We start from the raw sequence: 144,179 nt of genomic DNA, 5'->3' as shown, positions 1-144,179 counted from the left end.
AATATCACCCTCATAAGACTGCAGTGAACTTTGAATGAGACCATGCATAGAAAGCTTTTAAAATAGTGCCTGGCACTCCATAAATGTTCATTATTATTATTGCTGATGCTGCTATTTTTGAATACGTTAGCATCATGACAGTTAAAATCTTGGAAGCGGTATTAAGACGTTAAAAGGGAGGAGTTTCCACCATTGGCACAGTGGGTTAAGAACCCAACTGCAGCAGCTGGGATCACTATGAAGGCTCGAGTTCAATCCCCAGACCAGTGCAGTAGGTTAAAGAATCAGGCATTGTCACAGCTGCAGCTTGTGTTCAATCCCTGGCCCAGGAACTTCCATATGCCATGGATGTGGCCATTAAAAAAAAAAAAATTAAGAGTGAGATACCGTTGTCTAGAAATAATCTACCATGAAATAATGAGAAACATATAAGCTGGTCTCTGTTTCTGGTTCCTAGCATAGCGCTCCTAAGATCTGTATAATCTCCTGAGTGATAGCAGAATCTGACACAGATTTTCTAAATCCTTTGACATTTCCTGGGTGATAGGAATGTCTTTTGTTCTAATGAGGTGACTCTTGGTGGCCTCCTGGATGGGGGCTGGTCACCAGAAAGACCATGCCATGAATAGAAGCTTGGAAATTTCAGCTCCCATCTCCCACCTTTCTCCAGAGAAACGAGAGTCTCAAAATGGAATTAATGTTCGATCATGCCTATGTGGTGTAGTCTTCATAAACACCCCAATAATACAGGGTTCAGAAAGTGTCTGGGTTGGTGAAACATCTACGTGCCAAGAGGGTGGCACACTCAGTTTCTCAGGAACGGAAGCTCCTGCACCGGACACTTCTAGACTGAATCCTATGTATCTCTACAGCTGGTGTTCATCCCTATCTTTTATTATTATATCCTTTATAATAAACCAGTGAACATCAGAAAGTGTTTCCCTGAGTTCTGTGACCATAATAGCAAATTACTGAACCCAAGGAGAGGGTCATGGGAACCCCGATTTATAGCCAAGGAGTCAGAAGGACAGATGACAATCTGGGACTAATGATTAGCACCCGAAGTGGGAACCGTCTTGTGTGATGGAGCCCCTAACCTGTGGATCCAAGAGGTTAACTCCAGGCAGACTGTGGTCAGAACTGAATTGAATTGTAGGACACCTAGCTGGTGTTAAAAGTTGCTTGATGTGTGGAAAACATACACATTTGGTGTCGGCACTATTATGTGGTAATAGCATGAGAACAAAGGAGAAACAGAAATGTTTTTCCAGTTCACTGGCACTAAAAGAATTCCACAATATGCCGCAGATGCAGCCCTAAAAAACCCCCCAAATAAATAAATAAATAAAGTATTCCGCAGTAGGTTAAGGATCCAGCATTGCCACAAGCTGTGGTTTGGATCTGGAGTGGCTGTGGCTATGGCTGTGGCTGTGGCCAGCAGCTGCAGCTCTGATTCAAGCCCTAGCCTGGAAATTTCATATGCCACAGCTGCAGCCCTAAAGAGCAAGATGAGTAAATAAGTAAATAAAAATAAAATAAATGTACTGCCTTTTCTGATTGTATAAGTACAAACATATTTGCTTGCAAATGTCTATTTTTAAAACTTTTTAAAAATATAAATATATTGTATACATGAAACTTATACAATATTGTATATCACTATCAATGTTTAAAAATGTTAATGTTTATATATGTATGTACTTATTTTTACAAAACTAGGGTCATATTGTACTTATACTATTTAGAACTTGCTTTTTTTCATTTAACAGTACATAATGGACTTGATTCCATATAAACAAAGGTGGGACTACATCATAATTGCCAATGGCTGTAAAGCACTTTAGCTTGTGGCTATGTCATCATTTGTTTAACCAGTTTCCTATTGGCCAATTAGGACATCTCCAATTTTGCTATTCCAAGCAATAATAAAATAATCAACCATCTATCTATATATTTGCTCAATTAACCAAATGCTTTTCTGTCACAAAAATTCTTAGGGTCCCCTTGTTAAGGATCTGGCATTGTCACTGCAGTGGCTTGGGTTGCTGTTGTGACACGTGTTCAGTCCCTGGCCCTGGAACTTCCACATGCTGAGGATTTGACCCCCCACCCCAAAAAACCTTAAATGTGAAATTTATTTATTTATTTTTTTGCTTTTTAGGGCCGAACCTGTGGCATATGGAAGTTCCCAGGCTCGGGGTTGTATCAGAGCTACAGCTGTAGCCACAGCAACGCCAAATCCAAGCGGTGTCTGCAACCGACGCTGCAGTTCATGGCAACGCCTGATCTTTAACCCACTGAGCAAGGGCAGGAATTGAACCCGCATTCTTATGAATACTAGTCAGGTTTGTCACCACAGAGCCACAAAGGGAACTTCCTTCTTCGACCTTCTTGACTTATTACACCCTCACAGCTTTCCATAAAATTTCCTTTTCCTTAGGTTGCTAGAATTAGTTCATGTAGCTTGTAACCAAACTGAAATATCAAGCGGGTTGTTGAATATATGACTGGGGCTCCGTCAAGGGGATGTCTGGGCAGAAGATATAAACTTGGGAGACACCAACAATGCTATGAACTCCAGAAGGAGATGAACTTAAACCTCTAACTCCTAACCTATGTCTAAGTACAGCATGAATTTCTTAGGAACTTTTTTTTTTATGAGATTACAGTTCATCATCCACTTTTTTTTTTTTTTTTTTTTTTTTTTTGTCTTTTTGCCATTTTCTTGGGCCGCTCCTGCAGCATATGGTTCCCAGGCTAGGGGTCTAATCAGAGCTGTAGCTGCCGGCATACACCAGAGCCACAGCAACTCGGGATCTGAGCTGCGTCTGCAACCTACACCACAGCTCATGGCAATGCCGGATCCTTAACCCACTGAGCAAGGCCAGGGATCGAACCTGCAACCTCATGGTTCCTAGTTGGATTCGTTAGCCACTGAGCCACGACAGGAACTCCCATCATCCACTTTTGGCATATTTCAAAACACACTCTCATAGTGTTGCATTGTACAGATGTACTCCCCCAAATTCCCTCCCTCTCTCCCCCGCCCCAGGGCATTTATTTTCCCTCTGCTGTGGTCAGTCAGTCATGCTGAAATCCATGTTCATATGACCCGACCACACGAGCATTTACCCCACGCAGCCATTTGTTTTCTTTGGACTTTGTTACGGTCTATGCAGAGATAGGTTTTCATTTGGTCTATGCAGAGATATGCAGAGATAGATTTTCTTTCTTTCTTTTATTTTTTTTTGCTTTTAGAGCTGCACCTGGAGGTTCCCAGGCTAGGGGTCAAATCGGAGCTACAGCTGCTGGCCCACGCCATAGCCACAGCAACGCAGGATCCACACCGTATCTGCAACCTGCATCACAGCTCATGGCAATGCCAGATCCTCCTTAACCCACTGATCGAGGCCAGGGATCAAACCTGCAACCTCATGGTTCCTAGTTGGATTCGTTTCCACTGCACCACAATGGGAACTCCATGAAACCGATTTTTAATTTACCTTGCTGTCCTAGACAGAAAACAGAAGCAGATTTTATTGATGTGTTTGTAACGAAAAAAAAAAAAGATACATACACACACACACACACATACAGTGGATTAACATTATAAAATTAGTGGTTTTTTTTTTTTAATGAAACCACAGTAAGCAAACAAAATTTTTGAATTGGAGCCCAGATTCACCTGGGACATTTCTTTAAAATTCAAATTAATTTCTCTTAGGCCCATACTCTTATCATTTTGCCTAAGCAAAAAGACATTAACTTTTCATTTCATTTAGCTCTTCTCATTTCCAGCCTGAAAACAAAGCCCAAACTCAAATGTCTGCTCAGAAATGTACCCTAAAATTACCAAACTGTTGCATAAAATAACACTATTTATTTGTGTAGCAGTTTTGCCATGGAACTACCTAGAATTTAATGCCAATTTCCTTGATATTCATGTACCCAAGCCAATTTCCTTGATATTTATATACCCCAATGAACAGAGTTCAGTATTATATATGGTAATTTCTGAATAAAAAGGCCTGTTCTTCAGAAAAGATTAAAAAAACATGAAGAGTGTTTTAGTGCTGACTAGTAAACCTGCAAAAACATGAAGGATGTTAGGGGAAGAGGCAGGGGGATGTGGGACAGGTTCTTTGCTTCTACCATGCATAAATTTTGGATCAGTAAGTTCCTTTAGAAAAGGGGGGTTTGGAGTTCCTGTCGTGGCACAGTGGTTAACGAATCTGACTAGGAACCATGAGGTTGCAGGTTCAATCCCTGGCCTTGCTCAGTAGGTTAAGGATCTGGTGTTGCCATGAGCTGTGATGTAGGTTGCAGACATGGCTCGGATCCCGTGTTGCTGTGGCCCTGGTGTAGGCTGTCGGCTACAGCACCGATTGGACCCCTAGCCTGGGAACCTCCATATGCGTGGGAGCAGCCCCAGAAAAGGCAAAAAGACCAAAAAAAAGAAAAAAAAGAAAAAAAAAAGAAAAGGGGGGTTTGTGGGTAGGGGGATAAATTAGGAGGATGGGCGTAACGGATACACATTACCATGTGTAAAATAGAGAACAAGTATTCATTGCATAGCCGGGGAAACTATATGCAATATCTTGGAATAACCTATAATGGAAAGAATTGCGGAAAAAAGAATATAGATATATACATATATATGTATAACCAAATGACTTTTCTGTACACCTGAAACCAACACAATATAGTAAATCAACTATATTTCAATTTTTATTTTATTTTATTTTTTTACTGTTTTGGGGAAATTTAATGTTTTTTTCATTACTCAATGAATTTTATTACATTTATGGTTGTACAATGATCATTACAACCCAATTTTATAGCATTTCCATCCCAAACCCCCAGTGCATCCCCCCACCCCACAACCTGTCTCATTTGGAAACTATAAGGTTTTTTTTTTTTTTAGCATTTCTTGGGCCACTCCCGCGGCATATGGAGGTTCCCAGGCTAGGGGTCTAATCGGAGCTGTAGCTACCAGCCTATGCCAAAGGCACAGCAATGCAGGATCCGAGCCGCGTCTGCAACCTACATCACAGCTCACAGCAACGCCGGATCGTTAACCCACTGAGCAAGGCCAGGGATCGAACCCGCAACCTCATAGTTCCTAGTCGGATTCGTTAACCACTGTGCCATGACGGGAACTCCCGGAAACTATAAGTTTTTTAAAGTCTATGAGTTGTATCTGTTCTGCAAAGTTCATTGTGTCCTTTTTTTAGATTCCACATGTAAGTGATAACGTATGAAGTTGGTGTCTCACTGTCTGACTGACTTCACTTAGCATGATAATTTCTAGGTCCATCCATGTTGCTGCAAATGCCATTATTTCTTTCCTTTTAATGGCTGAGTAATATTCCATTGTGTATATATACCACATCTTTATCCACTCCTCTGTCGATGGACATTTAGGTTGTTCCCATGTCTCAGCTATTGAAAATAGTGCTGCAGTGAACACTGGAGTACATGTATCTTTGCAAGTCACGGTTTTCTTTAGATAGATGCCCAGGAGTGGGATTGCTGGATCAAATGGTAGTTCTATTTTTAGTTTTCTGAAGAATCTCCATACTGTTTTCTACAGTGGTTGCACCAATTTACATTTCCACCAACAGTATAATGGGGTTCCCTTTCTCCACACCCTCTCCAGCAATTATTGTTTGTAGACATTTTGATGATGGCCAATCAAAATCACAGTGGTTTTGATTTGTATTTCTCTAATAACTAGTGATGTTGGACGTCTTTTCATTTTTTTTTTTTTTTTTTTTTTTTTGCCATCTGTGTGTCTTCTTTGGAGAACTGTCTGTGTAGATCTTCTGCCCATTTTTTGATGGGGTTGTTTTTTTGATATGGAGCTGCAAGAGGTGTTTACAAATTTTGGAGATTAATCCCTTGTCAGTCACTTCATTTGCAAATATTTTCTCCCATTCTGTGGATTGTCTTTTAATTTTGTTAAGGGTTTCCTTTGCTATGCAGAAAATTTTAAGTTTAATTAAGTCCCATTTGTTTATTTTTGTTTTTATTGTCATTAATGTAGGAGGTAGATCTGAGAAAATATTGCTGTGGTTTATATTGGAGAGTGGCCTATGTTTTCCTCTATATTTCAATGTTTCTTTATGTATTTATTTCTTCATTTTTGCTTTTTAGGGCCACACTCACAGCATATGGAAGTTCCCAGACTGGGGGTCAAATCGGATCTACAGCTGCCCGCCCACACCACAGCCACAGCAATGCAGGATCCAAGCCACATCTGTGACCTACACCATAGTTTAACCCACTGAGCGAGGCCAGGGATCGAACCTGCAACCTCACGGTTCCTAGTCAGATTCATTTCCACTGTGCCATAATGGGAACTCCTATATTTCAATGTTTAAAAAAGCCAAGTTCCCTTAGATGATGCAAGAACAATGCCCAGCACTTAGCAACAGTACCTGAGTCAAATATTTGTTGATAGATTTGATAAATGACACTGTTTAAATAAAAGACACTTATTAGTTAAATAAAAAAGCAAGATGAATAAGATAAAAATTTGTGTATTTGTTATTACTGATAAGATAATGCTAGAACTAGGATTCTTACAGGTGACCTAAGTCGCTGCCTATACCTCAATTCATAAGTGAAAATATTGAAGTTCCCATGGGGGTTCAGTGGTAACGAATTTGATTAGTATCCATGAGGACAAAAGTCTGATGCCTGGCCTCACTCAGGGGGTTAAAGATCTGGCATTTCTGTGAGCTGTGGTGTAGGTCATAGGTGCGGCTTGGATCTGGCATTGGTATGACTGTGGTGTAGGCCGGTGGCTACAGCTCAGATTTGACCTCTAGCCTGGGAGCCTCCACGTGCCAAAGGTATGATCCCAAAAAGACAAAAAGATAAAAGAAGAAAAAAAAAATCCTGCAATGATTAAGATCTGCCAGGTTCACCGCAGATTGCATCAAATATCTCCCTAACCATATTCCAAAATTTAATGGACACAAAAATGGTCAGGAGAGACAGCACCAGGAATATAGATGGTCAGGGCAGTTTGATGGATACTAAGGGAACAAAGTAGCTGTGTAGTGAAAAACTAACCTTACCCTGGCCTTGCTCAGTGGGTTAAGGATCCGGCATTGCCATGAGCTGTGGTGTAAGTTTGCAGATGTGGCTTGGATCCCGAGTTGCTGTGGCTGTGGCATAAGCCGACAGCAACAGCTCCGATTAGACCCCTAGCCTGGGAACCTCCATATGCCAGGGGTGCGGCCCTAGAAAAAGACAAAACAAACAAACAAACAAAAAACAAAACAGATAGCATATCCTGAATTCTGTGAATTGTTCTAGCAAATTATAGAGGTTGAGGTGGTAGTGCAACCTCTGATTTTGTAACCAGCTAATCTGAGAGTCCCCCTAGGAACCCACAAACTTGCAGCCAATATCTGAAGTCAGGGCAGTCTTGTGGGAAATGTTCAGTCAAAATGTGCCATTACGCAGTGGTTAACGAATCCGACTAGGAACCATGAGGTTTCGGGTTCGGTTCCTGCCCTTGCTCAGTGGGTTAACGATCGGGCGTTGCCGTGAGCTGTGGTGTAGGTCGCAGACGCGGCTCAGATCCCGCGTTGCTGTGGCTCTGGCGTAGGCCGGTGGCTACACCTCTGATTCGACCCCTAGCCTGGGAATCTCCATATGCCGTGGGAGCGGCCCAAGAAATGGCAAAAAGACAAAAAATAAAAATAAACAAAACAAAACAAAACAAAAACAAAATGTGCCATTAGCTAAACTCACTGCAGTCAGTAAATGCTGGGGAGCGGCCAGGACAGGAAGGATCATGTGGGAACTGAAAGTCCTTACAGGTGAGCATCCCACCCTCCTTACTCCTCTAGGCTGTGTCATGGCCCTCTCCCCACTCCTCTAACCACAGGGCACCCACCTCAGCTTCAGCACCTCTTTCCAGCAATCCCAAGTCCCAGAGACCAACCCTGCCCATAGACTGCGGAGGTTTAAAGAGCACCGACCCAAACCCTCTGGGACTCAACTCCAACCCCCTGGGTGGGAATGGGGAAAAGCATGGCATAGAGTGAAAGGCAAAGCCTTCAGCAATGGGCAGACCTGGCAGAGCAGTCAAGGTCTCCCTAGAAAGAGGATATACTAAATAAGGACTTGTTATAATGGGGTTTCCTACCAAAGTGGGAGTGCAGGTAACCACAGGGATTGGGCAGTAACCTGGAATAGCAGCCCTAGACTCAAAGACTCAAGGGGAGAAAATGGAAGGAGAGGATTCTGCAGAGGCAGCACAGCCAGATGAAAGCCACGTCTCCTTTCTTCCCTTTTGTCTGTGGGGCTGTCCAGGAACAGACGCAGGTGGAGTGAGGGACTCTTGAGGCAGCCCACGCGGGTCAGCCTCCAGGGTGGAGAAAGGCAGTAAGTGGGTCTGGAGAGATAGATAGAAGATATTCAGGGTTCAAACTCTTGCCCTGTGACTACCAACTGTGTGATCTTCAATAAGTCACATATGCTTAGTTCCTTCCTTGATAGAACATAGGGCTTTAGGCTTGGATCTCTGCTGGGACGCCCGTTCGATCCCTGGTCCAGGAACTTCCACATGACAAAGGTGCAGTCCAAAAAAAACAAACAAACAAACAAACAAAAAAACCAGCTTTAGTAAACAAGGAGGTGATACCCATGAAGTGCTTGTTTACCTCTTCACAGTAAGGGGCTTAGAGTCTGGCAGACAGTAGTACTGAGTATGAGTACTGCTCTGCCCCCGCCTTGGTGCCCACCTCTAACAACTAGGCTTCTGACTTGCATCTGAGACCCAGTTGCCCCCAGTATCCCATTCAGATCATTGGATCTGGGTTATTTTCATTGTGCCAGAGGCTCTGTCTTTGTTATTTGCCCAATCCTGGAGTCCCCTAGGAAGGACACCTTGCTGCATGCTTGTAGGTAACCATGGAAACCTGCTGCCTTCATCAGGTGGCTAAAGGCAAGATGGTAACAGCCTGATGACGATGATGGAGAGAGAGGCTGCTGAGAACAAAGACTTTCAGGATCCAGACTAAACAAAATCCATGATGTGGCCTTGGGGCACGGATGGACCTAGAGATTATCATACTAAATGAAATGTCAGAAAAAGAAAGACAAATACTATATGATATCACTTATATGTGGAATCTAAAGTATGAGACGAGTGAACTTCTATCTATGAAACAGTGTGAATTCACACACATAGAGAACAGATTTGTTTGAGGGTTCCTTTTTTTTTTTTTTTTTGTCTTTTTAGGGCCGCACCCGTGGCACATGCAAATTCCCAGGCTAGGGGTCTATTCGGAGCTGTAGAGAGAACAGATCTGTGATTTTGAAGAGAAAAGGGAGGTTGGGGGAGTGGGTGGACTGGGAGTTTGGGATTAACAGATGCCAACTATTATATATTGAGTGGATAAACAACAAGGTTCTACTTATAGCACAGGGAAACTATATTCAATATCTTGAAATAAACCATAATGGAAAAGACTATGAAAAGGAATATATATATATATATATATATATATATGCATATGATTGAATCACTTTGCTGTACAGCAGAAATTAACACAATATTGTAAATCAACTATACCTTCAAAAAATGTTTTTAAATTGCTGCTTTAAAAAAAATTGTCTCTTTTTGTAAAGACACCAGTCATATTGGATTAGGACCCACCTTAATGACCTCAACTTAACTAGTTACATCTGTAAGGATCCTATTTCCAAAGAAGATCACATTCTGAGATACTGGGGCTTAGGACTTTATGAATTTTGAGGAGGCAATTCAACAGGGGGGATAAGGGAAAGGCCATCCCATGATACCTGTCCTGGTCCTTAAATACTGACCCTTCTTGGAGTTTCCTATTGGCTCAGAGGGTTAAGAATCTGGTGTTGTCACTGCTATGGCTCAAGTCACTGCTGTGGCATGGGTTTGATGCCTGGCCTGGGAACTTCTGCATGCCACAGATGTGCCCCCCCCCCAAAATATTGACTCTTCTTGATTTCTCACTCCTGGATTAACTTCTAATCAGCAAGCCCCTGATATTCCGGGTCGTGCTTTTTGCCCTACAATACTTACTCCTGCCTGTCTACATGCTCCCTTTCAGCAATCTAACTCCATCTCCAGCTCTCACTGATAAGTGAACATCTCTATACTATTATTTTTTTATTTGTGGTCTTTTTAGGACCTAATCTGCAACATAGGAAAGTTCCCAGGCAAGGGGTGAAATTGGAGCTGCAGCTGCTGGCCTACGCCACAGCTACATCGGTGCCAGATCCCAGCCACGTGTGTGACCTACACCATAGCTCATGGCAACCCCGGATCATTAACCCACTGAGCGAGGCCTGGGATCACACCCACATCTTCATAGATACTAGTCAGGTTCATTTCCGCCGAGCCACAATGTGAACCTCAGTTTATCCCTTTATTTTTAGGTTAATTTCTGTTTTTTTGTTTTTTGTTTTTGTTTTTGTTTTTGCTTTTTAGGGCTGCACCTGTGGCATATGGAGGTTCCTAGGTTAGGGGTCTAATAGCTGCCGGCCTACACCACAGCCACAGCAACACAAGATCCGAGCTGCATCTGCAACCTACACCACAGCTCAAGGGAACTCTGGATCCTTAACCCACCAAGCAAGGCCAGGGATTGAAACCCCATCCTCATGGATACTAGTCAGGCTCGTTACTGCCGAGCCTTGATGGGAACTCCAAACATCTCCATACTTTTAATCACCAGTGCTTTTTTTTTTTTTTTTTTTTGGCTTCACCTGGGGCATGAGGAATTTCCCTGGCCAAGGATCAAACCTGCACCACAGCAATGACAATGCCAGATCCTTAACCTGCTGAGCCACAAGGGAACCCCGGAGTTCTTTTATTAAGTCTGAGCTGCCTATGAGCTTTCCAAGCTCTGCCACCAAGATATTCAGGGCAGAGGGCCTAGGATAGGGGTCAACAACTGGGAGCCATCAGTGCTTCGGTGGTATTTAAAGCTGTGAAGCTGAGTGAAGCCTGAGTATAGACAGAGAAGAGATAGGAAGGCTGAGTCGTGGGACACGGCTGTGAGCAGAGCTCAGAGACAGAGGAGGAGCCAGTAAGGAAGTCTGAGAAGGAAGAGCTGTTGAGGCACCTGCTTTTGTGTACAGGGAAGACAATGCTCTCAGGAGGAAGCGATCTGCTGAGTGAAGCTACAAAACGTGCTGATCGCTGGGACAAGGAAAACCAAGGCAGGATGTTTATTAGTGGATTGAGCAATGCAGAGCTTTTAGCACTTACTGCTGTCTTACATCCTACCAACTGACATTCATTTGGGAGTTTCTGTTGTGGGCACAGAGGAAACGAATCCGACTAGGAAATACGAGGTTTCGGGTTTGATCCCTGGCCTCGCTCAGTGGGTTAAGGATCTGGTGTTGCCGTGAGCTGTGGGGAAATGCTGGTACTTTAGGGGATATTTCTACACAATAGTATAGCTGGGTTATGATCAGTAACCCAGGACAGGGGCTATCTATCTGCAATCTACCCCACTTTTTTTTTTCTTTTTAGGACCATTGTTGCAGCATACAGAGGTTCCCAGGCTAGGGATTGAGTCAGAGCTACAGCTGCCAGCTGCAGCTGCCAGCCTATACCACAGCCGCAGCAACACCAGATCCAATCCATGTCTGCAATCTACACCACAGCTTGTGGCAATGCCCGATCCTTAACCCACTGTGCAAGGCCAGAGATTGAACCCACATCCTCGTGGATACTAGTTAAGTTCGTTATCGCTGAGCCACCACAGGAACTCTTACCCAAATATTTTAAGTAGCTTTCCTAAAACATGTAGGGAAAAGGAAATAGGAAGCTTTCCCTCCAGAAAGAGGAGGAATTCTGTGGGTTCTTGCAGTTTCAACACTAGGCTAGAACTAGGTCCTCAGAATGCTAACAATGATCCTACACGCTTTCTAACTTAGCTCAAAAATACCCACACTCTCTCCAACAGGATCAGGAGCACCTTGATCATTTTGAAAAGATAATTTCCTCAGATGAGAAGTGAACCACTTAAGCAGTCATTAAGTGCATCCCCTCCTGCCCCTCCTCCAAAGTCAAAGTGTGACTTCATGTATTTTAGGAACTGAAGTTCAAAAGTGTGAATGTCCTGTGCAGAGAAAAATAATCTGTCAGAAAGCACTTAGGAGAAGGCATAGCAGATAGATGAACTATGTTCAGAGATCTGCCCTTGGCCTCCTTTTCTGTTTTTCCTTGACAATGTCAGCCAAATGCCAGCTTGCGATGGAGGCCACCGGCGGCCTGTGTCTGTGGCCTTGCTCAGTGTCTGGAGGCTCTCGGTTCTCCATCCCTAGGTGTCCCCTGGAAGATCTGCCTACAGCATCAGAAAAGCAAAAGGGTGAGACACCAACATCAATACTATCACTTACAGGTGGAATCTGAAAAAACCACAGACTTAACGTCTTTGCAGAACAAATGCTGACTCACAGACATTGAAAAACTTATGGTCTCCGGAGGAGACAGTTTAGGGGGTGGGAGGGATGTGCTTGGGCTGTGGGATGGAAATCCTATGAAATCAGATTGTTATGATCATTATACAACTACAGATGTGATAAATTCATTTGAGTAAAAATAAATAAATAAATAAATAAATTTCCAAAAAGAAAAAAAAAAGAAAGGAAAAGAAAAGCAAGAGGGGAGGGGTCATCTCTACTCTCTTCTAGCCAACCCACCTCCTTACTTCTTGCCTTGGGAACTCTTTTTCTTTTTTCTTTTTTGCCACACCTGCAGGACATGGAAGTTCCTGGACCAGGAATCAAACCAGAGCCACTGCAGTGACAAGACAGATCCTTAACCTGCTAGCTACAAGGGAATTCCTGGATCTTTCTTTTTTTCTTTTTGGGCCGCCCTGATGCATAGGGAGTTCTCGGGCTAGGGATCAGATCTGAGCTGCTGTTGTGACCTATGCCACACATGCAGTAGCACTGGCTCCTTTTTTTTTTTTTGGTCTTTTTGCCTTTTCTAGGGCTGCTCCCAGGGCTTATGGAGGTTCCCAGGCTAGGGGTCTAATAGGAGCTGTAGCCACCGGCCTACACCAGAGCCACAGCAACACAGGATCCGAGCCGCATCTGCGACCTACACCACAGCCCATGGCAACGACAGATCCTTAACCCATTGAGCAAGGCCAGGGATCGAACCTGAAACCTCATGGTTCCTAGTCAAATTTCTCAACCACTGCGCCACGATGGGTACTCCAGCACTGGCTCCTTTAACCCACTGTGCTAGCCCGGGGAGCCAATGCAGCTAGCCCCAGCAAACCACGGTGGGAACTCCAGAAACCTCTTTTTCTTGAATACTATTGGCATCCCACTGGTCATCTGGATTTGAAATTGCTAAATCAGGAGTCCCCTGAGGACTTTCTCCTCAGAAAAAGAAATCTATGGCCATTCCCACAAATATTTACTCAAAATATCAGGGGCTTTTTAGGCACTCCTCTCTAAGCAATCTTTATTCTTCTCTTTTATTTCCCAACAACACCTGCTCAAAAATCTTTAGTGACTCCCCACTGTCAATAAAATGTGTCCGGGAGTTCCCGTCCTGGCTCAGCAGAAACGATCTTGACTAGTATCCATGAGGACGCAGGTTCGATCCCCGGCCTTGCTCAGTGGGTTAAGGATCCGGCGTTGCCGTAAGCTGTGGTGTAGGTCGCAGACACAGCTCGGATCCTGCGTTGCTGTGGCTGCGGCAGAGGCCGGAAGCTATAGCTCTGATTTGACCCCTAGCCTGGGAACTTCCATATGCCACAGGTGCAGTTCCCACAACGGGAACTCCTGGCTACCAGTTCTTTATCTTTCAAAAGACGGTAAATTTTAATATCATCTTAAATTTCATTTCCTAAAGAGAGGCTAGAATGATAATTCATCTTACCTCCAGCATAGTTTCTCAGAATTTGTCTTGTATCATCATTTAGAAGAGCTTATTTCAGCTTCACAACTCATTATTATGTAAAATTTTAGGACTGATGTCAAATTTGGCCAAACCTCTCTCAGATTTCAATCATAGATGAGATATAAGATTTTGAGGCATGGAATTCCTGTTGTGGCTCAGTGGTTAATGAATCCAACTAGGAACCATGAAGCTGTGGGTTCGATCCCTGGCCTTGCTCAGTGGGTTAAGGATCTGGCGTTGCTGTGAGCTGTGGTGTGGGTTGCAGATGGGGCTCGGATCCCTCACTGCTGTGGCTCTGGCGTAGGCCGGCGGCTACAGCTCTGATTGGACCCCTAGCCTGGGAACCTCCATATGCCGCAGGAGCGGCTGAAGAAATGGCAAAAAGACAAAAAAAAAAAAAAAAAAAAAAAAAAAAAAAAAAAAAAAAAATTGAGGCACTTCATGTTTTCTTGTTAAAAATTAACCTTGGAGTTCCCTTGTGCTGTGGTGGGTTGGGGACTCAGCATTGTCACTGCTATGGTGTGTTCAATCCCTGGCCTGAGAACTACCACATGCCTTGGGTGTGGCCCCCCAAAAAATTATTCTTAAGTATTCTTTGATTTGACAAATTATAACTGGTTTGTTGTTGAAATCCTTATTTTAGTAGTAAGTTCTAAGTGTTAGTTTGCTTTCATTGACGTCAATATTTCACATCAAATAAGTAAGAAATCAAAATCTTTTTCTGATGGGTTCCTAGATTCCCTCATCTTCATTAACTGAATTATTAAACAATCTAGGAGTTTATTTATAACTATTATTCAAGTTTTGTCTCTTCATCTTAACACATTAGCACTTTCTATAGACCCTAAAATTCTCAGTTTTTTTTTTGAGTTCCCACTGTGGCTCAGTAAGTTAAGAACTTGACTAGTATCCCTGAGGATGCCGGTTCAATCCCTGGCCTTCCTCATTGGACTGAAGGATCTGACCTATGCCTACAAACTTCAGCACAGGTCATGGATGTAGCTTGGATCTTGAGTTGCTGTGGCTGTGGCTGTGGCATAGGCCCATAGCTACTCCAATTTGACTCTTGGCTTGGGAACTTCCATATGCCACGTGTGTGGCCCTAAAGAGAAAAACAAAATAAATAAATAAATAAATAATAAAATACAATTTTTAAAATTTGGTTTCTCAATGTCAGAATATTTACTATTGAATTACCATCTTTATCACTTTTATTTCATGTACTAGTTTTCACTCTGGATTTTTTTGGAAGTTTAATAATTAACTGTAAAAGATTTCAAAAGAAGATGCCCTTCATATCCAAACTACAGATCTCTAGCTTCTCACTAGTTTATTAAAATGCTGCAAAATGTCATTCCATTGGCTTCATGGTAAATGGACCTCAGGTTATAGCATGTGCTCCTCAGCCTCCCTTTCACCGTGCTCCAGCCACTATGCCATTTGGTTCTTGGAACAAGCCACGCTAGCTGCAGCCTCAGGGCCTTTGCACAAGCTGAGCTCTCTACAATGCCCTTTCCTCTGATTGTCACTTGTATGCTTCTTGGTTGTCATTCAGCCTCAGCATAAAGTCATCTCAGAGAAATCTCTGGCGCCCCTGGGCTAAGTAGCCACCAATAGTCTCTATCATATCAACCTACTTTATTTTTATTTATTTATTTATTTATTTTGTCTTTTTGTCTTTTTAGGGCCGCACCCATGGCATATGGAGGTTCCCAGGTTAGGGGTCGAATCAGAGCTGTAGCTGCTGGCCTACACCACAGCCACAGCAACACTAGATCCTTAACCCACTGAGCAAAGCCAGGGATTGAACCTGCAACCTCATGGTTCCTAGTTGGATTCGTTAACCACTGTGCCACTACAGGAACTCCCTTTTTTTTTTGTCTCAACCTACTTTAAAGCTTTATAGGCATTCCCGTTGTGGCGCAGAGGAAACAAACCCGACTAGTATCCATGAGGTCTCGGGTTCAAACCCTGTCCTCTCTCTCTGGATCAAGGATCCCGCGTCACCGTGAGCTGTGGTGAAGGTTGCAGACACAGCTCGGATCCCACATGCTCCAGTGAGGTAAGTAATAATATCTTCAAGACAAAGGTCATAAAATCGAGGTCACTCAAGAGATAGGTCGTGGAGCTGGGATTTACACCCAGTCTGGTCTTTTTCCAGAGCCCTGGTTTTTTGTTTGTTTGTTTGTTTTCCACTATGTAAACATTATGTCTATACAAGAATAAAGATTTTATTTACTTATTTATTTATTTATTTATTGCTTTTTAGGGCCTTTCCCCGTGACATATGGAAGTTCCTAGACTAGGAGTCCAGACTAGAGCAATGCGGGATCTGAGCCACGTCTGCCACCTACACCACAATTCATGGCAACACCATATCGCCCACCCACTAAGCAAGACCGGGGATCAAACCCGTATTCTCATGGATACTAGTCAGATTTGCTTCTGCCGAGCCACAACGGGAACTCCAAGAACAAAGATTTTAAAAGAAAGCAAGCAGAGTCTTGTAAATGGATATTTTATGATAAAGGCATACTTTTTGTTACCCTGTTTAGAATTTTTGTGCTTGGATCTAAGTTTGGTAAAATATACATAAAACCATAATATGTGCAGTTTTCAGTGAAATTTCCCAGCTAATCCAATTTGATGAGATTTGAATATGAAATTTGGCAGATGGCCTATCTCCCAATTCTCTATCCTCCTCCAATCCATTTCCATTCCAGAACTCCTGAAAAGCCCTACCGCTTAGTTATTGGAATGAGTTCTGTGGATCACTGACTGCCTAGATTCCCCACTTCACGAATGAGCACTCACTCCCCTACCTGCTGGAGGAGGTGGCTAATAGCACGCTGATGAGGGTCTCTCTAAGAATTGCCCAGCTGTGGAGTTCCCGTCGTGGCACAGTAGTTAAGGAATCCGACTAGGAACCATGAGGTTTCGGGTTCGATCCTTGGCCTTGCTCAGTGGGTTAAGGATCCAGCGTTGCCGTGAGCTGTGGTATAGGTTGCAGACGCAGCTCGGATCCCGCGTTGCTGTGGCTCTGGTGTAGGCCATCGGCTATAGCTCCGATTCGACCCCTAGCCTGGAAACCTCCATATGCCGCAGGAAGCGGCCCTAGAAAAGACAAAAAAAAAAAAAAAAAAAAAGAATTGCCCAGCTGTCTTGTCCAAGATCATGCCCCTGGGGGCAGCCCCTTCTAATGACTGGCCAATGATGGGAGGTGGGAGGCGGCAGCACTGTGGGGGGTGGGACAGGTTGGGGGACCCCCGAGTCTTGAGGAGCTCAACGGGCAGATTGTGCTAGGGAGCCGTGGACTCCTGGTGCCAAAGAAGCTCAAGATTCCAGGACAGGTCAAAACCGTCTTCCCCAAGTGGCCCCCACCAGCAGCTGAGGCATGCCAGCCCTGTTGCTCAACCTCTCTCTCACAAAAGATATCATATGTCTAGGGATGTGGAGGTCACTGCCAAGGCTGGACGAGAGATCAAGGACCTCACAGACTTCACAGCATTAGGTGATGTTGGCTGAAGTTGCCTGTACCTCTAGCAGGAAAAAAAGAAGTTGCAGACAGAGGAATTTTATGACATGGGGCCGTGTGCCAGCAACAGTACCGTTTAGCCATTATGACGCAAAATAGCTCAATTTTATAAGAGGTTTTGGGTTTTGTTTTTATTGTGGCTTTCCTACAGACAGCCAGACTCTGTTGCATGCGTTATCTCATTTAATCTTTACAACAGTCCTTTGACACCAGGGTCATATTAAATGATTACAAAAACTGAAGTTTAGAAAGATTAAGGAAAGTGGAAACCAGTTCTACCCAGAATTTCAGTTTGACTGCTGCTCTCTGCTGACTCCCCATGAAGTTGTAGCCCACTATATAATCTTTGTCCCGAGAGTTTGTATGATGAGCTTAAAAAGATCCAGCTACGGAGTTCCAGTCGTGGCTCAGTGCTTAATGAACCCGACTAGTCTCCATAAGGACACAGGTTCGTTTCCTGGCTTTGTTCAGTGGGTTAAAGATCCAGCATTGCTGTGAGCCGTGGTGTAGGTTGCAGACGTGCCTCGGAACCTGCGTTGCTGTGGCTGTGGTGTAGGCCAGCAGCTACAGCTCTGATTCGACCCCTAGCCTGGGAACCTTCATATACCTCGGGTGCAGCCCTAGAAAAAGACAAAAAAAGATCCAGCTACAATCTTCCTATCAGTAGTGCCTAGCAGAGTATTTTGTACATAGAAACGGAATTGAATTAAAAGGTGCTGACAGGTCTGTTTAATAATGGATGTCAATGGGATACACCACAAACATACTGAAAAAGGCAGAGTTGATTTTTTATTCACATCATGGAAAAGCACTGAAGTCCCATCCTCATTTATCAGCGCTTTCTATTTCCTGTAACAAAGCAGAACTTACAAAATCAGGAGCCCGAGGTGATGTGTTTTTCTCCAACTAAAAGTACATATGAGTCAGACACTGTCATTGCTGTTTGAGACAAATGGTTAGGTGGGCTCATCTGCCTGCAGGAACATTCTTCTGAGCAGCTCCCCTGCTGTGAAGAGCGAGGGGGCCTCGGCTGCCTGCTTTGGCTCTTACTGTATCCCCAACTGCTGGCACAGTTGCTGGCACAGGGGAGGCTCTGGGTAAATCCATTCTGAGGGTCAATGCACTGTCTGAGAGACATCTCAGGGTATTGGGACCAGGAAAGAGAATTAACCTTTATTAAACACCCACAGAGTATCAGTACTTGTGCTAAGTGCTGGGGGTACAAAGGGGAATTCAGGGAGTTCCCTGGTGGCTTGGTGGATTAAGGAACCATGGCTGCTGCTGTGGCTCAGTTTCAAGCCCTGGCCCCATGTCCTGGGTGAAGCCAAAAAATAAAATCAGGAGTTGGGGAGCTGTGGGGGGTTGGAATTCAGGACAACTACAAAATTTGCAGGGCCCAGTGCAAAATGAAAATGAAGGCAGATTCAATCCCTGGCCCAGGGAACTTCCATACGACGCGGGTGTGTCTGTAACATGTAAAAAAACACAAATACAAAATATTATTAAGAATTTCAAGATGATGACAGTAGAACATTCAACCAAATGTAGGGCCCTTCTGAGTATGGGGTCTTGTGTGATTGACAGCTGCACATGCAGGAAGCTGGCCCTGGGTGAATTAGAAAGTTGCTGTTAGCAGTTTCCATCATGGCTCATCAGTTAATGAATCTGACTAGCATCCATGAGGACACAGGTTCAATCCCTGGCCTTGCTCAGTGGGTTAAGGATCCGGTGTTGCCATGAGCTATGGTGTAGTTTGCAGACGCGGCTCAGATCCTGCGTTGCTGTGGCTGCAGTGCACGCCAGCAGCTACAGCTCCGTTCAACCCCTAGCCTGGGAACCTCCATAAGCCTCAGGTGCAGCCCTAAAAACCAAAAAAAAGAAAAAAAAGTTACTTTTAGCAAAGGGCTCTCAGTTCAGTGGACAAGACAAAAGCATAGGCAGTGAGGATTCAATGTGATAGTGTGTTGAGGAGCGGGCGTGAGGTGTTATGAGAGCAAAGGCTCATTTAAATCTCATGCAAGTATTTCAATCTCTTTTTTTTTTAGCTTAAAATATTTTTACAACATTTACAACATACCTGTTCAACAGCTTTGTGGAGATACAATTCACACACCATACAATCCGATGCCCCCATGTCAGTACGATCCAGTAGTTTTTGCTATATTGATAGAGATGTGTAGCCATCACCACAATCAATTTGAGCACACTTTCTTCACTCCAAAAAGAAACCCCATCCCCATTAGCAGTCAATCCCCATTTTCCTTCATCTCTTCCAGTCCTTGGCAACCACGAATTTGCTTTCGGTCTCTAAGGATTTTCCTGTTCTTAGGAGTGAAATTGCTGAGTTATATGGTAATTCTGAAATTTTTAAATAACAGCATTATGGAGGGATAATTAACATGTCATAAATCTACCCTCCTGACATGTACAATTCAGTGGTTTTTAAAATAGAGTCACAGGGTTTGGCAACCACTACTATCTAAATCTAGAACATTTTCATCAACCCCCCCAAAGAAATCTCACACTCCTTAGCAGTCATTTCCCATATCTTCCCCTCCAGGCCCTGGAAACCACTAATCTGCTGTTCTGTCTCTATGGATTTGCCGATTCAGGAAATTGCATATAAATGGAATCATACAACATGTGGCTTTTGTGTCTAGCTTCCTTCACTTAGCGTAATGTCTTCAAGGTGCATCCGTGTGGTAGCATGTATATAATCTCCTTTTTAGATGAGGAAGCCAAAACTTGCTCAATGTCACACAGGTGATAACTGGCAGAATGGCTGGGGTGACCAGCCATTCCACGCTGTCCAGAACAGTCCATATTTTAGACTGTCCCATGCCTCAGGATATCCTGGGTATGGTAAAGATACATTTTTCCCATCTGAATTATTATTATTTTTTCTTTTTAGGGCTGCACCTGCAGGACGGAAGTCCCCAGGCTAGGGGTCTAATCAGAGCTGTAGCCACCAGCCTACACGACAGCCACAGCAACTCCAGATCCTACAACTTCTTCGACCTACACTGTAGCTCACAGCAATGCTGAATCTTTAACACACTAAGCGAAGCCAGGGATTGAACCCCCATCCTCATGGATACGAGTTGGGATTCTTACTGCTGGGCCACAATGGGAAAGCCTTCACATTTCTTTTCATGTAGTTTTTTGTTTTTTTGTTTTTTTTTGTCTTTTTAGGACCCCATCCACAGCATATGGAAGTTCCCAGGCTAGGGGTTGAGTCAGAGCTGCAGCTGCCAGCCTGCGCCACAGCCACAGCAACACCAGATGTGAGCCACGTCTGCAACCTACACTGCAGCTCACAGAGATGTCAGATCCTTAACCCACTGAGCGAGGCCAGGGATGGAACCCGAATCCTCATGGATCCTAGTCGGGCTGGTTACTGCTGAGCCACGACAGGAACTCCATCTCTTCGTGTGTTATAATCTATACCATCATTAATTTTTTTTTTTTTTTGATGCTGAAATTGCCCAAAATTTGGAAACTGGGAGTTCTTAAAAACCAAACCAGTGGAAACGAATCTGACTAGTATTCATGAGGATTTGGGTTCCATCCCTGGCCTCGCTCAGTGGGTTAAGGATCCAGAATTGCCATGAGCTGTGGTGTAGGTTGCAGATGCAGGTCAGATCCCCCGTTGCTGTGGCTGTGGCCGGCAGCTGTAGCTCTGATTCAACTCCTAGACTGGGAACTTCCATATGCCATGGGTGCAGCCCTAAAAAGCCGAAAATAAAGAGAAAGAAAGAAAAAAAGTTTTTATAATAATAATCTAATGAATTTTATAATGTTTATTATAACATATAATTATAACATGACATATTATATTATTATATATTATGTTATAGAATAATGTAATAATTTTGTAATGATAATCTAATGAATATGTCACAAAATATGACAGTGTTAGTGGTCATGAAACTTTAAAATGTAGACTATATTCATATATTTTAAACTACGTTTTAGCTAGTTTGCTGACATAAAATATTTGCTACCTATAAGCAGTTCAGAAAGAATGTATTGGCAATGTCTTTGATTTTCTTAGAAGCTATATTGTAGAACATTTCTTTGAAGTTGTTGTTGACATATTTTAATAGGGCTGCCTAAGAAAACCAATGAATTTTTTTTTTTTTTTGTCTTTGTTGTTGTTGTTGTTATTGTTGCTATTTCTTGGGCCGCTCCCTTGGCATATGGAGGTTCCCAGGCTAGGGGTTGAATCGGAGCTGTAGCCACCGGCCTACGCCAGAGCCACAGCAACGCGGGATCCGAGCCGCGTCTGCAACCTACACCACAGCTCACGGCAACGCCGGATCGTTAACCCACTGAGCAAGGGCAGGGACCGAACCCGCAACCTCATGGTTCCTAGTCGGATTCGTTAACCACTGCGCCACAACGGGAACTCCAGAAAACCAATGAATTTTGATCGTTACATATTATTTGGGTTGTAACAAGATTTTATTTATTTATTTGTTTGTTTGTTTATTTTGGCCATGCCAAATTTGGAATTCCCAGGCCAGGGATGGAACCGGTACCGCAGCAGCCATGCAAGCCACTAAAGTGATAATGCCAGATCCTTAACCTACTGAGCCACAGCGGGAAACCTGGGACTTTATTTATTTTCTTATGTAATAAGAAACCCAAAGGTGGTTCAGGGTTAACTGAGCTGCTAGGTGATATCATCAAGTCTTCCTCTTTCTTTTTTTCCATTCCACGACCCTCAGTCTGTTGCTTTTGTCCTCATGGTTTCAAAATGCTACTGAACTTTTAAGGTATTGCATCTATGTTCTAGATCAAGAAGAAGAGAGAAAGGTGGGAGTTCCCTTCATGGCACAGTGGAAATGATTCCTAGTGTCCATGAGGATGCGGGTTCGATCCCTGGCCTTGCTCAGTGGATCAGTAATCTGGTATTGCCTTGCGCTGTGGTGTAGGTTGCAGACGTGGCTCAGTTCACCTGTTGCTGTGGTTGTTGAGTAGGCCTCTGATTCAACCCCTAGCCTGTGAACTTCCACATGCCATGAGTGCGGTCCTAAAAAGCAAAAAAAAAAAGAATATGAAGCCAAACTGAATCAGTCCCTGTTAAAAAATGTTCTTTGAGGAGTTCCGATGGTGGATCAGTGGTAACAAACCCGACTAGTATCCATGAGGAAGGGGGTTCTATCCCTGGCCTTGCTCAGTGGGTTAAGGACCCGGCTTTGCTGTGAGCTGTGGTGGAGTTCAAAGATGCGGCTCAGATCCCACATTGCTGTGGCTGTGCTATAGGTCAGCAGCTGCAGCTCTGATCAAACCCCTAGCCTGGGAACCTCCATATGCCATAAAAAGACCAAAAAAAAAAAAAAAGTTTTTTGAAGCCCCAAATAGACACTTGTGTTTATATCTTGTTGGTCAGTATTGGAACATAGGTGTGGTCCCCCTAACTGCAAGGGGGAGAAAGTAGAAGAAAACAGAAGAGAAAGAGCCTACCAATACACTTCAGTAACTAATACACAGTATCTACAGCCATATAAATAGCTAGGCATGTTTGGAGTAACCTGGTGGCTCAGTGGATAAGGACGTGGTTCCTGCTGTGGCGTGGACTTAATCCCTGGCCTGGGAACTTCCAGGTGCCGCAGGAGTGGCCCACCCTCCCCGGCAAAAAAAAAAGTAGCTAGGCATCTTTAGTTGATATTTTATAAAAGTTACATCAGAAGAAGTTAATATTCAAGAAGCAAAAAAAAAAAAAAAAAGTTGTGAGCATCCTCTATGTACTATTATTTCAGTGAGAAGATAAAGATGAAAGTGATATATGGCTTCGTTTGTTCTCTTTGGAACATACAAAAAATCCAAGAAGGAAATCCTTGGACTCAAGAAACAAACAGGTGTGTTTAGCTTTATGTTGCCGCTTCCTGACAGTTTCAAATCCAAACAAAACAGGAATTGAATCATCCCACTGAGATAACTAGCTCAGTCAAATATGCAGTGTTCTCCTGTGTAAATAGTTCTCGTTTTGAAAAATTATCCTGGAGTTCCCGTTGTGGCGCAGTGGTTAACGAATCCGACTAGGAACCATGAGGTTGCGGGTTCGGTCCCTGCCCTTGCTCAGTGGGTCTTGGTTCTGGCGTTGCTGTGAGCTGTGGTGTAGGTCGCAGACGCAGCTCGGATCCTGCGTTGCTGTGGCTCTGGCATAGGCTGGTAGCTACAGCCCCGATTAGACCCCTAGCCTGGGAACCTCCATATGCCGCGGGAGCGGCCCAAGAAACGGCAAAAAGACAAAAAAAAAAAAGTAAAAATAAATAAAAAAATAAAAAAAATAAATAAATAAATAAAAAAATAATAAAAAAAAAAAGAAAAATTATCCTACATGAATTTCTTATTCAGACAGGCTTGCCAAACTAACTTCAATAGCTAGATAGGACCAGCATTATTTCCAATGTTTAGAGTAAATTGTTTATGTTTACAGAACAGTTATGATAGTTTGCGTTACACTAAATGATAACGGCTATTTTGGGGCATCTTACCTGCAAAAATAGCTCTAAAAAATCACAGTGAGGAGTTCCTGTCGTGGCTCAGAGCTTAATGAACCCGACTAGTATCCATGAGAACTAGGGTTCGATTCCTGGCCTTGCTCAGTGGGTTAAGGATCTGACGTTGCTGTGAGCTGTGGTGTAGGTCACAGGCACGGCTACTGATCCTTCCTTGCTGTGGCTGTGGTATAGGCTGGCAGCTGCAGCTCCCATTTCGACCCCTAGCCTGGGAACCTCCATAGGCCACAGATGCTGCCCTAAAAGAAAAAAAAAAAAAAAAGGTTTTTTGAAAACAGCCATACTCATTTCTTTTCTGTAGGAGACTGTATGACCCTCAAAGCCTAAAATATTTACTCTCTGGCTTTTTACAGAAAACATTTTATTTATCATTACTTAGTAGATATTAGGAACTCAATAAATGCTTCTTGATTTATTGAATGAATACATTCAAGGCTTTCCAGATGGATAAGCAAAATTAACAAATTGGAGTTCCTATGTGACTCAGTAGGTTAAGGATTCAGCCTTGTCACTGCAGGGGCTTGGGTCACTGCTGTGTCATAGTTTCGATCCCTGGCCAGGAATTCCACATGACATGGGTAGTGTCAAAAAAAATTGACAAATTAATAGATCTAAACACAAAGCATTTTATTTATTTGTTTGTTTTTTGCTTATTTATTTATTTTTAGGGCTGCACCTGCTGCATATGGAGGTTCCCAGGCTAGGGGTCGAATCGGAGCTATAGCTGCAGACCTCCACCACAGCCACAGCAACGCAGGATCTGAGCCACATCTGCGACCTACACCACAGCTCACGGCAATACCGGATCCTTAACCCACTGATCGAGGCCAGGGATGGAACTTGCACCCTCATGGATCCTAGTCGGGTTTGTTAACCACTGAGCTACGAAGGAAAGTCCCATCACAAAGCATTTTATACTTCCCCAATTTTCCTGGTGTCTGCCTATTTGTAGTTTGCTATTGTTGACAGAAGACCACATGCCTCACAAGGATCATGTTAGTGATTTGAGATTCCAGAATGCAAAGTTGCTCTCGATCCAAGTTTTCAAAGAGTTGGCCTTTGGGCTAAAGATGTCTCATTGACATGTTTTATTTGGCCCACACAATGCAGCTGTTATTTGTTTTCAAAGCAGTTTTAGCTGCCAACATTTAAAAATAAGGAGACTTCACATAATAACACAAATTTTCAGCTTCTCTCAAAAATCTGAAAGATCAGACCATGTAGGTACGATTTGGGTAGGACAATGACCACCTGAGGCTGAGTCGCTGTTGCCTTCTGAGATAGGGTATGTGCACTCCCATTCCCCACAGGTCCCACGACTCCCTACAGTCTTTTCCCAGGCTGGTGCCATCCAGGTGCCTCCTCTGCCTGGCCCTTCTGTAAACATCTGCACTTAGGATCCTGACTCTACAGGAGTAATATTTGCTAAAAAGGCCCCTGAACTACCACACTAGCGATACTTGTGCTTCATTTTCCTGGCTTGAAAGCAGACTGGTACATCTGAATAAAAAAAACAAAACACAAAACAGGAAAGAACTGGAGTTCCTTGGAGTTCCCATCGTGGTGCAGTGGTTAACGAATCCGACTAGGAACCATGAGGTTGAGGGTTCGGTCCCTGCTCTTGCTCAGTAGGTGAGCTGTGGTGTAGGTTGCAGACGCAGCTTGGATCCCGCGTTGCTGTGGCTCTGGCATAGGCTTGGCAGCTGCAGTTCCGATTGGACCCCTAGCCTGAGAACCTCCATATGCCGCAGGAGCAGCCCTAGAAAAGGCAAAAAGACAAAAAAAATAGTATAAAACAGGAAAAAACAACAATGCTATGCAGACCGTTCCCTTCATTCCAGCTAGAAGGCCGCTTCATTCCCCCACCCCCTCTTTCCTTTTTCAAACAAGCCTGCTTTCCTTTCAGCTATTCCGCTCCCTCCACCCACTCCATCTTCTGGAGTTGTTTACCGCACACCCTGGAGTTCCATCTCCCCAGTTCCCTGCTTCCTCGCCGCCTTGACCCTTTCTGGTTTTGGAGGTGGACTGCTAATCACGACGGGGAAACAGACGGGAAATAACAATAAGGAGGAAATTACAAAGTTTAAAAAAACTTCGCAGCTCTTACAGTCACAGTCCCTGATTCCCTGAATGAGGTGGCACCTGGAAGTACCCTGTTTATTCTCTTTTGTTAGATTCTCATGGCTGATGGATTTACTCATCAAGGGCCTAAAGATTCTACACGATTCACTTGATGCTGAAGAATCAGCAGGATAGAGCAGGAACCATTAGGTGGCAGCACAGGGTACATCTTTTCCAGTCTTTCTACAACAGGCTGGCAGATTCGTGAGGCACCAAACTGCCTCGGAAGGGATAACTTTGCACCATACACATCAGGGTAAACATTTGCGTCAAGACCAGGCAGAGGATACGAACCAAGAGGCTCCTAGTGACATTGTGCCCCCAAATAGCCAGGTGCGAAATTCTTGTCTCTTTCTGTGCCTTTTGCTGATACGTTGATTAGAATTACAGACTTTAAGAGCTAATAAGAGGAGTTCCGTCATGGCTCATCGGTAATGAACAAGACTAGTATCCATGAGGATGTAGGTTCAATCCCCGGCCTCATCGGTGGATTAAGGATCTGGCGTTGCCATGAACTGTGTTGTAGGTTGCAGAAGCAGCTCGGATATGGTGTGGCTGTGGCGTAGGTCGGCAGCTGCAGCTCTGATTCAACCCCTAGCCTGAAAACTTCCATATGCTGCAGGTGTGACCCTAAAAAGAAACAAACAAACAAAAAAACGCTAATACGAATCTTCCAGTCCAACACCTTGATTTTACAAGTAGGAGGTCTTGAGAGATGTGACTTGTCTTCTCACAAGCATGAGTCCAGTCAACTGTCTTTGCAGTTTCGGTGTTGCCAGCGTGTCCTTCTGGTTAAAAAGTATTTATTGCTTTCATTTTGCTGCTGTGGCTGCAGCCATGAGGATGCTCAGGCTTCAGAAGAGGCTTGCCCCAGTGTCCTCTGCTGCAGCAAAAGGAAAGTCTCGGGAAAATCCTGAGTGGTGCATCGGATTGTGAATCCAGCATTGTCAAAGCTGTAGCTTGGTTCGCACCTGTGACTTGCGTTCGATTCCTGGCCTGGGGAACTTCCACATGCCGTGGGTGAGGGCAAAAAAAAAAGTCTGGTTGGACCCCAGTGAGATTAATGAAATCACCAGTGCCGACTCCTGCCAGTCAATCCAGAAGCTGATCAAAGATGGGCTGATCAGAGTTCCCATTTTGGCTCAGGGAATTAAGATCCCAAGTAGTATCCATGAGGATGTAAATTCAATCCCTCGCCTCGTTCAGTGGTTGAGGATCTGGCATTGCTGTGGCTGTGGACGTGGCCGGTAACAGCAGCTCCAATTTGACCCCTAGCCTGGGAACTTCCATATGCTATGGGTGTGGCCCTAAAAAAAAAAAAAAAATCTGATTATCTGGAATCCTGTGACTGTCCATTCTCAGGCTAGAATGCCCAAGAAGGTAACTTGGATGAAGAGGATGAGAATCCTGCACCACCTGCTCAGAAGATACCATGAATCTAAGAAGACTGACCATCACACGTGTCACAGCTTGTACCTGAAAGTGAAGGATAATGTGTTCAAACACAAGTGGATTCTCAGAATTCCCTTCATGGCTCAGCAGTAAACGAACCTGACTAGGATCCATGAGGATGTGGGTTTGACCCCTGGCCTTGCTCAGTGGGTTAAGGATCCAGCATCGCCGTGAGCTGTGGTGTAGGTCACAGACACGGCTCAGATCCCGAAATGCTGTGGCTCCGGTGTAGGCCGGTAGTTGTAGCTCCGATTCAACCCCTAGCCTGGGAACCTCCATATGCCGAGGGTGCAGCTCTAAAGAATTTTAAAAAAAGGAGCAAACATAAGTGGATTCTCAGGGAACATATCCACAAGCTGAATGCAGACAGGGCTTGCAAGAAGCTTCTGGTGGACCAGGTTGAGGCTCACAGGACTAAGACCAAGGAAGCACATAAGCACCGTGAAGAGCAACTCTGGGCCAAGGAGGAGCTCATCAGGATGCCCACGGAGGAAGAGACCGAGGAATAAAGTTCTCCCCCTCTTCTCTGTATGCAGCGGCCTCACCAATTACAAAGTTCACTCATGGAAAAAAAAAAAAAAAAGCGGGATGTTAGGGAAATATTTGTTGAGGTCTGCTTAGAATAAAGGCAAATTTTCCTAGGTTTTTTTTTATGACCACACCCACAGAATATGGACGTTCCTGGGCCAGGGATTAAATCCGAGCCGCAGCTTCAACTACGCAGCACCTGCAGCAACAGCGGATCCTTTAACTCACTGCGCTGCCGCCAGGGATGAACCGCACACCTCTGCGGCAACCTGAGCTGCTGCGGTGGGATTCTAAACTCACTGTGCCACAGTGGGAACTCCTTTTTGTTGTTTGGCCACACCTGCAGCATGTGGAAGCTCCCCAGCCAGGGATCCATTCTGCACCACAGCAACGACCCAAGTCGCTGCAGTGACAATGCTAGATCCTTAACCCACTGCACTACAAAAGAACCTCTCATTTTCCTAGTTTTGAAGGTGAAATGAAGAGGGGCATCTTTGCCTTTTCCTTCATCCAGGAAACAGAGCCTCACCTGACACAGGTAAACACAAGGAAGCTTTATTTCTGCTTCCATCTACTTAACCCACTGGAGAGAAAAGTGAGGGCTCCTGTTTCAGGAGGGGAGCTTCACTTCTCAGGCTTCTGTGCAGCCTAGCATGTGCTCCCTTTTCAGGGAACTGATAATATAATCGTGGCTCTTATCAAGAGTGGCTTAGTGGAGTTCCCGTCGTGGCTCAGCGGTTAATGAATCTGACTAGTATCCATGAGGATGCAGGTTCAATCCCTGGCCTTGCTCAGTGGGTTAAGGATCTGGCATTGCTGTGAGCTGTGGTATAGGATGCAGATTCGGCTTGGATCCCACATTGCTATGGCTGTGGCGTAGGCCAGCAGCTACAGCTCCATTGGAACCCTGGCCTGGGAACCTCCATATGCCAAGAGTGCAGCCCTAAAAAAGAAAGAAAGAAAGAAAAAAAAAAAAAAAAAGAGTGGGCTAGTATGGCAGGGCTGGGCCATACACACCCAAACAATTCACCAATCCTTTCAAATTATATTAGTAAAACCACCCATATTCCTAGAATTTAAAAACAAATCCAAACTTCACTATAACAAAATCATGTCCTTTGGGCTTTAGGGGACAGTCTATTGATCAAATGGATAAGGCCTATCACAAGGTAGCATTGGCTTGATGGGGTCAGGCCACAGAAGAGGAATTTTCCTGGGATTACTACCAATAGAAAGTCTTGTTTATTTTGAGGCACCATAATGAGTGTTAAAGGGCCTTGCCACTCAAATTGTGGTCTTTAATTCACGAGCAACACCTGGAAGCTGGTTAAAAACAGAGAATCTCAGAGTTCCCGTTGTGGCTCAACAGTAACAAACCCAAATAGTATCCTTGAGGATGAGGGTTCAATCCCTTTCCCCACTTACTGGGTTAAGGATCTGGCGTTGCTGTGAGCTGTGGTGTGGGCCGCAGACGGGGCTCGGATCCCTCACTGCTGTGGCTCTGGTGTAGGCTGGTGGCTACAGCTCCGATTGGACCCCTAGCCTGGGAACCTCCATATGCTTCGGGAGCAGCCCTAGAAAAGGCCAAAAAAAAAAAAAAAAAAAAAAAAGAAAGAAAGAAATGCATTATTGGGGAGTTCCCATGGTGGCAAAGCAGAAACAAATCTGGCTAGGAACCATCAGGTTGTGGGATCGATCCCTGGCCTTGCTCAGTGGGTTAAGGATCCAGCATTGCTGTCAGCTGTGGTATATGTAAGTCACAGATGCACTTCGGATCTGGCATTGCTGTGGCTGTGGTGTAGGCCATCAGCTACAGCTCTGATATGACCCCTAGCCTGGGAACTCCATATGCCCTGGGTGTGTCCCCCCCCCCAAAAAAGAAATGCATTATTGGAGTTCCCTTGTGGTGCAGAAGATTAAGGATCTAGTGCTGTCACTACAGCAGCTTGAGTTTGATCCCTGGACCAGGAACTTCCACATACAACACACATCTTGAGAGGGTATAAAAGAATGATTACAGGATTTCCCATTGTGGCTCAGCAGAAATGAATCCGACTAGCATCCATGAGGACGCAGTTTCGATCCCTGGCCTCACTCAGCGGGTTAAGGATCTGGCGTTGCCGTGAGCTGTGGTGTGGGTCGCAGACAGGACTCAGATCTGGTGTTGCTGTGGCTGTGGCGTAGGTCAGTGGCTGCAGCTCCAATTTGACCCCTAGCCTGGGAACTTCCATATGCTGTGGGTTCAGCCCTAAAAAGCCAAAAAAAAAAAGAAAAGAAAAAGAAAAAGAAAAAAAAAAAAAAAAAAGGATTACAGTTAAGAGGGTTCAGCCCAGACAATCTTCCTATGAGTGGCGAGATATTGATAAGTATATGTGAATGAAGAGGGAAAAGACAGGGAAAGCCCTTTCTAGTGGACAGATGAGGGGTAAACTGTAAATTCCAGGCAGTGGCTTACAGATACTTTATTATCTTATGCATGTCTCCAGACTTTCATTGGTTCCCTCTAGCATGTCACACACTGCAGTGGCTGCACACACATATAACCACATCTCATGCTACATATTTTGGATTAATCATGGGCATTCTTCAAATGTGCTCACCAATATGCAAACATTTTTTTTTCTTTGGATTCAAAAAGTCAGATCCTCAACACAACACTGTAAATCAACCTACTTCTCAATAAAATTTTTTTTTTTTTAAATGGGGGGAGGCAGTTCTTCACCCTTTCTTGTGTAGTTGGCTGTGACTCTGGCTCTTCTTTAAAAAAGGAAATTCCTTACATGCGTGCCCTCCTCAGTTGCTAGAGCCTTTCTAAAGTGGTGCAAATCTCTGCAAAGCTCTTAATCAGATCTCATAAACGATTAGCCCAAATGTGTTTTCAGTTTCTAGATAAAGTTAATCATCCTTGAAGGGCAGGAATTAACATGAAAATGGGGAACTTCGTGGTTCCTCTGTCTGTCTAGATTTAGTTTGCCAAGCAAACGCGGTTGCACATAAGATGAAATGCAGAGTTTCAGGGTTTACTTTCCAAATAAGCTGGTATGATTGTAATCCGATCCTCATCACAAAGGTATCTGAAAACCAGAGTTGTGCTAGAGGTGAAACGGTGAGAATAAAATGGAGCGTGTGAGAGCGCCCCCAGTGGATGCCTGTGGGAAAGCACACAAGGAGACCCGACCCTCCCACAGCTTTCTAAAGCGCCACAAGTAAACTGGAGAGTCCAGTAGAGAAATATGATCATAATGAGGAGATAATACCCTTTAAATAAGTCCTTAGAATTCCATCATAAGCTCAAGGACTCAGTCTCTCATCTGAGCTCTATGGCAGGTCACTGAGATCAGGATGGGGCCCTGAGGCTGTCCTGGTGGGTGCCTGCCCTTTGGCTTCAGAGCTACAAATTCCTCTCTGCCCAGCAACACTCTGGCAGGGAAGGCCGGATTGCCCAGGAGCAGCTGACTGTTCATCTCTGTCAGAGCCTATCAGCCAGGAGCTTGTCACCAGCTGCCCAGCACACCCGGGGAAAAATGGTTCCTGTATTCACAGAGATAATTTGAGTGGATAGGAATAGCATCAGGGAAGAGAATGGCATCACCAAATCAATACTTGAGCTTTACAAATGAATGTCTTGGCTCTGGCTCTCAGTTTATATTCAAGAGGCCATTGCTCCCAGACAAAGACGCTAAATGGAACAGACATTTCGCTCCAAACAACAGCAAATTCCCTCTTCTTAATGAGGAGTCAACAAGAGACCTGACATATTAAAGAAAATTCATTTAGGAGCTCCCCCTATGGCTCAGCAGGTTAAGAATCTGACATGGTGTCTGTGAGGATTCAGGTTAGATCCCTGGCCTCGCTCAGTGGGTTAAAGATCCAATGTTGCTTTGAGTGTGGTGTAGGTTGTAGATGCAGCTCAGATCTGGCATTGCTGTCGCTGTGGCATAAACTGGCGACTATAGCTTGGTTTCGACCCCTAGCCTGGGAACTTCCATATGCCATGGGTGTGGCCCTAAAAAGAAAAAAAAAAAAAAAAAAAAGAAAAAGAAAGGGAAAAAAGAATGACTCTATACCCATGTTCATAGCATCATTATTCACAACAGCTAAGACATGGAAGAGACCCAAATGTCCACTGATGGACAAATGGTAAACAAAATAAAATATATACAGATAATGGAATATTATTTAGCCTTGAAAAGGAAGGACATTCTGATAAAGCTACAACATGGATGAAGCTTGAAGACATTATCCTAACTGAAAAAACTGATCACAAAACCACAAATGCTGTTAAACTGAAGCCGGATCCTGTGGGGCTCCTAGGCATACAAGCCTTTCTGTGTCCCCTATTTTCTGCTTTTGGGGAATAAGCCTCAGCTTCCACGACCTTCCCTGAGTTTCAAAGGACATGTTCAAACAGTAGCTAATTAGGGAAGGGAGGGGCTACAGAGCCTAGTGAGGAACAGTCTAGAAACAGAACAGCCTTGGGGCAGGGTCCTGGTTTCTCCTTAGGAAATATATATAACAATATCTTTGAGTTCTTCTGCAGAAGTAAAACAAATGAAAACAAGAGAGGAGGACCACCAGAAGCAATTCTGGGGCCACTGAACATCAATTTTGAAGAATAATGAAAGCTTGCACCTACCCCATGCTTATCTGTTGCCTTGTTTTCTACTCCCAAACTCTAAAACCACTACCTAATCTTTCCCAAGGGAGGGCACGGTCCTTAGGGCATTAGCCTGCTGTGCTCTCCTTTGTCTCCTTTGCTTTAGGGCAAAGCAATAAAGCTATTGTCTTTGGGTTTCTTTTCTTTTTCTTCCTTTTTTTTTTTTTTTTGGCTTTTTAGGGCTGCACCCATGGCATAGGGAAGTTTCTAGGCTAGGAGTTAAAACTGGAGCTGGATCCGAGCCACGTCTGTGACTTACACCACAGCTCACAGCAACACCAGATCCTTAACCCACTGAGTGAGGCCAGGGATCGAACCTGCGTCCTCACGGATCCTACTCAGATTCGTTTCTGCTGAGCCATGATGGGAACTCTGAAAAAATGAATCTTTCATCCATCAGCTAGAAAGCAACTCTTCATTTAAAGGGATCTCAACCTCAGTGGCTCCCAGGAGATTTCTTGGAAATATTTAGTGGAGTACAAATGGTTTAACCCCTGATTGAGTTTACTTTTGAACATAAATCATAATCGTAGAGGTCAACAAACTGATTACATATCAATCAGCCACGGAGCATAACGTACATCACAGCGTGGTGACAAGCTGTACCAGCTAAGCAATTTTCCTATTTGTAACTTAGGGCTTTTCAAACTTGAATGTATGCAGGAATCACTACTGCATCTTCTTAACAGGGCAGATTCTGACTCAGGTTTAAGGTGGAGCTTGAGGTTCTATTTATCTAACCAGTTTCCAAGTGATGCTGATCCTGCTGAACCAGAGATCTTATTTTAAGCAGCTAGAGTGAAGACATCTCTTCAGTTAAGATTCCTATCCACACTTTGGAGGTAACAGCCTTTTTTAAAAAACCGAAGACATAGAGTTCTCATTGTGGTGCAGTGGAAGTAAATCCAACTAGTATCTATGAAGATTCGGGTTTGATCCCTGGCCCCACTCAGCGGGTTGGGGATCCGGTGTTGCTGTGAGCTGTGGTGTAGGTTGCAAACGTAGCTGGCTCAGATCCTGTGTTGCTGTGGCTGTGGTGTATGCTGGCAGCTGTAACTCTGTTTTGAACCCTACCCTGGGAACTTCCGTATGCCACAGGTGTGGCCCTAAAAAGCAAAAAAAAAAAGAAAAAAGAAAGAAAGAAAAGGAAAAACCCGAAGACGTGCATCTCCAGATTTGAGTGGAAGGAGAGTCTCTAGTCTCTAGGTGATATGAATTTTTTTCTGGGATCCTCTTCCTCTGTTTGCCAGCAAGTCGGATCTCGAGGGAACCCAAGCATGGCCAAACTGTAAATAAATCCCTTGCCTTTTAGGTGTAGGCCAGATCAGCCAGCATTTCCAAAGGCATGCTTGCGGGAAGGAGGGAAGGAAGGAAAGAAGGGAGGGAAGATGGGAGGGGAAAAAGAAAAAAAAAAAAAAAAGAGGGTAGAAGAAGAGAAAGAGAGAGGCAGAGAACGAGAACTAAGAAAAATATCGGAGTTCCCGTCGTGGCACAGTGGTTAACGAATCCGACTAGGAACCATGAGGTTGCGGGTTCGGTCCCTGCCCTTGCTCAGTGGGTTAACGATCCGGCGTTGCCGTGAGCTGTGGTGTGGGTTGCAGACGAGGCTCGGATCCCGCGTTGCTGTGGCTCTGGCGTAGGCCGGTGGCTACAGCTCCGATTCAACCCCTAGCCTGGGAACCTCCATATGCCGCGGGAGCGGCCCAAGAAATAGCAACAACAACAACAACAACAACAAAAAGACAAGAAAAATATCAAGGAGTTCCTGTTGTGGCACAGCGGAAACGAACCTGACTAGGAATCATGAGGTTGTGGGTTCCAACCTTGGCCTCGCTCAGTGGGTTCAGGATCCAGCTTTGCTCTGAGCTGTGGTGTAAGTCACAGACACAGCTCGGATGCAGTGTTGCTGTGGCTGGGGTGTAGGCTGGCAGCTGTAGCTCCAATTCAACCCCTGGTCTGGGAACCTCCCTATGCTGAAGGTGCGCCCCTAAGAAATCAAAAAAAGAAAAAAGAAAAGAAAAATGTCAAAAGCAAAAGATTTCCTTCGACGTCCTTCAGTGACTCTGTGGCTTTCAGTCTAAAAGTTCAGACCCCATCAAAGGGCCTATAGGGACCTAGTGAAGTTCTTGTCTGCCTCTCCCAGCTCCTCACTGCTCTCCACGTCCTCTATGCTGAGCCACAACGAATTCTCTTCTCCCTCACCGTTACACTTGATCTGGGAGATCCTCCTTGTATCACCTGGCCCAGGTGTTGCCTCTTCTGGAAAGACCTCTCTAACCACGTTGCCACCCTCCTTTCCCACCCTCTGCATTGGGGTGTCCTTCTCCGTCTTGGATTGTATGCAGTGTTTACCTCTATCACAGCACTTGACAGTGTATTTGAATTGTATTCCCTTCTCTATTCTTCCCCCCCCCGCCCCCACCGCCGCCACATCCCACCCCAGACACCTCAACTGGACTGTGAGCTCTTGGAGGGATGGGAAGACATCTTTAGTTCCTAGTATGGTGTCTAGAACATATGAAGTGCTGAAACAATGCTTGTTGAAAGAATGAGCAATGGCAAAGGGACTGGAACATTGCATGACATTTGAAAAAGACGTTGCTTAGTTCCTAAAACCCCATGAAGTTGCCTTCAGGATGACTTTGCTAAAGGTCAACCACTTTGCCACCAATTTCTATGTTCCAGCAACAGCGTCTGAACTCCCCTAGTCTGATCAATGCTATTTCGCCAACTTCTTTATTTTATAGTATTAACTCTGTATCATCTCTGCAAGAGCAAATGCAAAGAAATACATGAGGGGATAATAGTACTTTTTGATGGAATTTGGGGGAAGGCTCAAATCGGTTTGAATATTAGTATACCAGTTGTACTCTTTTTTTTTAATTAAAGTGTAGCTGATTACAATATTATATTAGTTTTAGGTATAAAACAGTGATTCAATATTTTATGGACTATCCTTCACTTATAGTTATTATAAAGTAATGGCTATATTCCCTGGGCTGTACAATATATCCATGTTGCTTATTTATTTTATACATAGAAGTTTGTTGGTTGTACTCCTATTTTTGCTTATTCGACCCTAAAATAAGTCTTTAAAATTGCCAGAGTTCCCATAATGGCTCAGTGGTTAACGAAGCCAACTAGGAACTATGAGGTGGCAGGTTTGATCTCTGGCCTCGCTCAGTGGATCCGGTGTTGCCGTGAGCTGTGGTGTAGGTCAAAGCCGTGGCTCGGATGTGGCATTGCTGTGGCTCTGGTGTAGGCTGGTGGCTACAGCTCTGATTCAACCCTTAGCCTGGGAACCTCCACATGCCACGGGTGCAGCCCTAGAAAAGACAGAAAGACACCCCCCCCCCACCCCCCCAACAAAATTGCAGTAGCTCCAAATTTGAGCTCTCTGGGCCTCTAACTATTACTAGAATTTCCAAACCGGTATGTCTGTATATTATTCTGTAGATTTTTACACAGATATTGCCTGCTTTATGCAAAATACTATGCTGGGACTCTAGGGACTATGAAGCTTCCAATGTCAAAACTTTGCCATGGGAGTTCCCGTGGTGGCACAGTGGAAACGAATATGACAGTATTCATGAGGGGGAGGGTTTGATCCTTGTCCTCACTCAGTGGGTCAGAAATCTGGTGTGGCCGAGAGCTGTGGTGTAGGTTGGAGACACGGCTCAGATCCTGCTTTGCTATGGCTGTGGCATAGGCTGGCAGCTGTAGCTCCAATTCGACTTCTAGCTTGGGAACTTCCAAATGCCATAGGTGCGGCCCTAAAAAGCAAAAAACAAACAGAAAAAGTTTTGCCACGTTGCCCAGTGGTCTGGTACGTACCATGTATATTTTATTTATTTTTATTTATTTATTTATGCATTTTAGCTACAGCATGCTGGATCCTTAACCCACTGAGCAAGGCCAGGGATCGAACCCTCATCCTCATGGATACTAGTCCAGCTGGTTACCACTGAGTCATGACAGCAACTCCTAGTCTGTACCATTTAATTCAGTGGCTTTGGCATCTATCTAAACTCTTATCAAATCTCTAGGCTCAACTCTAGACAGAAGTTTCTAACAGCCCAAGAGGCCTATTCATCTGAATGTCATGGGGGCATCTTAAAGGCAGAATGTCACTATCTTTCCTCCCAAACCTATACTTCTATTACCTACTGTGATTAATGGAACCCTCATATCTTCAGCTGTTCTGGCTACTGCTTTGTTTGTTTGTTTCTGTTTTGGGCCACACCTTCAGCATGTGGAGTTTCCCAGGCTAGGGCTCGAATCAGAGCTACAGCTGCCGGCCTATGCCACAGCCACAGCAACGCATGTTCTGACCTGTGCCTGCCACTTATACCCCAGCTCATGGCAATGATGGATCTTTAACCCACCGATGGGGGCCAGGGACTGAACCTGTGTCCTCATCGATACTAGTCGGGTTCATTACTACTGCACCACAAGTGGAACTCCTGGCTACTGATTAACTTAAATCATTCTTAACGTCTTCCTTTCCCACATCATTTCCCATCAGTTCATTATCAAGTCTTGTTGGTTGATTCAATCTCTCAATTCTTTCTTTGAACCCATCCTGTTCTCTTTTTTTTCAATATCAAAATGTTATGGCTTCTAGAACATGAAGGAAGATAATATGAAAAAAGAATGTGTATATATATATGACTGGGTCACTTTGCTATACAGCAGAAATTGACAGAACATTGTAAATCAACAATAATTTAAAAAAAAATTTTTAACTGAGAACCATATTTAGTCACTTATGCTGGAGCATGATAATGTGAGAAAAAGAACGTAAATATGTATGTGTGACTGAGTCACCTTGCTGTACAGTAGAAAATTGACAGAGCACTGTAAACCAGCTATGATGGAAAAAATAAAAAGCATTTAAAATATTAGAGAGAGACTGTGTTTTACAATTGAAGGTTTATTCATGAAGAAAATCAATAAACATGCTTTTTTTTTTTTTTTTTTTTTGTCTTCTTAGGGCCACACCAGCGGCATATGGAGGAGTCCCAGGCTAGGAGTCTAACTGGAGCTGGAGCTACTGGCCTACGCCACAGCCACAGCAACACCAGATCCTTAACCCACTGAGCAAGGCCAGGAATTGAACCTGCAACTTCATGGTTCCTAGCTAGGTTCGTTTCCGCTACTTTTAAAAACCTTACCATTTCTTACCTCTCTTTTTTGTTTGTTTTTTCAGATTTTACTTACATTTATACTTCCTGTTGATTTACCACTTGAAATACCTCTCTGTTGATTTCTTTTCCTCCAATCCTTTCCCACAACAACTCCTTCTTTGGACGGCTACCAGAATGTCTTTCTAAAGCCCAAACCTAATATTGTCCTTACTTAAAGTCCTTCAACAAATCCTTTTATCTGTAAAATAAAGTTCAAAGCCCCTGGCAAGACTTATGCAGGAAGCTCTGCATGACTTCCCTCTTCCCCCATCTACCTTTTCAGCCTCTGACACCCTCCCTACATACCTTGATACCCCTCCAAACCAAACTACTTACCACTTCCTCAGCCCGTCATGCTGGCTCCTCCTTCAGGGACTTTCCAGATAATCTGGAATTTCAGCCTAGAAAACTCCTGTTATCTTCAAGATCCACTCAAGCGTCACTTCCTTTGTAAAGACTTCACCTCCAAGCACTCAGTGCATGCTTCTATTATGGCACCTTTTGTGTTTTAATTATTTTTTATATGCCTCCTCCTCTCCTGGGATGAGCTCCAGGACATAGGGACCACATCTCAGTGTTTTGTACCCTGGCCTTTGACACGGTACTTGGTACATAATAAGTCTGCCATAAATGTTCAAAGAGAGACTGACTGAATAATTGAATAAATAAAGAATTGACTGGGAGTTCCCGTCGTGGCTCAGTGGTTAACGAATCCAGCTAGGAACCATGAGATTGTGGGTTCGATCCCTGGCCTTGCTCAGTGGGTTAAAGATCTGGTGTTGCTGTGGCTCTGACATAGGCTGGCGGCTACAGCTCTGATTAGACCCCCTAGCCTGGGAACCTCCATATGCTTTGGGAGCAGCCCTAGAAAAGGCAGAAAGACCAAAAAAAAAAAAAAAAAAAAAAAAAAAAAAAGAATTGACTGCGATATGAATCAGAATAAAAATGATAAGAAAAGTGCAAAGAAACTGCTTCTGGAGTTCCCATCGTGGCGCAGCAGAAACGAATCTAACTAGCATCCATGAAGACACAGGTTCGATCCCCGGTCTTTCTCAGTGGGTTAAGGATCCGGCTTTGCTGTGGCTGTGATGTAGGCCAGTGGCCTACAAAAGACACAGAAAAAAAAATTTTTTTAAAACTCCCATATTTAATTCGGAGACCAAAAAAGACTGTAATTGATTGCAATCTTTCAATTTAACCCTATATGTTTTTGTCTTTTTTTTTCTTTTTAGGGCTATACCGGTGGCATATGTAAGTTCCCAGGCTAGGGGTCTAATCAGAGCTCCAGCTGCTGGCCTACACCACAGTCACAGGGATGCAAGATCCAAGCTCAATCTGTGACCTACACCGCAGCTCATGGCAATGACAGATCCTTAGCCCACTCAGTGAGGCCAGGGATCAAATGCCCATCCTCATTGATACTAGTTGGTTTCATTACTGTTGAGCCATGATGGGAACTCCCTATTTTTGTATGTCTTAAAGAAAGACTCACTTAAATCTTGCCATGGTCCAACTTCCACCCCCTCCCCATGAAACTGGTTTTACATCCTGTCTCTGGTATAACAGTATATCTTTAGTTCATGTTAGCTTTGTGTATAGTAATCTGGTTTCTTACAATGATTTACCTATCTATAAATGGAGATTCCTTCCTTTTTCCAAAAGGGATATGTGGCAGCCTGAATATGTGTTCCTACTATAGCTTCTTGTATAGAAAGTACCCAGTAGGAGTTCCCTGGTGGCCTAGTGGTTAAAGATTCGGCATTGTCACTGCTGCGGCCCAGGTTCAAACCCTGGCCCTGGAACTTCACATGCCATGAACTAGGCCAAAAATAAAAAAGAAAGTACCCCATAAACACTCATTAGATGAAGCAGTAAAGGGCTGCTTGGACCCCACCGGTACTCTTGAGTTGCTTGCTTGGCCTCTCGAGAAATAGTTGGGTGCTCAGCTGGATCACTCTCCCTCCCCGGCGTGTTTAATGGCATTTCTGTCCATTTTCAACCCATTCGGATTATATATTGTTTCACAGAGTTCTTTTGAACTTAGTACACTAAAGGTCTGTGTATCTTCAGGGCTCATAGCTCCTTTAGTGCTAATCTGTCCTGGTGTAGTTAATGGTTAACCTCTAAACCACTGGCTGGCTGTTCATAAATCTGAAAGAATAACAGGCACTGGGTTTATGTAGTGACAGGTGCTTTGTGGCTCTTACTTCAGTCATTCTTTTAGCATCCCTCTCGAGCACCTTATCCTTCTTTTATAAGAAAAAAGGGGCCACAGAGCAGGAGAATCCAACCGGAAGGCAGTTCCTGAGGAGCCAGATCAAGGAGCAAAGTCTACTAACCTCCATGACTTTTTTTTTTTTTTGTCTTCCTAGGGCCGTGCCCATGGCATATGCAGGTTCCCAGGCTAGGGGTTGAATCAGAGCTGTATCTGATGGCCTACACCACAGCCACATCAACACCAAATCCGAGCCGTGTCTGTGATCTACACTATGGCTCATGGCAATGCCAGATCCTTAACCCACCAAGGGAGGCCAGGGATCGAACCTGCATCTTCATGGATACTAGTCAGATTCGTTTCCACTGAGCCACAATGGGAACTCCCTGCCATGACTTTCTTAAAGGCCTGTTGGTAAAGCGACTGCACAGAATTTGGAATCCAGATCTTTGATTCCTAGGCCTGTGCTTGACTCACCGGGTGATAATGGGACAGCTGTGCTTTCTGCAAGTTGAATTGTTCCCTGTGAGCAGAATTATTTTATTTATTGTCTTTTCCTTCTATCATGCAGTTATTGGTTGCTGCCCCTTCTTTCTTTCTAATATATCCCCCAATTTTCCTCTCTTTTCCTATCTTCCTTCTTCCTTCCCTTTGCCTTTCCCTTTATTTATTTATTTATTTATTTATTTATTTTGTCTTTTTGCCTTTTCCAGGGCCGCTCCTGTGGCACATGGAGATTCCCAGGCTAGGGGTCTAATCGGAGCTGTAGCCACTGGCCTACGCACCACAGCCACAGCAACTCGAGATCCGAGCCGCATCTGGGACCTACACCACAGCTCACGGCAATGCTAGATCCTTAACCCACTGAGCAAGGCCAGGGATCGAACCCAAAACCTCATGGTTCCTCGTCGGATTCGTTAACCACTGAGCCACGAAGGGAACTCCTGCCTTTCCCTTTATATCCAAGGTGCTGGAGGGTGGGCCCCAAGCCCAGAGACCTCCCTGGGGCCATCCCGTCCCACACTACCTCCAGGAAGGTCCTTGGGTCCATCTCCATGGGTCACCAAGGCAGGTCCTCCCACCCATCCCTCCCACACCCCCAAAGTCCTCCCACCCATCCCTCTTCCTGGGGGTGGGGGGCACCGCCCTGCCCAAGCCTGGTGCTGCACTCACTATGACTGCAGGGGGCACCCCGCTCCCGGCCGCCTGGTGAGGGTCCCTGAATTTCTGAGTCAGATGGGAGGGGCCCCATCAGGTTTAAGTCCTTGGATGCCTCCCATCACACTGAGGCAGGTCATTGCTGTAGGGGTGGCCTGTGACCCAGGATGCTGTAATCAGAGTGGACCTCAGGAGTGTGCACAACATGTTGGGCTTTGGACTCTTCTCAGCCTGGTAAATGGTCTCTCTTGTTTCTGCTGCAGCCATGGTGGAAAGTTTGAAGCTGCCAGGAGAGAGGAGGGGTTGCATCATGTGGTGACAAAAGAATGAATCCCGCCCAGGGGAAGCAGAGCCAAGCGATGGATCCCTGTTGTTTGAGTCCTGGATCAAATCGTGCCTGGCTCCCCAGTGAGCCAATAAATTTTTTTTTTTTATTGCTGAAGCTTGTTTGAGGTTGTTTTACTTCACTTGGATCATTAATTTTTTTTTAAATGAATACGCCCTAGTTAGATTATAAATGGTGTGTCAACAGAGACGGTCTTTCTTGATCACTCTTGGCACATAGTAGGCATTCAATAAAAGAATTTTTTTGGTCGTATTTTTTTGTTTGTTTTTGCTTTTTAGGGCCACACCTAAAAGATGGAGGTTTTCAGGCTAGGGGTTGAATCAGAGCTACAGCTGCCAGCCTATGCCACAGCCACAGCAATGCAGCATCCTGAACCCACTGAGAAAGGCCAGGGATCAAACCTGCATCCTCATGGATGCTAGTCAGATTCGTTAACCGCTGAGCCAAGATGGGAACTCCTGTATGGTTTTTTGTTTGTTTGTTTTTTTGTTTTGGGTGGGGGGTTTGCAACCAAAGAATACAGAAGTTTATGGGCCAGGGATCAAACCTGAGCCACAGCAGTGATAACTGCCAGGTCCTTAACCTACTGAGCCACCAGGGAACTCCTCAATAAGTGAATTTCGAATGGACACATTTCAGCTGGAAGGAACACCTATAAACTCCCATTTACTCATTTGACACCTGAGGAACCTGGTGTTCTGAAGGAAAAGTGATGTAGCCAAGATTTCCCCCAAACACAAGGCTGTTTCTATCCACCAGGAAGTCTCCCAGGAGGTATGTTGGAGTCTTTGAAGAGGCCCCCAAATAGCAGTCACCCCCTTTCTCTGCGAGTTTTGAACTAAATCAGAAGTGAGACAGCAGTAAGTTAGATGAGGACCAAAAATGCCCTTTCCTATGAAAAAATCTGATATTAGAGAAAGTGGTTTATTTTATCAGGCAAATGAGCTTCCCCATGCTCCAACTGAGCATGAAACCCAGTCTCTCAGCAACAGGCAGCTGGGCCAGAAGGTGCCTCCACTTCCCACAGAGCAAGAGCAGGTGGGCGCCCAAGAAGAAAGGAAGAGAAGGTGTGATGAGGTACAGATTCTCCTACAAAACTCCACGATCCTATTAAACCACTCCTTCCCAGGGAAGAATGAGAGAGTGGAGAGAAATCAGCAGTGTTAGGCTAACTGGGCTCCTTTCATCAGGAAGAAAACAGCAAGAGAAGAAAGAGTCTGCCTAACACATGTCAAGTATGATTTGGTAGGGCAGCTGATTCTGCTTTGCTTTCAATCAAAATGGGTTCTTTTTCCTCTTTCCTTCCTTTCTTCTTTCTTTCTCTCTTTCTCTCTCCCTCTCTCCCTCTCTCTCCTTTTCTCTCTTTCTTTTCCCTTTTCTGCCTTTTTAGGGCTGTCTTTTTATGTCTTTTCCTTGGCATAAGGAGGTTCCCAGGCTAGCGGCTCCCATCAGCCTACGCCGCAGCTACAGTAACCCAGATCTGAGCCACATCTGCAACCTACACCACAGCTCACGGCAATGCCGGATCCTTAACCCACTCAGCGAGGCCAGGGATTGAACCCACATCCTCATGAATACTAGTCAGGCTCATTGTCACTGAGCCACAACAGGAACTCCCAAAATGATTCTTTTTCAAAGTGTTGGGATTGGTTGGTTGGCTGTTTAAAATACCATTCTCCAGTAGAATTAACTCACACACCACAGTTATAGCAAGCTCCCTAAGGAGTTAGAGATCATCATTTAAAATCATGCAAAATTCAAAGAAGAACGAATACAAGTGCACAACTGAGGGCACGAGGTGGCAATAACCGTTGTGCTCAAATACGCTGCCCGTCAAAGGCGTTTCAAGAGCGCTGAAATCTCACACGCTTCCCACGCTGCCGCAGACTGTCAGTTTCTTTCTCGCTGATCTCAGAGCCGCACGGTGCCTATTAGTCACCAGAGAGCAGAGCCAAAGTTTAACTCCTTGGTGGCTCAGGGGAAATGGCCCTTAAAATCAGATTCCAGGAAACCTAGGGAAATTCTAGACAGGAAGTCTGTGACTGTGTTCCCAATTTTTCCAATGTCAAGGCTGCGGCCGGAAGCATTTTTCGAAACAAGTGGTCAGTTTACCAGTGTGCCTGTCTGCCTCTCCTTTTATTCAGCAGGGCACTTTTTCCTGGAGGTGGACTTCTTACTGGAGGTCAGGAAGTAGGCTTCACTGTCGGGTCCAGGAGGAGAACACAAGCTAATGGCGGAGACCCAGATGGAAACAATAGGTTCCCATCCTCTCTTCTCAAATGCAAAGCTATTTTCTCCTCTATTACCTGCCCCTATTTTTACCATGAGAAGCCCTCCACTGCCACTTCAGCTCTCAGTAATTGGCAGCGAGTTTTGCAATTAACAGCTGCCTAGAATCAATTTCCAAGAGCTGCCCAGAAACCATTTCCAAAAACAGGAAATTTGGGGATTACTCAGCTGCCTACCTATGCTCCAATCCTTTTCTTACCCCACACGTCATCTGCTGGAAGAAACTGAAACTTGAACCATGTACCTAAAAGCCCACTTCTGAGTATGTGGTAGGCATTTGAGAAATTGATGTGTACCTAGAGGAAAGGAATGGGCCGTTCCATAGGACTTGCTGTGTAATTCATAACGAAAAGCTGACTCATAATTCCTTCCTAATTTCAGACCAAAGACCCCAGGGAAAGATTTGGACAAAAAAAAAAAAAAAAAACTGGCCTCAGAGAAAAGCCACTGAAGCGATAGGGGTTTACCAGCTGTGATGGGCATGTGTCAGTCTTTGCTGGTTTATTTCGCTCATCAGTAATACCAGCAAGATTCCTGCTGCGGCGCAGCAGGTTAAGGATCTGGCATTGTCTTTGCAGCAGCATGGGTTCAATCCCCAGCCCGGTGAAGTGGCTTGAGGATCTGGTATGGCCCCAGCTGTGGCCCAGGTCGCATCCGCAGCCCTGATTTTATCCCTGGCCTGGGAACTTCCATACGCTGTGGGTGCAGCCAAAAAAAATAACAAATAAATAAAAATTTGGGGAGTGCCCATCAGGGTTCAGCCGGTTAAGGACCCGACTTGTATCCATGGGGATGCAGGTGTGATCCCTGGCCTCACTCATTGGGTTAAAGGATCTGGCATTGCTGTGAGCTGAGGCATAGGTGGCAGATGTGGCTCAGATCTGCTGTTGCTGTGGCTGTGGTGTAGGCAGGCAGCTACAGCTCCAATTTGACCCCTAGCCTGGGAACCTCCATATGCTGTGAATGTGGCCTTAAAAAGGAAGAAAAAAAAAGTAATACCAATGAGGGCTCTCTCCATGAAGCTGAACCTCCCACCCACCTCACCCAGGCCAAGGAGACATAATCCAGGGCTTTGGTGAATTTCTTCATGTAGCATGGAGGGAGCCAGTCCTCTCACGATGGCTTCTAAAGGACATTTTCCGACACCAAAAACTGTGGAGCCTCCAGTCACTTGAGAACTGGGAGGCATGTATTATTAGAGACATTCTGTCATCTGAGCAGCCTCCAGGGGAAGTTGTTGGTTTTTTTGTTCTTTTTTTTTTTTTTTTTCTATCATTCCTCAGCTCCTGATCTGATGAGTTTGGGGCAAGAAACCCTCCACAGACAGCAACCTTGGAGGAAGTGCTTGCTCAGGCAAGAGGTCAGGCAAAGGGGCAGCCAGGGGGAGCCTGGAGCTGCTCAAGCTCTGGGAATCCTTACAGCTCAGGCCAAGACTTTCCCTCCTGTTTCCACATCCTGCGTGTTTAAATCCGCACCAGCCAAGCAGCTATCATGGGGCCTGGTGTTTACAGCCGAGGCCGAGGTAACAGAACCACGGAGATGCGTGGTTTCTATACTGTTTCTATACTGACCCAGTGGTCCAGGAATCCTTCCCTGGGTCTGAGGACAACCTTGGTTGTTTCCTCTCTGCAAAGTGCCAGAAATCCTTTGCCTCCAAGAGGTCGATTCTGTTGTCAGCTGTGGGAAAAAACAGCCAGAGTTGCTATTTACACCCTGAACGGCAAGCTGGGTAAAAATAGTACTAGCAGCTTGGTCCAGCTTCCAACCCCACTGCAGAAAGAGCTTATTTTGGGAAGAGAAGATTTTCCTCCCCACCCACAGATCCCAAAATGGTCACCTCCCCGGAGGAGAGACAACCCCACGCGAAGGTGAAACATACCCTCTTCCGCACCCCACTGCCCAGGATGTCACAGCAAGAGCCAGGTTAGACATGCCCTCAGCCGACAGCCTGGTCAGGCCCCAGCGTCGACCTGCAGGTGACCTAGTTCAAGGTACAATGGGAATTAGCTTGGCTGCAGTGAGAGGAGGCTGTTGCCTGAACCTGAATGCTGCCACTGTCCTATTGACTGTCATTGTGGTTAGGCTACTTGTTTGTCTTTCAAAACACGGAAGAAAAAAGAATGGGCCAAAAGATGAGACTTCCCGTTGTGGCTCAGTGGTTAGCGAATCCAACTAGGAACCACGAGGTTGCGGGTTCGATCCCTGGCCTTGCTCGGTGGGTTAAGGATCCAGCATTGCCATGAGCTGTGGTGTAGGTCGCAGATGCAGCTCGGATCCTGCGTTACTGTGGCTCTGGCATAGCCAGCTCTGATTGGACCCCTAGCCTGGGAACCTCCATATGCCGCGGGAGTGGCCCTAGAAATGGCAAAAAGACAAAAAAAAAAAAAAAAAAAAAAAAAAAGGCAAAAGACAAAAGACAAAAGAATACATAAAACCCATAACAATTGCTTTGACCTATTGCCTGAGGGCTTGGAAATTACCAAGCCTGGTCTGGTCCCATTTTCCCCTGACAGCTGGGGGCTGAAATTCTTCCCTCGTGTATTTGCTAGAGCCTGAGACTTGGTATTTGGGATCTCGGAATTTCTTTCAGGTCCAGGAATACTCCATATGACAATCAGTGGAAGGAAAGTCACTTCTTTTCTTTTCTTTTTCCGCACCCACATGTGAAAGTTCCCAGGCCAGGATCCAACCTGCGCCACAGCAGGGACCCGAGCTGCTTGAGTGACAGTGCCAAATCCTTAACCTACTGTGCCACAAAAGAACTGTTACTTCTTTCTTTTCAATGAAAAGGTTTGTTTGTTTTTTGTTTTTTTTTGGTTTGTTTGTTTGTTTTTTTTGTCTTTTTGCTTTTTCCTAGGGCTGTCCCTGCAGGTTCCCAGGCTAGAGGTCTAATCTGAGCTACAGCCACCAGCCTCTGCCAGAGCCAGAGCAATGTGGGATCTGAATCTTATCTGCAACCTACACCACAGCTCAGGGCAACACCAGATCCTTAACCCACTGAGCAAGGCCAGGGATCGAACCTGCAACCTCATGGTTCCTAGTCGGATTCATTAACCACTGCACCATGACGGGAACTCCTGTAAAGGTATTTTATAGATACTTACGTAGACTATATGCATCTTTGATAAGCAAGGAGATCCTGCTGTATAGCACAGGGAACCCTGTCTAGTCATTTGTGATGGAACATGATGGAGGATAATGTGAGAAAAAGAATATGTGTGTGTGTGTGTGTGTGTGTGTGTCTGGGTCACTTTGCTGTGCAGTAGAAATGGACAGAACACTGTAAATCAACTGTCACAGAAAAAATAAAAATCATAAAGAAACAAGCACCTTTGTAGCTCTAAAGAGATATACACACACACACAGAGTTCCTAGGGTACGTGAAAAACCAGATCAATGGTGTCATTCAGTTGTTCTGTGATCTGAAAGTGGGCCAGCCAGAGCTGAGCGCAATAGGTGCTTAATAAATATTTTTAGGAAGGAAAGGAAGAAAATCTCCCACATCCTATCTCCATCTGGACCTCCTTCTTCAGAGATCTGGGAACCCAAATGAATCTTCTGCTTTAAGAAAATATACCTCGGCATGCCTAACCAACTAAAGAAAGTGAGAAGTTTTAACATATCACTTCCCCACGCCTCAGCGTCTCTGAGCAGCACATATCCAGGCCTTTACCACCTTGACCTCAGTGTGAGGGCTGGAGTGGCTCAGAGGGGAGATGGATGGATCAGGGCCATAGGGATGTGCTCTGGGCACAAAGGCATGTAGCCTGGCTTTTCCTCTGGCCTCAGACAGACCCCTAGGTTTAGTGCTATCTTTGTCATCTACCTGTGACCAAGTCACTTTATCTTTTTGGGTTTTTTTGGCCGCACCCGAGGCATGTGGAAGTCTCTGGGCCAGGGACTGAACCGGTGCCACAGCAGTGACCTGAGCCATAGCCACGACAAGACCAGATCCTTAACCTGCTGAGCCACCAGGAAACTCCCCACATTACTTTTGTTTGTTTGTTTGTTTTTTAGGGCCACACCTACAGCATATGGAGGTTGCCAGGCTAGGGATCGAATCAGAGCTACAGCTGCTGGCCTAGACCACAGCCACAGCAACATGGGATCAAAGCAGTATCTGCGACCTACACCACAGTTCACAGCAGCACTGGTTCCCCGACCCACTGAGCGAGGCCAGGGATTGAACCTACATCCTCATGAATACTAGTTGGATTTGTTTCTGCTGAGCCACAACGGGAACTCCCCCCTCCCCTTTTTTTTTGTCTTTTTGTCTCCCGCTTTCCCTTTTGAATCACGCTATTTCCCTGTTAGAAGAGGGGTGATAATACCCCCCTTGGGGGTTGTGCTGATTAAATGTAGCAGCATGTGAAGAGCATGTGTTCAGCGCTTGGTACAGAGTGAGGGATACCCTGAACCCAGCATCCAGGGGCAGTTCTGTCTTCCCTGCAGCACACCATGGCCAGATTTTGGAATCTATCCTGCTTCCAGCTGCCAGATGAGGGCAAATCGACCAAATGGCTAATATCTTAATTTCCTGAAAAAGGTATTGCATTTAGAGAAATCCTGAAAACTTTCTCCCACATTATCAGGCCCTTCTGTACCCTACCCTTCAGCCTCCCCTTGCACTTTGTGTGTGTGTGTGTGTGTGTGTGTGTGTGTGTCTTTTTAGGGCCTCACCTGCAGCATAGGAGGTTCTCAGGCTAGGGGTCAAATGAGAGCTACAGCTGCCGGCCTACACCACAGCCACAGCAACACGGGATCCGAGCCACCTCTGTGACCCACACCACAGCTCACGGCAATGCCAGATCCTTAACCTGCTGAGCAAGGCCAGGGATTGAACCTGCGTCCTCATGGATACTAGTCAGATGCCTTTCTACTGAGCCACCATGGGAACTCCCCCTTGCACCTTTCTGAAACACCCACTTCCCCCAGCCTTATCAGGAAGCCAGAAATAGAACCCCCCTCCTCTGACATCTGCCCGTGGGAAGGTCTGGTCAGCTAAGGACTGGGTCAGCCCTGGCTTGTTAGTTGGAGTCACAGAAATGAAGCCCAGCACCTTTCCAAGTCGCACGCACTGACTGATGACATCGTGAGAGAATGCTTCCTGCTCTGCTGAGTCATAGCTATTTAAGCCATTTGTTCTCAGGGCCCTGAGACTCCCCCAAGGACCTGGGAAAGACGGCTATCTAGCCGTTTGATCAGGACGGCTTCAGGTTTCTATTTCCAAAGTTGAGAAATCCAGAGAGTGCTGACTCTGACCCAGGCAACGAAAAGGGCTCAGGTCTCTGTCTTGCTGACCTCTGGCTGAGGCTCAGAGGCCAAGGTGCCCAGGCTCTCCCCTCCAGTCTAAGTCAGCTTCTTCCTGAGTCAGCTTTCTTCACCTCTCTATTAATAGCCACTGCTTTGGCTGGCTCCACTCACAGTATGATTACAGTTTAATAATACATCTCAAATAAGGAAGCAGCGAACTTCCTGGAGCTGGGCTGCGAGAGGCCAGTGGAGCTCAGGCTCCATCTCAGAAAGTGAGGGTGGGAGTAGGAGGCTGCTTTTCTGCTGCAGGAGGAGCAGCTGAATAGAGGATTGCGGTGGCCTCCGAGACAAGTCCCTGCTTTAGGGTTTCTGTCTTGCCGAGCGACCTCTGGTTTAGGGCAGGAGCTGAGCATGCAAGGCTAAGTTTCATTTTATTGGACCTTTTATTCCCACAGACATTCCTGGGCATGAATGAAAGTGTGGTCCTTATCCAGTGATGCAAATCCTTCAGCTACCCTGGATGGAAGTTAGGGCCAACCTAGGGTTAGTCCATACCAAGGTCATCTTTTCTCTGAAGCAGCAAGGGCAAGGTGGCCTACTTAGAGAGGCTCAGGTTGTCTGGATGGCACAGGGTGCCGAGAGCAGATCGAACCCCAGCAAAAAAAAAAAAAAAAAAATTGAAAAAAGTTTTTTTAAAAAAAGGAGTTCCTGATGTGGCTCAGTGGTAATGAACCCATCTATAGTATCCATAAGGACGCAGGCTCGATCCCTGGCCCCGCTCAGTTGGTTAAGGATCTGGCATTGCCATGGCTGTGGGGTAGGCTGGCAGCTGCAGCTCTGATTTGACTCCTAGCCTGGGAACTTCCATGCGGCACAGATGCGGCCCTAAAAAAAAAAAAAAAAATTGGAGTTCCCCCTGGGATGCAACAGGATCAGCAGCATCTCTGGAGCACTGGATGGGTTCGATCCCCAGCCCAAAACAGTGGATTAAGGATCCCTGGCGCAGGAACTCCATGTGCCATGGGAGAGCAGAAAAAAACTTGTTTTCATGCCAGCCTTCGCTGTCTCTCCCCAGTAAAAGCAAATATGTTAAATAATCTTTAGCGTTAGATTCATACTGTCAAGCAATGTACTGAGGTTACCTTGTCATTTAGTCCAGTATTCTTATTCTTCGTGGGCCCTGGATGGGAAGAACACACAAATTTAGGATCCAGGCACCCTGAGTTCAAATCTGACTCAGTCTCTAGGCTGAGAGGACTTAATAAATTTATCCTGCTTTTCTGAACCTCCATCTTGTCATGTATATAAAAGGAATAATTGGGGAGTTCCCATCGTGGCGCAGTGGTTAACGAATCCGACTAGGAACCATGAGGTTGCGGGTTCGGTCCCTGCCCTTGCTCAGTGGGTTAACGATCCGGCGTTGCCGTGAGCTGTGGTGTAGGTTGCAGATGCGGCTCGGATCCCCCGTTGCTGTGGCTCTGGCGTAGGCCGGTGGCTACAGCTCCGATTCAACCCCTAGCCTGGGAACCTCCATATGCCGCGGGAGCGGCCCAAGAAATAGCAACAACAACAACAACAACAAAAAGACAAAAAAAAAAAGGAATAATTGGAAGTTCCCATTGTGGTGCAGCAGAAAGGAATCCAACTAGGAACCATGAGGTTGCAAGTGTGATCCCTGGCCCCCCCAGTAGGTTAAGGATTTGGTGTTGCCCTGAGCTGTTGTGTAGGTTGAAAATGTGGCTTGGATCCTGCGTTGCTGTGGCTGGCAGCTACAGCTCTGATTCAACCCCTGGCCTGGGACCCTCCATATGCCGCAGGCACGGCACTAAAAAGCAAAAAAAAAAAAAAAAGAAAAGAAGAAGAAAGGAATAATTATCTATCCTGAAATGGTTTTATACAAATGAAATGAGACAACTTTGGAAAATATGCCTCATACAGTGCCTGGAATATATTAGGTGATCAATAAATGGTCTCCATTTTCTTTCCAGAAAATGAAAAGGCAGGAAAATATGAAAGCAAATCAAGATCATCCAAGTTCCTTGGAGTTCCCATCGTGGCAGAGCGGAAAGGAATCTGACTAGTATCCATGAGGACGAAGGTTCGATCCCTGGCCTCATTCAGTGGGTTAAGGATTCGGCATTGCTGTGAGCTATGGTGTAGGTCGCAGATGCAGCTTGGTTCTGGCTTTGCTGTGGCTGTAGTGTAGGCTGGCAGCTGCAGCTCTGATTTGACCCCTAGCCTGGGAACCTCCATATGCCGCAGGTGCAGCCCTAAAAAGACAAAAACAAACAAACCAAAAAAAACAAAAAACAAAAAAACCCTAAATCCTCACACTAGTGGAGAAAAATGACCAGCATCTCTAAAAGTGCAGACCCATGATGGAAATGTCTCTGGTATTAAAAGTCATAAGAAAAGTAGAACTTTGTTTCTCTTCTCTAGATTCACAGTATTTAGAAGCCCAAAGAGAAGCCCAATCTGGACTGTGATGCCTCCTGCCTAGGCTATTAGTGAGGAATCTCCTGGCTCCATTTATTTTCCAAGTAACACTGATCAGAGGTCTCACAGTTGATAAAGAAAGGATACCATCAGGAACAATGGGCAGGCACAGCGTAGGGACTGTATGCTTAGCTACATTTCAAGGTCCCCCTTTATTTTACTTTATTTTATTGCTCTTTAGGGCCACACCTGTGGCATATGGAGGTTCCCAGGCTAGGGGTCGAATTGGAACTACAGCTGCCGGCCTACACCACAGCCACAGCAACTCAAGATCCGAGTCACATCTGCGACCTATACAGCTTATGGCAACGCCAGATCCTTAACCCCCTGAGCAAGGCCAGGGATTGAACCTGTATCCTCATGGATACTAGTTGGGTTCATTACAGCTGAGTCACCACAGGAACTCCAATCTGGCTATTTTAAAGGGGGACCTTTAGGAGTTCCTGTTGTGGCACAGCAGAAACAAATCTGACTAACATCCATAAGGATTCGAGTTTGATCCCTGGCCTCCCTCAGTAGGTCAGAGATCCAGTATTGCCATGAGCTATGGTGTAGGTAGCAGATGCCACTGAGATACCATGTCACTGTGGTTGTAGCATAGGCCAGCATCTGTAGCTCCAATTCAACCCCTAGCCTGGGAACTTGCCTGTGCCATGGGTGAGGCCCTAAAATGCAAAAAAATAAAATAACCAGGTCAGGAGTTCCCGCTGTGGCTCAGTGGTTAATGAATCCAACTAGGAACCATGAGGTTGCGAGTTCGATCCCTGGCATTGCATAGTGGGTTAGGGATCCGGTGTTGCCGTGAGCAGGGGTGTAGGTCGTAGATGTGGCTCAGATCCCAAGTTGCTGTGGCTCTGGTGTAGGCTGGCAGCTATAGCTCTGATTAGACCCCCTAGCCTGGGAATCTCCACATGCTGCAGGTGCGGCCCTGGGAAAGACAAAAAAAGACAGGAAAAAAAAAAAAAAAAACCCCAAAAAACCCAGGTCAACCAGACCTCAAGGGTGAAACTTGCTATCAGCAAGGCCAAAGGAAAAACAAAATATCACACATGCCCTGTTTTTCAACCTGCTGAGAAAGAACCTGACTCCCAAACACCTGTATTAGATGGCAAATAATGGTCTCCTTAACCCAGTACCAGCTGGCTTCCTTCAGCGACTCCGTCAAGCCTGGGAGGGCGACAGACTTGTTCCTGCTGCAACTTGCTTCCTTCTTTCTTGCCAACAGCCGGCATATATCTGATGGGAGCCAGCCAGAGCTCCTGGCAGCACAAAGTGGGGCAAGCCTCAGCATGACCTGCCCCCAACTGGGCAGCGAGTGGGGGCTGGTGCAGTGGCGAGGAGAGACGGGGGCTCAGGGGACTTAGGCTCATTTCCATAAAAGCAGCCCAGAATTCCCTGCACCTCAGTAGGCAAAGGGGCAGGACCTCCCCAGACACTTCCTGGGGAGTGGTCCTATTTCCCCTCTGGACTATCTTTGAAAGGAACCCTAAAATGATTTTATCTCTATGCAAATGTGGAGGGGGATGAGCACACTGTAATTTATGTATGTGTCACGGGGACCAACCACGCTATCTGAGGATCGGCCACCCAGGCACTATTCACTTCTTCAGTCACTTAAATAGTTTTGGTGTCACGCGGGCACTGGGTTCTGAACACAATGGTGAATAAACCAAAAGTGGTCTCTGCCCTTAGGGGGAGAGTCAGATAATGAATGTGAAAATTAATAAGTATGTAATTCAAATGGTGAGAAATGCTGGTGAGAGAAGTGCTTGATTCAGTAATAGAGAAGGATGGTGGTGGTGACAGGTGCCTGAGGTTTGTTTTTTGTTTTTGTTTTTTAATTTTATGGCTGTGCCGGTGGCATACAGAAGTTCCCAGGCCAGGGATTGAATCTGAGCCAGAGTTGCAACCTACATCGCTGGATCCCCTTTTTTTCTTTTTCTTTTTAGGGCTGCACCCGTGGCATACGAAGGTTCCCAGGTTAGGGGGTGAATTGGAGCTGCAGCTGCCAGCTTACACCACAGCCATAGCAACTCGGGATCCAAGACGCATCTGAGAACTACACCACAGCTCACGGCTTGATCCTTAACCCGCTGAGCAGGGGCAGAATCTAGTCAGGATCGTTAACCACTGAGACATGAAGGGAACTCCTCAATGCTGGATTCTTAATTCACTGTGCCGGGACAGGGTTTGAACCCACACCGCCACACGCAATCTGAGTTGCTGTAGTTGGATTCGTTTGTTTTTTTTTTTTTTTTCTTTCTTTTTATGGCCACACCTGCAGCATATGGCAGTTCCTGGGCTAGGGGTTGAATCAGAGCTGCAGGTGAGGGCCACACCACAGCCATAGCAACATTGGATCTGAGCCGCATCTGTGACTTATGCTGCAGCTTAGTGGATCCTTAACCCACTGAGTGAGGCCAGGGATCAAACCTGCATCCTCACAGACACTATGTCAGGCCCTTAACCCGCCAAGCTACAATGGGAACTCCATGCAGTTGGATTCTTAACCTGCTGTGCCACAGCGGGAACTCCAGAGGGGTGTCTGATTTAGATGAGAAGGTCAGGGCAGGCCATGCTAAGGAGGTGACATTTAAGGATTTGGTGGGGTTTGAGTGGCAGTTGTCCATGAAGGTCCCCCCTCACTGCTCGGCTAAAGTCCCTTCTCTCCTAACGAAAGACTCTAAGAATTAAAGGGTTCCTCAGGCAGGGATGAAGTGAAGAACATTCTGGAAGAAGGAAAGATCCTTAAGTCTCTGGCTAAGGGCGCATCTACTTCTCTTCGCTCTCCCGCACCCCAACATCCACCTGTCCTCTGTCCAGGGCCTTTCTGGCACTTTTGTTTCCCTACAAACTCCACCTTGTTGCTGTCACCCAGCAGGTTCTCATCCCTGCGAGGACATTGCCCACCACCGGCACTGTCTTTGCAAAGAGTTTTCTAAGTCCCCACAGTCCTGCCCTTGAATCTCCAGCAGCCAGATAGCTCTGACCAACAATAGATAAAACTCGTCATCCCTGCTGGGCCAGCAGGCTAATTACAGAGTCTTCCTTCTCTGACTCTTTATCTCGGGATTGTTTTCCTAAATTAGCATCAGCTAGGTGGACATCAATGCCATCTGCAGTCTGTATTAAGGAGGTGGCCCTCTAGGCTGTGAGGGAACCAGCCCAGACGTCAGAGGCAGACAGACATGGATGTGAATCCCAGCTCTCGGCTTTAACCAGCTTTGTGACCTTGGGCAAGTCAGGAGTCTTCTCTGGACCTCAGGTTCCTTACACGCAAGATGAGGAGGAGGAACACGCTTACTCTGCAGAGTGGGTGGGAGAAGTAGCCAAGAAGGAGGCAAGATAGATGGAATGCAGCAGTCACACTACAAATGGGAGCCTCTGTTATTATAGCAACTGTAAAGTAACCTGGGAGTTCCCGTTGTGGCGCAGCGGAAATGAATCCAACTAGGATCCATGACACTGCGGGTTCGATCCCTGGCCTTACTCAGTGGGTTAAGGACCTGGCGTGGCTGTGAGCTGTGGTGTAGGTCGCAGACATGGCTCAGATCCTGCATTGCTGTGGCTGTGGTGTAGGCCAGAAGCTACAGCTCTGATTTGACCGCTAGCCTAGGACCTTCCAAAAGCTGTGGGTGCAGCCCTCCTTAAAAAAATAAAATAACCTGAGCAGAGTTTTGGCAGTACCTGTATAAGAAGGTGATGGCCCTTTTAATGATGGCGGCCAGATTTCCATTTCACCAACAGAAGCTCTTTAATCTGAATCCTGCTAAGAACCAGGTGAAAAGAGGACACTTCAGGATAAAGGGCATAGATCCCAGAATCTCGGATTGGAAGCAATCCTGAGAAAATTCTAGTGCTTGCTATCAGGCAGGACTGAATTTAAATTTCAGACAGATGGGAGTCTTTTCCAATACATAGTTGAGCAGGCATCACCACACTGCCACAGCTGTGCTGTTCTTTCACACACACTTTATTATTCACTTAGCCCTTCAGTCATTAATTTGCAAAATATTTATGGAGCAGTTACTATGTGCCGAGTACTATTCAAGGCACATGGATACAGAGGCAAGAAGACAAAGTCCCCATAGAGATCAGTTACATGTAGCGAGGAAACAAAAGAAAGAGAGGAGCTCCCTGGTGGCTCTGTGGGTTAAGGAGCTGGCATTGTCACTGCTGTGGTATGGGTTGGATCCCTGGTCTGGGAACATATGCATGCTGCAGGTGCGGCCAAAAATAAATAAATAAATAAATGAATAAATAAATAAATAAATAAATAAGAGAGAGAAAGGGACAGTGGGAAGGAGGGAGAAAGAGATATGGGAAAAAAAAGAGAAATGATCCAAAAAGGCAACAGAATAGAGTAGTGGAAGGTGGGTCATGAGTGGGTGTGGGCAGAAATGTCCTCTCTGAGGTGATGACATCTGGGCAGAGGCTCGGTGGGTGGGGAGGCAGGTGTGGGAAGACAGCAGAAGAGCTTCCTGTGTTCAGGCACAGAAAGAATGTCCATGTGGCGCTGGTGAGAAGACTGCAGGTGCAAGAGCAAGTAGAGCCTCAAAGGTTGAATTTTCTTCTAATTACAGGGTTTTAAGTGGAGGACCCGCGAGATCTGATTTAATGCTTTGGAAAATCCCTGTGGCTATTCTTGGAAATGTGCATGAGTGAAAGTAAGGAGACCAGTTAAGGAGCTTGTTGCAAGGGTCCAGACAAGGAGAGATGGTAAAAAATGGCCAGATTTGAGATATATTTTGAGGGTAGCGCTAATAAGACCTACTTGTGTGTTAGATATGGGGGCTGGGAAGGGCTGATAGAAAGAGAAGAATCAAACATGACTCCTAGAGGGAGTTACTATTGTGGCTCAGCAGTAACCAACCCGACTAGTATCCGTGAGGATGCAGGTTCGATCCCTGGCCTCGCTCAGTGGGTTAAGGATCTGGCATTGCCATGAGCTATGGTGTAAGTCAAAGATGAGGCTCGGATCTGGCATTACTGTAGCTGTAGCATAGGCCCACAGCTGCAGCTCCGATTAGATCTCTTCCCCAGGAACTTCCATATGCCGCAGGTGCAGCCCTAAAAAGCAAAAAAAAAAAAAAAAAAAAAAGCTACTGCTAGGTTTTTTTTTTCCCCTTAGGGCCACACCCACAGCATATGGAAGTTCCCAGTCTAGGGGTCTAATCAGAGCTGCAGCTGCCGGCTTACACCGCAGCCACAGCCACAGCCACACCAGATCCAAGCCATATCTATGACCTACACCACAGCTCACAGCAACGCTGGGTCCTTAACCCACTGAGCAGGACCAGGTATCAAAACCGAGTCCTCATGAATATGAGTTGGGTTCGTTACTATTGAGTCACAACGGGAACTCCAGCTCCTAGATTTTGAACCTAATAAACTGGGAGGATAGTAGTGCTATTTCCTGAGACTGGATTGTTTGGGAGAAATTACTTATTCCATGTCTCTCTCGTCCTCTAGACTATGCATTCCATGGCAGCAGGGCCCCAACCCCCTTTTTCGCTGTTCTGTGCTCAGTGTCTGGCACAATGACTGGTTTGCAGGGAAAAAAAAAAAGCAATCATGAGAAGTTCCCCCAGTGGTGCAGTGGGGTTAATGATCCAGCTTGTCTTTGTGGAGGCACAGGTTCAGTCTCCACACCAGCACCATGCGTCAAGGATCTGGCGTTGCTGCAGCTGTGGCATAGGTCACAGCATCAGCAGGGATTGGATCCCTGGCCCGTGCTGCGGGGGTGGGCAAAAAAGAAAAAACAAAAGAAAGCAACCAGGAACTAATGATTGTGTGCACAATCCATGCCCAGCACCGAGCTCCACAGTTTGCCCATTTAATCCCCCCAAGAGAAATGTGAGGAGACGTTTGAATTCTCATGTTACAAGCAAGGAGTTGGGTTCAGAGAAGTTACAAGACAGCTTCAAGGTCTCGTAAGGATTAAGTGGTAAGGCCTAACAGTGGTGTGTCTGGCTCCAAACTCTAAGCTCTTCACCAGTGTACCACACAGAGGATGTGGCTGAGTAAATGGAGGGATGGATGGATGGGTAGAAGGCAAAAATCACATGCTGAAAATCATTTGTACCGAAGCGTGTCTCTGAAAGTAAAAGAGATTCAGCAAACTATTGCTTTTGGAATGGATTAGCAATGAGATCCTGCTGTGTAGCACTGGGAACTATGTCTAGGCACTTACGATGGAGCATGATAATGGAAGATAAAAGAATGTTTACATGTATGTGTAACCGGGTCACCATTTTGTACTGTAGAAAAAAAAAATGTATGGGGGAAATAACAATAAAAAAAAAAGGAAAATTAAAAAAAGAGATTCAAACTAGAAGGATCTACTCCTGTAAGGAAAGACTAGAGGTGCCAAGCATAAATTTTCACTAGAGTTATTCCCTGGAATTCAGAGAAGGGAACACAATTCAGAGAAGGGAACACAGAAAGTTCTAGAAAGTTTTAGTAAATTAAAAGAAAAAAAAAACTTAGATATTTGAAGAAATTATCTTTTCAGGGAGCATTTCCTAGTACGTTTTTTTCAGTGAACTGGGATTACTTTAAGAGCATTAGGATCACATGAAATATTTCTGATATTTGAAAAATATCTTCTGGGAACAAAGGCAGAACATATTGCTCTGAATCAGGCAGCCGAGAACCTGGAGCTACTCAGGAGTATCATTTATATTTCTGCGGCTCAGCACGAACATCAGATCTTAGTTGATGTATTATGCTCAGTTTCACAATGTTTTCAGTAGGGGTTCAATTAGATTATAGTCTGCTCAGGGAGCGTAGTCTGCGTCTAGTTCACACCAACCCAGTGACCCAGGTCAGGAACCTGCAACCCAGCCTGGATTCCTTCCCTTTCTCTCACGAAAATGTCATAAACAGAAGATTTGTGGGGTTCCCATTGTGGCTCAGTGAAACCGACTAGTATCCATAAAGATGCGGGTTCAATCCCTGGCCTCACTCAGTGGGTTAAGGATCCAGCGTTGCTGTGAGCTGTGGTGTAGGTCACAGACATGGCTTGGATCCTGAGTTGCTGTGGCTGTGGTGTAGGCCAGCAGCTCCAGCTCCAAGTCCACCCCTAGCCTGGGAACCTCCCTATGCCACAGATATGGCCCTAAAAAGCCAAAAAGAAAAAGAAAATTTGTTGAGCACTTACTATGCCAGACACTGTGCTTGATGCACTGATCTCACCTGATAACGGCCACAGCCCTGTATTCTCGTGTCCTCATATTGTAGATAAGGATACTGAGGCCGATGGGTTTAAGTACCTTGGTCATGTCCACTGGGACAGAGAACGAGGAAGCAGTGCCGTCTGGAGCCACAGCCCATGCAGTTAATCCCTACCTTACCTCCTGGCGAAACAATCCTCGATCCCAGGGATTCTGCCCTCTCAGTCGTATTTTTTTTTTTTTGGTCTTTTCTTGGGCCGCTCCCGTGGCATATGGAGGTTCCCAGGCTAGGGGTCCAATCGGAGCTGCAGCCACCAGCCTACGCCAGAGCCACAGCAACGCAGGATCCGAGCCGCGTCTGCGACCTACACCACACCTCTCACGGCCACGCCGGATCCTTAACCCACTGAGCAAGGGCAGGGATCGAACCCGCAACCTCGTGGTTCCTAGTCGGATTCGTTATCCACTGCGCCACGACAGGAACTCCCTCAGTCGTATTCTTACTTGCCTCTTCCTCCCCATCCCCACGGGCACTGCCCTGGGTTAGGCATTTTATCTTTTCTCATCTTCAAAACTGCCCCGTTCTCCTAAATTATCTCCTTGCATGCATCTAGCCTTATGCCTCTCTCTGATCCTTCCTTCTGTAACTGACCACATTGGGATCTGATACCCATCTGACCATGTTATGCTTCTGCTCAAAATCCTTTAATGGTTTCTTGTTGGCCTTATAAGGCCCTTCAAAGACCTGGCCCGACCTCCGTGGGCAGCATCATCCATCCTCCTCTCTTGCCATTTCTCTCGAACCCTGTGTTGCAGGCGTGCCAAACACGTGCTCTTGGGGATGAACGTTATGCTTCTCATTTTTTTCCTCTCTGCAAAACCCCCACCCCTATGCATGAGCTCACGTATACACACACGTGTGGGCGAACACACACACACACACATGCACGTTGTCTATTGGGCGATTCCTCATTATTCTTTCAGACTCAGCTGCTAAGGTGTCGTCTCTGTGAAGCCTTTTCTCACTCTCACAATCAGATGTAGGTACCTCTTCCTTCTCTATGGCATATTGTCTTCATAGTTCTGATAAAACACATCATTTTTTTTTCATTGTGGTTTTCTCTTTACAAACGGTTTCTCTTTAGGATTTTAAAGTCCATGACAGTGGGAACAATAGTTAGCTTCTTACTTTTTACTCTTGTAGCCCCAGCATCTCTACCTGTTCCTAAATCTTTGTTAAATGAATAGATGACTTGTTGAAATGAATTGATTTTCAAGTTAGATTTCAAAGTCCGGGAAAATTTGGTCCTCACGTGTCCCATTGTTAGGTATATTTACTTGTGGATTTTTGCTGCAATGGGGCTTTAATTGACATAACTGTGGCGCAGAGGGTTCAGAATCCACCTGCAGTGGCTCGGGTCACTGCAGAGGTGGGGGTTGATTCCCCAGCCAGGCACAGTGTGTTGAAGGATCCAGTGTTGGTGCAGCTGTGGTCTAGGTCACAGCTGCAACTTGGATTCAGTCCCTGACCTGGGAACTTCCATATGCTGTGGGTGCAGCCATAATAAAAAAAAGAGAGGGAGGGACAGAGAGAGAATATAGTAGTAGTTAAGAAAGAAGAGGGAGGGTGTTCCCTTCGTGGATCAGTGGTTAACTAACCCAACTAGGATGCATAAAGACTTGGGTTCAATCCCTGGCCTTGCTCGGTGCATTAACGATCCGGCCTCGCCATGAGCTGCGGTGTAGATCACAGACGAGGCTCAGATCTGGCATTGCTGTGGCTGTGGTATAGGCAGGCAGCTGTAGCTCCAAATCGACCCCTGGCCTGGGAACTTCCATATGCCAAAGGTGCAGCCCTAAAAACCAAAAAAAAAAAAAAAAAAAAAAAAAAAAAAAAAAAAAAAAAAAAGAATGAAGACAGTGTAGTTCCAGCATGGCACCGTGGGTTGGAGATCCAGCATTGTCACTCCTGTGGCTGGGGTTACTGCTGTGGCATGGGTTCCATCCTGGGCCTGGGAACTTCCACATGCCTCAGACTCGGCCAAAAATAAAATTAAAAAAAAACACAAAAAAACAGTGACACTTCAAAAAAAAAAAAAAAAAAAGAAGACTCACAAAAATAAAACAAACAAAAACCAAAAAAAAAGGAAAAGAAAGTACAAAAACTCACAGTATCTGGTTTTAAAACTTGGCTGTACCTCTGCAAGCCGTGGGCCCACAGAAAGTCACTCTCTCATTAAACTTCAGTTTTCTTTTCTTTCTTTTTTTTCTTTTTTAAGGGCCGCACTGGCAACCTATGGAGGTCCCAGGCTAGGGGTCTAATCAGAGCTATAGTTGCCGGCCTACACCACAGCTCACAGCAACGCTGGATCCTTATCCCACTGAGCGAGGCCAGGGATCGAACCCACAACCTCATGGTTCTAGTTGGGTTCATTTCCACTGCACCACAATGAGAACTCCTAAACCTCAGTTTTCCTCACTATAAAACTGAGTTAATAATAGGACCTATCATAGGGCTCATGAAAAAAGAATACGTAGAGCGTTTGGCACAGAGCTAGTGCTCAATACATATGAGCTATTATTAGTAGCTATTTTCCTGATGGCTTCGCTTGACCCCATTGTGTCATCATCACTTTTTGAACCAAATGTCTGGAGTCTGGTTCTCAAACATGAGCACTCAATTTCAGCACATTCTCCGTTTGCCAAAGTATTGGGTCACCCTGGATACAGGGCCTTGGGGAAAATGGATGCAGATAGTGGCTAAAGCCAGGAGTAGCCTTTGGCTTGTAAGTCATGATTTATTGCCTAGAAACCAGAAGGAAGCCTTGCCAACCAGGCAGCAGATTACCTGAATTCTTCAAAACTCCCACCCCTCTGCTCCCTTGCTCTCCCCTGCTTTTGGTAAATGAGAGGTGATTGGTGTAGGCAGTTTTGGATACAAGCAGCAATTTCTCCTCAGAGGAAAGCGGGATATAGACTGTCAGGGTAGGATGTGAGGAGTTTGGTTCCTTCTGTTGGTTGCACAGAGGTGTGCAAAGCCACCCTGGGTAAACAAAGCCCCCAGTGTGTGTCCTAAACTCTGCTGGAAGAAATGCCTTCCTTTCAATTCTCAGGCATAAGGAGGGGGTTGCAGTCGTCCTTTCGGACCAGAGTTTTCTAGATCTGGATTCAAGCAGCCTCTTTAAGAGGTCATAATAGTCTTAATGGAGTCTTGAACTAAATGGCTGGGTTATAAATTGCAAAATTATTCTGCAAATGTGTGTGCCAATGAAGTGAATGAGGAATGACAAAGAAGAGAACATGATGATTCTGCCAAAGAATTTGAAGGCTCTTCACGTCAAATCACTTTCTAAAGAACTTAAAAAAAACCGCAATTTTGAGTCAAAGGTGAAGTCTTCCTTTGAATGTGCAATCTTTGATAATCATTTTACATGTGGCTATTTTAGCAATGCTATTGTCCCACCCATCTTTCTGTGAGTGCTGGCATTTCTGGTTTAAAGGACACTAAGTTGGAAAACAGGAATTAACAAAAAGGGGTTGTGTTTTATAATCTGTGCTGAGAGGGGACGTGGATTTTTCCAAATAGATTAATCAGAAAATCTGGCCTAAGGTATGTGTCCTACCTAGATGGGTAACAAACCACACTGGAAGGTTATGGGAGCCCATTCCTGGGTCCCTTTTCCCAACACCTGCTCTCTCACTTCTTCATCTTTTCTTTCTTTCCTTTTCTTTTTTTTAATGACCACACATGCAGCATATGGAAGTTCGCAGGCTAGGAATTGAATCAGAGCTGCTGCTGTCGGCCCACCCCACAGCCACAGCAACGCCAGATCCGAGCCACATCCCTGACCTACACCGAAGCTTGTGGCAATGCCGTATCCTTAACCCTCTCATCGAGGCCAGGCATCGAACCTGCATCCTCATGGATACTAATCGGGTGGGTTCTTAACCCACTGAGTTACAACAGGAACGCCTCTTCACTTTTTCATTCTTTATGTTTTGTTATGAAGCAAAATATATTTTTGCTTATTATGTAAATTTACCCTAACATTTCCCCCTGGCTTTATTTCATCAGATAGGAATTTCTACATGTTTCTCAGAAGTGTGTCAGTACAAATCAGAAAAAAAAAAAAGGGTATCCACATGTATCAGCATGACTAAATTGAAAAATAAACATTGAGACAGACAAGTCTAAGTCCTGACAGGGATGTGGAGAAACTAGAACTCTCCTACTCTGGTGGTGGGAATGCAGAATGGCACAGCTGACCTGGAAAAAGTTTAATAGCGCCTTCTTCTTTTTTTTTTTTTTTTGGTCTTTTGTCTTTTGAGGGCCACAACCGTCGCATAAGGCATATGGAGGTTCCCAGGCTAGAGGCCTAATTGGAGCTGTTACCACCAGCCTACGCCAGAGCCACAGCAACACCAGATCCAAGCCACATCTGTGACCTACACCACAGCTCACGGCAATGCCACATCCTTAACCCACTGAGCGAGGCCTGGGATCGAACCGGCAACCTCATGGTTCCTAGTCGGATGCATTTCCGCTACACTATGACGGGAACTCCAATAGTTCCTTCTAAATGTAAACATCCATTTGCTATAATGACCCAGAGATCTCACTTCTAAGAATTTAGCCAAGAGAAGTGAAAATATATACAAAATATATACCAAAACATGTCCACAATTTTTTTTTTTCTTTTTCGGGCCACATGGGCAGCATATGGAAGTTCCCAGCCTAGGAGTCCAATCAGAGAAGTGGCTGCCAGCCTACACCACAGCCACAACAACGTGGCATCTGACCCACATCTGCGACCTACATTGCAGCTCATGGCAATACCGGATCCTTAACCCACTGAGAGAGGCCAGGGATCGAACCTGCATCCTCATGGATACTAGTTGGGTTTGTTACACTGAGCCACAAGGGGAACTCCCCATGTCCACAGATATTAATGCAGCTTTTCCATAATAGCCAGAAACCAGAAACAACACAAATGTCCATCAACTGGTGAATATACTGTGGCCTATCCATATAATAAAATACTATGCAGCAATGAAAAGGAATGACCTACTGATCATACAGCAGTGTGAATGAACCACTAAAGCATTAAGTTAGAGCATTATGAAAGAAGCCGGATTCAGAAGGCTACTTATTATATGGCGTTCCAGAAAACGTAAAACTTCAGGAACAGAAAACAGATCAGTGGTGGTAGGGGGCTGGGGAGGGAAGAAGCGGGTTTTTTTTTTTTTTTTTTTTTTTTTTTTTTGGCCACACCTGTAACATGTGGAAATTCCTGGGCCAGGGATCAAACCTGCACCAGAGCAGTGACCTGAGCCACAGCAGTGACAAAGCTGGATCCTTAAACCACTGAGCCACCAGGGAACTCCAGAAGTGGGTTCATTATAAAAGAGGCATGAAGGAAATTTGTGAGGTGATGAAAATGTTCTATACCTTGAGTGTGGTAATAATTAGTTATCCGTTTGTTAAAACTCATGGAATTATTGGAGTTCTCTTATAAACATGCCCACCTTAATAACTTTCCTGTCTTCTAAACTTCTCTCACTTACCTAAAGCAATCTTTCCTTCCCCCCACATACAGTCAATAAATATCACTAGTTTCCCTTGGGGTTGGAGTTGAAAGGAATCATTCTTTTGCTGGCTGACCATCCTTACATCCACATGATGATTTGTTCATCACGCATTCACTGGTCAAGGAGTTCCCGTTTGTGGCTCAGCGATGACAAACCCAACTAGCATCCATGAGGATGCAGGTTCAATCCCTGGCTTCTCTCAGTGGGTTAAGGGTCTGGTGTTGCCACAAGCTGTGGTGTAGGTTGCAGATGGAGCTTGGATCTGGCGTGGCTGTGGCAAAAGCAGCTCCAATTTGACCCCTAGCCAGGGAACTTCCATATACCACAGGTGCAGCCCTAAAAAGCCAAAATAATAATAATAATAGGGAGTTCCTGTCGTGGCTCAGTGGTTAACGAATCCGACTAGGAACCATGAGGTGGCGGGTTTGATCCCTGGCCTTGCTCAGTTGGTTGAGGATCCGGCGTTGCCATGAGCTGTGGTGTGGGTCGCAGACGTGGCTTGGATTCCGTGTTGCTGTGGCTCTGGCGTAGGCCGGTGGCTACAGCTCCAATTAGACCCCTAGCCTGGGAACCTCCATATGCCGCGGGAGCGGCCCTAGAAAAGGCAAAAAGACAAATAATAATAAAAGGGGGGCATTCCATTGGTAAGTTGTAACGAGTTTGGGTCCTGCCTAGGAGAAGTCCTAGGGAAGAAGAGAAGAAAATAAACTTGGTAAGGATCACAGCGGAGGCCTGGGTCAAGGGCTACAAGGACCCAGTGGAAGACGGGCAGCAAGAGGCCTCTGGGAAGCTGTCCTAGAATTACACTTTCTAGTCTGAACCAGTAACTGCTGTAACGCTAACCTTTTCTTCACTGGGGAACCCCTTCTGCCCCTGGTTAAACAAGAACTCCCTGAAGAGATTGAGAAAACTCCCCGAGGGCAGGGGCCTTGTCTACTTATCTCTCCCACAATGACTGGTTCAGAAGAGATTTGTTGGAAAAAAAAAAAAGGAGAGAGACTTGTTGATAGATCTGATAAGTCATTGTCTTTGGGGATATTTCATATTTGCCAAATATACATAAATAAAGAAAAATAAGGAGTTCCTGTTGTGGCATGGCAGAAATGAATCCGACTAGGAACCATGAGGTTGCAGGTTTGATCCCTGGCCTTGCTCAGTGGGTTAAGGATCCAGCGTTGCTGTGGCTGTGGTGTAGGCCGGCAGCTGTAGCTCTGATTCGACCCCTAGCCTGGGAACCTCCTTATGCTTCAGGTGCGGCCCTAAAAAGGCCAAGAAAAAAAAAAAAAAAAAAAAGAAGAAGAAGAAAGAAAGAAAAATAAAATAAAACATGTTCCTGGACTGGGGGTTTGAGATTGGCATATGCACGCTAAGGTATATGGAAATGATTAGCCCAGTATTCTGTGCTCATCTATGTGGGAAAGAATCTGAAAGAGAATGGACGCGTGCATTAGTATAACTGAATCACTTTGTTGTACAGCGGAGAGCATCCCAACCTGGTAAATCAACTATACTTGAATAAAACGTTACAAAACGAAAACAAAACGCGTACAGAAAGTGCATGCAAAGAAAAAAGATAATTGTAAACCAGCCCACTAATCATCCTCGTCATTTGACCAGTGGCGCCCAGGCTCTTTTCCACTCTGACTCTCACAGATTCATGCTTTGCCTTCACCACTACTGATGCAACAATAACCAACATTCTTTTAGCTCTAGGGTACCAGGCTTTTTTTTTTTTTTTTTTTTTTTTTCTTTTTAGGGCCTCACCAGTGGCATGTGAAAGTTCCCAGGCTACACCACAGCAACAGCAACACTGGATCCTTAACCTACTGAGCGAGGCCAGGGATCGAACCTGCGTCCTCATGGATACGAGTCAGGTTCATTTCCACTGTGCCACAGCGGAAACTCCTTTCTTTTTTTGTTTGTCTTTTTAGGACTGTACGTTGGCATATGGAGGTTCCCATGCTAGGGATCAAATCAGAGCTGCAATTGCCAGCCTACATCACAGCCACAGCAATGTGGGATCGGAGCTATGTCTGCAAACTACACCACAGCTCACAGCAACACCAGATCCTTAACTCACTGAGCGGGGCCAGGGATCAAACCCATTTCCTCTGGGATACTAGTCAGGTTTGTTACCACTGAGCCACCACAGGAACTCCTAGGGTGCCAAGCATTTGAAGTGCATTGTCTCAGTCCTTACAACAAGCCTCTTTTGCAAATGAGACAATTGAATCTCAAGAGGTAACCAACCTATCCAAGGTCAGACAGCTAACTAGAGCCTGGAAGTCTGCTTTTTAATCCCCTTGTGCCCGGTAGTCTGGTAGTCTCGTCCCTCCAGGCAGAAAAGATCAACTGGCATTCCCCTGTTGGGTTCTGCCTCCTTTATCTGCTTTTTCAGGCAGGTCTCCCTCAGGCTAAATCTAGCTCTACTCAAGGCATAACAAAATATCTGCTGCAAAGGATACAACAGGTCCAAACCAGTTACCTCAGCAGTAACTCTGACCTTTTCTTTGCACACGGATGACCCATTCCCCCTGGTTAAACAGAAACTCCCAGAGCTCCCTCCTACATTGAGGGCCCCAGGAGGTCAGTGGCTATCCTTTTCCTCAAATTTCACCCCCCCTCAATATACTGACCTTCTCACTGCTACAATTTCTTTATAATATGGTTGAGATATAAAAATGAAATGAAACCTGAGTCTTGGGTTTGTCTCATCACCATGGAAACCACTTCAAGCCTGAGTACCTCCAGGAGATGTGGGTGCTGCTCTTCCAATGGCTGTGGAAATTAGGGCCTGGGAACTGGACAAAGCTAAAACAAAGTCCTGTTGGACTAGAGGCCGTTTTTCAGTAACAAATACCATGTTCCAAGGAGGATTATGTCATCAGCAGCAGCATCAGCCTGTATTCTCAATTAATTTTTCTTCCTTCTTTTCTTTCTTCCTTTCTTTCTTTTCTTTCTCCTTCCTTCCTTTCCTTCCCCCCTTCCTCCCTTCCTTCCTTCTTTCTTTGCTTTTTAGGGCCACAGCTGCGGTCGGTATAGGGAAGTTCCCAGGCTAGGGGTTGAATGGGAGCTGCCGCTGCTGGTCTGCCCCACAGCCACAGCAATGCCAGATCCGAGCCTCGCCTGCAACCTACACCACAGCTCATGGCAATGCCAGATCCTTAACCCACTGAGTGAGGCCAGGAATCAAACCCGAGTCCTCATGGATACTAGTTGGGTTTGTTACCACTGAGCCACGATGGGAACTCCTGTTCTCAATTTCTGACACTGGACTGTCTCAGTATATAACCAGCCAAATGAACGCCAGCTCAAATTATCCTTCTTTTGGGAAGGGATGCTTTAAACTCTACTAAGGTGGCTCAGAGAACGTGGTAGGCAAAAAAAATAAACAGTAATAATTTCAAGAACTTTGTGTAGATGAATTTTTGCTTCTGGGAATGGGAAACCAAAGTTTTCCCAAGAGACGCCACTATTAAAGCCATAAATAAAACATTCCTGATTCAACTGCTTGATTGCTGTGCTTGCGAGGCCATGCTCTGGAGAAACAGCTCAGAATTGGAGCTGGGTGGTCCAGGGGCAGCTGGGGAGATGAGCTAGTCTGACAGCATTCTGCTGCTTCTTCCACAAGTTGCCTGCATATCAGAACTGGGTGAAGGAGAAGGAGCAGGTTGTGCTGTATTGAACATGACCAAAGATGGTTATTATAAACATTTCAAAACGGATCCTAAAATGCAAGGATATTTTTCTAGCTGACACCCTTCCTTTTGTTCTTTCCATAAAAGTACACATTCTCCTCTCAAAGTAAAAGCAAGCAGCGTGGTGCAGGGACCACTGGCCTGATTGCCTGGGTTCTCTGTGTTCCAGTTCCAGTTCTGCCTACTTATCAGACCTGTGGTTCCAAGTGCTGGCTATTTAACCTCCCTGGGTGTCAGCCTCCTTTGTAGAGGTGGGTTGGAGGGATGACTGATTTGTTGTTGCTGTTTTTGTTTTTTCTTATTTGTTGTTGTTTTTGGCCACCCGGAGGCATATGGAGTTCCCAGGCCAGGGATCAGAACAGAGCCTCAGTTGCAACCTACGCTGCAACGCGGGATCCTTTAACCCACTGTGCTCTGCCAGGGACTGAACCTGCATCCTGGTCCTCCAGAGATGCTGCCCATCCCATTGCACTGCAGCAGGAACTCCAGGATGAGTTACGTGCTAGCAGTGCCCATACAGTGAGTTCCAATCACTCAGCAAATAAAAAAGGACAAGGGACACATGCTAAGGCCTATTTGGTCTGGGCAATTTGCTGGGCACTTTATGGCTGCTATTTGATCCTCGCAATAACTTATGAGTGGGGGCTGGTATCCCAGATTTACAAATGATGGAAATGAGTCCTGAGACCTGCAATGACTTCCTCAAAGTGATCAATGTCTAAGCGTGCAGTCAGGTTTCAAATCGCCATTTGTCCAACTCCAAAGCCGCCCTTTTTTTCCAGCTCCACCCATGGTATGGAAAAGTTCCCAGGCCAGGGATCAAACCTGCACCACAGCAGCAACCAAGCCGCTGCGGTGACCATACCAGATCCATAACCCACTGCACCAGAAGAGAACTCCGCCACTATTGCTATTTGACCCTGCAAATATCTGAGCTCAGGATAAATCGTTAATGTGATTTTAATTCAAAATAAAATATAACTCACTAGTTCTATCACAGTTTTCAAATAATTTTCTAATGCCTTGAACAATTTAGCTTCCCTAGCCAGTCTGTCTCTCATTAAACTGATCCCATATCACTTGGGAATGAGAAGAATCTACATGTCACATGAAATTTTAATCCTTAGCTTGTTCAAGCTGGTCTGGAGCATTACCCCTGAATGGCCCCATGGAAATGTCGTGTTAAGATACTTTTTGTCATTTCCTCATGGGTAAGTTTCTGGGTTTCTATTTTTTTCTTTTCTGCTTTTCTTTTGGCCATACCTGTGGCATGTAGGGTGTTTGATTCCCAAGCCAGGGATTGGATCCGCACCACAGCAGCAACACAAGCCACAGCAGTGACAGTGCCAGATCCTTAACCCACCGGGCCACTGAGCAACTCCTCTACCTTTTAAATCAGTGTAAACAACTGATAGTAACACTTTCTTTTCCCCTCAAAAGAATTTTGAAAATCATCGCGCTGCAATCACCAGGCCTGAAAGCCTGCAAAATAAAAGTATAACGTAACAACTCTTCCTCAGTTCTAAGCTTTTGGCTTCCAATGGAAAAGCCAGGGTTTCCATTTTATGAAAAAAGAACAAAATATGAGAGAACAAAACGGCCATGACATTTTGGGTGTGTGCTCAGTTGGATCTGCCAGAAAGGTTCCTACTTGTTAGTTATTCCTGTTTCCTGAATGGCAGGCTGGGACCACAGGTATGGTGTAGAATTCCAAATCAGAATAAAAGAAAAAGCCCCAGTGCTTCCATGGATACGTTACTTCTGCTCTCAGAACCTCAGTTTTCCCCTCTGCAAAATGGGATTATTATAAAATGAAACAAGTAATACACATGAAGGGCAAATACAATAGTCCTCTTTATCCCACTTCCAATTCAAAACAGACTTGCACAATTCATAACAACAATCGTTTTATTATCGTTGACCCTTTACGGGCTCTGAGCTAGCCCTTTGTATATATTTTATTGAGGGAAACCAGTATTTGAAACCAAGTGCTCTAGTTCCGGGGCTTGCCCTGTGCCCTGCTCTAGGACACGAGCCATTTATTGGGTTCAGATTAAAGGATTTATGAGCAATTGCTTCTATAGGAAACAGCTGCCTGAGGGTCGTGGTCCCTGTGGCTAAATATTTGGCCACCAGTAGGGAAGCCTGTGCATAATCCTTTGTTCTCACTCAGCACACTTAGTACCCCTGATTTTCTGTTCCCTGGGGTTCGTTTCCTGACTAGACCAGGCACATAATAGATGCCCCCAAAGTGCTTACTGAATAAATAAATGCAAATTAATAAACCGATGGCTCATGATGTAACCATTTACTTTACGTAACATTTAATGCTAACCTCTTCTCCATTCTTCTCTCAGGCAATCTAACGTGTTAGAGAGATTTTTTTAAAAAACTGTTAATTCTCCACCACCACATGAATTCAGTGTTCACCAAGCACTCATTAAGTACTTACTATTAATCGAGAGACCAAGGATTACATATGTAATCCATTACCAAGTATTAAAAAACACCAAATCCCCACTTATATGCAGCCATGGAATATAAAATTCTTTTTGTTTTTTCTCTTCAGGGTTGCACCTGTGGCACGTGGGAAGTTCCCAGGCTAGGGGTTAAATCGAAGCTGCAGCTGCCAGCCTACACCACTGCTCACGGCAACACCTGATCCTTAACCCACTAAGCTAGGCCAGGGATCAGATCCCAGCCGCAGATGCGACCTATGCTTCAGCGGCGGCAACCCCAGATCCTTAGCCATTGGGCTGGCCCGGGGTTCAAACCTGCTTCCCAGAGCTGTAGAGACGCCATCAATCCTGCTGCGCCACAGCCCGGACTCCTACATTCCTTCTCTCATTTGTATTCCCTGAATCCTTATTTGTTAAGCAGTCATGGTGGGCAGACTGGGAAAGGGTTCTGTGAAGCCACACTAGAATTAAGAATGGAGGAGTTCCGTTTGTGGCTCAGTGGGTTACTAACCTGACGAGTACCCACGAGGATGCAGATTCAACCCCTGGCCTTGACCAGTGAGTGGGTCAAGGATCCAGACTTGCTGGATCTGGGGTCACTCTGGCTGTGGTGTAGGCCAGCAGCTGCATTTCTGATTGGACCCCTAGCTTCCTGGGACATTCCCTATGCTGCAGGTGCGGCCCTAAAAAAAAAAAAAAAAAAAAAAAAAGAATTAAGTCTGGAGAAGAGAGAGACTGAAATTGGAACAAGGTATAGGAAAAGAACAGAGGGCTGTGAAGTCAAATGGGCCACGGCCCCAGCCCCAGCAAACCTCAATTTCATCATGTATAAAATGAGATGATCATGAAGTTCCTGCTGTGGCACAGCCAGGCCGAAAATCTGGCATTGTCTCCGTGGTGGCTCGGATTCCATTTCTGGCCCAGAAACTTCCATATGCTGCAGGGGCAGCCACTGAAAAAAAAAAAAAAAAAAACGGTGGCCAGCATCTGTCATCGCTTGCCCACAGGGTGGTAAGGACTTCTAGAGCGACATGAGGATCCTAAATGATATGTAAACGAAGCATTCGACGCTGTGCCTTGTGCAAGCCAGGCACTCAACGAACATCTTTGCTCCTCCCTTACTTGCGTCCAGCCTGATCTCCTGGACAGCCGCAGTGGGCATGAGACCTTGGATGGGAGAGCGGCACTCAAGGATTGCTAGAGACTGGTTATCTCCTGCACATGTTATCTTTCTCTCCTCCCTGCCTGCCAAAGGCAAACAGGAATGAAATGATAACAGGCATATCCACTGAAGCAAAACAGGTCACAGGATGAAGATAATGCACTCAAGGACAAATAAAAGTCAACTGTAGCTGCGCCCAGAACCGGTAAATAAATTCTAGGCAAATAGAGAAGGTATTTCCAACTAAACATACAGACAGGAGTTCCTGCTGTTGCGCAGCGGAAATGAATCAGACTAGGAATCACAAGGTTGTGGGTCTGATCCCTGGCCTCGCTCAGTGGGTTAAGGATCCGGCATTGCTGTGCGCTGTGGTGTAGGTTGCAGACATGGCTCGGATTGGTGGTGTTGCGGCTGTGGTGTAGGCTGGCAGCAATAGCTCCAATTGGACCCCTAGCCTGGGAACCTCCATGTGCCATGGGTGCGGCCCTAAAAGGACAAAAGACAAAAAAAATAAAAAAATTTAAAAAAATTAAAATAAATAAAGTAAAATATAGTATAGGAGTTCCTGTTGTGGCTCAGCAGTAAGGAACGTGACTAGTATCCATGAGGATTTGGGTTCCATCCCTGGACCTGCTCAATGAATTAAAGATCGGCATTGGAAAAAGAAAAAAATAAATTTCTAGGAAAAAAGTTGTAGTATAAATTGATGATGCCTAGGCAAATATGTTCAGCCTGCTAAAAGGCACCAGAATACAAAAGTACTTAAAAGGCTGTGTGTGCATACGGCCAGGACTAGAGGAAAGATGCTTGGAAAACAAAAACAGCTGCTTTAGTAGGCTGGTTGATTTTCCACACCCAGTGCCTGGAACTTAATAGATGTTTAGTATTTGTTCAATAAGTGATAAGCCTTGATTTTCCACATATTTTAACTATGAATATTTATCTCCCTTTATTCAAATTATTCAAATCATTCAAAGACAATGTTGCCTCTTTTCTACATTATTTTGTTTTTTACTTGTTTCCCCTTCACCCAATGCAATTCTATCTCCACCAAAGAAACGGGTGTAAACAGGAAAGCTTCAGTATCTAAGAATATGGGGCTTAGTAGACAGAAATGATAAAGGTCATTCTTGCTTTTCTGATCTCTGAAGCCAGGGGGAGAGGTGTTTGTAGATAAGCAGGAGACCTGATTTTTATTCATTAATCAGCCAAGAGTCCTGGGAGAAAACAACCCCTCGGGCCTCAGCTGACAGATCTGGGAATGGGGTTAGACAGATGGACCTCCTGCAGGCCTCTCTGGTTGCTTTCAGTGTTAAATGTCAAGATAAAAACATGCTGGGTCTTGAGTTCCTGTTGTGGCTCAGTGGTTAGCGAAAAGAAAAGAATCTGACTAGGAACCATGAGGTTGAGGGTTCGATCCCTGGCCTTGCTCAGTGGGTTAAGGATCCGGCATTGCCGTGAGCTGTGGTGTAGGTCGCAGCACAGCTTGGATCCAGCATTGCTGTGGCTCTGGTGTAGGCCAGCAGCTACAGCTCCGATTGGACCCCTAGCCTGGGAACCTCCATATGCTGCAGGAGTGGCCCAAGAAATGGCAAAGAGACCAAAAAAAAAAAAAAAAAAAAAAAAAGAAAAAAAAATGCTGGGTCAATTAAGACAGAGGAGCCTGACAAAAAATTAATATTGGAAAACTTTATTTTCTCAAATGAGCACCAACACAGATTGGAAATATGACAGAAACAATGCACTTTTCTCTAATACTGAATTACTATGTACAAATACAGGAAAAGGTGAAGACAAATTACTTGAAAATTATCTTTGTTATTGAAGCAAAGTGACCTGAAAATGCCACTTAAAAGATAGAGGAAAAACAAAACCCAAACCCAACAAATACAGTTTGTAAACACAAGCATAAATAGACAGATTCTGTATTGAAAGATAGTCTCTGCAGGTTGGCAAAGGGAAGTGACGCTCGCTTTAACCAAAATGTTATACAAAAACAGACAGGCAGACGGAATTTGGTAATATGAGAACAGCTTGTTTCTTCTTGGCTTTACCATTCACTGCTGGCAGATTTCATGACTGTATTTTAATTTTGAAGAATATCTCCTTCCTCCACCTAGCCCACTAACATGTTTCCTCATTTGAGGCAGACTCTTTTTAAAAAAAATACGTTAAGTTGATTGTGTTTAAGATTTGATTTCCCGGCCTCTTCCTGAACCTGAGGCAATCTGACCTTAAAAAAAAAGCTGTTTACCTACAAGGCATGTGTATTATTTCATTGATGTTCCTTCAACCCAACCAGTTAATGTTTAACATGATACGGCTTCCACAACAACTGGAGCCCTGGATCCGTGATGAACACACTCACATCTCAGTGAGAAACACAGCTTTGACTCTGCTTGATCTTCACAGACAACAGATTTTCCTTCTGTAAAAGCTGAGCACGCAAAGACAAGACAAAGAAGCAAACAGGCAACAGCTCCATGCTCGGGAAAACAAGATCCTTGAGGGTTATGCTGTTGGTCCACTCGGAAACAAAACCACCGGAGAGAAAGGGAAGAAGTCTTATGTGCCCAGGGTGTAAACTGCAGGTATAGTGTCCCCCCCCCCCAAATGAAAACAGGAGGCACAATCCAAAATGCTTTACACACACATACACACACACACTTAAAAACAAGACTCCAAATCTGTTGGAAATTCTTCCAAGAGGAATCACTCTAAATTGTTACTAAATTTGATTTTATTTATTTTCTTTTCTAGCCAATAGTGGTGCAAGAACATATTTCAGTTCTCAACCTGGTAACGTACTGCAGAGTCTGTTCCATTTGGAAAGAAATGCAGAGAGGTGCGGCTTAACTGCCTCCGTCTGGACTAAAGTGATGGAGATTTTTTTTTTTTCTTTTAAAGAGTATATTGGTGATCACTGATTCCCTTAAAATATACTTCAAGAAATGCAGAGGAAACCATAGAATTTTAAAAATGAAAATAAAAAGTGCTCTCAGGGGATCTGAGAAAACAGCACCAAATATATTATTTTAAAAAATTAAATATTATTTACAAAAGTATATTTCACAAGCAACTGTTTCTTCTATATCCGCTTGAAAATCTTTTTCTAAAGGGGACACGTCTCTTTCATACACGGACCCACCAGTCCAGATTTCCTCTATCCTATCTTAGGGATCTTACTGGAGGAGCTGGAGAAGCCCTCGGTCAGGCCCAGCTGACAATCTGGCAGTCAAGCCTGGCTGTGTTTGATGTATTGTCAAATCAAACCCATCAGTAGCCTGAGACTAGCATCCTGCGGGGTTGGGTGTAATCCAGAGCCGCCAAGGCCCTAGGGTGGCACGGGGGACATAGAACTAGAGTCTGCCGGCTGGACTTGAGTTGAAAGTGAAGGCAGTTGCTGGCTGAGGTATAGAACTTCATGCACGTCTCTCCCTTCCTCGCTTCTCTGCTCCCGGTGCCCCGCCTAATTGATACCACCGACCTTCAATTCCCCGAAGAACCCACCAGGGGTGAATGGATGAGGTCTTTGGTTATGCTCTGAGTCAGTAATTTGGTGAGGAAATTAAAACAAGAACTGACTGAGGCCTTGAGTGGCTGTTTCGCCATCGCTCAGCTGTGGTCTCTCCCATACTAGACTGAGGTGAGACAAGCCATGAATGGAGCTAAAGTTTTAAGAAGCACTTTTGGTTTCATTGACACAAAGGGAAAAAGCCTAATCTTTTTTTTCCCCTGTAGTTACGGGAGTACCAACATCCTGCTCAGATCTCCTGCACCAAGTATGGCGCCATGTACCCAATGGATGCTCAATGGATAGACGTTGGAAAAAACCCACCAGAACCAGGGTCTAATTGGAGCCTGCTCTGATCCATGCCGACAGTCAGAGGCCCCATCCCCATGGAAGAACAGTGGCGCTTCGGTCTCCTCTGCCCCTTGAAAATTCAGGGCACTTCAGGTCCAGATTTCTAGGTCACCACACTCCCTTTTTCCATGCCTATCCATGTTTTCTTTGTAGGGAAAGGATTACCAATAGCCAGGACATTCCCTGAGTCAAGGGGCTAATCAGAAATGAGGGCCACTACCTTCAGGGCTGGGATGGAGAAGGGAGCCTGTGATTTCTGTGCTGGCAAGCCAGCTTAGGAATGTGAAAGTTGAAAATGTTTCTTATCGAGATCTTGGGCCTGGCAACCATATCTCTGGGATCCTGGGAACCTCAGTCTGCTTTTTTGTAATGTGGGGAGAACATTTAATCCCCCAGGGCTAGGAAAGCACTGGAAGATGTGGGTAAGAAGCCTTTGGGAACAAACTTCGGTTCTTTTAAGAACGCTTTGTCTTACAGAGGCTGTCCACGGCTGAACCTGGGGCTCCCCAGCTTCCCAACAGTCCTGCGGCCCGGCTCTGCCAGGGCAGGACCATACTGTGCCAGGCCCCTCTGCCCAACACCCGGCAGCACACAGAGACACAAAAACGCCCTGCCACAACAGTCTCGCTCCCTCTGGGACTTTGGTTCAATTCTGAAAATGTCCTGGATTGGCTGCTTTCATCTCGGTTGAGAATTTTCACCGATTCTCATCTGTGAACTCACTCTTTTGTGACTTTTTCAGGAGAGTTTTCCTAGGGGAATCAGCCTATCTGGAGAAAGAGAAGCTGAGAATTACCTAACATAACCTACACCTATCTTAGTCATAATAATATTTTCGGTCTGCGCAGTGAAATGAACTCCGTTAAATGAGCTTCGGTCATGCCCTGCGTACTGGCTAAATTGCTGTAGAACAGACTTCACAGTGTTGATTAAACGTAACAAACTCCTCTCTCGCTCCTGAGCCTTTCGGGGACCTGCTGTCCCCTTCCCTAATAGCATGAACTTTGGATGAGGGGGTGTAACACTGGAATTCATAACTTGCCAAAGGACATCAAAGCTAAGCCTCCCTATCGCTGAACCACACGGACAGACGTCCCTCCACACACAACATCCAAGTACAAGGAGAACCGCTCAGGGCACGAGAAATTGACCGGCCAGGGGGCGCACTCAGCTGGAAGCTTTGGGACCTGGTTTTCCACAATCTGCACGGATGGAGAAAAGCACCCCAAGCTCTATGTACAAGGAACTGCGGATCTCCGTGAAACCACCGCATGCCAAAGAAGAGAGACGCGCCTAACCTGTAATGGTTCCAACCTAGACGGTTCCTGGCACTGCCCCTGGCCCGCCCCCCTTTCTTGCCACAGTGCTCTTCTCTTAAGGTTCAGGGAGGAGAAGTCCGAATTCCTGATGGGCTCTACCTTTTCTTTCCTCTGGCCCATTTTCCGAGCCACTTCCGAGGGAGCTCCCAAATGGCCCCCCCCACCCCCCTCCTGCTTTGTTCCCTGGTCTCCTTGATTATTGATTTCCCTTGGGGGCGGGTCAAAGCCTTTGGGAGATCGGGATCTTGCACCCACTGCACGTGGCAGTCCCCTCTCCTGTCACCTACAGCGGCTGGAGAGGCAAAGAAGATGACCCGGAGGAGCAGGGAAGCGTCAGGGTCATCGACACCATCTGGGCCCCTCCCAGGACGCGCCCCAGCTTGGACCGGTAGAGGCAGAACCCTGCCCCGCCATCCAGAATTAGGGCCCCTCCTTGTGCTCACGTGCGAACCTGGCACACTGGGTGTCAGGAACGGAAGCTTCTGATCAGAGAGAATGCAGTCATGAGGTATTTTTTTTCGTTTGCTTTTTCTCGTTGTCCTTTTAGACAAGTCGACCATTTCAAGCCTAAGTTACCAGGTGTCCAGGAGCAGCACACGTTTGTCCCTCGCGCGACCCTCTCCCATCCCCTACCCACCTGGGCCCCTTGCGGTCCCCCTCTTCCTCACACCCCCGTGCTGTGCCACTGCTCTCCTGACAAGAGGCCACCAGGCGGCTCTTCCCAGGCCCTGGGGCCCTCGTCCAAGGGGGCTGCCACCGTGCGGGCAGGCATCTGTTCCTTTCGTTGTTTTGTTTTCCGCTAACACTAGAACAGAGAGAGAAGCCAGGATCAACTCACAAACAGAGACAAAGCAAAGAGACAGAGAGACAGCGATTTAGAGGCCGGTCACCAGCAAGATGGCGTCAGGGTGGGAGAATGCCCCCGATGGCAAGGCCCCTAAATGGATGGAACCAAGTGTTCAGTCACTCTCTCACGCTTGGGTAGAATGTTCAGTTGGATGGCGTTCACGTGGACACGGGGTTGGGCAGATGCTCTCCGGTCAGTCCCAGCCATTGTCCTTGATCATGTGTGCTAGCTCAATGATGTATTTGCCTTCTTTATATTTCTGGCTGCTTTCAAAGGCATGTTCCTGGGAAACACAGAGGAAGAGAAAAAGACACCGAATGACCAAAGACACGCAGGTGACTTCTGTTGCAGAGGAGCAACGGTGTTGCCAACAACAGGCATCAGGGCCCCTGAGGTCTAGCCCCCGCTTCGCCCAGACTCCCTGAGAATTCCCACCACTCCAGCGCGCCATGGCCCCCCTTGGCTCAAAGAGAGCACCGAGGCAACACCAGGACTTTCTCAATATTTGCAACAGAATTTAAATACTATGCATTTTTTTAGTTTTTGGCCACACCCATGGCATGCGGAAGTCCCTGGGTCAGGGAAGGAAACCAACCTACAGCAGAGACAATGCTGAATCCTTAACCACTAGGCCACCAGGGAACTCTTCTGTGTCATTATTTTAAGCAGTGCATGCTAGGCTTAGAGAAAAGACATTCAGAGAGAGAAACAAAGTATACCACAAGGCCAGACAGGTCTCTTTTAAAATTTCTTTTGTTGCTCTTTCCAGCTTAGATCTGTGTTTCCTTCACTGCCTTGCTCCAGGGAGACCGGAGCTATATGAACTCCAGGCTGAAGAACCCGGGGCCCCTTGAGCCCCACCCAGCTGCAAGGCCTCCAAAGGACAAACCCAATAGAAACCAGGTGGGAGGTTACCATCCAAACCTTACAGCCCTGCAAGCTCTCCCAGCTGATATGCTCCACAGAAACAAGGCCTGCATAGGTATACAAAGAAGGGGATGTTTCATACAAAAAAAGTCTTGGGAGTTCCCTTGGTGGCACAGCAGGTTAAGGATCCAGTGTTGTTACTGCAGCAGCTTGGGTTGTGCAGCTTCAATCTCTGGTCCAGGAATTTCCACATGACATTGGGGTGGCCAAAAAAGAAAAAATCCTGCTGTATTTTCTGAAAAACACTGGGCCTAGCCGTGGACATCAGCTCCCCCATTCCCAGCCCACCCCCCCAAATTGGGAAGTAGCTAAATCCTACTGTCTGGGCGGCATTTGTCGTCTTCTTTTTTTTTTTAGGGTCGCACCTGAGGCATATAGAGGTTTCCAGGCTAGGGGTCTAATCAGAGCTGCAGCTGCCGGTCTACACCACAACCACGGCAATGCCAGATCTGAGCCAAGTCTGTGACCTACACCACAGCTCACAGTGATGCCAGATCCTTTACCCACTGAGTGAGGCCAGGGGTCAAACCTGCAACCTCATGGTTCCTAGTCGGATTCGTTTCCACCGTGTCACCACAGGAACTCTGGTTCTGGGCAGCATTTGTATGAGCCGTACCTCCTGTTCTAGAGCTCAGGGCTCTGGGTCACAGAACAAGAGCTCAAACCTGAGTCTCTCCTTGAGAAAGGAATTATTCCACAGAGAGATGGGAGGGGCACCGAGAGAAAGTGCAAACACACCACGCACACACAAGAGCTGTGGGCTCAGCAGGAACTTCCCTGACACCTCATTACTTCCCAGCACTGTCTGTGTGTGTGTGTTCATGTGCCTGTGTGTGATGTGTACACAATAGAGGAATGTGGTTTAGGAATAAAACCAGAGTAACTTCCATAAGTTCCATAGGAGTATGTTTAGGATGGAGGGGAGGAAGGAGCAAAATCAGGAAAGTGACAATGAGTCCCTATTAAGCAAAAAAATTTCAACACCTCCCCAGCTACAGGACATTTGCAAAATCTCACAACTGGACAGCAGTGGACAAAGCACTAGATCTGGAGCTGAACACAAACACCCCAGACTGAGCGCCCACATCTATGGCTTCCTAGCACCAGAAGCATCACTTAACCATCTGACTCACATTTATAATTTGCAAATTATAAACTTCCCATTTATAAAATGTGGAAAATTACAAGTACTTCACAGGATTGTTATAAGGGTCAGAAGGATGCTGGAAAGAAAGGCTGGATCCCTGGGGCTGGCATGAGAGAGGGGAATCAATGAATGCTGGGATGTTTCTTGGTTGTCCTGTCCAACTGCTTTTTCTTGTTGTTGTTGTCTTTTTGCTATTTCTTGGGCCGCTCCCGCGGCATATGGAGGTTCCCAGGCTGGGGGTCATATCGGAGCTGTAGCCACTGGCCTACACCAGAGCCACAGCAGCGCAGGATCTGAGCCTCGTCTGCAACCTACCCCACAGCTCACAGCAACGCCAGATCGTTTTAACCCACTGAGCAAGGGCAGGGACCGAACCTGCAACCTCATGGTTCCTAGTCGGATTCGTTAACCACTGTGCCACGACGGGAACTCCCCAACTGTTTTTAACTTTACCGGTGGCTTTCCTCCCTGGTATAGTGACAATAAACACCCTGAGGGCAAGGACTGGATCTCATTCTCTTTTGTAGCCAGCATAAAGGCTCCTTTTTTTTTGGGGGGGGAGGCATTTTTGGGGATACATGTGCAGCTAGGGGTTGAGCCACAGTGGGAACTCCCAGTATCCAGCAGAAAGGCTCTTGATAAAGTTTTGTCAAAAGAGTGAATCAGCCTAGCGGAGGTAAGGAGCAAAACCAACTCAGATTTATCCTCTATAATCCAGCACATCCTCAAGGGATAAGATAAGCAGGAAGCTGGGAAACAAGGGGCCAAACATTTCTGGATCATCAAAATCAGTACTGTGGCCCCCAGATCACTCAGAGGGGGCCTGGGGGCCATACAGGGGGAGTGGAACGGCCAAGGCCAGATTCTCCCATAGAAGCTGTGGTTAAACCTTCTTGGCATCACGCAACATAATGTCCAGGGTTTCTCATTCTGAATGTTTCAAGGAAGACATGAAAGATGGAATCAAAAGGTGGTGCTGCCCCGTGACAGACTCCACCTGCAGCGGATTTAAGATATGCACGTTTTTGAACTTTACTGAAGTGGAATTGGACCTGTGTGTCTGGCTTCTTTTGCTCACCATCTTTTCCCACATAGGCTAGTTATTTCTGGAGCAGTTTTAGGCTTATAGCAAAACGGAACAGAAGGCACATGGATTTCTGCTGTCTTACCTGGTCCCACACATGCACAGGCTCCCCCACTATCAAAGTCCCTCAGAGCGGGGCGCGCAATCTGTTTGCTGGTGTGACAATCAACACACCCGCATTGACCCCTCATGATCGCTCTGCTCCTTCCCAAGCCTGCTAACGTCAGGTCCTAGGAGCCAGCCCCGCACTGACCCTCTGCAACTGGCAGGTTCAAGGCAGTTAATGAATGAACTGCCCTCCCAGAAACAGGAAGACTCTGTTTTCAATGTCCCCACAATGACAGAGAGGACAGAGACAAGCACTGTGAAAAAACCTGTCAATAATGATAGCAACAACCACGATCCAAGCTGACTTGTCCTGAATACAGACACCTCCTCTCACCCTGGCAAGTCACCGCTCACTCTCCCAGGTACCAAGTAGACATTAAAAAATTCCTGTTGAGTTAAGCAATGAAGGAATCAATGTCTAGTTGGGAAAATCCAGCCATGACTATATCCGATAGTGGACATTAACATAATGACTGATGATGCCTGGCGCAGGGCCAAGGACCTAAGACATATTCTGGGGACATTTACTACAGCCTCCAAAAGCAAGGGCCCGGCAGTCACACCACTCCCTCCACTCCTATCCTCGTGTAGCCAGGTAATGGCTGGATAACAGTGGACATACTATTAACCTCCCTGTGCCTCAGTTTCCTCATCCATAAAATAGGGATACACAGATGCCCTACCCTCTAAGGCTTCTGTGAAGAGTCAGTATGATAATGTATACGCAGAACACAGTAAGGTGTCAGGAAATGTCATGTGCCATTGTTACTACTATTACTATTAGGAGCAGTAGTAATTAAATCGAGGGTGTGTGTGTGTGTGTGTGTGTGTGAGGAGCAGGTAAAGGAATGACTAGGAGGAGCAGACCCTCAGTGAAAAGGGGACAAATGTGTGCCAGGAATGGCTCTTTGAGCTCAGGTTCCCATCCTGGTTGCAGATAATCCCACGAGGTCATGGGAAGCAAGTGGAAGAAAGCATTCTTCTAGGGTGTCGTTCTCAGCTAGTCCCTCCGTGGCCTTCTCCCCATCAACCAAGACGCCCTGGTACTTACATATTTCCAGCCCAGAGTGGTTTTGCAGTTTTCACAGTAAATGTCGGCGACGGCGTGCAGTCCTGTTAGCAACACGCGCTCCTCCGCAGGCCCGCAGCCCACGTTCACTCTGTGCCAAGGGATAAAGGAGGGGGGAGGGAAGTCAGGCAGACGCTCGTCATCCGCTGATCAAGCTGAACTTCCAGCAAAAAATGAACTGAGCACGGCTGCCTGAAGGGAAGCCAACACTGAGAAGAGCAACAGCTCTAACTGAAATCAGTAACAACCCCCCCCCCCCAAAGCAGCTACATGGAAACATCTCCACTGAGATGAATCATATCTGCAAGTTCTGATTCAATGAGTCTACTGAAAAGAGTCTTTGGCTGCATTCACAGCATGTGGAAGTTCCCAGGCCAGGGATCGAACCTGTGCTACCGCAGCGACCCAAGCCCCTGCAGGGACAGTGCCCGATCCTTCATCTTGTGAGCCACAGGAGCACTTCTAAAGGTAGTCTTTATGGTTGAGACTCTGTTTGGGATTTTTCTAGGAAATGCCTTTTGTCTTGTGATTTAAGGGGGCAAACTGACAACCACCCTGCCGTCCACAGCCATGATGAGCACAGGTGCTCAGAGCTCCCTGAGGACCGAATGAGCCCAGGGATGTCAATTGTGACAGTTCAGTCTTGTCCTGATCACAAGGATGGCTGAGCCCCGTCTATCAAATATACCAGACTCCTTCACAGAGCACCTTTTATCTCAAGCTGAACACGCCAGATTTCCATTTTCACAGTTCATCAGGCTTGCTTCCTCAGAGCAAGCAGTAAATGATGCTGCCGATGGCTGTGGGCTGGGGGAGCCTGTGCATCTGCAGCAGAGGATGCGGGCGCTTCACTAACTCCACGTTACTGAGGCTCCTCCTCCAGCACATCCCCGTGTCTTCTGTTCACCCTCCTTCTCCTCTCCAGTGACATGTCTCAGATCTAGTTACAGGACCTCTGTGTTGAGGAGACTACTGCCCTCTAAGCTTATGGCAGGCAGCGACTGTATTATTTTCAGCCAAAGATGCTGCTCCCCAAAGTCCCCTGAGGATGACTGGCTACCAATTGTGGTGAGTGATGCTCCATGAGGGTGGGGAGGCAGAGAGGACAGGTCCCGTTGTTTTAATGATCATGGCTTTCCCCTCCCCTCGAAACTTGCACCGAACAATGGGTGTACCATTCAGAGACACTCACACTGAGTTAAAGAGGTATGCTCGTCCTTGACTTCCTTGGAACGACTGAAATGCAAGAAAACAAATTGATAGTTAGATACCATTTACCCACCCATTCGGGAAACCAGCCCCCAACTGCAACAGTCAGGACCTTGCAGTGCTGACACGGCAAAAACGGAGCAGTGAGCCATTCAACAGTCCAGGTGGCAGTTGGCGTGGCGGGAGGAGAAGGCAGAATAAATAAGCAGAGCTACAGACTCCAGCCACTTCACTTGGGCTGTTTTCACCAGCCCAGGTAAGAAGATATAAACCACCAAACCCACACTTCTCACTGGTCCTGCTTTCTTGGAGAGCCTCACGGCTCTAACAGTGACAAGAGTCCTCAATGGCAGCACCGGGCTGCTCCTTTTGAGGTGTCAGCAACTTGATCTCTGTATCACAGGAAGGCTCATTAAGCAAGAATCCCATTTTAACTTCTAGCTTAAATACGAGCCTTCTTTCTTGTGGTCGGAGGATAGCAGAGAACGAGAAACAGGAGCCAGAGCTTGCCATGCGTCTACTTCCATTAGCACGGGCCCTGTCCGTCTTCTCGTCCTCCAGTTACACTGAAATGTCTGGCTGACATGAGCCAGCCATGTCCTGCCTTGCTGTCTGCATTTTTAATGTGATTTGACAACTGTACCCTGAATTAAACATCCTAGTCTGCACTCAAGACCATTCTAAAAATAAACAAACAAATACAGGACTCTCCCATGACCTCTGTTACTCAGTGGCTGGAGAAATCCAGAGTTGACTGGTTAACAGATGACCAAAGGGTAGGAGAGAACCAGACAGGACACAGATGACTGCACAGGAGACAGTTGTTGTCAGAAACACAGGACTTTAGGGATCAGTGCTGCCAGCCAGAGAAAAAGGTCCAATTCTTGACTTGTGTAAAAACGCCTCTGCGGTCAGCTGGATTGCCAAACTGGCTGGCTGCCTCCAACATACAAATGCACCAGAAGCCTTGGCTCCCAGGGGCAGCTCCAAGGAGCAAGCTGGTGTCCCCAGCTGCTTCTCTGGCCTAAACCAGCTCTCTTTCCTTTGGGTCTTGAAACATCCCTGGGGAACCTAAGAGCTCCAGCCTGGAACTGAGCGTGAATCAAAGCCATGGCCTGGAAACCTGGAACCTGGAAGGCTATGCCAAGTGTCTGGATGAGACGATGTCCCAGGGACAGAGACCATAGATCTGGCCAACCTGTTAGTTGAACCTTGGAGCACAAAGACACCCAAGTACCACCAGGATAGCAAAAGCTTCAGTATTTGGTCCCACCAACCTCTGCAGTCTCTTCTCTCCATACTTTTCCACTGGGTCCTTTGCTCTAGTCAGGACAAACCACGTGCAATTCCTGGAACGAACTTGCATTTCACCAACTTTGCCCAACTTTGCTTCCTTCAGTTGGGGAGGCTCTTCCACCTGACCAATCCTAAGGCTCGGCTTCCTCTCCCTCCTAAAGCACTTGGCTCAGCTTCCTCTCTTTCCTAAGGCATTCTCTGACCTCCCCAGGATGAGCACCCAGTGGCACCCAGGTACTGGACTTTTCTTGCCCCCCTGCCTGTCCCTCCTGTCCTTTTTTGGAGCTCTCAGCATACTGGATAGATTGTCGATTTAACTTGTCAAGGAGTCAGCTGCCTCTAATTTCCTTTTTTTTTTTTTTTTATTTTTTATTTTTAGGGCCACACCCAAGGCATATGGAAGGTCCCAGGCTAGGGGTGGGACTAGAACTGGAGATGCTGGCCTATGCCACAGCCACCGCAACAAGGGATCTGAGCTGCATCTGCGACCTACACCACAGCACACGGCAACACTGGATCCTTAACCCACTGAAGAAGGCCAGGGATTGAAACTGCGTCCTCATGGATGCTGGTCAGATTCATTAACTGCTAAGCCACGAGGGTAACTCCTCATTTCCTTTTTTTTTTTTTTTCTTTAAATGGCTTTATTGCTATCTAACAGACATATAATAATAAACTGTGCATATTTAAAATGTACCATTTGATGAGTTGTGCATCTGCATATACCTGCAAAACCATCACCACAACATGATAATGGACTATCATACCCAAGTTTCCTCGTGTCCCTCTGAATCCAGCTGTCCCTTCCCTCCTCATCCTCAGGCAGCCCCTGTCTACTGTCACTATAGTTTGTATTTTCCATAAGTTTTAATACATGAAATCAGACATTAAGTAGTGATTTCTGCCTGACTTCTTTCATGCTTCATAATTCTTTTACGATTCACTGCCTATATCAATAGTCCATTCTCTTTTTAATAATGAATCATATTCCAGTCTATGAACTTAACCACAGTTCATTTATTTTTTGGTTGGATTTTAATAAAGGATTTGGACTAACAGAACTCCAAGTCCCCTTTCAGCTCCAAAATTATATTCTCTTACAGTTCCGTGGTCCTACAGTATGAGTAATTGGGAATGTCATCCTCTAAGAAACATATGTTGGAGTTCCCATCATGGCTCAGTGGCTAACGAATCCGATTAGGAACCATGAGGTTGCGGGTTCAATCCCTGGCCTCGCCCGGTGGGTTAAGGATCCAACCGTGGTCTGTGGTATAGGTTGCCATGAGCTGTGGTATAGGTTGCAGATGCGGCTCAGATCCCACGTTGCTGTGGCTCTGGTGTAGGCTGGTGGCTACAGCTCTGATTCGACCCCTAGCCTGGGAACCTCCATATGCTGCAGGTGCGGCCATAGGAAAAACAAAACAAACAAACAAAAAAACCATCTGTCAAGACCTTCAAATTAGAGCTTAGAAGTTGGTTATGGGAAAACAGATTCTAGAAGAAAGCAGGTTGGAAAAAGATAACAGGAAGTAATCCAACTTCACCGTTTAAGACGGGAAAATACATTTACTTCTCAAAGACTCACAGATTGCCTACCATCTGCTAGACACAAGGGGAATGCAGGGAGAGACGCAGCATTGTGAAACTTCTCAGGACTGTGGTACCCCCAGGAGGTACATAAGACATTCCTCCAGGATAGGGGGAAAAAGGCTAAAAATAACTTTTTTTTTTCATTTTTGGTCGCCCTGTGGCATATGGAGCACCTGGGCTAAGGATCATCCCAGGCACAGCTGTCACCTAAGCTGTAGCTGCGGCAACACCAGATCCTCAACCCACTGTGCCAGGCTGGGGATCAAACACATGTTCCAATGCTCCTAATACGCTACTGATCCTATTGCAGTCTAGGGGGCACCGTGAAAAACACTAACAATTTTATCTATTTATGTTTATCTTAAAAGAAAAAAAAGATCTGGAGTTCCCATTGTGGCTCAATAGGTTAAGGACCTGATGTGGCCTCCGATGTTGATCCCTGGCCTCGCTCAGTCAGTGAAGGATCTGGCATTGTCACAGCTGCAGTGTAGGTCACAGATGTGGCTTGGATCTGATGTTGCTGTGGCTGAGGGGTAGGCCGGCAGCTGCAGCTCCCATTCAACCCCTAGCCTGGGAACATCCATACGGCATAGGGGCAGCCATAAAAACAAAAAAAAAAATTCACCCAACAGTCATAGTATATGGAGTGCTACCCATCTCTCCCCTGGACTATAATGTGTCATGTGTGTACAGGTGTCTAGAAGGAAGAGTGGGGCTCTCACTGTGTGCGAGTCAGGGTGTAGGGCAGGTAACAGCGGCACTCTTCCTCCGCCTTTGTTTTCAAATCATCATGAATACTGTTGTTTCTGTGCTTTAAAATGTCAATAATGAGACTGATATTGTAAAAACCCAATCTTTAAACAGCAGGATCCTTGCAATTTTTTGTAATGGGATATAATTCCCCCAAAAAGATTCATTTACATCAACGTACTTTAAAAATGTAAAAAAAAAGATGAGCACTCCAAACTCTCTGGCCTTTGTGGTAAAAAAGAGCTGACAAAAAAAAATATTGACTTCACAATATTTTCCAAAAAATAAACACACTAAATCTGTCCCTTCAAAGTAAAGGCAGCATTGTAACAGGGAATGGAAACAGAACTTGCGCTATGGCAAAAACTGGTATTTAGCAGTATTTTCAGTTTATGTGAGCTCTTAATTTAAAGTTGGTATGCAGATATAAAAATTAATCCAAAATGGATGACATTTAGAAGAAAATGCAGAAGAAAATCTTTGTAACTTTGTGTTAGAAAAGATTTCTTAGGAGTTCCCGACATGGCTCAGTGGAAACGAAGCTGACTATCATCCATGAGGACGCAGGTTCAATCCCCAGCCTTGCTCAGTGGGTTAAGTATCCGGCATTGCTGTGAGCTGTGGTGTAGGTTGCAGATGCAGCTCAGATCTGGGATTGCTGTGGCTGTGGTGTAGGACAGTAGCTATGGCTCTGATTCAACCTCTAGCCTGGGAACCCCCTTATGCTGTGGGAGCGGCCCTAAAAAGACAAAAAACAGAAAATAAAAGATTTCTTAGTTACTACAATTTAATACAATTTATTTTTAAAAAGGGATAAATTGAATTATCAAAATTTTAAACTTCTGCTCTGAAAAACACTTTTCAGAGAATGAAAAGATAAACTACAGTCTGGAAAAAAAATATCCACAAACCAGTTATGTAACAAAGAACTTGTATCTAAAACATATAACGGGGAGTTCCCGTTGTGGCTCCGTGGTTAACAAATCTGACTAGGAACCATAAGGTTGCGGGTTCGATCCCTGGCCTTGCTTAGTGAGTCAAGGATCCGGCGTTGCCGTGAGCTGTGGGGTAGGCTGCAGACGCGGCTCGGATCCTGCGTTGCTGTGGCCCTGGTGTAGGCTGGTGGCTACAGCTCCGATTAGACCCCCAGCCTGGGAACCTCCAATATGCCACGGGAGCGGCCCAAGAAACAGCAAAAAGACAAAATAATAAAAAATAAATAAATAAAAATAAAAAATAAAACCTATAACGAACTCTCAAAATTCAGTAATAAAATAAGAAACACAATTTTTAAAATGGTCAAAAGATCTGAACAGACTTCACCAAAGAGAAACAGATGGAAAATAAGCACACGAAAAGATGCAACATCACTATTCATTAGGGGAATGTAAATTAAAAACAGGTATCACTCACTACACCACTACACACCTATCAGAACGGTCAAAAAAAAATTTTTTATGGCCACATCCACGGTATATGGAGTTTCCAGGCCAGGGATCAAATCTGAGCTTCAGCTGTGACCTACACCACTGCAGCAACACAGGATCCTTTAACCCCCTGCATCAGGCTGGGATTGAACTCATGCCTCCACAGCAACCCAAGCTGCTACAGTTGGATTCCTAACCCACTGTGCCACAGCAGGAACTCTGAATTTATTTATTTATTTATTTATTGTGACTGACAAAACTACGTGCTGTCAAGAATGTGTAGCAGATTTCCAGTTGTGTCTCAGTGAACTAGACAAGTGCATAGTATCCATGAGGATGCAGGTTCAATCCCTGGCCTTGCTCAATGGTTAAGGATCAGGTGTTGCTGTGAGCTGTGGTGTAGATCACAGATGCGGCTCAGATCCCGCATTGCTATGGCTGTGGCCATGGCTATAGCTGGCAGCTGCAGTTTTGATTCAATCCCTAGCCTGGGAACGTCCATATACCACAGGTGTGGCCCTAAAAAAAAAAAAAGACTGTGCAGCAACTGGAACTCAGACCCTGCAAAATGGCAGAGACACTTGGTTAAGAGTTTGGCAGTTTCGATTGCCCAAGTGAAATGGAAACCTGTGTTCCCACAAAAATGTTTTTATGGCTTTGTTCAAAACCATCCAAACTGGAAACAGCCTAAGTATCTCTCAATTGGTAGATGGATAAGCAAACTGGTACATCCATATAATAAGTGTTTTATAATAAAAGGAATGGTTAATGCACATAACAACATGGATGTGTTTGAAATGCTTTAGGCTAAAAACGATCACTGGTTGCCAAAGGTTAAAGGGCAAGGGGAGAGTCTGGCAACAAAATGGTAATAGATTTCAGCCGTGCATAAGACTATCGACGCACTTGTCAAGAATCACTGGATTTTTTTATTTTAATTTTTACATACAGTAAAATTTATCTTTGTTGATGAAATCCAACAAAAAATTTAAAAAGAGCAACCTCTAAAATCTCTTTTATCTGTACACTGTACTCCTATATTTGTACAATTAAGAATTGTTGGAGTTCTCACCGTGGCCCAGTGGAAACAAATCCTACTAGGAACCATGAGGTTGCGGGTTCGATCCCTGGCCTTGCTCAGTGGGTTAAGGATCTGGTGTTGCCGTGAGCTGCGGTGTAGGTCTCAGACGGGGCTCAGATCTGGCATTGCTGTGGCTGTGGTGTAGACCAGTAGCAACAGCTCTGATTAGACCCCTAGCCTGGGAACCTCCATATGCCATGGGTGCAGCCCTAAAAAGACAAAAGAATTGTTAAAAAGCTTTTGATCTATTTGAAAGTATTCCAAACAAATTTCAGAGGGGTTTGAGGTCTTGTTAAAAGACACTTTTCTGGTAAAGTTTGCAAGAACAACTGCAAGTTAAGCAAAAACTTCTGTATAAATGGCGGGTAGGCTGGAAAATGGGGATCAAGGGTGCAAATGTTCCATTCAAATCTGCCTTTAGAGGAGCTTCCGTCATGGTACAGAGGAAACAAATCTGACTAGGAACCATGAGGTTGTGGGTTCAATTCCTGGCCTCGCTCAGTGGGTTAAGGATCTGGCGTTGCTGTGGCTGTGGTGTAGACTGCAGATGCAGCTCAGATCTGGAGTTGCTGTGGTTGTGGCCAGCAGCTGTAGCTCTAATCAGACCCCTAGCCTGGGAATCTCTAAAAGCTGTGGGTACGGCACCAAAAAGCAAAATAATAAATAAATAAATAAATATCTGTCTTTCTATGTAAGGATGTTTTCAGCAAGGGCGACTGTTTATTTTATTTTATTTTATTTTATTAGGCAAGAAACAGATTTATTAGGATAGGACGGTTGTGAGAAATCCAAGTGGGCAGGCAAGAAAGCTCTGCCAAGGGCAACTGTTTAATGAAGTACTAAAGCACATTCTCCTTAAGACATGCCTCTGAATTTCTGAATCGGAAAGTGATAAACCAAGTTTTTTTTTTTTTTTAAAGAGAGGTTTAAAACAAATTTATAATTTTTCTTCCGTTTTTAAACATTGCATAAATTATTAAACATTTTCAGGGAGTTTGAATTTCCCTTGTGGTGCAGTGGATTTTCAGGATCTGGCAGTTGTTACTGCAGTCTCAGGCCACTGCTGTGGCACAAGTTTGACCCCTGGCTCAGGAACCTCTTTATGCCATGAGTGCAGACCAAAAAACTATTATTTTTTTTAGGGAGTTCCCTGGTAGTCTAGTGATTAGGATTCAGTGCTGCTGCAGGTTCAATCCCTCGTCTGGGACCTGAGATCCCACATCAAGTGACTACATGCCACCGCCAAAAGAAAAATAAATTTTTTTTTTTCTTTTTAGGGCCACACCTGTGGCATATGGAGGTTCTCAGGCTAGGGGTCCAACTGGAGCTACAACTTCCAGCCACAGCCACAGCCACAGCAACATCAGATCTGAGCCGTGTCCGCGACCTACACCACAGCTTATGGCAATGCCAGATTCTTAACCCACTGAGTGAGGCCAGGGATCAAACCCACAACCTCATGGTTCCTAGTCGGATTGTTTCTGCTGCACCACAACCGTAACTACAGAAAAAAAATTTTTTTAAATATATGTTCATAATGGACATATTACATAGCAACTTATGTACATCATTTATTAATAAACAGCCATATTAAGAATATAAGCTCTAACCTTTCACTGGTAGGGGTATGTGACTTTAAATGTTTAGAAGTCACCGCTCTGCGGGGGGTGGGTGGGTGGGGGTCCAATCTGGTTTGGTGGCAGGGCCTTTCTCTGGCCTGGCACAGATTAGAATTCCTAGATAGTAGGGTGGGGGAGGGCACATGGCAGAGAAGAGAAATGCCAGCCAGGCCCCGAGGTGCCTTGCAAGGCCACCACAGTTCCTCCAGGCCTGTTCGACAAGAGTGTGCTGGCAGAAGCCCACACTCTGCAAAGGGTGCCGAACCCCATGAAGGCTGTTTTTCATGGCTGTACCTGCTCAAGGTACCCACCTAGCGACAGTATCTGTGAACCTGTTTCTTCCGCCTGGCACTCAGGATCAGCTGAATCTCTGGGGCAGAACTCTGGAAGCTCTTTCACCCTGGCTTCCACACTGGGCCCCGGCCAAGCCAACATTTATGATGAGAAAAACATTCCCCGAGAACAACAGGCATCTTGCAAAGAGACACACAGACGAGAATAGCCCGGCTGGGTCGCTGTATCCTGTGGGGCGCAGCCCAGCCTGGCACAACCGGGCACAGTCTGGCGCTCCCTTGAGTGAGGGTGGTACCGAAGGTGGGGAGACTAAGAGGAAGTGAAGGAAGCAATTAGAATGAAGCAAACAGAATTTCAGACCAGGAGATCCCAAACAGACTGTCAGACGCATTTGTTTGCTGTTATTACTGCCAGGCAACAGGGCGACTCTTTTCCATGTTGTGTATCAACCAGGCCTGGTGTTCAGGACTCCAGGAAAGGGGTTTTTTTGTTTTTTTTTTTTTTTTTGGTTTGGTTTTGTTTTTTAAAAACTACACAAAACTTTTCTTCTGTCCTTTAAAGGAAAGTAACGGTTCCAGGCCCAACCCTTCCAGTCAGCTCAAAGGAACGGAAAGGGCTTTGAGTTTCCTGTTTAGTAGCCAAAACCACTCATTTCTGGCCCCTTTGAAAGTCTGGAAGGCGGCAATTCCTTCTAAAAGTAGGAGGACCACTGAAAGATGAATACTTGTGGGGGAGGTGGCAACAGATCAAACATGTGGGCTCCTCCTTCACTTGAAGAGACTCAGGCCTGACGTCCTCCCCGCCGGAGGCAGAGCCTCTCACACTCCTGGCTCTGGGAAGGTCAACCGTTATCAGTGGAGTAGGTGCCCCGGAAGGAGCATGGACATGACGGAAGCAGATGCCCACCCGACTACTCGGCTGTAACATCTGGGGGCTGCATGAGCCCTGGCATGTCTGTGCATGATAAGAAGATCTAGTCATGGCTCAGAAATTCAGGATAAAATCCTGGTTTTACAACTTAATAGCTACTTGACTGTGGGCGAATTTATTTAGCCGCTTTCAGCTTCCACATCTTTTACATCTGTAGATGAAAACCATGCCTTCTTCATACCTTGTTGAGAACAAGAAGTAAAACAAAGTAAATGAAGTGCAGAGTAAAAAAAAGTCCCCTATCTCTCCTCTTTGGCCTTTTCAGGAGCCTGGAGAAAAGAGATGAAAGGGCTGACTCTAATCTATTTGGTTCTTCAAAATGTAGGGATGGGGAGTTCCTGTTGTGGCACAGCAGAAATGAATCCAACTAGCATCCATGAGGACACAGGTTCAATCCCTGGCCCACTCAATGGGTCTGGGATCCGGCATTGCTGTGAGCTGTAGCTTTGATTTGACCCCTAGCCTGGGAACCTCCATATGCTGTGGGTACGGCCCTAAAAAGCAAAAAACCAAACCAAACCAAAAAAGCAAAATGGGATGGGACTGAAGCTCCCCATGATCCTTGCATTTAGAATAATATTCTATGTCTTATTAAAGCGCTTGGTGCTTGCTTCCAACCTACCATCCACAGGCCTGTGGGCTTCAAAGAGATGGACTGCCAGAGTGACTCCTGACGTGGCCATATACTCGCTATGTTACTAACTTGGTCAAGTCAAGTAACTTCTCTGTAACTCAGTTTCCTATTCTGGAAAATGGGCACAACAAAATAGTATTCACAGTCACACCACATGCATATGAGAATTAAATGAGATACTGTGTATGAAAGAAAGTACTTCATAAACATCAAAGTACAAAAGGTACACAGAGAGATGACAGACAGTCTGCCTGTCTCTCTAGGTTTGCTCAAGGTAATATACCAGGTACCATCTCAGTGAGAAGGTAACAAAAGTCTTAGATAGAGAAACAAAGGATTAGTAAAACCCCCGCCCTTGGGGTGTTGGCTAAACACCCCATCTCAACATCCTGCTGGGGAAGGTCAGGTCAGTCCTTTTTCCTTTCTCATGCCTTTCTGCATCCACGGTTGGTCTGGTGGAGTTAGCTATTCAGGGTCCAAGTAAACCCCAGGCTCCATGTCAAAGAGCTTAAAACCCAAGCAAAATAATACTGGATCTTGTTTGGGTTTCACCCTTGAAGAAGGATATGGGAAGAATGATACTAAAGGATGATGAAACCTTCCACAATGAGAAGCCAAGTGCAACCTAAAGAAACTGAACAGTTGGCCAAGAGGAAAGAAGATTAAAGGGGATTTCTTCCATCGTCTCTGCAATAACAAGAGGAAATGGGCTTAGATGGAAAGGAGAGTGACTTGGGTTAATTATAAGGGAAGAATTTCCTGACTCTGTATGATTTCCACAGTAGGACACAGGTCACCCGGAAAGACCAGGAAAGAACAAATACGAAAGAACAAAGACCTCTGTATGTGTTTATGGTGTAGGCAGAGTTTTCACATAACTGTCTAGAAACTTTGAGATGGGGTAAAAAGCCAGCGTGCTGCCCAGGGCTGGAAGCATGGCCACCTCCAGCCCTCCTCCACTGGCTTTGAGCTTTGGTAGCTCTCGATTCGCCCTCACATTCTCAAAACAGATGGAGGGAGGGGCAGGGAAGGGACTGGCTCTAAAGGAGGAAATATCTGCTGCATGGAGTCATAAAATTCCAAGGGCATGGGAGCATACATGATGCAAATGATGCAAGGAACTGAATGGTAAAAAAAAAAAAAAAAAAAAAAAAAGGTGATGTGGGGCCCGGGTGCCACATTTTATTGCTGAAATGGGGAGATTCTAGGATCTAAGTCACTTAATGATCACACTTTTCAAATTCAGCAGATGCCCACAACCAGTACTTCCTCCTAGCTCACCACAGAGAAGGCCTGGAAAACATGCACAGGGGATCCCCATAACCAGACGAGCCTCATCCTTTCCAGAAGAAAGCCTGATCTGTCTGCTCAGGGGGACTGGCTTCTGAGAGAGAGAGTGAAAAGGTGGATCCAGGATGTAATGGCAGCCAGTTGTGAACAGCTGGGCCCTATGAAGATGACTATAAAACTTTTAGGAGGCTGAAATAATGGAGCTCAAATTTCTCTCCAAAATCATCAGGTCCTTCCACCCTGGGGTACTGATCCAACCCCACCCCCAAACTCTTAATTCAAAAAGATACATACACCCCAATATTCACAGCAGCATTGTTTACAATTGCCAAGGTATGGAAGCAACCTAAATGTCCATCAACAGATGAATGGATAAAAAAGATGTAGTATAGGAGCTCCCGCTGTGGTGCAAGAGGATCAGCCATGTCTCTGCAGCACCAGGATGCAGGTTTGAGCCCCGGCCTGGCACACTGGATTAAAGGATCAAAGTTGTGGTGTAGGTCCCAACTGTGGCTTGTATGTGATCCCTGGCCTGAAAACTCCATAAGCTGTGGGGTGGCCAGGGAAAAAAAAAGAGAGAGAGAGAAACAGAGAAGAGGAAAAAAAAAAAAAAAAAAAAAAAAAAAAAAAAAAAAAAAAGACGTGGTATATATATTAGCCATAAAAAAGAATGAAATTTTGCCATTTGCAGCAACATGAGGGGGCATGATGCTAAGTAAAGTAAGTTAGATAAAGACAAATACTACATGCTATCACTTACACGTGGAATCTAAAAACACAATAAACTAGTGAATTAAACAAAAAAGAAGCAAACTCACAGATTTAGAAAAACAGTGTGGAGAGGGGAGGGGCAATCTAGGGGTTGGGTTTTTTTGTTTTGCTTTTTAGGGTCACATCCATGGCATATGGAAATTCCCGAGCTAGGGGTTGGATTAGAGCTACAGCTGCCAGCCCATGCCACAGCCATAGCAACACCGGATTCTTAACCCATTGGGCAAGGCCAGGGATCGAACCCATGTCCTCATGGATACTGATCGGCTTTGCCATAGGTGAGTCATAATGGGAATTCCAGGGTTGGGGATTTTAAAAAAATGTTTTTATGGGATTATATGAAATCATGTGTGTGAAACTTTTGAAAACTATCAGGCTTTTGAAAACAATTCACTATGAGCTGCTGAACTTAAAAAGACAACATGAGTTAATATGCCTAGAAAGAATACAATCGATTTCCTGTTTTTATGTTTCAATCTACATGTCTGTTCCCAAAGCCAACTGAGTATTGGCAAATGAAAATGTCCTTAAACTACAAAGGATTTCTGGGAAGTGAATGGACAAAACCTACAGACTCTCAAGGCAAGTCTTCCTCTGTAACCAATCCAGGCACAAAGGCCAAAAAAAGAGCTTCTCTCCAAGACTGAAGCCACTTACTATGCAGGGGATTGCTTTTAAAAATTTTTAATCTATTTCTTTATTTTTGGCTACAGTGTGCAGTGACTTGCTGTGGGAGCTCAGTTCCCAGACCAGGGACTGAACCCAGGCTACAGACGTGAAAGCACTGAGTCCTAACCACTAGACCACCAGGGAACTCTCCAGGGGCTGCTTTTAAATATTTTCTAACAATCAATCACTCTGGTGAATTGGAGACAATTTACAGATGAGATTGAGGTGGGTCACTAAAATGGGAAATTACTACGAAATAACAGTCACAGCTCACATTCACATACTGCTTACTACATGCCAGATAGGATTACATAAATCAAGTAATTCAACCCTCAACAATTACCTGAGGAGTTCCCATTATGGCTCCATGAGAATGTGGGTTCGATCCCTGGCCTTGCTCAGTGGGTTAAGGATCTGGCATTGCTGTGAGCTGTGGTGTAGGTCAAAGATGAGGCTTAGATCCTGGGTTGCTGTGGCTGTGGTGTAGGCCAGCAGCTGCAGCTCCAATCCAACCCCTAGCCTGTGAACTTACACATGCTGTGGGTGCGGCCCCAAAAATAAAACAATAAAATGAAATTAAAAAAAAAAAACACCCAAAATTACCTGAGTCAGGTACTTTCATTGTTCCCATTTTACAGATGAAGAAAGCAAGGCAAAGAGAGGTTAGGAGATGCCCAGGATCAAATACCAATACATGGCAGAGACCCGGGCAGTGTGGCTCCAAAACCTAGGGAAGAACGAAGATGGGGAGTTCCCATTGTGGCGCAGCAAACGAATCTGACTAGTCTCCATGAGGATCCGGGTTCAATCCCTGGCCTCGCTCAGTGGGTTAAGGATCTGGCATTGCCATGAGCTGTGATGCAGGCCAGCAGCTACAGCTCTGATTCTACCCCTAGCCTGGGAACTTGCATATGATGCAGGTGTGGCCCTAAAAAGCAAAAATGAATGAATGAATGAATGAATTTTAAAAAAGAATGAACACGGGAATGACAAGGGTGTGATCCAGGTGACTTCCTAAAAGAAAGGAGCTCAAGAGAATTAGACTAATACCTACCGAATGCGCAAAGCACTTTCACATAGATTAACTGATTAACCTCCACGACAGCAGAGGAGGAATTGAGAGCCAGAGCTGTTCGCGTGCCTTACCCAGTTTCACAAAGCTTGTCAGTCAAGGTCAGAATTTAAACCTATAGGTCCCAAGAATTTTCTAGAATGTGTTCATTTGGAAAATCTGTCTCTTTGAAGAGAGAAGGATCAAGCCATCAGAACTGCTAACAGTCTCTGTGGCTATTCACCTTCCTCTGCTCTGATTCCATATTTACTAATTAGCAACTGCCCCGATTTAATCCTCTCGCTCAAGTGAGTTTCCCTTCAAGGAAGATAACACACAGTACCAGCTTTGGGGATTATGTGTTCCACTGTAAATTAATGAATTAGAATTCTGGTCTACCAATTAGCTTCCTGTGAGTTGTGTTAGGGCGAATCACTTCACCAGAGCTCACTCCCTCCTGAATGGATAACCATCAAATTTGTACACCTGCCATGCTTCAGGCTGACTGAGGCCCATCAAGAGAATGTTCCCTGCAGCCTAGCCTGAACACAGCCTTGCCAGCTGACTACTGAATGAATGATTCTCATTTGACAACCCGTGGAGGAAAAACATTATTAAAAGCCAAGAAGTCCTTTAAAATCCCTTCTCTTTTTGGCACCTGGACTTCATGGCAAAGAATGAGCAGAGATCCCCTAAGAATGCTTTGGGGAGTTTTCAGAAAGAAACACTTAGCTAATTGCAGCCTCCGGGGATCTCATGCCTTGGATTGCAGTCTGGGTACAGCGGAAGATCTCAAAGCAAAATATACATATGACTTTATCCAGTTGTAATTTCATAGAGCTCTAGAATTTTAGGAGCCCCAAGGTCAACCACTCACTTGATGCATAGCTCATTTCTATCGAACCTCTGCTTAAATACTTTCAGGGGTAGGGAACTCCCTACCTCCTAAGGAAGCCCATTCTACTGCCAGCTGCTTCGACAGCACCAAAATTCCTTCTATGAGCTGACCTCCGTCTCCTGAGAGCTTCCTGAATCCTTCATTTTTATATCCTTTGATGTCAAATAACACTCCAAGTTACAGCTTTACAGTTATTATCTTGCCCACATCAAGGTTTCCTTCTACGGCCTTAACTTCTCCCACTTTAACAGCTGAACTAGACACAAATTCCAGTTCTGGCACTTTCTCTCCTGTGTGCTCTTGGATCCAGTCACCTCTCTGGTCTCGAGTTCCTCCTTTGCCAAACAGAAGTAAAGTGCCCTCAAGAAGCAGCAGCAGCACCCTTCCTTCCTTCCAACAGCTTCCTCGAATTTCTTCTGTGACATGGTTTTTCCCTGACAGAGGCTACCACTGTTTTTTTTTTTTTTTTTTTTTTTTTTTTCCTTTGGCTGCACCTGTGGCACATGGAAGTTCACAAGCCAGGGACTGAATCAAGTCACAGCTCCGACCAACCCTGCAGCTACAGTAATGCCTTTAACCCACTGTGCGCGGCCGGGGATAGAACTCGGATGCTGCAGTCATATTCTTAACACACTGCGCCACAGTGGGATCTCCTGTCTTTGTGTGTTTGTCTTTGTGTGTTTGTCTTTGTTCATTTTTTCCGCCAGGCTCACCACATGCACAAGTCCTGGGGCCAAGGATGCAACCTGAGCCACAGCAGTGACAAGACCAGAGCCTTAACCTGTTGAGCTAACCCACGGCCTATGGAGGTTCCCAGGCTAGGGGTGGAATCTGAGCTGTCTGTAGCCATTAGCCTACGCCACAGCCACAGCAATGCCAGATCCAAGCCACGTCTTCGACCTATACCACAGTTCACGGCAACCCCCGATCCTCAACCCACTGATTGAGGCCAGGGCTTGAACCTGCATCTTCATGGATGCTAGTCAGATTCACTTCCACTGAGCCACAACAGGAACTCCTTAACCTGATTTTTCAGTTCATACTGGTGTTCCCTAAACACTCTCAATGCTTTCCTCTCCTGGAAATGCTAGTCAAACACAAGGCCTTACTTAAACAGTCAGGCTTCAGGTTGTACATACGAACTGAAGTAGGCCGATCAGTGCTCTTCTCCACTGTGGCAGATGCCCAACATCAGACTTTCCTCCTGTGATCGTATTAGCACATATCTACATTTAACCTCTGTATTCACATACCCCCAGGGACTGGGTTCGGGAGTAGAGGTATATGAAATAGCTATGAAGGAAAAGATAATTTTATTTAAAATGGTCATGGTGGGGCTTGACGAAATCACCGCCAAAGAGCTCTTATGAAAGAGACTTGAGCATACAAATGTTTGAGCATTTGCCAAAGTGCAAAAACTGGGCACGGGTGATTCTCAGTATTCCCTCTAGAAACAGAACGCGACTGGGTCAGAAGAACCAGCCTACCCACTCCTGCTGGGCAAGACTAGATCATCTGCCTCCAACCAGCATGACGTCCTTCGGCAGATCCCTGATCCTCTGCCCTGGGAGTTGCATCATCTGTGAAACGAGGGGGTTGAGTAACATTTCTTACAAGGGGGAAGATTCCACGAGTCCATATTCTCAAGAGAGCAGACATCTTGCACATTAAACACGTCTCGAACATTTCTGAGTCAGAGCGAGACCTCCTCCTCTCTTGTGTTTTTAAACTTCCTGTTTATCTGCATAAAAGGTCTGTTCTGCTCATCAGTTGATCGAATTCCTTGCTGAGAGACATCCTCAAGACAGAGACTTAAATCCCTTTCAGATATTCTGGTGCTCAACCTTCTCCCCTGGCTGCATTTCATCTTGGGAAATAACAAGCCCTGGAAAATCATCTCCCAGGCAAAAAGGCTTTGTCACACTAAAGCCGTCTACGATTTTAAAAAGGGGTCGGGTGGGTGATATCTGAACATCTGATTATAGAGCTACAGCTAGGGTCATAAGGAATCCTGTACCCCCATAATGACTAATCAACAAATATTTAATGAACAGCTGTGTCCCAGACCTTGCTCGGCACCAAGAATATGTGGTGCCAGCTCCGCCCTCAAGGGGCTTACACTCTAGCAGGCGGGAGGAAGTGGGGGTGAAGAAGACCCTGAGGACTTAGCACAGCCCCAGCACGGCCTGTCTATATGCCCATCGCTTTCCCAGGGGAGAAATAACTCAGTGGCAAGTCAGCAGTGGTTCCTGGATGTTTGCTATCTAATAAGAAAAACCGTATCTTGTATCTTCCATAGTTTTTTTTTTTTTTTTTTTAACTTTACATTATTTTTAATGTAATGGCATACGGAAGTTCCTGGGCTAGGGGCTGAATAGGAGCTACAGCTGCCGGTCTATGCCACAGCCACAGCAACTCCAGATCTGAACCACATCCATGACCTAAGCCACAGATCGTGGGAACACAGGATCCTTAACCCACTGACCAAGGCCAGGGATCAAATCCGCATCCTCAGAGACACCATGTTGGGTTCTTAACCTGCTGAGCCACAATGGGAACTCTTATCTTCCACAGTTTGATACCACCTCAGGGCAGTATCTCAGGTATGATCTGTTTTTTAAGACAGCTGATGGGGGTAGAACCATGCCTAGAAGCCAAATCTCAAAAAAACCCCATCTCTCTTGAGCACCTACTCTGCCAGGACGCATTGTCCATTGTGCACAAAGGGTATTGCTATTACTCCCCTACCCACTGATCTTTCCTTGTTGATGGTGGTGGAGAGGGTGTGGGACTCTTAACAGGACTGGGCAGCAAATCTGAAAGCAGAACTTATTCGTTTTTAAACAAGGACCAGCCAGTTGGACCACAGAGTGGGTGTTTCCATGCAAATTCCAGCATTTTCAAGTTGCTCCATGAACTGAACCCAGCCAGGACAGCAAGCGTGTGTGTGTGTGTGTGTGTGTGTGTGTGTGTGTGTGTGTGTGTGTGTGTGTGCAACCAGCTCTTTGATTAGGTCTAGAGAGGGACTCAATTAGCATCATGGAAAACACAGCAGATTTCAGAAAGGAAAGGTCAGCCACAAGGCCTAGCATTTGCTATCAGTCATCTGCCAAGCAGGAAGTGCTACTCAGATCTATTTTTAATCATCTTCCCTAGGCAAAGGCTCCTGGGAGAAGGCAGAGGCCAGGCTTATTCCAAGAGAAACATTTAATTGCTACCTTTCTGTACACATTTGTAAAGAGTCTCTGGATACTCTGGATAGCATTTTAAATATATTCTGGAATTGACAAAGCATTAATTGAGGGAGTTCCCATTGTAGTGCAGCAGAAACGAATCCGACTAGGGTCCATGAGGATGTGGGTTCGATTCCTGGCCATGTTCAGCGGCTTAAGGATCTGGCATTGCTGTGAGCTATGGTGAAGGTCGCAGATGAGGTTCGTATCCTGTGTAGCTGTGGCTGTGGTGTAGGCTGGCAGCTCTGATCCAACCCCTAGCCTGGGAACTTCCACAGGCCGCAGGTGCAGCCCTAAAAAGCAAAAAATAAAAAATAAACATATTCTGGACACCAATTTATACACAGAGGCTCAGTTCCTGGGCTCTATCACTCTGGCACCTACCTCCTAGGAGGCCACGGTTGGAGAATCCTTCTTGGGAAAGTTACCAGAGACTGTCCGGACTAACTCCATATAACGTAATCATCCTTGTAACCAGGTTCTAGATATTTCCTTTGGTTGCAAGTGAGGGGGAAGGGAGGAGAAGAGGTGAGAGTCCAGGGTACCCATTCACTTCCCAAAACAGTGAGACTGGAGAAGCTAACTGTGCAGACTTCCTGGTCACTCCCATTTTTATTTTAAGGGCACCTAACACTTCAGAAAGGTAAATTTAAACAAACCAGTTCAGGAGTTCCCAACGTGGCTCAGCGGGTTATGAACCCGACTAGTAGCCATGAGGAGGCCTCACCCAGTGGGCATTGCCGCAAGCTGCATACGTTACAGATATGGCTCGGATCTGGGACTGCTGTGGCCTACCTAGACCCCTACCTAGCCTGCGAACCTCCATGTGTCTTGGGTGCAGCCTTAAAAAGACAAAAAATAAAAATAAAAAAACCCAGTGCATCCAGCAGGAACTCATTTCCAACTCAAGATCTGAATTGGCTGAAAGAAAGGAGAAAAGTTCCATCTCTACTCACAGGGACTCAGTCGGTGCTGTGTGGCTGGGTCCACCCAGGCCCGGGAACATTTTGTCCACTGGCTTCTTCCCCCTCCCAACTCATAGCAGCCCTCGTGTCTCACTTGCGTCCAGCCCGAGGAATGAACCATCTCTGCGAGGTCTGGACAGGGAGTCTGGCACAGCCATGGCAGATTGTGCAGAAACAGAGCCTGGCTCAGGAACCCCTGCATTCTCCCAGCCCACACACTGAACACAGAGTTTCCTTGTCTCTTGACACTTACAAACTTTCAGCCTTCAATTTCCGCCCCAACGTAAAGCCTGAGCATACGTACAATTAATTGTGCCTCGGCCAAGTCAAGTTCCATTTGCCAATAAAGGACTGCGGCCAGGCAGCTAGCCACCACCCAGGGCTTGCCCGGTCAAACACAAAACTGGGGAGCTGCAGGACCCACTGTACCCCTTGACAAAGGGACAAAGGGGTCTGCTGCAGGTTTTACCCACCTCCCCACTCCCGCTCCTCCCTCCTCTTAGGAGCTTATCGGAGAGGCTGATGGGAAAGCTAAGCTGAAAGGGCACCTTGGCTGTGGGATCTTTGCCTGAGGATGTGAAATAAGAGACTGGGTATTTGGGGCAACTTAACACCAGCAGGAGCCCAGCCAGAGGGCCAGGGACGAAGGGACTGAATAGAGCAGACATGTGCTTCGCAGGAGACCTAACTCCCCTGGCAGGGAGGGGGTGGCTGTCACCCCCCCCCCCCCCCCCGGCCTGGAACTCTGCTCTAGTGAGCAGAGGCACACATGTCCCTGGGGAAAAAAAAGGCCACTGCACAGGGTCACTCCCCCTGACCCAGTTGGACCACAAATTAAGTATGGCTTCTGAGCCCTGCTGACTCTAGCGTTCCTCTTCTTTCTGATTTCAGGAGTAAAGGGAGGTAAGCAGTAAACAGCTTAAAAAAGAATCATTCTTCTGCCTGTGAAGATGACCTGTGCTCTTCCACTGCCCCCTCCCCAGTTTTCCTGGGCTGTATGTGTCAGGAAACCCACTAATAAGCAAACAAACACCCCCCACAAAGGAAATCTGGGGTATCATGTTTAGTCCAAGTGCTAAACCCCAGGAACAGGAAGTTACCTGGAGATTTCACAGCCAGGCAGACAGCCTGGGATGGACCCAGCAAGAGGGCTGGGCTAAGCTCCTCTGCTAATTCAGAGCAAGATATGGGCCCTATGGTAGAGCACTTAGGGGCATAGACTAGGGGGTCACACCTGAATTGCAACTCTGGTTCTATCACTTTGAGCTGGGTTCTCTTGGTCAGCTCAACTTGGCTAGGCCCCCCTTTCTTCATCTGAAAATGGGAACAATAGGAGAAACGGGAACCCTCCGACACTGTTAGTGGGACTGTGTGTAGCCATTGTGGAAAACAGTATGGAGGGGCCTCAAAAAACTGAAAGGAGGAGTTCCCGTCGTGGCGCAGTGGTTAACGAATCCGACCAGGAACCATGAGGTTGTGGGTTCGATCCCTGGCCTTGCTCAGTGGGTTAACGATCCGGCATGCCGTGAGCTGTGGTGTAGGTTGCAGACGCAGCTCGGATCCCGCGTTGCTGTGGCTCTGGCGTAGGCCAGTGGCTACAGCTCCGACTGGACCCCTAGCCTGGGAACCTCCATATGCCGTGGGAGTAGCCCAAGAAATGGCAAAAAGACAAAAAACAAAACAAACAAACAAAAAAAACTGAAAGGAGAGTTGCCATAAGATCCAGCAATCCCAATCCTGGGCATATATCTGGATAAAAGGCTAACTCGAAAAGATACATGCACCCCAACATTCACAGCAGCACCATGTGCGATGGCCAAGACTTGGAAGCAACCTAAATGTCCACTGACCCATGAATAGATAAAGATGACGTGGCATATATACACATAGTGGAGTATTACTCAGCCATAAAAAAAAGAAGGAAATATTGCCATTTGCAGCAACATGGATGGATCCAAAGATTATCCTACTAAGGGAAATAAGTCAGGAAGAAAAGACAAATACCACATAACATCATCCATATGTGGAATCTGAAGTATGATACAAATGAACTTATTTACCAAACAGAAATAGACTCTCAGACACAGAAAACAAACTTATAGGTTACCAAAGGGGAAAGGGGTGGGGGGATAAATGAAGAGTTTGGGATTAGCAGATACAAAGTACTTTATATAAAAGAGATACACAACAAAGTCCGACTGTATAGCACAGGGAACTGTATTCAATATCCTGGAATAAAACTATAATGGAAAAGAAAAAATAATAATGAAAATGACAACAACAGTAATGCATCTTTCTTTTGATTGTCACAAGACAAAAGATGTTAAGTCACATAAAAAGTGCTTCATACTGTCCCTGACCACCCTTTGGACCTTCAGAGAGTGGGAAGGGCTGGATGGTAGAGAGCGGAGGGCGGGGACAGCACGTGGAGCTACTTTCCAGGTACTGAGAACATGTGTCCTAGAGCAGTGTCTCTCAAATGTTGGTTATTAGGACCATCAGAATTTCATGGGGACAGCAGGGGTACTTTTTTAAAATACAGATCCCCAGTAGGGTTGGTACTAAGGTGAGGCCAGTCAGAAAGCTAGACTTAAAGAGGCACTCACTCTGAGGTGCTGTGTCTGCACCAGTACAACCCTAAGAGTGGGTGCCTCCTTAAATCTGGGTCCTAGGTGACTTGCTTCCTTCTGCTGGTATGGGCTCTGATAAGCAGTCACATTCAGACCTACAGAATAGAAATCTCTGGAGGCAGGACCTGGAGACCAGCCTTTTTATCCCAGGTTATTCTGAGGCACTAACTCTCAGCTCTGGGAATCACTGCCCAAGAATCTCCATTTTCCAATGCCAATTTCAATTACTCTCAGGCCCTAAAAGACATGAAGATTTGCAGAAGCCACTTATTTTTCCCCCTTCACTTTTCCCTGTCCTAAACCTCAAAATTACACCAACGCTGAGTTCTCCCTTTAAATAGAAAAACTCATACATGTAGGGTTGCAACAGCCAGCTTCTGATGACTCAGGGAGCAAAACTCAAGAAGCCAGGAGGGTCACATGAGAGGGAGCACCTCACCCCGCAAACCAGATAACCCAGGTTCTGGAGAACTCTGAAAGGCCCTCTTCTCAGAGTAATGGGTGCTTGGTGTTTGCCAATGATTGATCTGGTTGCTGTTTAGCCAAAGGCATCATCAGGGAAGAGACTGAGTCTAGTTATTAATTATAGTCACTGGCTTAATTATCAGTGCTTATTAACTCTATACAATATCAACTAGTCACACAAAGCCCATGAATATACAGTCTGTAGAAGCTAGAGAGAAGCTGAGAACAGTCTGAACCAAATGCTATTACTCTCTTGCTTAAAAACTTTTAGTGGCTCCCCATAGCACAGAGCACACAGAATGGAGTCTAAACTCCTTCGCTGGGCCTTCTGGGCTCTATATGACCCTCTGCCCCGCACCTGCTGACCTCCTGCTTCCCTCACTTGCCCTCTCCATCTCCTAGCTGTGGTTCCCTCGGCTGGATCTCTTCTAGAATGTTTCTAGGCCTCTGCTCAGAACAGACTCCCCTTCTTGTTTCCTTAGTAAAACCCCCACCAGCATCCTAAATAATCACCTACTCAAAGCCTATGCTTCATTACATCTTACAAGAGTTCACTCGATCATACGCTACTTAAAGGGCAAGAAATTGTGTTCTGTCCATTTCTGCATCCCCAGGGCCTTGGACACTAGTACTCAGTAATATGCTGAAGGGTTAGTGGCAGAACCAGGCCCTAGAACAGAGGTGCTTCCTTCAATTCAGGGTTTTGAAGGTGGTGCCAATGACTCGTCAGCCACAGGGCCCCACACTGTTTTCCTGCTGAAGCGATGACATGCAACTCGGTGCACCATCTGGCCTGGTCACCTGACAGAGCCTTTGGGGGGAAGTCATGTGTGCTAGATGGTTGACACTGAACTCCGGCCTGGGCAGTGGAGCTGTCTGGTGTCCACCAGACCTTGTCATTGTCACCATCCCTACCAAAGGGAGCTGATGTGGGATGCCTCCTAAAACCACACAAACCCATTTCTCCAACATCCATTTCACAACAGTCATTCCAGTCGTGTATGTAGTCAGAGGTCAGTAAACGATGCACTAGGGCCAGACAAGGCCTCTCACCTGTTTGGTATAGAAAGGGTTACTGGAACACAGCCATGCTCATTTGCTTAGGTATTCTCTGTGGCTGCAGAGTGGAGACCATATGGCCAGGAAAAGCTTAACTATTTACTAGCTGGCCTTTACAGAAAAAGTTTTGCTCACCCCGATCTTAGCTGAAAGAACTGGGAATAAGGACTCCAAACAGCCCTTCCCTTCTACCAAGAGACTGGCTGCCCCCACTCTTGAAGTCAGTGGACCAACTGGCTTCTGCATGATGTCATCTCCTATTTTAGCGCTGGTTACAGGCCTGGGATTCAGGAGGAGATCCTGCCTACCCGAGACACGCAGGGGCCTGGAACACCTAAGCACGTGGCCTCGCCTGTAATCGCGCTTAAAAATGTTTATTAAAGAAACAAACAAACACAGCTAGACTGTGCCTTCCGCAGACTGGCTGGGAAGTCAGCTAGTCTGTGCCCTGAACAAAAGTCCATCCTGTCAGTTTCAAGGTGACCGGTCACACAGGTGCTTGGCAGCAGCCTGGTGACCTAGATTTGTCAGACCTTATCTTATCGGCTTTCCTTCCTTAGCCAACACCTGCCCCACGGGACCCCGGGCAGACTGGCCTGTTGTTTTTATAGAGGAGACAGACTGGGAGGGGCTTTCGTCCCCCACAGATGCACTTTGCTTTTTTTCCTTTCCCCTGCTAAGGGGAGGGTCAAGAAACACAGAGACTTGGAGCTTAAAGAAGCTCCAGGAAGCAGGGTTTTTCTCACTTCCTCTCTTCTTAGGTTTCCTGGGTGACCATGTTTGGGGTGAACCTTAAAGGACTCCTCGAGGTTCTACCTGTCCTCTGGAACACTGGGCAAGCGAGGGGGAGGGACCGGCTGTGGGAAAAGCAAAAGCCAGCAAAGCAGCCACCACCCAATGGTGAGAAGCCTGGTCTGAAGAGCAGACATTCCTTCAAAGACACATCAGAGAACAGCGAGTCTGATTCACTGGCCCCCTCGAGCTCCGAGAGCCCAGCTGGCAGTTTCACAGCTGGGGCTGACACGGCAGGAGAGGGCAGAGGCAGTGGGGGGGAACGCTGCACACATCTGGGCATCTCATGTGATAAACGCCAGGCAAATCGGAGAGAAAGCAGTATGGAAATGTTGACCTCTCAGCTGCCCCAGACAACCCTGGGTACCAGGCTCTGGATGGAGCCCCCCACTTGTGCTGCCACTGGCTGCTTCTAAGATGGGGGGGTGCTTTACAGGAACCAAAGGATTCTGGGTACAAGCTGGGTGAGGGCAAGGCACACATCTGTTTGCCCATGTATCCCCAATATCTTACAGGTAAGAGGAGCTCCCTGAACATGGAACTGACAGCTTAATGCAGGAGGATTCAGACCAGGATCTTCTCTTTTGGCAAAGAAATGCCTTCTCCCCACCCCACCCCCGCCCCCTCATTTATCTGTTAGAGTTGAAGTTACAGTGAATGCTCTTGGTGGGACCAGTCCTAACAGGGAAGAAAAGGAATTTCCCAGATCCCCCCCCCCCCCAAAGATAGACAATTTTCCTTTTGACAATCATAACAATGTCCCTTCAAAGACCCGAAGGTGTCAGGGCTGAGGGGGAGGCGGGAGCCAGTGCCACCTGCTCTGCCTCTTGACCTCACTGTGGTCTGGAGGGGAGGGAGTTTATGGACTGATTAGACGTTGTTGTTTTTAGCAGCAGCTGGCGGAGCTGTCTCCTCCTCTCTTGCTCTCCTCCCTCTCTGCCCTCCTCCTCCCTGAGTCACAGTCCAGCCACCAGCAATAGGCAGGCAGGGAAGCAGAGAGCTAAGGTTCTCCTTGGCTAAGCAGCTCTGACCCCAGAGACAATATTCTGGGTCACCGGGTCAAACCCTCCCCTCAGGAGCTGGCTGAGTGCTTTAGAAACAAAGGTATCAGACAGAGGTTCTTTTTTGGTTTGGTTTTTTATTCTACTTTTATTTTTAAAAATTTTTTTGTCTTTTTAGGGCTGCACCTGTGGCATATGAAGTTCCCAGGCTAGGGGTCAAATTGGAGCTGCCGCTGCTGGCCTACCAATCCGAGCCATGCCAGATCCTTAACCCACTAGGCGGGGCCAGGGATCGAACCCGCATTCTCATGGATACTAGCTGGGTTCATTCCCACTGGTTTTATTTTTTAAAGATAAGAGAAATGGCGTCATTCAAAAGAACCTTGCCCCATCCCCACCGCAAAGCATCACAAGGTGAACCAAAGAGACAAGCTTTTCTCAGCTACTGCTCCAGCACTCCAGAATCCTCCTCCAGCTGCCTGGGCTGCTGTGGTCAAGGTACTTTGAGGTCTCACTCTGCACAAGTTGACGTGTGGTTCAGAGGCAAAAATAAACCATAAGAAGGGAAGAGGGCAGGGGCAGACTTTTCCTTTTAAATTCCAGAGAGGCCTCCCAGCTACTGGCAGGTAAGGCCCCCCGAGAGCAGAATGGAAGCTGCTGCTGCTGTTCTTTAATTACCTCCAGAGACCTGCTGGTCCTTCTGGAATTACTATAAGGAACAAGAAACTGAACAGAGGTCTCAGAAGACCGTGGTACCTACGCTATAGCTAAAGGCTATCCCTGAGACTCAAAAAAGGAAGAAGTAAATAATATACCAGAACTGTTACGGCTGCCAGGGCCTGGTTGTGTTTGAGCACCACTTTCTGTTTAGTTTTGCTTCATGATATTCAGAGATAACATTTTTTTTTTTTTGTCTTTTTAGGGCCACACCCGCAGCATATGGAGGTTCCCAGGCTAGGGGTCTAATCGGAGCTGTAGCCGCTGGCCTACGCCAGAGCCACAGCAATGCAGGATCTGAGCCGCATCTGCAACCCACACCACAGCTCATGGCAACGCCAGATCCTTAACCCACTGAGAGAGGCCAGGGACCGAACCCGCAACCTCATGGTTCCTAGTCAGATTCATTAACCACTGAGCCACGAAGGGAACTCCAGAGAAAACAACATTTATGGAGCATGTACTTTGCAGTAGGCACTATGATACGTACTTTATACAGATTACTGTACTTGATTGCCATAAAAATCTTACCGGTATCTAAGATGACTATTATTCCATTTCCCCAAGTAGGGCACAAAGACATCAAGAGATTACTTAACTTGCATAACTCCTGGGGCACGAAGGCAGGGTTGGAGCCCAGGTATTCTGATACTGAGTTATGTTGCCTTGTGTCATCTTTTGCTGCTCTCCTGGAATCTGAGGATGGGGGAAGTGGAAGGAAGCTTTGCTGACAGTCTCACCGACTGCCTCATTTGGAGGGAGACGAAAGGGACCGCCTGAGAGTGCGAAAGTCTTGCCCGAGATCACACAGTTTGAAACTTTCATTCCCCTGCTGCCAGCCCTCCCCTCCAGGGCTGCCTCCAGCATTTTTAAGCACCTGTCATGTGCAAGGCAGTAGGTGAGGTGACAGGGAGGAGGTGGCAAAGTACAAAGTCAAAAGGCACTCGGGTTTCTCGGAGGCCTTGGTTTCCTAATCTGTAAAATGAGGAGCAGAGCTAGAAAAATGCAGGTTTAAAGGCTCCTTGCAGCTCTAAAAAAATTCAGGGCATCCATGACTCTAGGTCATTTAGAATCTTATTAGGAAACAATTATACCTTATACATAATACATTACGGATTATACGATTATACATTAAAGTCCATGTAACCACAATAACACAGACCGTGTTATTATCAGACAGTCATGACTAATTTGCCAAATGAACAACCAGGCAGGGAGGGCTGCAGACATTCAGTGGAGGGAGAGAATCCTACTAGCCCAGGAAGACCTCCCAGAACATACATGGATGGGTGAAGAAAAGGGAGAGCCTGGTCTTCAAAAATGGGTAGAAAGGGAAGAGAGAAAAAAAGACTCTTCAGGCAAGAGACATGATAGGAAGGGAGAAAGGGTAGGGTTTACCATCAATATTACTGAGATCCAGAAAACAGTCGAGGCCAAAAGGAACTGCCTAGCTCAAGCCAGGATAAAGAGAACACAGACCTATAAACCGCGTGGCTTCTTGGTACTCCATGGCCTTAGATAAGTCACTTAATCCCCACCCTGAAATAGTCCTGAACTCATAGATCTTCAATACATAGTAGATCATAGCAGCTGTGGAGACTTTTCCTCCTGTGTTTTCCATGGCACCAACACCACCTCACCTGCTGTCCACGATGAGCCTACATTCCTATGTACCCCAAAGATCACAGGCTCTCTGAGTGTTAGGAATCATGCTGGCTTCTCCCTCTCCCTAGCACCCAGCCTAGGGGGTGGCATGTTGTTTGAGACACACACAAAAATATCACTGAATCGATATGTGATGGTATATTCTGGTCAGACCCCCACATACAAACAGCCGAAGCCATCATGGTACCGCACTACCATTCCAGAGACCTAGGGAGTGCTGGTGCTCAAATAAAAACATAGGGCCCGTCGTGGTGAAGTGGTTAACGAATCCGACTAGGAACCATGAGGTTGCGGGTTCGGTCCCTGCCCCTGCTCAACGATCCGGCGTTGCCGTGAGCTGCAGTGTAGGTTGCAGACGCGGCTCGGATCCCGCGTTGCTGTGGCTCTGGCGCGTTGCTGTGGCTCTGGCATAGGCCAGTGGCTACAGCTCCGACTGGACCCCTAGCCTGGGAACCTCCATATGCCACGGGAGCGGCCCAAGAAATGGCAAAAAGACACACACACACACACACACACACAAAATAGGGCCAGGGCTCCTGCATCTTGCTTCCCAGGGGGGACACTCTGCTGAAAAGAGCTTGGATTTTCAGAAGGAACACCAGCTTGCAGTCACCAGCGTCCTTACTGAATGCCGAGACGTGAATGTACAAACCCATCTTTGGCCTGGAAGCTTCCAGGCATTTGCCAACCACAGAGTTACTTTTCAGGGTATGCCTCATAGCTCAAGTCAACATTTCCTTTTGGTATTTCAAGCAACCACACAGAAAGGGCCACAGTTGAGCAGATGTGTGCTCCAGCTGCCTGCAGTCTGCAGCAAACAACACAATTGATTCACTAGACTTGGTCCCGAGCAGCAACTGTGATAGTATATTGGTGACCAATTCTACTTATGCCTAGATCATGAATTTCTCACAAGATGGGACAGGTCTGCCTCCCATCCAAAGAGTGTGACTTCCTGAACTCAACTGCTCTTGTTCATGGCTTTAAGTGATAGAGGGCATGTTTCTAAGCCCTAGAATGCTTGGAGTTCTTTCCCAAGCAGCGGTCAACAAGTCTGCACTGCAGGATCACCATGTGCCTGGAACACCTGCCTATCACCGCAGTGCACAGACACTGTTCCTCATTTCCAGTCTCTTCCTTGGCAGTTCACCCACCACACCATGACATCTGCCACCTGAAAGCAAAGCTCTGGTCATGTTGTTGCTTGTTCCAAAGTCCTCAGTGGCACCCAACTGCCGGCAGGATAAAGTCTGAATTTCTATTCTCCCGACAGCCTGGCTGCTCTTTCCATCAGTTTTCACAACGTTCCTCGATTTAACCCCAAAGAACGTTCCTGGCCTCCCCTTCTTTATGATGCTCTTTTGACCTGCCCCTCCCCATCCATTTCTACATGTTTAGGTTCTTCCTTCAAGGTTCATTTCAGGGTCACTTCCACCTTCCCAGAACTTTTAAGGAGCTCTGGTTGTGATGTGGTAGAAACAAAACTGACCTGTATCCATGAGGATGCGGCTGGATCCCTGGCCTTGCATAGAGAGAGGGTCGGGGATCTGGTGTGGCAGCGACGGTGGTATAAGCCAGCAGCTGCAGCTCCGATGTGACCCCTCGCCTGGGAACTTCCATGTGTCGTGAGTGCAGCCCTAAAAAAGCAAAAATAAAATAATAAAAGAAAATACCTTCCCAGAACTTCTGTTTCTAAACAGATGGATCCTAAGGGGTTTTAGATCAACAATCTTTTGAGAACCTAATGAAATCCATGAACCCCTCCTTAGAAAAATATACATACACATGGAATTAAACATACAATTTCAGGGATCCCCTGAAGCTAGCCTATGGACCCCAGATGAAGAGCCATTTATTCTGCCTCTATCTTAGAGTACTAATAATTGTTTACTCGGATAGTCAGTGAGCATTTACCAGTCTTCAGGAGCTATGACAAGTGCTAGAGACACAAAGAGGACGTCACAATCATCTTCCCAAGTAGCTCACAGGCTGACGGAAGACATACATTCATTGCTACCCTGTGATAAATGCTTTAAGGTAAACAAAAGATGAAGTAGAGTCATCCCACTGTATCCACCTCCCAGAATCCACCTCCAATACCAGAATTCGAGACTCTTCAAGTCTCCTACATAAAATGGCACAGTACGTGCATAGAAACCACTGTGTGTGAAATCATTTCTAGATGACTTTTAACTCCTCATACACAATGTAAATGTTACATAAACAGCTGCCAGCATGCAGGCGGCAAATTCAAGTTTGGCTTTTTGGAACTTTCTGGAATTTTTTTTTCCCCTGGCTGTTTTCGATCCACTGTTGGTTGAATCCTTGGATGTGGGACCATGGATACAGAGGGTCGAATTGCACATGTTTCATGAAGGGACGATTTCTGGGGGACTGGCCAAAACGGCAGAGCAGGAAGACCCTGAGCTCACCTCCCTCAGCCAGGACACCAAAATTACAACTATTTATAGTCAGCCTTAACGACCTGGGGAATAACTTGAAGACCAGCAGAACAGATAACCTATAACTGAAGATATAAAGAAGGAAGCACAATCAGATGGGACCTAATGGTTGACCCATAAGAAAGCATCCTTATGAGTCCTTCACCAGGGAACCCTACAGCTGTGGGAACTCACACCATTCACCCCATAGAGACACGCTATGTGAGTGAGCAGCATCTCCTTTCTCTGAAGACTCAGGCTGGAACCTACAATAAAGAGCCTGTACACCAAGGCCTTGGAAACCAAGCCGAACACTGGCTCTCTGATGAAAGTGACTGCGGACACGTTGTGTCTATAGAAGTCGACTGGCTCCCTGCTCTGGATGACTAGCTTTCAAATTCAGAAACAAAGAGTAGGGTTTTGTGGCACAATATGGACAGTAAAATGGCCATTTACCCACCGTAATAATGGTTTCTTGGAAACCATTTGGATCGTGTTGATCTACCTAGTTTAAATTTGTTGTAGCATCTCAGGATCTACACATATGTGAAGATTTTGTGTTAAATTTATCCTAAAGAAAAAAGGAGGGCGTTCCTGCTGTGGTGCAGTGGGTTAAGGATCCGGCATGGCCATAGCTATGGCATAGATTGCAGCTGCAGCTCAGGAACTTCCATTTGCTGCCAAAAACAAAACAAAAAAACAAAAAAACAAAACAAACAAACAAAAAAACCAGCCAAGAAAAAAAGGAGAAGGGATGACTTACGAACCTATTATTTCCCAAACTAGAGAGAAAGTTTTGAGGATAAATTTCTTGAGGGCAATATTCTTTTTTTTTTTTTTTTTCTTTTTTCTATTTCTTTGGGCCGCTCCCACGGCATATGGAGGTTCCCAGGCTAGGGATTGAATCAGAGCCGTAGCTACCGGCCTACGCCAGAGCCACAGCAACGCGGGATCCGAGCCGCGTCTGCAACCTACACCACAGCTCACGGCAACGCCGGATCGTTAACCCACTGAGCAAGGGCAGGGACCGAACCCGCAACCTCATGGTTCCTAGACAGATTCATTAACCACTGCGCCACGACAGGAACTCCTTGAGGGTAATATTCTAATATCATAATATCCAGTATAGTGCCCCCATCCCCCATACATACGTACTCACAGTGTGTATATGGTACTTGTACAATGATAGAACGGAGCCAATGAGACAAAAGAGCACATGATGGGCACAGTCCCCACTGCCACCACCCACGAGGCAGTGTGTGATACCCACAGAACCAGAGGCCTCTGAGATCTAGTTAAAGTGGTCCCAACTTTGAATAACTATGCTATATAAATTATACCAGCCTAAATGATGGCTTATCTCACTGACTTGATTCAATCTCAGTCCCCAGGGGGAGAAGATAACATAAGCTTCTTTTCACCAAGAAACACTACAGCCTCAACATATTCCTCTCTGCGGGGCACTGCTATATAGACATGGTTCACCTGTCACCCCTCCTGGCTGGCCAACAGATCGCTCATTTGCATACCTCCAGAACTAACACTTCATTAGCAGGACATTAGGGCTTTCAAAGATCAAATAGTTGGGGGAAAAGAAGTAAGTAATTTCAGGTTGGATATGCACTTTTCTTTAAGAAAAGCTAAATTGATTGACTGTGTTTTTAAACTGGGCTTATTGGCTTCTGTTGGAACTCTTCCATAATTTATCACTTCTGCCTTTACTGCGTCTCAGAAATGCTCTTTAGGCAACAGACAAACACACAATAGTGTTTTCCAAACACTGCAAAAGAAGCAAAGGCACCCACTATGATATACGTCCTACAGTGATGGCTGTTGTTAACTTTTTGTTTCTTAAAACCCATCAATCACTCTCATCCTGGGTCCCCACTATTTAGAAACAAAAAAGGTCACTTTTAATGAGACAGACATTTATAGGTTTACATGCAATCTGGCTTTTCCCCCTCCTGCTAGAATAGAAATACTAATTTTACTGAATTCTGCTTTTTGTAAAAATGATCATCATCCACCAGATACGAAAACACCCCTCGGTTAATAAAATGACTGTGTAACATATATTTTGATGTGCTCACAGAACTGTCTTTAGCAGCCACATCTTACTGTATATGTTCTTTAGGAATTGCACTGCTTAGTGTGATGCCGTGGTCACTGACACAACTAATACAATCTGAGGCTCACTGTAACCTTTTTCCAGGGCACCTGGAGAAAAAGAAATTCCGTTCCCGTGTTTATCTTTTACGTGACTTTTTCAGGACATTAAAACTTGCACTAATATTTTGGAGAGTTAGTTTTAAGGCACGTTAAAGATAAGCTGGTGGGTGGCAGGAATGAAGATGAGCAAATCCCTATCAGGTAGAGGTGACAGGCCAGGACAGTGTCCCCTCTTTGTCCACAGCCTCTAGGTCATCGTGCTGGGGGTACAAGTTTTCTCGAGAGTCATGGGGCAGAACACTCGTGCTCAGAAGCGGAGGTGAGAGGCCGAGCGAGGGCAGAGGGGGCGCGCTCTCAGATCAACACAAGCCTTCAGGCTTCAGAGCGGCTTTCTGATCATCGTTTTTCTCAAAGCACTGCTGCAGCTGATGTCTAGGCAGGAAGGGAAAGCCAAAATGCCACCACGGTAATCCCAACGGAACCCCACAGGGAACAAAAAGAACCTGCCTCCTTGTTGGGCTGCAGCCTCAAAAGGAGGCCCAGCTCTTCACACAGCTCGGTTGAGGGGTGTGAGGTAGAGACGCCCGGCCTGGAGGCTGTGGAACCTCAGGTTAGTCAGAGTTGCCCACTCTGAGGCCTCCGACCCTTGAAGGCCCCTGGGGCACTGAGAGCAGCCTGTGTCTGGAAAAGGAAGCCAGCATCCCCAGAGGGGGTTCATGATAGATTTGTCAACTCACCACTCGTCAAAGGCCTGCTTGCCATGCCACCAAAGGGCTTAGCAGGACGGGGACAAGGGAAGGAGTACAGACAGAAAGGTTTTTGTGGAAAATCTTGTGAAGATCCAGATAGCATCCCCTGAAATGAGCATGTAGATGGTTCTCACTGGGGGCAGCTAATGGTTCCCGTGGAAATTATTATTTTTTATAACCCAAGTATATTTTTATACTGAGACTTGCACCATTAAGTGAGAAACAACAGCATGAGCCATTCCTCGTGCCAACTCAAAATACCTCTGCGTGCAAACACTTCAGTATTTAGACCACAACACCCCCCGCCCCCCAAGAAAGAGATTGTGGGAGGCCTCAGCACATTCCCTAGATAGTTCTGTCATCAATTCAAAAAGCACCCCCTCCCCGCACCCTCTAGCGTCCTACAAAGCAAATGCTGTTACCTTTCTGCCAACACACCCTGCTTGGCTGTCCTTCTCTTCCATGGCCTTATCCTCTTTAAATCCAGCCCCTGTGCTCCAGGTCCTAAAGTGAAACTGTCTTGGCTAAACTAAATTTGCTTAGTATCAGGCAGTAACAATCCCCTCTGCCCCCAGCTCCTTGCTTTTTTTTTTTTTTTTTTTTTTTTTTTTTTTGCCATCAAGGCCAAGGGAAGCAAAAGGTCTACTTTATATGTGCATAGAGCTTTGTGACTTGCAAACCACCCACACGTCCATGAGCTCATCCAGCCTCATAACAACCCAGTGAGGTAAACCTGCTCCCCCCACCACCCCCCACCCCACTCAAATAAGACAGACCTACCTCCTAGGACTGCTTGGGCAATGGCACACGGGAAGCACACAATCAGTGGAACTACTAGTCATTAGACACAGCACATACTACCTTATTCATTTTATTAGTGAGAAACTGAGACTCAAAAGGTTGGACAGCGGATCCCAGGCATCCAGGCCTCTAAGAATCTCGAGCAAGCCGAGAGGATGGAAAGCCTAGTCCAGGAGGCTTCCCACCGCCGTATCAGTACAGACGCTAATTGTTTAAGACTTTGCAACTGCACATTTCCACGGAGGCTTAGCCACGAGGATAAGGGTGCCTGAAGTCCGGATTCTGTTCCCAGTTCTCTGATGGTCATGTCCTCTGAGCTTTCGTTCTCTGGACTTTTGTGTCGCCTTCTCCATAATGAAGGCAGACTCACTTTAAAAACAAAACAAAAAAAAGCCCCCAAAACCAAACAATGGAATGTCAAGCTTCCATATGAAAGGCTCTGTTACAAACACAAAGTATCATTTAATTACACTGCTGCTCCAGTTAGCTGCTTCCCAGCTCCTGACTCCCACTGGGTGGATTCTGAAACCGCATAGGAGATTATGTCAAGAGGGGAGAACAGGAGAAACATTCTCTCCCTGAACTTTCTTAAATGGAAGAGAGAAACAAAATGAAAAGAAAGGCCTATTTTCCAAGGAGGGGGGGCTGGGCCAGTGATCTTTCCATTAAGCGGACCTGCATAAGAATCTATAGATTATTTAACGCCGGGGGTGGCTGTGGAATGAAATAAAGGAATCTTTGTGCAATGCCAGCCACCGTTCCCTCACTCTTTCCCCACAGTCAGGCATTTAACCCAACTCTTTAAATCATCAAGCTCTAATGCACCCCATCTGTGCACCCGTTATAGCCCATGAAATTGAAGCCCATGCTGACTTTGGCCTGGACTTGTGAAGGAGTCTCTCTGCCCCAGAAGGGGCAGGAAGGAGCAGCCCATGAGGCCAACCATCTTTTTTTGCTTGTCACTCGTCCTCTCCCAAGGCTCAAGAGCCAATTGTTTATTTGATCACTTGCTTGCCTGGGTCAGGTTTTCGTAGGACTTGGCCCCAGGAGGACAAGGATGCGTAAGAGCTCCTGGGAGAGAGGAAGGAGGTCGAGAAAAAGGGACGCTTTTGGCACAGGGGCCTGCGATGCCCTCCCTGCACATTCAGGACCGGTGCCTACTTCCCAAGTGGTTGGAACATAAGGCAAGGAAACAGCAGGGGCCCGAATGCAAAAGCTCATCCAAGGCCCTGTACACCAGACCAAAGAGGCAAGACACCAACTCCGAAGGCCATCCCCATCCCCATATAGTCTCTTCTGCCCATCTTCCAAGGCCCAGCTCAAATACCACCTCTTTCGGAAACCCCCCTTTTTTTTTTCCCTGTCTTTTCTAGGGCCACTCCTGTGGCATATGGAGGTTCCCAGGCTAGGGGTCGAATCGGAGCTGTAGCCTCCAGCCTACACCAGAGCCACAGCAATGCAGGATCCAAGCCGCATCTGCGACCTACACCACAGCTCATGGCAACGGCAGATCCTTAACCCACCGAGAAAGGCCAGGGATCGAACCTGCAACCTCATGGTTCCTAGCCAGATTTGTTAACCACTGCGCCATGACGGGAACTCTGGGAAACCCTTCTTGGAGACACTCAAAGTCACGGCCATCTCTTCATTGAGAACTCAAGATCGGATTCTTAGACAACCTGTATGAGTCTCAACTTCTCCACCCATATAATAGAGAACTAGCATCACTTACTTTAAAGGCGTCTTACGAGGGTTAAGTGAGATAATACTTCGAAAGTGTTAGGTAGCCGCTTTTGAGGACACAGCAGGCGCCTAGTTTATTGTTACCTCCATTTCTTAGGATACATGGATAGCACTTCTTCCTGCTATTAAAAAAATGTCTTGGCTTCCACTTTCTCGGAAGATTTCCAGAAACGGGACAACTCACATTTCCCCTCCAAAACTCACATTTGCAGGCCCCCTTCCAAAGCAAAGAGGGCTGACTCCTCTCTCCCCTCACTGACACAGCCTCCCCACATCCAAACGTCCAGACTCAAAGGGTTCCCAGCAGATTCAAGAGAAATCTGAGACAAGATGAGTTAGTTGGTAGGAAAGGAAGCCGGGGGGCTGGCTGGAGCACAAACAGCATAGAGGAGAATTTTAGCAGAAACCTAGAGAAGGGAAAGTGGGCCAGAGGCCAAGGCTCTGAGGGCTCTCGGGTTCAAGCTCTGTGGTAACCCTAGAACCCTGGAAGAGGCCGAGAAGGAGGAGTTCCATCCGCCGTCCTGATTTGAGACTCCCCACTCCCCCAAGTGCTTGTTCAAGCAGCCCTCTCCACTTCCTGTCAAACCAGCCAGCTGGACAGGACTGTCCTGAAACGGTGGATTCCCTCCTCCCTCTCGGGCTGGAGTGACCCGGCCAGAGGCAGGGGAGGTCAAGCCACCTTTTCTAGCCGTTCTTGTCAACAGATCGAGAAGACTTTTTTGGTTTAACTTGGTCAGAGCCTGCATAAAGGTTTGTTTCTTTCCTTTTTTTAACGGCATGAGGCGCAGGTTCGGATGAAGGATGCTTCTGAAAGAGCAAAGGCCCCCGTGAGCTCTTTCTCCCTTGCACACAGCCTCGTAAAGCTGATTCTCCTCCTTGGGAACTTAGCGCCAGGCAGGCGGTAGCCCCCCTGAGAATGCTGCCTGAAGGAACCGGTGCCTGGATTGTCCCACTCGGGCATCAGGTTTATTTATTTACTAATAACCCCTCACCCCAAATTGAGGACACAGTTGGCTCTTCAGGGAAAATAGGGCCCCGCTATTTCTTCTGCTTGTGACTAAATGTCATGCCACGTGAACTCATGGAGAAGTCCCCAAAGGTCCCCACAAGCCAGTGGGTCAGCTCTGCACCAAGCCACTTATGGTCCCTTCCAAAGGCCATCCATTTAGTAAATAAATCATCTGGTAACTTTCCGTGGGGGCTGCAAAAGCAATATATCCCCTCTCTCATGTCAGCCAATAACCCCTCCTACAAGATCCCACCGTTCTTAGAACTCCTTTGCAGACAGGCGGCCCCTGACACCACACTCACCGGCCAACCCAGGCCACGCGAGCTGAGCGCATGGCTCCAATCAGCCCTCAGCTCTTGCTTCTCCCCTCCAGCCTGCGAGCCACCAATCCCCACAGCCTCCAACAGGGATGACATCTACTTTCCAAAGGGACAAACTGAACTCCCGTACACTCTCCCTCCAACTCCAAGTTATTTCTCAGTTGAGTGAGACAGCCATGAGGGTCAGCCCCCCTTCCCCGGACCAAAAATGGGAGGACAAATGCCCCAGGCCCTTTGGGAGAGTTTGTGAACATCTGCAAACCCAAGAGCCAGAAGGTACCTTGGAAATAAGTTCATCATGATTGGCCAAGTGGGCTCTGCAGTGAATGCAGCTGTAGGTCCGGTGGCATGAGGGCAGATATGCCTGGAAAGTCTTGGATCTTGTCATCTTCACCATTGGTGCTGCTGAGCGTGGGGTGAACTCCGGGGCAGCCCACGAGGCACTCCCACAGGATGGGTCGCACGGGAAACACCGGAAGACACAGGTAAAGGCCGTGGTTTGGCAGGGGGTGGGTGTGGGGCAGGCTCCACACGCTGGTGATGTCTTCAGAGGAAGGACCCTCAAGCAGAGGTCGAGGGCTGGTTCTCAGCAGCCTGCAGTGCCAAGATAAGGGACTATGATTAGCTGATCTTCCTACAAAGCAAGCTGAGTCCAACTGCCACCCAAGAGGGAGAGGAGTCTTTACAAGATAAAATGACCCCTTTCTCTGTTCTTACACTGTGCCAAGATGCCCAGGGAATTAGAAAGAAACCAGTGGAGATCCCAGCATTGCTGCAGTTCCAGAGCTGGAGGTTCAGTATCAACTCAGGGCTCTCAGGAGCTACCCTACCAACATCCAGCCAAGTGGCATGATCACCCTTCCTAGGGAGCTCTGGAAAAGGCTTAAAGATATGCTGCCTACAGCCCCAGGGAGACAATCCCTAAGGGCCTCCTTCTCCTGAGCCAACCAAGATAAAAGGCTAAAACAGTCTCTAGGCATTCACTACATCAACAGTCACAAGTAGATTTCTCATCCATTTCCAGATGCCAGCAGTCCTCCAGCACTTGAAACCACCCCCTGCAGAGTCAACAAACCCCACACCACTCTGTGTATGAACGAAGCATGCGATACAGCCAGCAAGGTCCCTCATGGTAGCTAGTCCTTCTGGGAGGAGAAGTTCTTTTTGTTAACACCTTGCCCAAAGGAGTTGTTTGGCATTTTGTTTCATGGCCGCACCCATGGCATATGGAAGTTCCCAGGCTAGGGGTCGAATGGGAGCTGCAGCTGCCAGCCTCCGCCACTGCCACAGTACCACCAGATCTGAGCGCATCTGCAACCTATGCCACAACTTGCTGCAACACTGGATCCTGAACCTGCTAAGCGAGGCCAGGGATTGAACCTACATCCTCAGAGAGATAACTGTCAAGTGCTTAACCCACTGAGTCACAATGGGAACTCCCACTTTTTTTTTTTTTTTTTTTTTTTTTTTTTAGCAAATGAATGAAACTAGTGGCATAATCAACCTCTTGCACCTAAAATTCACAGTGATGGTGAGTCTTACCAGAATTTCTCTTCAACCCCCAAACTTTCCATTACTCATGCCACAGTACAAACATTTCTCCTACCATAGCCTCAGCTCTTTTATGGTAACGGGAAACAAGGACACTGAGAAAAAGGGGTGACTCCCAGGGTATGTCCACGTGAAGGTCTGAGGGCAAAAACCCCAAGGTCTAAGACCCGCTCCACTTCTCTGTGACTCACATACCTGAGGCTTCTGGACCTACCTATTCCCTGGGCCTCACTAACGGGGATGCTGTTCCCACTTGCCTACCTCCCAGGAGAGCCAGAGCGTTAATTAATGCCTGTCTCATGCTTTGAAGATAAAATTATTTAGAGAGGCAGGGGAGGAAGATAAACAAAATCAGACCTTCCTGGCTGGATTATGCCTGAGATCCGTCTGGATGTTTAGAGAAAGCCTGCAAATCACAGTCCTCTAAAGCTCCCTGGAACCGAATCTTCTGCAGGGAAGCCGTCCTTCTCCCCAGCATCCTCCCCCCCATGGCGTCACTGAAGGCCACCATACCCTGGGGACCCTGTGTATCTTCCTGAGTGGCCAACACCACTGGCCAGCATGAGGCTGAAGGACAGCAATGGTCTCTATCCCTTACCCTGCATGTCCCTTGAGCAGCTGAGCCAAGCAAGCCCCATGTCCGGGATGACCAATTACACATGACCAACTGTTGAAGGGATTCAGATCTACAGGGACCCAGGCATAAGGTCTTCCCCGCTCGGTCTCCCACTGCTTATTTTAAAAATGTGTAATTACACGGAACAATACAGAAACATTACAGAAGGATAGGGAGGTGAGAATTAACCTCCCCAGAAAAGGGTACCCTCCTACACTGCTGGTGGGAAGGTAAACTGGTACAACCACTATGGAAAACAGTATGGAAGTTCCTCAGAAAACTAAATATAGAACCACCATATAAACCAGTCATGCCAGCCCTGGTCATACATCCGGACGAAACTACAATCAAAAAGATACACACACCCCTATGTTCACAGCAGCACTGTTCACAGCAGCCAAGACATGGAAACAACCTAATGTCCATCAGCAGATGAATGGATTAAGAAGATGTGGTACGTATAATGCACAACGGAATACTACTCAGCTGTAAAAAGGAAAAAAAAAGAATGAAACAATACCATGTGCAGCAACATGAATGCAACTAGAGATTCTCGTACTAAGGTAAGTCAGTAAGAGAAACAGAAAGACAAATACCACAAGTTATCACCTATATGTGGTATCTAAAATGTGATAAAAAATGATCCTGTCTACAGAGCAGAAACAGACTCGAAGACTTGTGGATGCCAAGGGGGAGGGAGTGGGATGGACCGGGAGTTTGGGGTTAGTAGATGCAAACTATTACATTTAGAATGGACAAGCAATGAAGGCCTACCAGACAGCACAGGGAGCTTTATCCGATCTCCTGTGTTAGAACGTGATGGAAGCTAATATGAGAAGAAGAAGATGACTGAGTCGCTTTACTGTACAGCAAAAATTGACAGAACACTGTAAATCAACGATACTTTAATTTTTTTTTAAAGTGGAAAAAAAAAAAAAAGAAAAGAATTAACCTCCCAGCTTTGCCTTGGTATCCTCACCCGAGGCACACTCACTCATAAGGAGAGGGGTCAGAGCCAAAGCCCGTGGTAGACCAATGCTGTTGGGAGTTGCAGTGTTCCAGGTGGTAGCAAAGAGCAAAGTACTTCGCCTGGGGCTTCCTGGAAAACCCTTCCACTCCCCAGTACTCCTGTTCCGCTCTCAGGCAAAACAGCATCTCCAGGAGAGGAAGGGGTGATAGGTCAGAGGGTCAGAAACAGGAAAAGACCGAGGCAGGGGATGTGAGCGGGAGGCCTGCCGCAGGCCAGCCGCCTCTGAGGTCCACAGCCTCGGCTGCCCAGTTCGGAGCAGGAGGAGCTCCGGCCCCATCCGCCTTATACAAACACTGAGGGAAGCAAAGGAAACAACGAGCCCTGGCTGCCAGTCTGCGTTTACAGAGAGCCACAGAGTCTGTTTTCTTACCCATGCAGACAGCTTCTAAATTATGCATTTCCCCAGAGCAGAATTATTTCTTCTCTCACTTCTCTTCAGGAGGAAACCCCAAAAAAAGTTCACAGGGCAGGGGTTTCTGGTTATGTTCAGTTTCAAATCTCAATCTCAAAATGTATTCGAAGCCACCTTCTGAGGAATCAGCATTCAGAGTCAGCATGAAACATGAGTGTGTCACATAAAAACACAAACACATGCATCAGACACCACAGCTCTAAACTTAAAAGAGAAAAATGGGGAATTCCCATTATGGCTCAGCAGTAATGAACCTGATTATATCCATGAGGACATAGGTTCAATCCCTGGCCTGGCTCAGTGGGGTAAGGATCCGGCACTGCTGTGAGCAGCAGTGTAGGTTGCAAACTCTGCTCAGATCCTGCGCTTCTGTGGTTGTGGCGTAGGCCAGCAACTGTAGCTCCGATTCAATCCTCAGCCTGGGAACTTCCATATGCCTCAAGTGGGCCCCTAAAAAGATCAAAAATTTAAAAAAAAAAAAAAAAAAGGGTAAAAAATGAGAAAAATGGACCATGTAAGTAATATCCCAGGCAACATCTCAGGCTGCCGGGTGCTTGAAAAGCCTGCTAGATGGCAGGCCTTGGACTCTGCTCTACAGTCACTCTGCTCCTCTTCCTCTTTCGTAAGAATTCATAGGCATCCACAAAAGTGGCTCCTTCCCCGAGAAGAACAGAAAGAAAAAGGTGGCAGGCTGAAATAGGAATCTTGTTCAACTGGTACAGGGCAAACAAAGAATGAGGGGGGAGGGAGTTCCCTTAGCGGCTCAGCAGTTAATGAACCCAACTAGTATCCATGAGGATGCAGGTTCGATCCCTGACCTCACTCAGTGGGTTAAGGATCCAGCGTTGCTGTGGGTGGCAGATGCGGCTCAGATTCAGCATTGCTGTGGCTGTGGTGTAGGCCAGCGGCTACAGCTCTGATTAGACCCCTAGCTGGAGAACCTCCATATACCAAGAGTGGGGCCCTAAAATAGCAAAAAAAAAAAAAAAAGAATGAGTGGGAAAGTGGCAAGCAAGGTGAAGCAGGATCGAGAGGGAGGAGGTCCTTGTGCCTGTGAGAAGGCTGAGTGAGAAGAAAAGAGCTAGGGACTGAAAAATAATAACCTATTATGGTCTTCTTCCCTTTTAAAGGAAAATATTAAAAGCTGCTTCTCTTTAAAAGAAGTCGGTTTTTAGGAGAAAGATTAAATAGATTTTTTTTTAAGAACAAAATTAGGAGAAGGATAAAATAGACTTTTTTGAAGAAAGAAATTAAGAGTATGGGGCTGCTGCAGAACTCAGCACATTTTAATTTTTGGACTCTGATACCTGTTAATGGGGCCACAGGCTCCATGGGGCTTCTGGAGTCCAACTCGTTGAACATATTGCAAGTCTAAATTGATTTCCAGTGATAATCAAATGAGCTTGATATTTAAAAGCCTTAGGGCACATGTACAAATTAAACACCATTTTAAGTGAAGTAATAATCCATCACAGCGGAAATTAAGGCAAGATTTGCTACCACCCCCAGCTGGTTCCCGCGGATCAGCATGGAAAGAAAAGATGTGAACTATTATGATTAAAAACAAAGACCTAAGATTCACCGCTTTGACAACCAACCTCACAGGGAGCACACAGCAAACCAGCCCCTCAGTCTGGCCTTTCCCACCAGGAGCCACAACTGCAGGTGAACTCAAAACAGAACCTTCTGAGTGTCCCCAGGAGAGAGGGGTAGGAGGAACGGATGCTTTAGATCATGACGGAACTCAGTAAGTGATGTGGAAACAAGGCTGAGCCACACAGAGAGCCAGAGAAACTGCAAAGGCGGAACTCACCAGGGGAAGTGACACCTCCAGCCATAGGACCGGACCTTCCCTGGATGTGCCTCAGTGGTGTTGGTTTTGCGGGATGTTTTGGAAGAGGGTAGGCAAAGACTGTCTGGAAAAGAAGTGAGCTCTGGAATCAGAAACCAGTTCTACTCTTTTCTAGCTGAGTGACTTTGGCAAGCTATTCAACCACTCTGATCCGCCGCTTCCCCAATTCTAATAATACTAACATACACAGGGTTATGAGGACTCAATGAGAGGATGTAAGTAGTGCATACATGGTGCTGGCACATAAAACACACCAAAGTTGTAGCTCTTTTTTTTTTTCTTTTTTTGCTTTTTAGGGCTGTACCCAAGGCATGTGGAGGTTCCCAGGCTAGGGGTCGAAACAGAGCTACAGCTGTCAGCCTATGCCACAGCCACAGCAACTCGGGATTCAAGCTGCATCTGAGACCTACACCACAGTTCATGGCAACGCCAGATCCTTAACCCACTGACCAGGGCCAGGAATCGAACTCGTGTCCTCATGGATACTAGTCAGATTCATTTCTACTGGGCCAAAATGGGAACTCCTAGCTATTGCTATTTTTAATGGCCAATGAATTTAAAAAAAAAAATGTTGCTGCTTAAAAAGAAGATAAAGGAGGCCCAAGAGTTCCAAGAGACAGCCATAGTTTGCCTGCACCTCCATTACTACTCCCTAGCTTGCCATCAAGCACTAGAAAGGGTACTACTGGGATGACATTTCTCCAAACCCAGAATTCTCTTCTCAAGGTGAGAGGAGGTGGTGATGACACTGGAGAATTCATAGGAGTTTTCTCCTAATTGCTACTGAGGTACTTCTAAGAGGCAGCCTCCCCAGAGGCCATTTTCCCAAAGGCCCTAAAGCACTGCCAGGAACACAGCATTTTGGAGGCACACAGCCCTGACAGAACCCTGAGCCTCCTTTACCTGTTAAGTCCATCCTCTGCACTTGAGCCTGTGCTACTGGGGCGGTTGCCTTTTTTTTGGGGGGAGCCACACCCACAGCATTATGGAGGTTCCCAGGCTAGGGGTCAAAGTAGAGCTGAAGCTGCAAGCCCACACCACAGCCACAGCAACACCAGATCCGAGCCAAGTCTGCAACCTACACCACAGCTCATGGCAATACCGGATCTCCAACCCACTGATCGGGGCCAGGGACCGAATCCTCATCCTCAAGGATACTAGTCGGATTCGCTTCTGCTGCGCCACAATGGAAACTCCAGTGTTATGAGTTTTAAAAGCAGATATAGAGTTCTCCTAGGTGCACAGGATCCAGCGTCGTCACTGCAGCAGCTTGGGTCACTGCTGTGGCACAGGTTCAATCCTTGGTATGAAAACTTCCATGTGCCACAGGCACAGCAGAAAGGAATGGGGTCGGGGAGGGAGGGGAGGAAGGAGGGAGGAAGAGAGGAAGAAATAACAGACCTGACCATTATGGGGCATGGGTAAGCCGGTAGGTTCTGGGTATTTATCTGAAGAAAACAAAAATAGTAATTCAAAAAGCTCTATGTACCCCTATGTTCACTGCAGCACTATTTACAATAGCCAACATATGGAAGCGACCCAAGTGATATCAACAGATGAATAAAGATGGATACATTAGATACAATAGAATATTACTCAGCCACAGAAAAAAATGATATTTTGTCATCTGTGGCCATATAGTTAAACCTGAAGGGTATTACGCAAGGTAAAAAAGTCAGACAGAGAAAAACAAATGCCATGATTTTACTTATGTGTCTAAAAAAATAAAGCAAATGAATAAACATAATGAAACAGAAACAGAATCAGAGTTACAGAGAAAAAAAAAGGTGGTTGCCAGAGAGGAGATGAAACAGGTGAAGTACAAACTTCCAGCTATAAAATGAGTCATGAGGATGAAATGTACACAGAGGGAATATGGTCAACAATATTGTAATAACTTTGTATGGTGATGACAGTAACAGGTGATCATTTTATAATGCATAAAAACACCAAATTGCTATGCTGTACACCTGAAATTAATATATTTTATGTTAATTATAACTCAATTTATAAAAGGGAAAAAAAAGCTGCAGGAGTTCCCATTGTGGCTCAGTGCTAACAAACTCAACTAGTATCCATGAGGATGTGGGTTCGATCCCTGGCCCTGCTCAGTGGGTTCAGGATGTGGCATCACCTTGAGGCTGCAGAAGCTTCTCAGGCCTGGCATTGCTGTGGCTGTGGTGTAGGCTGGCAGCTGCAGCTCTGATTCAACCCCTAGCATAGGAACTTCCATATGCCACAGGTATGGCCCTAAAAAAAAAAAAAAAAAATGGGTTCAGGAACCAGACTTGAGGGTTTCAAATCTGAGTTGTGTGTGACCTTGAACAAATTACTTAACCTCTCTGGCCCCTGTTCGCCTCATCAAAATCTAGGAACACATATCAAAATCTCATGGGGCTCTTGTGGGAATTAACTAAGCTAATACATACAAAGTACTCAGCATATGCACCTGGTGTGTAGTAAGCACACAATAAATTCCAAGTGTATAGTACTGCCAACGACCATCTACCACTGACACCATCTACCACTGACTAGCTTCAGACTCACCTCTACCACACCACTCTATACTCCGTTTTTGGAACTGACATTTAAGGGTCTCCCAAGTGCCCAGACTCAGCAACCAAACTCTCTGTAGTTCCCCCTAATACCCCACACCTGCATTTCACCCTTCCATGGTTTGCACGGTTTTATGGATGCTATTTATTCCCTCAGCCTGACACATTCTTCCCACCTCTCCTCACACCCTTACTTGTCCATTAAGACTCAACTCGGGAGTTCCCATCGTGGCTCAGTGGTTAACGAACGCGACTAGTAACCATGAGGTCGCAGGTTCCATCCCTGGCCTTGCTCAGTGGGTTAAGGATCCAGTATTGCCGTGAGCTGTGGTATGGGTCGCAGACGCAGCTCGGATCCTGTGCTGCTGTGCCTGTGGTGTAGGCCGGCAACTACAGCTCCAATTCAAACCCCTAGCCTGGGAACCTCCAAATGCCATGGGTGTGGCCCTGAAAAAAGACCAAAAAAAAAGACACCCCCTCCCCAAAAAAAGACTCAACTCCAGACTTCCCTGGTGGCCTAGCGTTGTCACTGCTGTGGCTTGGGCCAGTGCTGTGGCGTGGGTTCAAGCCCTGGCCTAGGAACTTCCACATGCCATGGGCAAGGACTAGAGGAAAAAAAGAACTCAGCTCAAACACCCCTTCAACACCAGACTTACTGGCCCCTCCTCTGTGCTCACTTCCTCCTTAACATTTACCCAATTAAAACTGAAATTATTGGTGTTCCTATCATGGTGCAGCAGAAACAAACCCGACTGAGAACCATGAGGTCGCAGGTTCGATCCCTGGCCTCGCTCAGTGGGGTTAAGGATCCAGCATTGCTGTGAGCTGTGCTGTTGGTCGCAGACGCAGCTTGGATCCCATGTTGCTGTGGCTGTGACATAGGCCAGCAGCTGTGGCTCCGACTGGACCCCTAGACTGGGAACCTCCATATGCCGTGGGTGTGACCCTCTAAAAAGAAAAAAAGAAAAAAAACCAACAACTGAAATTATCCTTTCCTGCCTCTGTATCCTCTACCAGAAGTAAGCACCGAGTGTGGGGACCAGATTTTCGTCATTTCTGTACCCCCTGAGCTTGGCAGCACAGAGCACATAGGTGTGGCCACTGCTGAACTGAACTCCCCCGGCTTCCCCTTGGGTTGAGGACCTGACCAGCCCCCCCCACCGGTGTGGGTAGCAGACATGACGGAGACCCTCCCCTCCCCCTGCCAGTAATGAGGCAGGGCGCAGGGACTCCAACCCCATGGAACTCTATTCTCCCCGAACGCACAGCCCCACTCAGATCCCGTCCTGAAATGCCCAGAACTACAGTTCTTCCAGGCTACAGGAGTCCTAGGTGTTGATCAAAAGCCTGGTTTTGGCATCCATGCCCATTTCACATTTACACGGTTGACATGAACAATGCTGCAGCATCGTACAGCTCAGTAGCGTATAATACATACCTGTTGGAGTAACACCTTAACCATTTTCCAGCCTTGTCATCTCTTACTTCTAGAAACTCTTAAAAGCCTGAACTGGACTTTATGCTGGCTTTAAGGACAGGAAGGTAGGGACATGACTGGGGAGTCTGTTCCAGGAAGAAAAAGAGAAGCCCTGATTGGAGGCAATGCCTAGGTGGCAGTGGAGAGGGGACAGGTGAGCCATTCTGGGACTGGAGACAGAAAAAAAGAGATAGAATGGTTGTGCAAAGCCTCTATCCCAAGAGGACAGTCATCCTTCCCCACTTCCTAATCTCACCAGAATCCTGGACCCAGACCAGGGTTTCCCTGGGCTGCCACATAAGAGCATAAGAGAAGTGGGTGGCGGTGTCGTCCACTGGTGATGGGGACAGGATTAGAGACAGATGGACTTGGAGTCTGTCTTGGTTCGTCTCACTCACTACATCACCACTGGGCAAGTTGCCTGAAAGGGAATAACAGGGCCTACCTCATGAAGGAGACCAAAGCATCCAGGGACACAATGCAAGCGAAGCATTCCGCACAGCACCCGGCCCATGGTTAGTGCTTCATAAACTTGATTAGCTGTGATCATCCTTACCAGCAAGAGAGAAAAAGCACAGGAACCATTCCTATTCCCAAGACCTAAACTGAGCCGTGCTCCCTGTCTGCCAGGTTGACTCATGGTGGTTAGAGGGTTAGGCCTAAATTAATCCACTTAAAGGTATCCTGTGGTTGACGTAGGTTTTTATGGCTTAGTTGGGGATCTGACATTATTGCAAATGTCATTCCAAACAAAACTCCAGCACTCAGTGCAGTGGAAGTTACCTCTGTGGTCTGCATGGACTCGACTAATCCCAGGATGGGGCCACTGCTGCAAACGTCACTGAAACTTCCCTATTAAAACTGCCACAAGCTAATGTGCGAGACACACAGGAGGAAAAGCAATGCCATTGCTTCAAAGTTAACCACTGTATAGCTCTGGACCGAGGTGGTATTTCGAATCCATCCAGTGGATAATAAAAACCAGTTTGGATATTCAAGAAACCACTCTCCTTCATAAACAAAACCAACCCTTCATCACTTCCCAGGATACAGGGCCTAGTCTTGATTTCAGGAGGACTGCCTATCAGATGATAATCCTACATGATGTCTAGGATTCCTTCTCCTCTTAAAGTCCTGATTTCATGTTGTACTGATGTCTCTGCCAGTTGAACCCTGCCCCAGAGCTGAGGACCCATTTGCCAAGCTTCATTCTGTTAAGACCTTGATTTCAGCTAGGTCACAGAATATGCCAGTTTCTCCGAGTCCACTCAGAGATGGCTGCTGGATGGTGCTTTGCAACTTCTGTTAGCAAAGCAATATATTTACCACATGGCCCTTAGTTCAGCATTCTGCCTGGGAGGCCCCCCATGTGAGGCTTACATCTGTTAGAACATCTGCAAAGAGAAGAGGCACTTCCCCTTGAATATTCTGCAACTTGCATGTAATTTACTAGACATTACATAGACGTAGCTGTTGCTTGCCCCCTATGAAGAGACTAGATATTACCTTGGGTTGTTTCTATAATTTCAACCAAAAATACTCTGAAGACTCATTACCAAGGACACTTGGCTCAAGTTCATCAACGGTTTCCTTCTTTTTCTTATAGATTTATATGAGATCCAAAAAGGATTTAAGGTGGCTGGCAAAAACATAAACAATACAACATTAATTAAAACAGATTAGGAAATTAGAGTAGAAGGAATGAAAGAACAAAAGAGCTAGGACACAGAAACGCATGCCATTAAAGTGATAAATATTTATTGAATTTCAAGTGCCAAGTTCCCCAGTAACCAAGAAGGGAAAGAAAAAATAGAAGCAGCTATAAGGTTTATATTTCCTCGCAATAAAAGCATCCTTTATTATTATTATTATTATTAATGGCCAAACCCAGGGCGTATGGAAGTTCCTACACCAGGGATCAAATCCAAGCCGCAGTTGAAACTTATGCCACAGCAAAGCCGGATCCTTAACCCACTTTGCCACAGCAGGAACTTCCTGAAATAAAAGCATCTTGGTTGTTCAGGATACAGATTTTCTTTTTTTCTTTCTTGTTTTAAGCTTTATTGACGTGTAGTTAATTTACAAGGGTGTTGATAATTTCTGCTGTATAACAAAGTGATCCGTCATACATACACACATAACCATTCTCTCTCAGATTCTTTTCCTGCATAGATGATCAGAGAATACTGGGCAGAGTTCTCCGGGATATACGACAGGTCCCCGTTTGCCAAACATTCCATATACCTCAGTGTGCACATGCCAATCCCAAACCCCCAGTCCATCCCTTCCACCCAGGATGCAGATTTTCTGGGAGACATTTCTCTTCTGGGTGGCTGCAGGAGACAATTCTGTAAAAAGGATTCTACGTGAGGTCAAATCAGGGCAGCCCAAGAACATGGCTTTCTGATAGTCTGGCTGGATCCAGCGATATCGACTCCCCAGAGGAATGGAAGAGCTACAGAGCCTTCTGGCAATGCTCCATGAATATCATTTATCACAACCAGGCTTTTGAGTAACAGAAATATGGGCAGCCTCCAACATGCCAAGTCCAAACACTCATACTTTTGAATGCTAACACTCTTTGGCTCTGGTGCTGCATTCAGCTCTCTTGTGGGCTGCTTTTTCCCTGAAACTCTCCCTTATGGGCCCCATCTTGCCTCTCTGGGTTCTTCTGTCTCTCTGGCTGAGCCTCAATCTCCCTGGCTGCTCTTCTTCCATCCTTCTCCTCCTCCTCCTCCTCCTCCTCCTCCTCCTCCTCCTCCTCCTCGGAGGTGCTTCCACCATGTGGCTGACTGTCTGCACCTCTGCAAATTCTCATTCACATCCATGTTTTTCTGAACCTCTGTCTCCTGTTCCTGAATCTTGGATTCCTTTCTAAAGGGAGTTCCCACTGTGGCTCAGCAGGTTAAGAAGCCAACTAGGGAGTTCCCGTTGTGGCGCAGTGGTTAACGAATCCGACTAGGAACCATGAGGTTGCGGGTTCGGTCCCTGCCCTTGCTCAGTGGGTTAACGATCCGGCCTTGCCGTGAGCTGTGGTGTAGGTTGCAGACGCGGCTCGGATCCTGAGTTGCTGTGGCTCTGGCGTAGGCCAGTGGCTACAGCTCTGATTAGACCCCTAGCCTGGGAACCTCCATATGCCGCGGGAGCAGCCCAAGAAATGGCAAAAAGACAAAAAAAAAAAAAAAAAAAAAAAAAGAAGCCAACTAGTATCCCTGAGGACGTGGGTTGGATCCTTGGCCTCACTCACTGGGATAAGGATCTGGCATTGCCGTAAGCTGTGGTGCAGGCTGGCAGCTGCAGCTCCGATTCGATCCATAGCCTGGGGACTTCCATATGCTGCAGGTGAGGCCCTAAAAAAATAAAGGGTGCCTCTGTCTGGCTCTTAGGAAGGCCCTTCAAACTCCCAAAGCCAGCACCATCTTTCCCATTCCTCCTGGTTCCTGTCCCCTTCACCCCAATTCTGTTCCTTCCTCCTGGAAGCCCAGCTGCTCAAGTGGAAAACATCCTTTATTCGCTCTCCCTTCTAAGCCGCACTCCATCTGTCCCCTCGACAGTCGGCTGCGCCTCTACAATCCACCCTCTCCCACTGCTGTCCTCACAGTCACTGCCTGCAGCATTGAGCCCTACCCGCTCTCACCCTGAGCTACTGTGATCGCTTCCTAAACTGGGCTCCCTGACTCAGCTCTTACCTCTCCAGCCCATTCCAGAATTCTATTTATACCGCACAATCTGATCACATCTCTCTCGCTCATGTTTCAAAACTTCCAGTGGTTTCCTAGCAGGCTCCAGGACAAGGCCCAACCCGTTAGGTGGCACCAAGAACCTGGGCTCAATTCTCCTTATCTTCTCATGACCCTCCTGCCCCACTCCAAACCTGTCACCCCTGCAGACCCGGCTTGTTCATGCCCCTTTTCTCAAGTAGCTTCAGCCGCCTGCAAAGCCTTAACCTATCTTCTCTGCCCAATATATGCCTGCTCATCCCTTAATACCCAGCTCAAATAAGACCCTAATAAGCACAACTGGGCCTCCCTTCCTCCAGCACATAAAACAACCTACTCTTCTCTGGAATGCTACTGGAACCCATCACCGCCGTGTGTCTGGGAACTCCCTGCAGTCCAATCTTTACTCTCCTGCCTTGGTCTCCCCAGGACTCGGTCCAGCACACTGGAGATTCTTGACAATTTTTTTTTTTTTTAAGGGCCACACCTGAGGCATATGAAAGTTCCCAGGCTAGGGGTCAAATCGGAGCTACATACAGCTGCCGGCCTGCACCACAGCCACAGCATCCCAGATCTGAGCCATGTCTGCAACCTACACCACAGTTCAGAGCAACACTGGACCCTTAGCCCACTGAGCGAAGCCAGGGATTGAATCTGCATCCTCATGGATCCCAGTTGGATTCATTTCCACTGTGCCACAATGGGAACTCCTTGATGTTAAGTACTAAGTAAATGACACCACTAGCACACTGCTGCTCTGTAAAGCAGCTATTTTTTAATCTCCTTACTTTGCCACTATCCAGTATTTTTAAACATTGGGGGAGTTCCCATTGTGGAGCAGCAGAAATGAATCTGACTAGGATCCATGAAGATGCTGGTTCGATCCCTGGCCTCACTCAGTGGGTCAGGGATCTGGCGTTGCTGTGAGCTGTGGTGTAGATCACAGATGCATCTCAGATCTGGCTTTGCTGTGGCTGTGGTATAGGCCGGCAGCTGCAGCTCCAATTCAACCCCTAGCCTTGGAATTTGTATATGCCTCAGGTTCGACCCTAAAAAGTGAAAATAAATAAATTAATTAAATAAAAATGAAACATTGGGAGCCCCCGCTGTGGAGCAATAGGATCAGCAGCATCTTAGGAGCACTGGGATGCAGGTTCTATTCCTGGCCCAGCACAGTGGGTTGGATCCGGCCTTGCAGCTCGGATCTGATCTCTGGCCCAGGAGCACTTTTCACAGGTAGGTATAGTTTTACTTTTATTGAGGTGATTACTTGATTGTCATTTGTGTCTCACACTCAAATATCTAATACTATTCACTGAATAAACAAATGTCTTTGGGAATATGGGCACAGTGTGACCTTGATTTCTGTTTAATTGCTGCTCCCCCAGGGCACAGTTGGGGCCCCAATTAGTTACAAACCATCCATCCCAAATCTGCCAATACAATTCTATTGTTCAGCTGTCAGCATGCCTTTGGCCTTCTCACTTTAATCTCCCAATTCAAATAAATCCAAAACTCTAGACTCTGACATCTGTGGCTGGGCTCCCTGCCTTTCACCAATTGGAATTTGGAAACTGAATTCAAAACTCAATGGAGGAAAAAAAAAAGGGCAGAGGCACTTTCAAAAGGAAGCCTGTATGTCCAAAGTCCCAGCCATGGTCAGCCCAAAGACGAATATATTTTGTTCTAAGAGTTCAACTGTCATCTAGTGCTGCCATTTACTGAAGGAGAGGAAAAGGAATAGAGTCACGGAGAGAGACTTGATTCTAGAGCAATCTTCTGGATTTCTCCTGTTATGGGAATGGCAGCTATTTTTTCCTAGGATTGAGCGCCTCTTTTCTTTTCAGGCCTGGCATACCAAGGCGAGCCAAGCGCATTGCCAGTACAGCTTTTTCATATAATTTAAGAAAGCTCGGGAGTTCCCATCATGGCTCGGGAGTAACGAATCCGACCAGGATCCATGAGGATGCGGGTTTGATCCCTGGCCTTGCTCAGTGCGTTAAGGATCCAGCATTGCCATGAGCTGTGGTGTAGATCACAGACATGGCTTGGATCTGGCATTGCTGTGGCTGTGGTGTAGACCAGCAGCAACAGATCTGATTTGACCTCTAGCCTGGGAACCTCCATATGCCACAGGCACAGCCCTAAAAAAGCTAAAAAAAAAAAAAAGGAAAAAAGAAAGCTCCACAAACTTAGTGGTTTATGGGTCACTGTTTCCACTGGACTGTGAGCCATTCCTGACCACATCCAGAGACCGAGTAAAGGCTAGCCCAAGAGCTATCTGAAAGAGGAGGAAAAGGCTCGAGAGCAGTTAAGTAATTTCCCCAAGGTCAGTCATTCTGCTAGAAAGTACCAGAACCAGGGAACCCTGAGAACCCATCCTCCAATGCATTCTTCAACCCAGACAAAGCTGAGAGGTCTGAAGACGCACGTCCTCGGTGCTTGGGCCCTTCTAGAACGAGCTGCACATCTCCTGGAGCAAGAGTCTAATTCAATTAATTATAATGCCAAACAAAGATGTCAACGTCTCTGAAAACATCTCCAGGCTCCCAGGGTTGGCTCAACACGTCAACTTGCAGAAATCTGAGAAAAACAAATGAGGGAAGGGAATAACCTGAACCAGACGGCGGGACAGCAGATTAGGCACAAGAAAAAGCTAGTTTGCAGTTCTTGTCATCTCTTCCTGCTAATAGGATATTTAGCTTTAAGGCTGCCGTCATGTGTGGGGATACTTTTTCCCTCAAATCCTAAAGAAAACAAATTAAGAATCATGTAAGCAAAACGAACCAAAAGCCCTGTCTAATTTACATTTACATAAGACATATGTTTATACCATTAGCACAGCAAATACTGGAAGAGAATTCATTTCTCCTTTTTTTTGGGTGGGGGAGGAGGCTATGCCCACAGCATGTGGAAGTCCCTGGGGTCACAACAGTGACAATACCAGATCCCTATCCCACTGCGCCACCTGGGAATTCCTCATTTACACTTTATGGTCCATTTGGTGGTGGGTCAATTTAGACAGGGAACCCCCCCCCCAAACAGACAAAGACCAAAGTGGTAAGAGAAGAGATAAAAGGGAAAAAATATAATGGATGACACACAAGCAAAAGAAAAAGAGGCAAAGTAGAAAGTCAGGGAAAGGAGGCCAAAGGTTAAGGAAGTTTAGCAGTTGGTTTCAGCCAAGGGGAACTACCTCAGTGATTTTTCCAGACTTCAGGTGTGTGTGGGGTGGACTGCTTTAGAAAAACCTGGGAAACTAGGGGTAGGGGAAGATATTATTTGCTTGCTCTTATTAGATTTCCCCATCCTGAAAATTCTGATGGTACAGGCTTTTTGGCTGGGCCAAGAATTCTTTTTTTTTTTTTTTTTTTTTTTCCTCCAGGGGCAGCACCTGTGGCATATGGAAGTTTCCGGGCCAGGGACTGAATCCCTGCCACAATTTCAACCTTACACTACACCTCAGCTGGGGCAACATGGATCCTCGAACCCACGGAGCCAGGCCAGGGAGTGAACCAGAGCCTCTGCAGTGACCTGCGCTGCTGCAGTCGGATCCTTGACCCGCTGTACCACAGCAGGAACTCCTGGGCCAGGAATTCTTAAAGCAATCAGGTTTGAGAAGCCCTAGGGAAGGTCTCACTCTTGAGGATGCCTCTGATCATCCTCTGTGTCAGCCACGGTTCACAGGTCTTCACCCTCCCGAGGTCTACTGTGAGATTAAGCCACAGTCCACATCTACAGAGTTATTCTCCACTGCAGCAATGGCAGCCCAGGCAATGCCTCCTGCCCACATCCCACAAGCCTCCTGAGCCTTCCGCATACGTTACCGCTCACGTTCATACCTCTGGACCTTTGCACACACTCTTTTCTCCTGGCATGTTTCTGCAGGTTTAAAGCTTCCTCATTCTTCCCAGCCCCATCTCCAAAATGCCTTTCCTCTTTTGGTATCTCCGCAATGACTTTAAACTCTTTCTACCTTGGACTCTGCTTGACACATATGCCGTAATCCCTCCTATTTGAGGATATGCTCTTAGGGGCAGGGGCTCTATTACACTTATCTTTATCTCTCAAAGGTTTTATTAGCTGATCACCCAGGAAAATTAAACAAAACCAAGGTTGAGCTTCAGCCTGCGGCCAGAGGTTCCACTTCTCTATCTCAAAATCGGAATCAAAATTTTCCTGACTCAGGTGGGCTAAGTTCCAAGCCTATGCTCTCTTGCCCCAGGTACTCCCAACCAGAACACCACGGGAAAACGAATCATTAGGCTGGTCAATATTTCCAATAACTCATATTTTACATCAGATAGAATAAAGCCACTTTCTTCAGCCCAGCCAAACTCAACCACTGTTTACACACAGAAGACCCGGTCTGAGCCTTAGGGGCACCCAACTGCCCTTTGGCCATCAAGCCTTCCTTTTGTGGCAAGAAACACACAAGGGAACTCAAGACATGAGAGGCTGATTTCATTCTGAGCTGGTAGTCTCATTTCAGATAAAACCAACTAAGCCTGGACATACTACATTCTCAGGACCATGGGGCACAGCTGACAACCCTGCAACTCAGGAGACAGGAGAGTACAGTGCTGCTGACCCAGCCAGGAAACAGGAATTTGGGTGGCAGCGCCACAACTCATTGCCCCATCACAAAGGTAGGCTTTGCTGAATATTGAGACATTATGGGTTATTCAGGGTTTTAGTCAGTAGTCGGTAGTCTTCCAGAATGGACAGGAGTACAAGAGCTCTGGGGGAGTTCCTGCTGTGGCTGAGAGGGTTAAGAATCCAACTAGTGTCCATGAGGATTCAGGTTCGATACCTAGCCTTGCTCAGTGGGTTAAGGATCCAGCACTGCCCCAAGCAGCAGAGGAGGTCCCAGATGTGGCTCAGATCTGGTGTGGCTGTGGTGGTGGTGTAGGCTGGCAGCTGCAGCTCTAATTCAGCTGTAATTCAACCCAATTTAAACATGCCATGGGTGTAGGAAGAAGAAAAAAAAAAAAAAAAAGCCCTGGGCCCTAGAAATAAAAGGTATGGCTTGCAGTCTATGCTTGTCCTAATGAGTTCTGTGTCTTAAGCAAGTCCTTTTTGCTTGTTTGAGCCTCAATGTTTGTATATCTAAAATATATCACTTAAAATGGATTTTAATCCCCAATCCAGCATACATCCAATTAACAGAGTTATAAATCATTAACTTGAAAGTAGAGAAAATAAAAAATATAAGGTTAACACTGGAAAAAAATTAGGATGCAGGGCCCCATAGTTACTAAAGTCAAGCCACAAATGTGGTTCTGTGCTTCCTGGCAGCCAAAGCGAAAAGAGAAATATGATCAGTTCTATCCACTCACCCACAAAGAAAAATCATGCCAGTTCCTTGGGAGAGGCAAAGCTTTTCCTGGCACTGAGTTCTGAAAGAAATTTCTCCAATTAACAGAGAAAGTGAAGTTGCAGCTTAAGTCTTCAACAATATACACACTCATAAGAAATGTAGTAGCACGTTATATAAAGCTATTTTGGACAGCGTCCCTCCTTAAAAGCAAAGGGCAGGACACCCAAGTTCAGCTCAGTCAAAATAATTCTGGAGGGGCTAAGCTAACACTGCCAAAGTATGAAGCTTTCAGTTGGCCCAGTTTAATACAAGGATAAAACTAAGACCAGGTAGACAACATGTCCTTCCAAACATTTCTATAAATATTACATCTTCCACATGGATGTTTATTAAGAGTTGGGCAGCAGTTTGCAATTAGATTACTTCTAAATTCCACTCCAATTCTGAGAAATCTAAGTAACATTTTTGGGCTTCATGTTTTTACCCTCCTTTAGATTTGGTAGTTTCCCTCTTACTGCCCACTCCCAAATCAATGGATGGGAATTCCTGCTAGTGAGAGAGAGAGGGAATCAACTATTAATATTAGTGTTGCTATTAATAGCTAATACCAAAGTGCATATGTGCCAGGCTCTGTGTCTGGGTTCCCATGCAATCTCTCATCTAATCCTCCCATCAATCCTGTGTAACATTAACTATTATTAGTCCCACTTTACAAATAAGGAACAGAGATTTAAAGAATTTTAGCAAATGGTCCAAGATCACAGAGCCAATTATTCAGATCCTTTTGGTTCCAAAGCCAAGGCTCTCAGCTCTTCGTATAGTGCCTCCTAGTATTAAGAAAATGCAATTACTGCTAGAAATGCTTGTTTGTCTGGAGAACAGCAAGACCCAGAATAAAGGTTAGTAGGGGAGGCAACAGTTACTAACAACAATGAAATGACAATGGAGCTTTTAGAGAGTTTGGCACCTTTAAAAAGAATGAAAGGATGAAAAGTAGTGTGAAAAGCAGAAATCCAGAAGAAACGAATTCCAAGGGAAGAGAAATTCCCAGGAAAGGGAAAACTCCTTTTCCTTTTGAAAATAAATTATTATTTCCTACTGTTAAAGACTCTACCCCATGGCTCTCTCGGACATTCATTCATTCATTCATTCCACCAACAATTAGGTATCTATCCTGTGTGACTCCCTGCCAGGCGCTGTCAGCAGTGAGCAAGACAGAGCTTCCAATCCAACCATCGAGGAGACAACCATTTCCAGCATTAAAGTGCTTTGAAAAACACAAAATTAAAGGGATAAAGGGAGGATGAGGGGCAGGGAGGCAGGGCTGTGTTAGACAACAGGTCAGGGAGGGGCTCTCTGAGGCCCAAGTGACAGAAGACAAGTAGAAAGGCGCGATGACAAAAACAAACCTTACATGTTTTAGAAACCTCAGGAAGGCTAGTACAATTGAAGCCGGACAGAAGCAGAGCAGACCAGGTGAGGACTGGTAGGAAGTGAGGTGGGAGAAGCCAGGAGAGGGGGCCAGGTCCTGCAAGGACTTCAGGGAAAGGGGCTGGATTATTTCTGAAGGGCACCGGGAAGCCAGGAAAGTTGTAAACATGGGAATGGCATAATCCTATTTACTTTTAAACCTGCCAGGGCTACAATCACAGCTCCCAGGGTAGGTGCAGGTCCTTTAAGATGCAAGTATCTATACACAGAAGTACCACAGACTTTTGTTAGGGATAATACCACTAAGCTTTCAACTCTTAAAAGAATACCTTTAGCCTGTGGGCCCTGGCTTTCCATCGCTGGAAAGGACACTTCTTTTGCCAGAGTTTTATACCCCTTCGAGCTAAGGGAATGGAGTTCTTGTCGTGGCTCAGGGGTAACGAACCCGAAGTACACATGAGGACACGGGTTCAATCCCTGGCCTCACTCAGCCGGTTAAGAAACTGACCTGGCTTCGAGCTGTGGTGCAGGTCACAGATGCAGCTCTGATCCCTCGTTGCTGTGGCTGGCAGCTATAGCTCCGATTCGACCCCTAGCCTGGGAACTTCCATATGCCTTGGGTGCAGTCCTTTAAAAAAAAGAAAAAAAGGCGAGCTAAGGGAATGCAATTGTCAGAGCAACTGGTGGTTTGGTGGACAGACCTTAGGGAAATGCCAAGATAATTTACAAAAATTTACAAAGAAAACTGACCCCAGAGCTCCATTTGAATCCTGCCTGACCTCTCTTCCCCCTGCTTTTCCTATCCTAGGATATCCCATCATTCACCATCCTTCTGTTGCCTTCTTTTTTTTGCATAAGCTCACAACTAAATGTTCTAAATGTGAGCTGCTTGACCAAACTGAACATTATTAATTTCAACTATCCTACAGTTAGTGTTCCCATATAAGGCATACCCCTGGCTAGAAGCACCACAGTTGAATTTGAATTTGGATAATGTTGAATTCTTTTTGAAGCTAAATTGCAGCTTTGATAAATTCAAGGAAACCTCTTTCACCAACATGTTGGGGCACAGTTAACTAAGAGGGAAACAACATGTGGATGCATCAGGTGTGTGTACGTTTATGCTTGAAAGCAGCGACCGAGGGAACAGCATCAGAAACTAGATGACTAACAAAGTCCACCTGCACACAGGAGCGGAGCTGTTACAAAACAAAGAACCAGAGCGACGGTAAGTAAGGAGACTTGCACCTCTTCTTATTAAACAACTGTTGACAGACAAGCCCCTGGGCAACCCCCCCCCCACCCCGATCCCCAACAAAAATAAAATCGCCAGTCTGCCCTTCCCCCTGTGGAATGCCCAGATGTTAAATAAACAAAATCAACCTTTTCTGCTGGCCAGTTGGTAATATCCCTGGCACAATGACTGTGTCATCCACTCAAAACCATTAAAATCATTAAAACTGAAAATTCACATAATCTGTAGCTAACACAGCAAGCACTACTCAGGACCCCAACTCCTAGAAACATCCAATGGCATAGGACAGCAAGCGGCAGCCCTCAAATGGGCTGGAGCAGGGTTGTGTGGGGAAGGAGTGGGGGGCCTGCCTTTTTGGGCCAATGCTTCATGGAAGCTGAAAGCAAACACTATACCCTTACTTTTCAAAGCCTGGGCTAGTGGGCCAGATGAGTCATCCTGGATTTACACAGTGTGGGTCACAGATCTGATGAAGGTTTTGCATACTTCACATCTAAGTTAATGCCTTTCATTGTTCATTGCCCCCAATTCCCCCTAGATCAGGGTTTCTTATCAATCACCTGCCTCACAACTGTATGGCCCACTTATTAGAAATGTGCCCTGGAGTTCCTGCTGTGGTGCAGTGTTAAGAACCTGCAGCAGCTCCGGTTGCTGGATAGTTGTGAGTTCAATTCCCCACCACCACCCCTATCAATCCCTGGCCCAGGAACTTCCATATGCCACAGGTGCGGCCTTAAAATTAAAAAAAAAAAAAGAAAGAAAGAAAAGAAAAAGTGCCCCACTGAGAATAAACAACTCCAGAGTGCACTCATAAACTGCATTTTAAAAATACTACCCAGGTCATTTCTTTTTCTTTTTCTTTTTTTTTTTGGTCTTTTTAGGGCTGTACCCATGGCATATAGAGGTTCCCAGGTTGAGGGTTGAACTGAAGCTGTAGCCACTGGCCTACGCCACAGCCACAGCAATGCTAGATCCAAGCTGTGTCTGCGACCTACACCACAGTTCACAGCAATGCCAGATCCTTAACCCAGTGAGCAAGGCCAGGGATCGAACCCGCAACCTCATGGTTCCTAGTCAGATTCGTTAACCACTGAGCCACAACGGGAACTCCTAGAGCCATGTTTCTTAAACTTTGGGCAGTGACCTGTTTGGTCAAAAAAACCAAATTCATGAGTCATGACCAGCAGCTGATTTTTTTTTTAACTAAGTAGGAAAAAATTATAAATAGAACACACTGCAGGTAGTAAGGGCAGTTATTTCCCGACACTTATGCAGTTGCGGACCTCTGTGCAGTGATGTCAAATGTATTCCTCACTGTGAACCCCACTCAGAGTTTGAAAACCACTCTCCTAGAGGGAAAAAGGAAAGCAATATTTTTGTGCATGGTGTTTATTTTCCATTTTCTACCCCTAACTCCAAGCTTCTGGATTTTAGTTCAAGCACAAAAATAGCAAGATGGAGAGGCTGTTATCAAATCCTAAACTGATAAGGCAAAGCCAAACTGAGGAGGGGGATGAGCCCAAGGCCACCACCCTGCTCCAGCCTGAGACCCTTATCATGGAGCCGATGATAAGGAAAGGTACTAAAGGGAAGTTTGCACGACCTTTCTCAGGCTGCATCAGTTCCTTGGTGAAGAATTTTGAGCCACTCATTAGCGTAGATTAGGGTCAGAAAGAACTTAGGTTCAGCCCAACTTTGCAGTCCACGGCCGTGACTAGGTCAAAGGAAAGTCAGGGATGGAAGGGTGAATCCAGGCTCACTTGCTCACAAGGCCCTGAATCAGGAAAGCACGGGAGAGCATCAAGCAGGTGAAGTCCCACCCTAGAGCCAGAGACAAAAGTTGCCTTGGGCAAATCACTTAAATTCTCAATTCAATCCCCTAGGTTCCTCCAAGGCTTATGCTACGTGAGCAAGTGGAGCACAGAGAATAAAACAGTTTCCCTTTTCGTTCCATGCAGGGAATTGCACATCTTGCTGGACCCGAAGAGAGGAACATGGGAGGAAGAGCAGGAGAAAAAAAAAAAAAAAAAAAAAAGATGAGTAGCTAGCTGTTGTGTCAGATTTTTGGACTTACTGAAAAGAGCCTCAAGCCCCTTGGACAAACTGACAAGGAGGCGAAAAAGCAGAAATCCCAGCAAAGCCCAGGAGCAGTTTCCTGTACCATTCACGGCCTCAGAGCTGTGGGAGGGTCAGCTACATGCAGAACAGAGGACACTCACTCTCTTGGCTTTGTAAGCTCTTGTAAGCTGAGAGTGAAGTCAAAAGTGGCAGTCTCCTGGGCTGGGTCCAAAAGAACAGGTGGTTCCCCCCCACCCGTCAAAGAGAGAAAAACCACCACTTGGATAAAGGCACCCAGAGAGGTCAGTGGCCAAGGAGGATGAACTTGAAGCAGTGAGAGGTTGGGGCTGCCCCTCAGCACCAGTTCCTGGGAGGTACTCGCTGGAGAGGCCCCTACATTCCGGCGGGCAGGAGAGCACTCGCGCCCACCCCCTTGGCAAGGGCACTGGGGAGGCGCCGGGAAGCGGCCAGGCAGGAACTCGGCTGCGGTTACCTCGGCCCGGAGCTGGCCAAGCGCTCCTGGGAGTTTCGAGGGCGGCCAGTCCCCCGAAGGCGGGGGCACTGAGGGCGGCGCCCCCAGATCCAGTGTCTCCTGCGGAGACTTAGCGTCCTCGGAGACAGAAAACGCCCGTAGTCCCTACCCTGCCCCCCACGGAGTTTGAACTACGGGAACTACGCTAAGGAAGCAGCAGCAACTGAGTCTCCAGGTTCCCTCCACCCTACCCTCGCCGCCTAGCCGCGCGCCCCAGACTAGCCTGGCTCGCCACACAGGTCCTCAGCCCCGACCGGGGAACCCGGGCCACCTGGGCTCCCGCCGCGGGCCGCCGCCTGAGCTCCGCAGTGTTTGTAAACAAACCGGTCACGTGGCCCCGGCGGCCTGCTCCCCGCCCCCTGAGCCCGCGGCCCCCCGGGGAGACCCCCCCCCCCCAGCCAGACCCCGCCTCGGCTGCGAGGGGCAGAGGGCGCCGCGCGCTCTGGAGAAGCCGGGCCGCAGGAGCCACGGGACCTGAGCCCAGTGCCCGGGGCCGGGCGCCCGAACTGACAGCGCGTCCCACGCCCACGCACGCCCGGCCCGCGCAGCGCTCGCATCTGCTTACCCGGCAGCAGGCAGCCCCGTCCGGCCAGCGCTGAGCTCGGCTCCGCGGGGGTGCGCAGCAGCGAAGGACCGCCCGGCCGGATCCCGGGCTCTGGGCGCGCTCTTAAAGCCACAGTCTCCGCCACTGCCGCCGCCGCCACTCCGCATCCCTCCGGGTTGGGGCCGGGGGCTGCCCGGTGACGGACGCACCCCCGCGCCTATCCCCTCGGCTCAGCACATAGCAACACGTCGCGGGTTGGCTCGGCCCGGCCGCAGCCCATCCGCCCTGAGCCAATCAGCGAAGGACGGAACTCCGCCCCCTGCTTCCCCTACCTCCCACCCCCCCACACCCCCACCCCTCGGGCCCGGCCGGGCTTGGGTGCGGGGAGTGCGGCGGGTGCCCAGTCTGGCCCGCTGA

General features: G+C 46.4%; 1 protein-coding gene across 3 annotated transcripts; it reads right to left on the bottom strand.

Annotated features, from left to right (window-relative positions):
- Positions 1-73,450: 73,450 nt before the first annotated feature.
- Positions 73,451-143,861, bottom strand: YPEL2 (yippee like 2). Of its 3 annotated transcripts, none has more exons than XM_003131686.7 (5): positions 143,784-143,861; positions 119,691-120,004; positions 83,335-83,378; positions 82,125-82,233; positions 73,451-78,090 (listed from the first exon to the last, which is right to left on the bottom strand). In XM_003131686.7, the coding sequence occupies exons 2-5, from the start codon at positions 119,805-119,807 to the stop codon at positions 78,001-78,003; spliced, it is 360 nt and encodes a 119-aa protein (XP_003131734.2). In that variant the 5' UTR covers positions 119,808-120,004; positions 143,784-143,861; the 3' UTR covers positions 73,451-78,000. The 3 variants fall into 3 exon arrangements, with proteins under 3 accessions (XP_003131734.2, XP_084841145.1, XP_084841146.1); XM_084985019.1 differs by lacking the exon at positions 143,784-143,861 and adding an exon at positions 143,442-143,538; XM_084985020.1 differs by lacking the exons at positions 119,691-120,004; positions 143,784-143,861 and adding an exon at positions 115,960-116,072.
- Positions 143,862-144,179: the final 318 nt, after the last annotated feature.

This window comes from Sus scrofa, chromosome 12 (genome assembly GCF_054392235.1).
Source record: "Sus scrofa isolate SSC_HxYL_T2T_F1_AM1 chromosome 12, Sscrofa_HxYL_maternal_Yorkshire_Landrace_v2.0, whole genome shotgun sequence".
Lineage (NCBI taxonomy): Eukaryota > Metazoa > Chordata > Mammalia > Artiodactyla > Suidae > Sus > Sus scrofa.
This window is presented reverse-complemented; position numbering and strand designations above follow the sequence as displayed.

Coding starts and splice junctions, on each gene's coding strand:
- YPEL2 (XM_003131686.7), bottom strand. CDS start 119,807: ATGGTGAAGATGACAAGATCCAAGACTTTCCAGGCATATCTGCCCTCA. Junction 83,379..119,690: donor ATGATGAACTTATTTCCAAG/GTACCTTCTGGC, acceptor CTTGCATTTCAG/TCGTTCCAAGGAAGTCAAGG. Junction 78,091..82,124: donor CCACTCTGGGCTGGAAATAT/GTAAGTACCAGG, acceptor TGTGTTTCCCAG/GAACATGCCTTTGAAAGCAG.